General features: G+C 43.5%; 1 protein-coding gene and 2 long non-coding RNA genes across 3 annotated transcripts; 2 read left to right on the forward strand and 1 right to left on the reverse strand.

Moving 5' to 3' along the window:
- The first annotated feature begins 61,442 nt into the window (after positions 1-61,442).
- atp1a3a (ATPase Na+/K+ transporting subunit alpha 3a) lies at positions 61,443-118,712 on the forward strand. Its single transcript, XM_068333878.1, has 23 exons — positions 61,443-61,793; positions 95,054-95,167; positions 95,664-95,723; positions 101,525-101,728; positions 104,068-104,181; positions 104,370-104,504; positions 105,095-105,212; positions 105,556-105,644; positions 105,754-105,933; positions 107,508-107,706; positions 107,850-108,094; positions 108,227-108,419; positions 108,541-108,716; positions 112,118-112,254; positions 112,390-112,540; positions 112,644-112,812; positions 113,096-113,250; positions 113,535-113,658; positions 114,634-114,779; positions 115,013-115,143; positions 116,082-116,183; positions 117,015-117,106; positions 117,359-118,712. The coding sequence occupies exons 1-23, from the start codon at positions 61,788-61,790 to the stop codon at positions 117,385-117,387; spliced, it is 3,069 nt and encodes a 1,022-aa protein (XP_068189979.1). The 5' UTR covers positions 61,443-61,787; the 3' UTR covers positions 117,388-118,712.
- On the forward strand, positions 90,214-91,873 carry LOC137607853 (uncharacterized). The gene is made up of 3 exons (XR_011038049.1): positions 90,214-90,601; positions 91,240-91,391; positions 91,741-91,873. It is a non-coding gene; the product is annotated as an uncharacterized lncRNA (long non-coding RNA).
- On the reverse strand, positions 91,940-93,559 carry LOC137607852 (uncharacterized). Its single transcript, XR_011038048.1, has 3 exons — positions 93,264-93,559; positions 92,582-92,687; positions 91,940-92,062 (listed from the first exon to the last, which is right to left on the reverse strand). It is a non-coding gene; the product is annotated as an uncharacterized lncRNA (long non-coding RNA).
- Positions 118,713-142,855: the final 24,143 nt, after the last annotated feature.

Raw genomic sequence — 142,855 nt, forward strand, 5'->3', positions numbered from 1 at the left:
ATGGGGCACTGCTGACCTCAACTCGGGACATTGTGACTCGGTGGGGAAAATACTTCGAAGACCTCCTCAATCCCGCAGACACACCTTCCCATGAGGAAGCAGAGTCTGGGTTCTCTGAGGTGGGCTGTCCTATCTCTGGGGTTGAGGTCACCGAGGTAGTTAAAAAGCTCCTCGGTGGCAGGGCCCCGGGGGTGGATGAGATCCGCCCGGAGTTCCTAAAGGCTCTGGATGTTGTGGGGCTGTCCTGGTTGACACGCCTCTGCAACATCGCGTGGACATCGGGGACAGTGCCTCTGGATTGGCAGACTGGGGTGGTGGTCCCCCTTTTTAAGAAGGGGGACCGGAGGATCACACTCCTCAGCCTCCCTGACAAGGTCTATTCAGGGGTTCTTGAGAGGAGGGTCCATTGGGAAGTCGAATCTTGGATTCAGGAGGAGCAGTGTGGTTTTTGTCCTGGCCGTGGAACAGTGGACCAGCTCTACACCCTCCGCAGGGTCCTTGAGGGAGCATGGGAGTTCGCCCAACCAGTCTACATGTGTTTTGTGGACTTGGAGAAGGCGTTCGACCGTGTTCCTCGGGGGGTTCTGTGGGGGGTGCTTCGGGAGTATGGGGTACCGAACCCCTTGATAAGGGCTGTTCGGTCCCTGTACGACCAATGTCAGTGTTTGGTCCGCATTGCCGGCAGTAAGTCAGATTCGTTTCCAGTGAGGGTTGGACTCCGCCAAGGCTGCCCTTTGTCAACAATTCTGTTCATAACTTTTATGGACAGAATTTCTAGGTGCAGCCAAGGCATTGAGGGTGTCCGGTTTGGTGGCCTCAGTATTGCATCTCTGCTTTTTGCAGATGATGTGGTGCTGTTGGCTTCATCAAGCCGTGATCTCCAACTCTCACTGGAGCGGTTCGCAGCCGAGTGTGAAGCGGATGGGATGAGAATCAGCACCTCCAAATCTGAGACCATGGTCCTCAGTCGGAAAAGGGTGGAGTGCCCTCTACCGGTTGGGGATGAGATCCTGCCCCAAGTGGAGGAGTTCAAGTATCTCGGGGTCTCGTTCACGAGTGAGGGTACAATGGAACAGGAGATCGACAGGCGGATCGGTGCAGCGTCTGCAGTGATGCGGACTCTGTATCGGTCCGTCGTGGTGAAGAAGGAGCTGAGCCGAAAGGCAAAGCTCTCGATTTTCCGGTTGATCTACGTTCCTGCCCTCACCAATGGTCACGAGCTGTGGGTCGTGACCAAAAGAATGAGATCACGGATACAAGCGGCCGAAATGAGTTTCCTTCGTAGGGTGTCCGGGCTCTCCCTTAGAGATAGGGTGAGAAGTTCGGTCATCCGGGAGGGCCTCAGAGTCGAGCCGCTGCTCCTCCGCATCGAGAGGAGCCAGATGAGGTGGCTCGGGCATCTGGTTAGGATGCCTCCTGGACGCCTCCCTGGTGAGGTGTTCCGGGCACGTCCTACCGGGAGGAGGCCCCGGGGACGACCCAGGACACACTGGAGAGACTATGTCTCCCGGCTGGCCTGGGAACGCCTTGGGATTCTCCCGGAGGAGCTGGACGAAGTGGCTAGGGACAGGGAAGTCTGGGCTTCCCTGCTTAAGCTGCTGCCCCTGCGACCCGACCCTGGATAAGCGGAAGAGAATGGATGGATGGATGGATAAATGATTACACACATACAACACACATGCACACACACACACACACACGCACACACACACACATACATTCACACATGCACACACACACACACACACACACACACACACACACACACACACACACACATACATAATAGTTTGGTCAGAGAACAACAGAGGCCGGTTAGCAGTGTTGCAGGGCTCTGGCTAGGCTCCACCTTTTCTCTCACTCAGAGGAGCAGATGCTAGTCCTGATGCTGTCCTGATGTATGGTACAGCTGCCCTCTCGCAGCTGTGCCATGCAGGACAGTGAAATGTGCTTGAGTCACACTTTGTCCAACCTCGCACTGACTATTAAAAAATTATTTGACATTATTTCCAAAAACTATTATAGTTATTTGTTGAAAACGTTTATGTTTTTTTTTTTAAATGCTTGGGCCTGAAAACAGGTTTTGGTCTCTGATTTCATTGTATACGTAGTTCAGTACTGCATAATAACTGGAAAAAATAAAGTGGACCACTTCATGGATTTCGCCCATTACGTGTACTTTTTGGAAGGTAACCCCCGTAATGAATGTACTGTATTAAAAATAAATAATAATAAAATGAATAATAACTAAAATAAAAATATTAATAGAAGTGTCTTATAATTCCAATAGACATGGTCAATATTATCATTTGTTTCTACAGTATATGATAAGATTTGAGTCTGTGATTTTTCCTCTAGCACCAGAATAAGCTGATATTTTTGTGGTATTTTCTGCACTATAAGTGCACTGGATTATAAGGCGCACCTTTAATAAATTGTTTATTTTATTATTATCATATATAAGGCGCACCGGATTATAAGGCGCATATAATAAAAAAATTAAAATAGATTTAAAAACTAGTGGCTGTAGTTGCACTATCCATCCACTAGATAGAGCATTCATTTTTTATTTTTTTATAAGCACACGGTAGTTTTTCTATACAATGTGAGAAATGCTCAGTGCAGCTTACCTTGAAACTTACCCCAGTTTTTCTATATCCCTGGAGATAAACCCATCAGAATCATCAAGGAGGAGTTCCACAGGATTGCAGGTGAATAATGTAGAAATCTGATAAATTAATTTCAAATGATATTCTGTTAATAACATTGTGCTACAACCTCAGAATTGGATTATTAACTTTAATGTCTTTTAGGATTTCCCAATGTAATTGGCTGCACAGATGGTACCCACATTCCCATTTAGGTACATGTAGACTGAACATTGTTTCAACATGTTAAAGACTGCATCATAGACACACGAACATCTGTCCAGATCAAGTGATGCTGCAGACTACATTTCTGATGTGGGGGCCTGGGTCTGTTCCTCACTCTTGGATATATGTTCTTACCTGAGCAGCAGACTGTAATGTGGTCAGTAATCTATAGATTTGCACAATAATTTGCTTGTCTTCATTGTGCAATCCACTCTAATGCATACACAATACATTACAGGATAAAGCCTACGACACCTCAGGATGATTCCTGCTATCCAGGACGGCAGAGCATAGACAGACACCATCTGTCAGAATCATTTCAGAGTCACCATCACCACCATCACAGCGGGCAATAATAACATACAATACGCATTTCCTGTGGTAATCTTTATTTCTGACAAATACAAAGTTAGTTTTTGTATTGTTACAATACTTAACATTCTAATAGTTAACATGATTCACCTGTGACCATTACCCACCTCTAACATTTGCTCCGGTATTTCTATGTCCAGATCTGTCCTCCTAATCTAGAGGTTCTGGTAAAGCATTTCTATTTTCAATATTTCTTTAGAAAGTGAATTCTATAAACCTCTTTAGCAGATAGATGGGAATACAGTGCATGAGGAGGACAATAAAACATAGTTACATAGGAATTCCACAGAATGAACCGCTGGTGGTCACTGAGCGTCTATTTCACTGCGATAGTCTGTGCAGTTGGGACCCTTCTGCTACTGTCCATCTGTGCTCTGTTAAAAAGGGATGAGAATTTGTTAATACTTCAGTAGTGGATAAATGTCACACTCTGTATTCCACCAGAATGTGAAGCAATGGGAAGAGAACAATCAGTAACATAAAATATAATCCCACCTTCGTTTTCTTCAATTTCTTGTTAACTTCTTTCTTTTTTTAAATCAATATTAACTCCTGTGTGTATCATGTGACTAAAACAGACAGAAAATAAAACCTGGAATACCTTAAAGCGGTTATAAGCAGTACAATGTCACAGCCACTGATGTAAGAACTAAAGCAGTTTTGGCTATTACTGTATCAAACGAGCTACAGGTCGGCTCTTGATTTCAGTTTTTATATAATATAGGTGTATGCAATGGTGTGGGTATCATTCTCAACTGTTTTTGTAACGTGCATATGCCGATTTACTGTTTTATCTACATAACAATAAAACGTTTTAATGTATATTATTATTTAACAGAACCTGACATAGATGAGAGCGCATTTATGTGCGTGAAAACAGTGTTATGTTGGTGATGAAACAGTCAAACGTCCAATTAATATTTACTGTACAATATCAAACATAATGATGATGAGGACGACCCCTAACGAGATGATGCAGAGGTCTGACCTGTGTGAATGATGTTTTTATTTTCATTCTCAGCTGCTGACGTGCCCTTCTCCCCCCCACTGGATCTCACCTAAATAAACTAAATTAATAAACTATTCTTGAATCCATTTACCTACGTATTTTTACCATGAGTGCAACAGACTTAGAACTTACGCATCGACTTGAGCAGCAACTGATTCCCACGGCATCTCGCTCTTCTTTGCAGCTGCAATGCTGTTCTGTTTCTTCTGGAAATTTCCTCAAAGTCTTTATATTCATAAATTAAAATCTGTACTCTGACTTCCGTCGTCATGGTGAATCGATGAATCGGGGCTCTATTGATGGCTTTTTTTCAAGTTGTTGTGTCTGTTAAACTGCGGGTTAACTTACTCTGGGTTAGAAAAACTAACCCTGAACCGCGTTTGTGGAACCAAAATCCCTGGTTTTTCCAAGTTCAGGGTAAAGCAACCCAGAACCGCAGGTTTACCTCAGGGTATGTTAACCCCGCCTTTGTGAAATAGGCTCTGTGAGTACCTTTAATCAGCTGTGAATGGCTACTATTACTGTATGTCAATGAGGCCATATTGAGCCTCATCAAGGAAACCTGATCACTTGATCACTTTGCCATCTTAGAAAGACGTCAACACGCATATTAAAAAACCTGACATTTAAAACTGGTTAAATTCATTACGAGTGAACCACTCAGTTCAAACAGGGCGGATTATTTCCTGATCTGAAGTTCGAAGCAGATATTTAAGCTCCAATGTTCATCTTCTTTTATTATTTAAATATTGTTTTAATCGATCGGTAGTCCAGTAGGAGGTGAGGTGAAGCTGTTTGCTGCTGCACTGTGTGTCCTGAACAATTTTCTAACCAGTTTTTAATGTGTGGCTGCTAATTTACTGGCAAATGTGATGCTGTTTTACTCATAGAACTGACTTCAACGTCGGTGTCTCACCGCCGTGAATCTCACAGCACGTCACTGCCAGATGGAATACACAAGCCTGAATGCGCTCGCCCGAGTAACGTGTTGTTTCAGGTATTAACTACATTTGCAAATCAATTGCAGCACACCTTTGTCTAGCAGTGACTGCTCTTGAAATTTCAGAAAAGGCTGGAAGTTCAGCTTTGAGGGTCTTTCATTCGCCTTTATGCCAGTTTCTCTGTGTGTTTCCGCAAACTAATGGAATGGACCATCACTAGATTCCAGATTACAGCACAATGGCATTTTTAAGACCAATTACAGTATTTTCCGTACTATAAGGTGCACTGGACTATAAGGCGCACCCTCAATAATTTGTTTGTTTTATAATTTATTTCATACATAAGGCGCACCAGATTATAAGGCGCACACGATAAAAAATAAATAAAATTTATTTGATAAACTGCAGCGGCTGTAGTTGCGCAATCGGTCCACTAGATAGAGCCGCGCTGCTCAGGCAGTAATGATTGCATTCATGACTTCTTGCCTACCTTTGAATGGCCCCTATTGTTATGTCAATAAGCCATTCTGAGACTCATCAAGGAAACCTGATCACTTGATCACTTTGCCATCTTAGAAAGAAGTCAACACGCATATTAAAAAACCTGACATTAAGAACTGGTTAAATTCATTACTAGTGTAGTCAGTGCTAACAGAGCGGATTATTTCCTGATCTGAAGTTCAAAGCAGATATTTAAGCTCCGATGTTAGTCTTCGTTTATTAATTAAATATTGTTTCGATGGATCGGTAGTCCAGTCGGAGGTGAGGTGCAGCTATTTGCTGCTGTGTGTCCTAAACAATTTTTAACTAGTTTTTAATGTCAGGCTGCTAATTTACTGGCAAATATGACACCGTTTTACTCCTAGAACTGACTTAAACGTCGGTGTCTCACCGCCGTGAATCTTACAGCACGTCGCTGCAGACAGAATACACAAGCCTGAATGCGCCCCTCTGCCGCCCGCCCAGAGATATCAACTACATTTGTAAATCAATGCAACACACCCGTTGGCACCTTTGTTTAGCAGTGACTCTGCTCTTGGAATTTCAGAAAAGGCTGGAAGTTCAGTTTTGAGGGTCTTTCATTCACCTTTATGCCAGTTTCTCCGTATGTTTCCACAGACTAATAGAATGGACCGTCACTAGATTCCGGCACAATGGCATTTTTAAGACCAATTAAGTTGAAAGTGGGTCATTTCCGATGCCAAATAGTTAGGAAATACTGAGATCAGTCAGTCAAACTTTATTAATAGAACTGTTGAAAGTTCCTTATGTTTTGCTGCGTAATCACCAGTGCTCCTACAGTCTGCTCTACCGTCTGAGAGCAGCTCAGTCAGAGCTGGGACTTCGGTGACGCCCCTTGACTACCGTTGTTAGGGGGCGTAGGCCCAAGTGCTTTGTGAGGGAGCTCCTCTGGTGGTGGAGTGCAGAATGACCGGCGGCCAGACTGTCGCCTTTTTTTCAGCGATCATGTTTTTAACCAATATTAATATGAATATTAATCCATACATAAGACGCACCGGATTATAAGGCACACTACGGGTTTAGGAGAAAATTTTAGGCTTTTAAGTGCGCCTTATAGTGCGGAAAATACGGTAAGTTTAAAGTGGGTTATTTCCGGCGCCACAGTGGTTGGGAAATACTAAGATCAGTCAGTGAGTCAAACTTTATTAATAGAGTTGTTGAAAATTCCCTATGTTTTGCTAGGTTATCGTAGCCAGGCACCTCCGCAGGCTGCTCTGCCGTCAGACAGCAGGTCAGTGAGAGCCTGGACTTCAGTGCGCCCCTTGACTACTGTTGTTAGGGGGCGTAATACGGCCAGAATACCTTGTGAGGTTGCCCCCTGGTGGCGTAGTGCGGCATGACTGCTGGCCAGACTGCCGGCTTTTTTTCAGCAATCTTTGCTGTTAACCAATACTAATATTAATATTAATCAATTTATGAGGCGCATCGGATTATAAAGCACACGACGGGATTATGAGAAAATTATAGCCTTTTAGGTGCGCCTTATAGTGTAGAAAATATGTATATAAAAAGTCTGGGATGTATTGACATTTATTGACATTTGAAATTTAAACTTATATGATGAATGGTAACAATTGTGCTGATCATCACGTGCAATCAGCATGTAGAAAAAAAAGAGTACAAGTCAGCTATTGAAAGTTCAACCACCAGTGCATTATGCTAGTACCTGAAAAATGGATTGAGAGATTCAGTGACTAAAAAAGGTCGAATAAGTTCTTTTTTTTTCCACACCACTTAATTTTTTTTTCAGTCTTGTAGTTTTACTGAAGTGACATCACCTTGGCCTCAATAGGTGTATAATACATATGCATTTCTTAAGTCTGCTAACATATAGTGTCCTCACCCTTTAACATTGAATCTGTCAGGGTATAACCTGTCATGTTCCCAATGTCTGCTGGGACAGAATTTAGCTCACAGAACCGCAACTATAAAATTATAATTCTTCCTACATACTGTAAATGTAGTGGTGGCAGTGGTTAAGGCACCGTCCCCTTTACAAGTTGCTCATTAAGAGCACTGCCTGCTTGTCACGGGTTCATGAATGCAGTGGGGAAAAATTGATGGCATAGCCGCAAAAGATCCGTTTAATGTTCTTTTGTTTTCACCAAAAACAACCAGTGAAAAAATATTTACAGTGAAGATAAAAAACTCCCAAAAACCAAAAACCTAGCGCAACAAAAATAAATATATACAGAGAAACTTAACTTGCTCAATGCCAATAACTCCAGGTCTACTCATATCCAACTCCAAGTCTCACTCACCCCATAAAGCAGAAATGCTTCCCTTATATATCCACATGCCCCTCCCCTGGCAGACCAACAACAATTAAATGGGGTTGTTTTTACAATATCTGGTATAATATACCAGAAACAGACAAAATTACTACTACCCTGCTTTATAAATAAAACAGAACAGAATAAAACATGAAATGCCCATCATATGGCTGGTTAAAATAGGAAACAATCCAGTAATACACAAAATGGTTCAGTCCAGGTACTTGGCTGGCTTAACAGCACGCCACAATGCGCTATTTAAACCACACCAAGGTAGTGCCTCGGTTTGGCCCCTGAACCAGAGGCGGACCAATGAAGCATCATCAGGTGAGCGTCTCTCGCACAGTTTTGTGTGGATGTACGGAAAACGCATAGGGGCCGAGTGTGCACCCTCGAACGCTGACACTTGGCCGGATTCAGTGTCAGGCCCGCCTGCTGGATCTGGCTCAGGACTTGTTCCAGGTGCTGCAAGTGCTCCTCCCAGGTGGCCCTGAAGATGACCACATCATCCAGGTAGGCCGCACTGCAGTCTTCAAACCCCTGCAGGACATGGTCCATCAGCCTCTGGAAGGTGGCAGGAGCTCCATAGAGACCAAAGGGCATCACGGTGAACTGGAAGAGCCAGCAAGTGCCTGGAACGCAGTCTATGGATGGCTGGACTCTTCCAGGGGCACCTGCCAGTAGCCCTTGCAGAGGTCGAGGGTGGTGATGAATCGAGCTTGGTCAATCTTCTCCAGAAGATCATCGATCCGGGGCATCGGATAAGCATCGAACTCTGACATGGCATTAAGCTTCCGGAAGTCAATGCAGATGCGGAGCGAGCCATCCTTCTTCACCACGATGACCACAGGACTGCACCACTCAGACTGAGATGGCTCGATGACCCCCAGGCGTTACATCTCCTCCACTTCATACAGGAGCTTCTCCACCAGATGGTGGGGCACTGTGTAGGACTGCTGGCGGACTGGCCCCCTCTCCTTCAGGCGTACGATGTGCTCAACCAGGGCTGTCTTCCCTGGGTTGGCAGTGAACAGCTTGAAGACTTGCTGGAACACCTTGCTGAGTTGGCTGGTCTGGACAGCAGACAGGTGGTCGAGAGCTGGTTCGGCAGGCTGGTTGAAGCTGGCCAGGGACGATTCCTCCTCCTCACTGTCCACCTCCATCACCAGCAGGTACACCATAGGAATACATGTGGACTGGTTGGGCAATCTCCAATGAACCCTCAAGCACTCGATGGAGAGTGTAGGGCTGGTCCAGCATTTCGCGGCCGGGACGAAAACCACATTGTTCCTCCTGAATCCGTGGTTCGACTATAGGTCTAATCTTCCTCTCCAGTACCCTGGAATAGACTTTCCCTGGGAGGCTGAGGAGTGTGATCCGCCTATAGTTGGAACACACCTTCCGGTCTCCTTTTTTGAAAAGACGGACCACCACCCCAGTCTGCCAGAGGTACTGTCCCCGACTCCCATGCTCTGTTACAGAGATGTGTCAACCATGACGGTCCATGCACATCCAGAGACTTGAGGTACTCAGGGTGAATCATCCACCCCCGGTGCTTTGCCACCGAGGAGTTTGGCAACTACCTCAGTGACTTAAGCTTGGGTGATGGACGACTCCACCTCTGAGACTTCAGCACTGCTTCCTCTGTGTAAGACATGGTAGTGTGTCAAGGGGAGGGGGAGTAGGACATAGATGCAGGACACTGGTAGAGGAGCTTTCATCCATGATTAATCAACACCAGGTAAATAATCAAGAAACACAGGTGTAGCGACTTCCAAACCAATAAGTCGCTGAGAGGCTGACGACGGGGCCCTCCTTTGTCAGACGCGCTTCCAGGCAAATATCACCACGATACATAAAAATACGTTTAATCCTTTATTAACAAAAAAAAAAAAATCAACTCATAAAAAACTGTTCACAAACTCATATAAGCGACTCACAAAGACGTATCAATAAAAACGTTGCGTGATGTGTTGCGTTTTGCGTGTTTGCGGCGGTCAACAAAAAATACGGCAACCCCGCTCACCCTCTCTCTCTCTCCTCCACACAGGTGAGAAGATACCCTATTTAACCTATATTGACGTTCACGCCCACATCCACTTATTCCTTCAATGAGATCACAAAAAACAACAACATCACAAATAACAACAAATACAATATTCAAACCATCATCATATCATCTCATAATACAAAATACCTGTACATTCATTCATGGCTCCTACACTCCAGCCCCTAATTATTAGGATAACACATAATAATTACCCACACTCATATTATAGGAGGCATGAAACAGTTAAAAGCTTAATATCATTTAAGTCCATAACACATATCTTGTCTTCTGTCTTCTTTCTTCCTGTGTCAGAAGTAAAGGCAACAACCAGTCTGTCAAAAGAAGTTTTTAGCCATCAGTCTTTAGCAAGTCAGTCAAAATCAAAGTCAAACTGGGAGTCAAAGCATTCCAGTATTCAGCAGCTGCTCCTCATCCAGCTTCAGCCTCCTGTAGTAGACAGATCTTAGTTATTGGACGATCCAGACAACTGCTCTTTGTTTTAATCCGCACCTGACGCACAAATCCTCGTTTGTCTGGAAAGGTTTGAAGGACCTTTCCCATGACCCAGGAATTTCGAGGAGCCGTATTGTCCATAATGAGCACTATATCTCCAGGGACAATATTGCGCTTCACTCTGGTCCATCTCTGACGCTCCTGTAGTTGTGGTAAGTATTCTCTAACCCACCTTTTCCAGAATAAATCTGACATGTATTGCACCTGCTTCCATCGCCTGCGAGCATACACATCCGCCTCCTGGCAGTCTCCAGGTGGTAATGATGGTAAGGTTTTTAACAGCAACAGGTGATTGGGTGTCAATGCTTCCAGGTCGTTTGGATCTGTAGATGCTTTGGTAATCGGCCGGCTGTTGATTATGGATTCCACCTCACAAAGAACTGTGTGAAGTCCCTCTTCATCCAGATTTTGCACATTCAAAGTAGAATTCAGGACTTTCCTTACCGAACGGATTAGCCGCTCCCAAGATCCTCCGTGATGCGAACCAGCAGGGGGGTTAAAGGTCCATTTAATTCCTTTCTGGAGAAGTGCATTATTGATCTGAGACTGGTTCCACTGTTCAATAGCTGTTCTCAACTCACGCTCCGCTCCAATGAAATTTGTCCCATTGTCTGAGCGCAGTTCCTGAACTTGACCTCGTCTTGCTATAAAGCGTCTGAGTGCATTTATGAAGGAGTCTGTGTCCAGTGAAGTTGCCACTTCAATGTGAATTGCACGTATAAGCCAGACAGGTAAAGATAACACCATATCTCTTCACAACACTCCTTCTGCTCTTCACCTCAAACGGTCCAAAATAGTCCACTCCAACATGAGTAAATGGTGGCTCATCTGGAGTTACTCTTTCAACAGGTAGATCTGCCATCTGCTGGAACAACGGCTGAGCGTTCAGTCTACGACAGATGACACACTTGGATAAAACGCTCCTTATAGCTGTACCAGCCCCAGTAATCCAGTACTTCTCCCGCAGTTTGGCTAGCATGTGGTTACGGCCGCCATGTCCCACCTCTTGGTGAATATGCCTCAGAAGCATGTCTGAGATATTGAAGTCTTTAGCCAGTATTAGGGGATGTTTAGCCTCCGTGGGCATAGATGATCTGCTCAACCGACCGCCAACTCTCAGAACACCATCTTCAACACGTGGGCAAAGTTTATAAATGTGGCTATGTCCTTAACACTTTCGCCATTTTGCAGCCTGGAGAATTCTTCTGGAAACTTCTTCCTCTGGCAGAACCTGATGATCTCCAGTTCAGCCTTCTCCAGTTCCTCCACTGACAGACAACTTGGAACTATCTTCCTCTTGAAAGCATCCATATCTTCCTCTAAAGAACATCTTTGTTGTATCACATCCAAATTAGACTGTGAAAGTTCGGTGTTCAACTGTTTCCTCTTCTTGTAACAAGCCAAGAGCCAGTCCTTGAATCTCAACATCCAAGCCACGGATCTTTTCAGACCAGTCCAAGATGAAAAGTAAGTGATCATGCGAGTCACAGCATCACTCTCTTCTCTGGCCTGTACAGCATTCACAACAGCAGCTTTCTTGATCTCAGTGTCATCTGGTGGAAGCTGATGAACGTCCTCAGGATTAACAGGCCATATACACTCAGGTTGACAGAGAAAAGGCGGACCCAAAACCCATGTTAGATTCTTGAGGAATGCATCCACTTTCAAACCTCTAGAGGCTACATCGGCTGGGTTGCTTGCAGTGTCAACATACCTCCATTGAGAAGACCGTGAGACCTTGAGAATTTCTGAAACTCGGTTGGCAACAAAGACTTTGAACCTGGAAGTCTCATTCTTGATGTATTTTAGCACGGATGCACTGTCTGTCCAAAATACAGAATTGTGAAGTTCCATTTGCAACTCTCTCCTCCACAAGACATCAATGCGGCTTGCCATGGTGGCAGCAATGAGTTCCATACGAGGGATGGTAACCGACTTAAGTGGAGCTACCCTAGCCTTTCCCATGACAAAAGCACTGTGCACTTGTGAGCGTGTGCTATGCAACAGCAAGTAAGTCACTACTCCGTAGCCATCTTCACTTGCGTCACAGAAATGGTGCAGCTGTGCTGTAGTTGTTTCTCCAAAGTCTGGTGGTTTCAGGCATCTCATGATGTTAAAATTCTCTAGACGGCACAGTTCTTGCAGCCAAGTCATCCATCCATGAGCAACTGATTCAGGTATGATGTCATCCCAGCCAAGTGATTTCCTGCACAGGTCCCTTAAAATTTTCTTGGCAAGCAACACAACAGGTCTCAGGATTCCAAGAGGATCGAAGATGGAGCTGACAGTTGAAAGAATTCCTCTCCTGGTGAGTGGTCTGTCCTTAATGATGATCTTGAACTTAAAACTGTCAGACTGGATGCACCATTCCACACCAAGCACTCTCTCCAACGGTAGCTGAGCCTGATCCAGGTCTAATCCTTTCGTGTCCTTAGCTCTGTGACTTTCAGGTATTACAGTCATAACCTCACGTCTGTTGCTTATCCATTTCCTAAGCTGGAAACCACCCTTCGCACAGATGGAGACAAGGTCATGATAGAGAGATACAGCTTTGTCTTCTGAAGGCACAGACACCAGACAATCATCGACATAGAAGCAATGTAGGACCTTATCAATCACCTCTTGGCTGAACTGTTCTTTATTATCTTCTGCACATTTCCTGAGAGCAAAGTTGGCGCAGCTGGGAGATGAAGTCGCGCCAAAGAGATGCACCAACATCCTGAAATCACTGAGTTCTTGATTTAAATCTCCATCAGGCCACCAGAGAAACCTCAAGAAATCGGCATCTTCAGCTGGCACCCGTACTTGGTGAAACATGGATTCAACATCTGCCATGATTACCACTGGTTCCTTTCTGAATCTGGTCACCACCCCAATCAATGAACTCGTCAGATCTGGACCTTGTAGGAGCTGAGCATTAAGAGATGTTCCTTGGAAACTCGCTCCACAGTCAAAGACAACTCTTATCTTCTTCTTTGTTGGGTGGTAAACGCCATGGTGGGGGATATACCAGACCTTGCCATTGCAGCATTCCAACTCCTCTTCAGGCACCTTTTCTGCATAACCTTTGGCAACCAGATCATTCATAAAGGCTGTGTAGTCTGAATAGAACGATGAGTCCTTCAAAAGCCTTTTCTTCAGGTACTTGGCACGTTGCTCCACAATTATTCTGTTATTTGGCATGTTGAGTTCCTCATTCCTTAACGGTAAGCCAATCTGGTAATGGCCATTCACTTGCTTTGCTGAGTTTGTAACCAAGTCCATAAACCTTTGATCCTCTCTTGACATTCCAGGTTGCTCATCCATACTGCATTCAGGGAAATCCATCTTGAACTGTTGTTGCCAAAGTTCATCCAAATTCACAACTGACACTCTGTTCACTGACAACTCTGGCTGCTCGCAATCCATTGCTTCCTCACTATCTACCTTCAGAGGTCCATTCACAGTCCATCCCAGCATCGTCCTGATAGCATAGGGTCCTCCATTTACACTGTGAATGATTTGCAATGGTTCCAAGGCCTTAGGAACATTTGTTCCAATCAACAGTTCAATCTCTGCATCTATTTCAGGCAAACAAACTTGTTTTAAATGAGGCCATCCCTGAAGATCCCTCGGTCTTGGAATGTTCCCACTGTGGACAGGCATACGCTCCTGTGTGAAAGTCTTGGGCAGTTCACAGAAATTATCATACTTTAAGCCAGAAACTTCCAATCCCGACACGATATGGCTGCTCACCACCTTTTCTTGGCCCATCGTCCGCAAAAGAATACGTGTCTTCTTTCCTCTGAGGCCAAGCTTGTGCATCAGCGCCTCTGTGCAGAATACTGCTGTACTTCCTTGATCTAAAAAGGCATATGTGGTAACAGTTTTGCTGCCCTTTTTTGACTTAATTTGTACAGGAACTATAGGAAGTTTACAATCATGACCACCAGCCCCAGTTAGACCACTTGACACTAGGGTGCGGTCCACTGTTATCTCTGATTTCTCCTTTTCTTGTTCAGAGTCCTTTGCTTTTTCCTTTGGAGGGATATGAAGAATAGTTGGATGTAGGAGACCACACTTTGCACAAGAAATACGTTTTCTGCAATCTTTGCTGACGTGTCCTGTACACAGACAGCCAAAGCAGACACCTTTTTCTCGTAAGAAGCCTATCTTCTCTTTGTGGGTTCTTCTCTCCAACTGAGGACACAAATCCAATGTGTGTCCGCCTTCACAACAAAGACACATACTCCTTGCAGCTTGAAGCTGTTCCTTCTCTTTGGTTCTGGATTGAGTTTTGATTCCTACTGGAGCTACAGTGGTGGCAAAGCTTGTTCCTTTCATCCCAGTGCGTGGCTGTTGCTTGAGTTTGTTCACACTTTTATTTAATGTTGCTGAGGGAACATCCTGGATATTTCCAAACACTGGGTCAGTTAAGATTTTTACTTGTCTCTCAATAAAATTGGTGATGTCACTAAATGTAGGTCTCTGATTGCGCCTCTCTTGCAACTCACAGGCTACAGTTCTCCACTTGTCTCTGAATTTGTAAGGTAACTTCTTTATAATGGCGAGCATGTTGGCAGGTAGATCTAGCTCATTCAAGTATTCCACCCCTTCCATGGCATTCGAGCAACTTCTGAGGAAAAGACTGTAGTCTTGGAGAGCCTTTACGTCCTCTGTTTTGATGGAAGGCCAAGACAGAGCCCTTTCCATATATGCAGAAGCTACTTTCTGCTCATTTCCAAAATGCTCCCTTAGTAGAGCTTTAGCCTTAAAGTAGCCTCTTTCTGGGTTCAAGTGCTGGCAGCTTGTAACTAGTTGCTTAGGATGTCCTCTAGTTGTACTGCTCCAAGAAATAGAGTCTGTCGCTGTAGTTTTCAGTGTTTCTTTCCACACCATTCTCAAAAGCTTTAAAAAATGCATGATATTTCAATCGATCACCATCAAAAATTGGGATCTCTCTCTTTGGTAACGATGAGAGGCATTGCTGCTGTATCAGAAGGGTAGTTATTTCATTTTGCTTTCTCATAATTCCCAGCATATTGTTTTGATCCTCATTTTGTGATCTAAATCCAGCATTCCATACATCTCCATTTTGAGTTTGGGTGTTTTCATTAGCACTGTAATTCACTGAATATTGTTTTGGTTGGTTAAGTGACACAGGCTCAGAATAGATGAAGTGGGGTGCAGTTTTCTCCTTAGGCTTTGCTCCTTGGTCCACATAATCATGTTTAATTTCCTTTTGGTTCAGTGACATTTGTGGAATAAAAGAGTTTGCATTAGCATTGAGAGCCTTTTGGTTTGATTTTCCCTTTTCCAGGTAAGAGTTCATTCCATCAGAATGCTTCGATAAGGAACTCTTTCCACTTCGAATGCTCTGAGATCGTAAAACGTTTAACTTAGCCATGTGCGCTGCAATATCTTCATCCAATTTAAGCTGCTCTTTCTTTCTCCTCAGACGTTCCTCTTGTTCTTCCAGCTCCTGTTTGTTCTTAAGAAGTTTCTGTCTTGCCATTAAAGCTGCCAAGTCAGCCTCAGCCTTAAGACGTGTAGAAGAAGCAGAAGAAACAGTTGACTTTCTTCTAGTAGAGGAGTTTTTGCTTCCCACATTTGATATACTGTCACTTGGTTGTACGTTGTCTTGAATGTCCTCTGTCATGAATATGGACACAGCCTGAGTTGGTGTTAGATGTTCATCCTCTGTTGGATAAGGAAACACTCCTTCTCTAATTACAGCAGGATCCGAATGTCCAAAGTTGATATTTTGTTGTGGTTCTTCAGATTCACTTAGCCACTTTTTAACCTCTTCTTCAAATGTGTTACTGTATTCCATGATGCTGGCAAACCATTCGTTTTGTTTGCTTTGTTCATCCTCAGGCAGCAGAGGAATCAACACATTATGTGATGTGATAGCATTTTCACAAAGTTGAATTAAATTCTCAAGTTGAGGTTGAACATGTGAAACATTTTCCCTGCTTTTCATAAGTGCTTTCATTTCAGGTATGAGCCCTTTTATTTTATTCACGGTGATTTTGCGTTCATGCTGAAGTTTTTCAATTTTATTTGCCCAGGCTTTGGCTGTGAGTTTAGTTTCTCTTTTGCCACACTCCATTTCAACACCAGCATTCGTTTTACTCATTTTCATAAGTTTCACTTTGACCTTTTTTTTTCAGTTTGTACCTTTTCGATTTTTATTTTATTTTATTCAATATATTTTTTGCGCATTTAAACCACATTCACAGACGAAAAAAGGGGTTCATGCAGTAATCATCATCCCACACAGCAGCAGCGCAGCAGCAACGTCAGAGCGACAGAACGGAGGTTCATGCATTCATTGCATGGAGATAAGTTTGGCATCAGAATGAACAACGACAATAACACTGATGTGATGAAACATCAAGTCACCAACACGCCATCGTTCCCAATGAACAAACGGCAGTCAATATGGAAGCCGCATTCCTTCCATCAATATTCAGCCTCATGCGTGCATCTACAGGTGTGGCTCACCTGGCTGTAGTTCACTTTGCCAGCGGCTCCAAATCTGTTCAACAACCAGCTCCTACCTCCGTAGTTTATCTCCGAAGATGGGGTTTTTTTTTTATTTGATCCACTTCTTCCTTTTTCCCTCTTGATCATTTGATCCGTTGCGCTGTCAGATGATGTTTCCTTTCAATGCTTGCCTTTTTTTGTTGACAAAAATGTAGCGACTTCCAAACCAATAAGTCGCTGAGAGGCTGACGACGGGGCCCTCCTTTGTCAGACGCGCTTCCAGGCAAAAATCACCACGATACATAAAAATACGTTTAATCCTTTATTAACAAAAAAATAATAATCAACTCATAAAAAACTGTTCACAAACTCATATAAGCGACTCACAAAGACGTATCAATAAAAACGTTGCGTGATGTGTTGCGTTTTGCGTGTTTGCGGCGGTCAACAAAAAATACGGCAACCCCGCTCACCCTCTCTCTCTCTCCTCCACACAGGTGAGAAGATACCCTATTTAACCTATATTGACGTTCACGCCCACATCCACTTATTCCTTCAATGAGATCACAAAAAACAACAACATCACAAATAACAACAAATACAATATTCAAACCATCATCATATCATCTCATAATACAAAATACCTGTACATTCATTCATGGCTCCTACAACAGTACACTCAAAATGTCCAACAAACCAAATAGTCTATAAGGACAGGCTTGGGTTCCGACTCAGGAACAGGCTCAGGAAAAAACTCAGGAGCAGACGTGGAAGCTGGCACTGGAACAGGCTCTGGGACTGGCGCTGGAAGGTGTTTGGGGACAGGCAAAAAAACTGGAATACCTGTGTAGGCCAACAACCATTTCATGATGCTATCCCCCACCACCTTCTCTCGGCGGCCAGTTCCTGATCCCAGAGCTTGCTGCTTGCCATGGCAACAAAACCGTGGAGAAAGCTGTGGTCCACTGGGTCCAGCGAAGGCCGCATCCTTCTGTCACGGGGAGCAGGGGTCAGACCCAGATGCAGAACACTGGTAGAGGAGCTGTCATCCAAGATTTAATCAACACCAGGCAAATATTCAAGAAACACAGGAAACTCAAAATGTCCAACAAACCAAATAGTCTATAGGCAAACGGGCAGAGTCAGGAGTCAGGCAAGGTACATGACGTAGGCAGAACTCCAAGACGATCCAGCCAAGAAAAAAGACAGAATCCGTCTTAAAAAGCCTCATGTTAATCACTGATCAAGTCTAGGTGTTGAGATCAGCACCAAGTGTGGAGATGAGCAACAGGTGTGGAGCCAAGGCTCCACCCACAAGTTCCGCCTCTCCTCCTGCCACACCCCAGCATTGCAGAGCAGGAAGACTGAACTGTAGTGGGATTGAGGCGATCCTTGACGCATTACTTCCAATGCCGACAATAACCTCATTCGAAGTCAGCAGCTTTCCGTCTCTGGTGCACTGTTTACACATTCCCCTCCTGAGGCGCTGAATGGTTTGCCAGGATTTCTTCTAGGCTGACCGATAGTCTTCCTCCATGGCCTCCCAGAACTCGTCCCAGACCCGACTAGCTGGCCTGTCAGCTGCCTCCGAAGTCCTGCAATTCCACAAGATTTGACAGAGTCCTTCTTAAGCTTGACGACATCCCTAACTTCCGGTGTCCACCACCGGGTTCGGGGGTTACCGCCACGGCATGCACCAGAGACCTTGCGACCACAGCTCCGAGCAGCCGCTTCAACAATGGAGGTGGAGAACATGGTTCATGCCTACTCGATGTCCCCAGCCTCCTGCTGGATCTGGGAGAAGCTCTCCTATAGGTGGGAGTTGAAGACCTCACTAACAGAGGGTTCTGCCACACGTTCCCAACAGACTCTCAAAACACGTTTGGGCCTGGCGAGACTGTCTGGCCCCCTGTTCTGCCAGCAGATCCAGCTCACCACCAGGTGGTGATCGATTGACAGCTCTGCCCCTCTCTTCACCCGAGTGTCCAACACACGCAGTCGGAGGTGAGATGATACGACAACAAAGCTCATAATTGCTTGTCGGTACACATATATGTGCATATATATGAGTTCATTCAGATTAGACGGGAATTGAAAGTTGCGCTGGCCGCGCTAATTGTGCTAGCTGTGCTAGTGAGGCTGGTCATGTTAGCCACGCTAATCGAGCTAGCTGCACTAGTGAGGCTGGTCGTGTTAGCCATGCTAGGGGATCTGGTCTTGTGAATCGCTCCAGCCATGCCGGCTGCTAATTGAACTGTTGATAATGGCAATGTGAATACTGTAGTTATTATAATTAATCCAAACAAGTGTTTTCCTGTTTGGGTTTGTTCAGCCTTATTATGTGTAATATTATGTATGCATGGCCTGTCTGCAGGGCAGGTTTTTCTGGTAGGGGGTGAAATCAGGACTGGGTTCAGGACTGGAGAAGGGCCTGTTGTTCTGCTGAAGAAGGACGCATCCGTTGGATGGAGGCAATTCTGGAGAGCGTGGTGAACTACAAAACTGAGTCGTTCACAAAATTATGTTCTGTAATGCTACAAGTTACTGATTAAATGCCAGAAATCAACTGTTCCCTGTGTGGTGCCTGCTTTTGACCGGAGTTACCACTGTGGATAAGGTTTTTCCAACACACAAACAGTCCCCCCGATTATATCTCCAATAGATTGTGATTACACGAAGGACTCATCCATTAAAATAATGAAAACAAAACATATTGAGAAAGTTAGACATGCTTCTCTCTGCAAAGACAGTGAAGGAAAGAAGACGCAACATCACCTATCAGCATATCTAGGACATTAATTCGACTTGAGCATTATCAATTTAACGTAATGAGTCGTATGATGTGATCGATATTGAACAGACAGCGCTGTTGTGCGGTACAGTATGTAACCTCCAACAAGCCGCAAAAAGAAATGATAGTTAATAGCACTACTTGTTGAGAACACGTTACCTAAACACACTGAATAAAAGTCTCCAGGAGCGGAAACACTGCTTTGTCATTGGAGCTCCAGCTGATTGTATTCATAAGGGATGTACAGCGAGGTTCTCTCACCTCCCTTCCCTGAAAGAGTCCAGAGACGTTCTTCACCATCAAGCACTGAACGGGGATTACTGTATTTAGAAGCGATCGTCGATATGTGAGCTGCATTTGGGAGCAGATTTAACGAGTTTGTCTATGCACCAAAGTATAATACAGCAATATAGTAATAGAAGTTAATCTTAAAGCACCAAATATGGTACAACAGAGTAGTCACGTGGTGCGTCATTCTCTCCAGGTTGCGCAGCATGGAAAATAAATAATCATCAATCTCTATGCATTTGTAGACTAATCAATTTGATAGTAAGTTAATATAGTTAGAAAAGACAAAGCTTGTGTTGCCTTCATATAAAGCTTATAATTTTTTGTGGCTCCCGACAGGTTTGATTTGTTTATTTTGGTTCAATTTGGCACTTTGAACGTTTAAGGTTGCCGACCTCTGAGCTAAACCATGGAAATTTAGTTTATGTAGCAAACTTGTTTCAACATTTTAATAGTGACATATAAGAGAGTTAGCATAACGGATTTATTGTATGGCTACCAGCACAGCTAGCCGTGCCATTACCCAATCCATGGTGAGGCTCAGCCGGCTGCTGTCGCAAAACAGGTCTCTTCTCAGTATTTCAGCAGTAAATGGGAAAATTCAGCGACTTTGAGTGAAAAAATCTAAAATTGGTGACGTTAAATGGAAAACAACTTTCTAATATACATCACTGGATAAATATAACGATTTGTTTCTTCCACTTTCCATTTTTTTTCTTTCATGTTGGCAGGTGAGGTCGTGCCTCACTTGCCTCCCCTGACCACTTTACACATTGTATATGCATGTGTGTGATTAACTAACCGTGTGCTAGAGTGAGCTTCTAATTTCCCTTCGGGGATTATTAAAGTATATCAAATCTTCTTTTCCTTCTGGCTTTTCCCTTCAGGGGTTGCCACAGCAAATCAGTTGCTTCAATCTAACCCTGTCTTCTGCATTCCCTTCTCTCACACCAACTACTTTTATATATTTCACTACATCCATAAACCTCCTCTTTGGACTTCCTCTAGGCCTCTTGCCTGGCAATTCAAAACTCAGCATCCTTCTACCAATATATTTACTATCTCTCCATGTCCAAACAATCTGAGTCTGGTCTCTCTGACTTTATCTCCAAAACCTGTAACATGTGCTGTCCCTCTCATGTACTCAAATCTCCACCTCTCTAGCTTCTTCTCCACCTGTTTCCTGCTCTCACTACAGATCACAACATCATCTGCCAACATCATAGTCCATGGAGATTCCTGTCTAACGTTGTCTGTCAGCCTGTCCAGCACCATAGCGAACAAGAAGGGCGTCAAAGTTGATCCCTGATGCAGTCCCACCTCCACCTTGAACTCTGTCACACCTACAGCACACCTCACCACTGTCTTACAGTCCTCATACATGTCCTGCACTGCTCTAACATACTTCTCTGTCACTCCAGACTTCCTCATACAATACCACAGTTCCTCTCTGGGTACCCTGTCATAACCTTTCTCCAGATCTACAAAAACACAATGCAGCTCCCTCTGGCCTTCTCTGTGCTTCTCTATCAACATCCTCAAAGCAAATGCTGCATCCGTAGTACTTTTCTTTGGCAAGAAACCATACAGCTGCTCACAAATGCTCTTTCCCATTACTTCATTGTGTGGCTCATCAGCTTTATTCCTCTGTAGTTGCCACAACTCTGCACATCTCCCTTGTTATTAAAAATGGGCACCAGCACACTTCTCCTTCATTCCTAAGGGATCTTCTCACTATCTAAGATCCTGTTGATCAACCCAGTCAAAAACTCTACTGCCACCTCTCCTAGACACATCCATACCTCTACAGGTTATCATCAGGACCGACTACCTTTCCACTCTTCATCCTCTTTGCTACTTCTTGGTCCACAACAGCCACCTCTTCTAGTCTTTGTTCTCTCTCATTTTCCTCATTCATCAACTTTTCAAAGAACTCTTTCCATCTTCCCATCACACTACTGGCACCTATCAATACACTTCCATCCCTATCCTTAATCACCCTAACCAGCTGCACGTCCTTCCCATCTCTGTATCTCTGTCTTGCCAACCTGTATAGATCAGTCTCTCCCTGCTTACTGTCCAACCTAGCATACAAATCAATCATAAGTCCCTTGTTTGGCCTTTGCTACCTCTACCTTCACCTTACACTGCATCTCCCTGTACTCTCCTCAGTCCTCTCAGTGCCCCACTTCTTCTTAGCTAACTCCTGTACCTTCTCTCTCCACCACCAGGTCTCCTCATCTACTTTCCTTCCAGATGACACACCAAGTCCTCTCTTACCTGTGTAACCCTTTTACCATCGGCTCGTAAAATATTAAACCCTTTATTTAACTATAAATAAAGACTTAAATCGATTCAAACTTAAATTAATTCTTATATGGCGAAAGAGCCATCTCTGTGTAAATTAACTGTCTAGGATAAATTTTGATTCTCACTTTCTAAAATAAATACCTAGAGGCTAACGGGAATACGTCTGGAGTTTAACCCTTAATAATATAAACTACACAAAAACACCATAAACAGGAAGCAAACACACACACAAAGACTTGATATTTGTTTCGAAAACATATTAACAATATTTACTTACCAACACCAACCCTATAATGTGAAAAATAAAGAAAATAGAATATAAATACAAACACAAACACCCGGGGTTTTATATTAGTCTTAGATCAGGGAGACAGGTTATTACACCTGTCTCCCTGATCACATTAGCTGTAGTTGTCCAGTCATCTGGGAGCCCCTCCTGACTACCCAAAACCTGTCTTAACTCCGTCCTAAAAGTCATGCAACAGTCTTCCTTTTTCAGCTTCCACCATTTCGTCCTGTGCTCTGCCTTTGTCCTCTTCATCTTCCTCACCACCAGAGTCATCCTACACACCACCATCTGTAATGGGAATTTCACCGGTGTGGATTTGAAGAGAATAGAGAGGCCTGTTCTCAGGCAACTCTGCTCAGTTAAGTTGTTTTGGTACATTCCCATGTGCAAAGTCACCTGATAAAGATTTTTCCCTGCACTGCCTTTGCCGGTGCAGCGAGATCCTCCCCACGCTGCCTGAGAAACCCCGTCTTTCTCAGACAGTGTGGTGCGTTGTTTATTCCAGGCATATAAAAGTAGAGGGTTTCCGGCGCCATGTTAGAGTCAGCTGTGGGTTGCGTATGAACGCCCAGCACGGTTGATGCTACTCTACCTGGATCGTTGGGCTCTGCGATTCGTGTGTCAAGGTAAGAGACAGCACATTTGGAATGCTTTAGCTCAACCAAAGAATTTGTGGGTACTGTCCTATGCTCTGTGGAGAATGAAACTCCAGCGGTTCTTTGTGGAGGATGTAGCTACCAGTTTATTCTAGCATCATAGTTGTCATTACTATGCTCTGTGGGGAATGAGACTACAGGCTTACTCCAGCGGTTCTTTGTGGAGGATGTAGCTACCAGTTTATTCTAGCATCATAGTTGTCTATAATTTACTATTTGCTGTTCATTATCTGCTGTTTGCTGCTCATTATTTGTTTTTTGTTTGCTCTATGCTCTGCGGGAAATAAATCATTCATTTATTATGGCATCACAGCAGTTTTCTGTCTGATTTATTGTGTGAGTTTTTCTGTGTACCTACCTCCGGCGGACCTGCAAAATTTTTCACAAAACACCATCCTATGCTGTTTGGCTACACTGTCGCCTACCACTACTTTACAGTCACTGATCTCCTTCAGATTACATTGTCTACACAAGATGTAGTCTACATGTGTTCCCACCTCTAGCCGTTTACATCCTTTTTGCAAAGTTAACTACCATCTGTCCTTCTGCAGTCCTCTCCTGGACACCAAACGTGCCCATGACCTCATCACCTGTTTCCTGCACACCAACATGTCCATTGAAGTCTGCACCAATGACAAATCTCTCACTTGTAGGTATGCTCTGCATCACTTCATCAGTCCAACCAGAATTTCTCCTTCTCCTCCAGCTCACATCCTACCTGTGGAGCATACCCACTAACAATATTGAACATTACACCTTCGATTTCTAGCTTCAGACTTATCACTCTATCTGACACTGTTTTTTACCTCCAGGACATTCCTAACAAACTCATCCTTCAAGATAGCTCCTACTCCATTTCTCTTCCTATCTACAGTATACAAAAAAAAAAAGTTTAAAAAAAAAGAATCCTCGGCTGTATTTCCAGCATGATGTTTGTGTTTTTTAACCCTTCGATGCACAAGTTGCAAATACATCCATTCTTCCACAAGGGAGGTCAAACATGACCCCAGAGATTGCTTTTCTTCAACAGCTTCCAAATGAAAAGTTGTAATACATTCATATTCCAGCAATTCATATTAAAACCTGTTTGTGACATTGTAATTTTTTTTTCATTAACTGTAAGAATTTCCAGTTTTTGTGTACACACCCATGTTCACAAATAAACAGATCTCCTTTTACTGTGTGCATCTGTCACAAACCACTTGCTTCTGACTGTAACCTTTGCACACAGGGGTACTGCATTTGACACAGCAATCAGCGGTTTTGCAGTCTTTCTTGGACACAGTCCGCACCTCTTCCTCTTCATCGTCCTCCATCGGTGATGCCAGTGTAAACTTCAGGGTGCTGAGCCCTGAAAACTGTATAGGCATTCAGTGTGGCTACGTCAGTCACGTTATACCAGGGCACCATGGGCCATCTCTGTGTCTGGCATTTGCAGGTGTAGTTGCCAAACCGTCTGGTCCATTATATCCACTCCTCCTTTTGTCTGATTGTAGAAGAGGATCGCTTCTCGTTTTTTCTTTGGGTTGTTTTCATTCACCATCCTGCTGTGGTGCATTGTGCTAAACAGCTAAACATCTTTTCCCCTCTTTCTTACATAGCTGATGATGGTCATCTTGCCATTGAACCCAAATTCGGTGCTGTGGGGCTCTCTGGACATGGAAGCCTTCATGACTGGAGGAATGTCTGGCTTGTTCTGTGGCAAAGCTCCCACAATAGTCAGACCCTCTTCCAAGAGATGTTCTGCAAGAGTAGAACTTTATTGATCCCTTAAGGAGGTTCCGTCAGGGAAATTAACTTCTCTGCCACACTGCACACAGCACATTCAGTACACAAAAAGACATAAAAAGCACACACAGAAAGTAGCACCAGCACATAGAAAGTAGTACCAACACGAAATGGAAAGAGTAATAAATAACCCACCAAGAATATACAAATAGAAAGGCTTACATAGGCATAGGAATAAAAAGGCATAAATAAACAGGCCTAGATAGGCATGGATAAAGTGAAGTGTCTATAGTGTTTGCATTGTTCTCGGTGTATTATGCGTGACATCCCTCAGCTCTCGTGTGGACTCTTCTTCTTCATCTCCCCCAGAGAGAAGTTGAGCAGTTTAATGGCTCGGGGGATGAAGGAATTCTTCAGTCTGTTGGACCTACATGTTGGGATCAGGCTTCTCAGGCTTCTCTGGTTGTTTGCTACATTGTACATAGGGTGGCTGACATTGTCCATGTGTCAAACAGTTTGTCCAAAGTTCTCCTGTCTGCCACCGTTGCCAGAGGGTCCAGCTTCATCCCGACTACTGAGCTGGCCCGCTTCATCAGCTTCTCCAGCCTTAGTCACACTCCCTCCCCAGTACACCACAGCGTACGATAGGACACTGGCAACGGGTAAGAAGCACACTGGTAAAGAAGTTGTCAGTGTTGATGTTGCGACCTGTGTGTCTGAATCCACTACACAACTGACGGACAGTGTTTTCCCCAAGATTCTTCTGAACATTTTCCCCTGGTTGTCTCCCTAGGTACATAATCCCATCAATTGCATATGGGGTACTTTTTATTTGCATTTTTTAATTTTATACGCTGTTATAATCCCCGAAGGGAAATTAAGAATGTTAGTCAATCACACTCATGCATATTAATGTGTACAGGCCCCTGTATAATACACACAACCACACACAAAGGGCTCTTTAAGCATTCAATGGGAGGAAAAGTGGTGGGCAGCTGGTTCTTGGTGCGCCCAAAATGTGCATCACTTGCATCACAAACCCAGAAGATCTTAATGCCGTACTTGGCAGGCTTGCTTGGCATGTACTGCAGAAGCTGGGTCTTACCTTTGAAAGGCACAAGTTGGTAATCCACTGTCACACAATCACTGGCGATGAATTTGTTCCTGCAGTTGACCAGGAACAGGTCACAATTGTGGCGAAAAGCTGACAGGCGATCTGTTTGCAGTCCGTCGTCCCTAGTCCTCTTATCATCAATCATAAGTTTTCTAGTTTTCGAATTGACATAGTAAGAGTCCAGTAAGAGCCCTTGTAGCTCCTTCGGTTCAGTATAATATCTACTTCCTCTTCAGATGACTCAATCAGGGGACTCATGTGTGTCTGACTGCCCTTGTTCAATGGTGGGACAATAGGCTGGGTCTTCCATATCTAAGATGTCAGAATCTGAGTCAGTGGCTGCGACTAGCTCTTCATCCCATCTGTCCTGAATCACTTAAAATAAAGACACCCATTTTGTCACGAAGGTAGGAGTTTGGACCCAAATGCAGAACACCGAAGACACCACTTTTGTCAATAACTTTAATTAAAAAAAACTTTAACAACACCAGCAAGATGCAAAACAAGACTCGGGCAGAGCAAGGCAGAAAAACAGAACAGACTTACAGGAACCAATCTTCAGAAAAACAAACCAGCAACTAGCTCTCATACCACCTGGCTTAAAAAGCCTCATCATGATAACACCAACGATGTTCAGGTGTGAAACTCAGTCACTGGTGTGTGGAATGAGTATCAGGTGTGGAGCCGTGGCTCCACCCACAAGCCTGGCCCATCTACCTGCCACACACCAGCACTGCCACGCCGAACCGTGACATATTTAAACAAGTAAAGTGATCACACGTTAGAATATCTCACTAAAAAATTAAGTTCATAAATAGAGCAATGACTTATGTTGTTGCTCTGTAGCAGTGGGGAGCTTGCTGACACCAGGTGTGTTGATTGGAAAGTTGCAGCAGAAATGGATAATTGACAACAGTTGTATAAGTGGGACAGTAAAAGTGCCTAAAAGTTAAAGGTTCATACAAAAATTCGCTGAGCCGACGTCTTGAAGACCAGACATCGCCCAGCCATCGGTGGTTCGATTCTTGTTCCCGCCAAGACATCCTCCAGAGTGGGAGCCGAAGGTGGGAGGTATCAACTCACCTCCCAGCCACTGCCGAGTCACTGGGGCAGCAGCTTCAACAGGAAGCCCCAGATTTTCCTTCCCCCGTCCACATCCACCAGCTCTCAATGGGGGATCCCAAGGCATTCTCAGGCAAGTGTTGAGATTTAATCCCTCCACCTTGTCCTGGGTCTGCCCCGAGGCCTCCTCTCAGCTGGACGTGCCAAGAACACCTCCCTAGGGAGATGTTCGAACATGGTATTAGTTATGAACAATCCATGACTAGCATAGAAGTCCAACAACAAAGTACCGCTCGGTTTTAGATCAGGGAGGCCATTCCTCCCAATCACCCCCCCCCCAGGTGTCTCCATCATTGTCGAAGTGTCATTGAAGTCCCCAAAGAGTCCCCCACAGGGATCCTGTTAGAATAATGTATATAAATTATCACATATTTACTCTTTTTATATTCCTTTATTCTTTGTAGCATGGCCATGTTAATGTTTATATCTGTATAAAGTGTATTGCTATGTTTTAAGTTCTTTTACAGGCAGACGAAGTCAGCAGGGGGACCACCAGAGTGTTGGTGGGAGCCATTTGAGCAGGATGCGACCTCTGAATGACATACACTGGTTGTTATCTTTAAAGGAGAGGATGCCCTAAAAAAGAATTGGAATGACTGTGTCACTTTTTTATTGCATCATGCCAGATGTTTTTTTACTGTTGTCTTTCTGCCCCCCATCCCCTTAGAAAAATAAATGTAAACAGGGACTGTCCTAAATAAAAAGAGGGTTCGGCAGAGAAATGTTGAGAGCGGATATACGTTTGTATCGAGCACACCTCTGTCCATTCTCCTCGCGAGTAAAAAATATAAACTGTTGTCTTCTCCTTTTTGTCTGTGTTTTAAATGTTTTAGGTTGCATGAACCTGACATTATTTTGGTCCTTTGAGCCGGATGCCAATATACCTAAGGATTCCAGCGGGTGACGAGGACACCGGAAAGACTGTGGCCACGGCAGGTTAGCCTAGGAGCAGCCTAACAGATCCTTTCCAGGACCGGCCTCCTATTCACCAGCTGGGATCCACGGGTTGACGGCATTTCGAGAGAGGAAAGACAACAGTGGTGAGTTGAAGTTTGTTTAAAAAAGAAATGAATGACTGAGGGTCATTGCGCGAAGTAAAAGGAAAGAAAAACCCTGAAAATACTAGTCACTAGCAGGTAATGAGGGACGGCGGAGTCCGACAAATTCCGTGTAAATTGATGGACGGCGGAGTCCGACAAATTCCGTGTGAATTGGGCCATGAAAAAGAGAGTATGGCGGAGTCCTGCAAAATAGATGCTTAAATTCCGTAAAACAAACGTTTATGAGAGAGTATGGCGGAGTCCTGCAAAATGGATGCTTAAATTCCGTAAAACAAACGTTTATGAGAGAGTGAGAGTGTGAATGGAAATAAAATACCACTAGGGATTTTTATTTCATACCAAAACAGTAGGATTGTAAGCAGCAGACTGGTGTGGATGCAAAGGCAAGAATTCTCCACTCGAAAGAGTTGAAGTGAGAATTACCACAACAGAAAATTGATTTGCTGCCCTACTGACAGAAAACGAGTTTTTAGAACACCCTAGGTGTTGACAGACTGGACTAAATTTTTAAAAATGGGGAAAGGAATAAGTAAAATAAAACCCAAAGATACACTGCAGTGTTAAGATTGGAAACTTATTGAAAAACAGGATCCTAAAAGAAGTTTAAAATAAAAGACAGATGATAATAGAGGATAGTATAAATTGGAGGTCAATTAAACACATAAAAATAGCAGCGCTTCATGCAATAATAATAATAATAATAACAATAACAATAATAATAATAATAAAGGGTAGGTACAACATAATGGGGAAAAAATAAAAATAGATAAAAGAAATAACAAAAGAAAAGTATGAACACAAAGTAAGAAAAGGAAAGAATTAGCACATACTGTATATCCCATTGAAATAAAATGGGCATATGAATGTATACATTATATAAGTAATTGATATAAACTTTGTGGTGAGTCTTTCAGTTTCTGGTATATATTATCTGTATACTATAGGGGAGAGCTGCTCAGTATGAAAGTGTCATGCCAGCCACCTGGCTGAAATAAGGTCACCCAAGTTAGTGTGTGTTTGATAAGATCCAACCATATACGTATGGGATGAACAGTGTGAGTGTGCATTGTGTGATTGATCGGCCATTGAAAGTATAAGTATTAAATTTATATTACCCATTGAGTCAATTCAAATTATGGGGTAAATATGAGGATATAAATTTTTTAGTTTGGCACCGTATCATAAAAAGGGGTTTACTTTAATGGGAATATTGAACGGGAATTCTTTAGAAAGTTTAAGCACGTTGATAAGAGAAAGTAAAGATAAGTGAAAGAAAAGAAACAGGAAGTCAGCAGGAGCCTTTAATCAGAAAGGAGAAGAAATATTCTATCAGGGTGGTTTTAGGGGCAGCTTTGGAGGCAGGAGACATGGAGGAGGAGATGGAAGAGGTGGAGCTATATAGAACATGTCAGGATGTTAATGTTGTGGGAAGGAAGGACATATACAGTAGCCAGAGATTGTCCTGATAAGGAAAGAGTAGATTAAGATTGACTAAGAGAATGTGATTCGTTGACAGAAAATAAATAAATAAATAAATAAACAGAGAAAGACTTTAGAGTGGAATGTGAGACAAAAGAAGTTCTTAATTTTAAACTTACAAGATTTGTTCTTAATGGATGGAGTAAAACCAGAAACATTGCTAATGGAAAATGGAAAACCTGTGACTTTCTTCTGTGACACTGGTGCGTAAAGAATGATACGTAAGGAGTCTATTCCAGGCTCCAGACAGAGTAACCACAGTGTGATAGTGAGATCTGCTAATGACAAAATGTCCACAGCACCACAATCAGAACCTGTTTGGTTGAGAGATCCCCAAGGACAGTCCTGTCAGATGTCCATATTAATGTTTTCTGATTGTCCTGTAAACCTGCTACGCCATGATGGTCTGCTATTGCTAGGATTAGCATTAATGCTAAGTTTTGAGGGAAACATTGTACTCAAGAGAAAAGCAGAGCTGCAAAAAGAAGACATTTCTGTTCTCCAGGGAACAGGTGAACTGTTTTATTATTACTCCCTTGATGTTCCAAATAAAACACCTCATGAGAACCACAGCTCTGATGACAGAGGGAGAAAAGATGGTATCTAAATTACAGGACAAATGTCAGAGGAGGATCTGCACATCACATTCTGATACAAAGTCACACCAGGCCCTGATGAATATTATGAAAATAGTTTAACTAAAGTCACACCAGCAAAAGTCACAGTAACTTATGTCTATTCAGATGGAGAGACTAATGCAGCAGCAGTTAAATTGTTATCACCAGAGACCGTAAGACTTCTCAAAATGTGGACGGTACCCTTTATTGCTTTGTATAAAAGATTACTTTTACAGAAAAATGGAGAGATTTGAGTAAAATGGTGGTAAAAGGTGAAAATGCAGTTGATTGGGAACACATCTCTAATACTATGGCTATAAGTGCTGCCACTGGACTGACCAGAAAAGCATTGTTCTGGACAATCCAAGTGCAAAAAGGTGTTTACATGCATGCTGAAAATCTCCTCACTAGGCAGTGACTGTTTGTGCTTACAGAAGAAGAAGAACTGTTAAAAGATGTACCAGAGAAATTATGGTCGAGAGGTTCCACTGATGTTGGATTATTAAAAGGAACCCTACCTGTAAAAATTAGACCTAAAACTGAACATAGACCTTGTGTGCGACAATATCCATTGAAACAAGATGCATATGACGGTATAAAACCAGTAATTGCTGACTTAATAGGTGTAATAATAAAATGTAATGATTCACCATGTAATACTCCAATATTTCCAGTTAAAAAAAACAAAAACAAAAAAAACCAAGCACCATCTGTAAGATGGCGCATGGTTTAAGATTTAAGGCTGTCTTTCAGAGAGCCCCATGCGTCCCAGACCCTTACACCTTGCTAAATTCACTCAGACCAGATGCTAGAGTTTTCACTGTTGTAGACATCAGTAATGCATTTTTCTCTATACCTGTTGATAAGAACAGTCAGTTTTGGTTTGCATTTACCTTTGGTGGCCAGAGATATAGCCGATTACCCCAAGGGTATTGTGAGAGTCCAACTATTTACTCTCAGGCAATGAATGCCAGCATGGCAAAATTCCAACCTCCAAAAAATAGCCAAATTTTGATTTATGTGGATGATGTTTTGCTAACATCACCTGAAATTGAAACATGTAAAAGTGATACAGTGGCCTTATTAAAGCATTTGGCTGAGGAGGGACATAAAGTGAGTAAAAATAAATTACAGATGTGTAAACAACAGGTGAAATACTTGGGACATAATCTGAGTGCAGGAGGAAGACCAATACTATAGAAGACAGGAAAACTGCAATTCTTCAATCGCCTAAACCACAAACTAAAAAGCAGATGATGTAATTTTTAGACTTGATAAATTATTGCAGAAATTGGATGCCAAACTATGTGGAAATAACCTCAATTTTGATTAAAATGATGTATGACGAAGACCTTAAAATTACCTCACCTGTAAAATGGATAGCAGAGGCTGAAGATGCCTTTTGTGAAATAAAGCAAACTCGTATCTAGCACTGCATTAGCCTTGCCAAATTATAGTAAACCTTTTATTCAGTTGGTAGATTGTAAAGGTCATTTTATGACCTCAGTTTTGGTACAACAATGTGGAGATAAAATGAAGCCAATAGCATATTTTTCATTTAAATTGGAAAGTGTGACATGTGCATTGCCACACTGTGTTAAAGTAGTCATTGTAGTATCCATGGCTGTGGAAACAAGCACTACTTAAGTCTTGTTTCATCATTTGATTTTGAGAGTACCACATGCTGTCTCTGCTCTGTTCCTGCAGACTAATATGACGTTTTTATCACCTGAAAGACATCTGTCTAGCATGACAACATTGTTATCTCAACCTCATCTGACTATAGAGGGGTGCACTACGTAAATCCAGCTACATTGTCACCAATTCCTGAAGATGGGACTAAGCATGATTGTCAGGATGTAGTAGAAAAGACAGCTAAAACCAGAAGTGATTTAAAAGATCAACCACTCGAAATAGGAGAAGTGCTATTTGTAGATGGTTCCTCTAAGAAAAATGATTTAGGAAAAAAACAAACAGGATATGCAGTAGTAACACAAAAAACCGTATAAAAGGCTAAATGTTTACCGTCCAATTATTCAGCTCAAGCAGCTGAATTAGTAGCATTAACCGAAGCATGTAACGTAATGAAAGATAAAGACGTGACAATTTATACAGAGAGTCAGTACGCATTTGCTACAGTTCACACTTTTGCTCGATATTGGAAAAACTGAGGCATGATAACATCTACAGGTAAACCAGTGATTTTTATCTAATCTTTTAAAAGCAGTACAATTGCCAAAAAACCTTAGCCATTTGTAAGTGTGCAGCACACACCTCAGGGACAGACAGTGTATCTTGAGGTAATGCGTTTGCAGATAAAACAGCTAAAGCAGCCGCAACAGGACATATAAATGTGTTAACTATAGAAGAAAAATCAACTTTATATGATACAATACTAAAAGAATTGCAACAACAAAGTCCTGAATCTGAACAAAAAATTTGGAAAAAGAATGGAGCAATTTTGTAAAAAGACATCTATGTATGACCCAGCAATAGACCTATCCTACCCAAAAACCTATACAAATAGGCGGCTATTTTGAGCCATGGTGTTACACATGTGGTATCTGTGCGAGGCGTCGAAGACTCACACATTTCATTGCAAGAAAACAAGTGTGCAAAAAGAAATGTTGCACCGACAACTTACTTTCCATGGATAATATCCTGGGTGTATAACAATTCAAATTACTCTCACAGTGCCTATTCCTATAACAATAATATTCCTACAACAGCATTGAAAGGATTCTGGAGCAGCACAGAAATTTTGGGTAAACATTGGACAGGCTATTGGTGGTACTTAGCGGGACACACTGATTTGATTGGAGTGCTTTTATTACAATCCAGGATGGGCATTACTGGCCGCCTGGTCATAGTGAAGAAGCCACATTCTTTAAAGATAGGGTAACCCTCAGCCATCTAGGCGAAAAACTTAGATTGACCTTTTCTCTTCCCGATGGTAAAATACGGCCCCCAAATGCTACATTATTTAACACAACCTGTTGGGGGTTACTGCTGTGGGCCTGGTCCCAGGGATCAGACCCTTATTTCCCTGTTGTTGTGTGTGTAAACAGTACCATGAAATCAACGGAACAACCTAGAATGAATAACTATACACAACAAGCTGGCGTAAGAGCTGTCAGTATGTCTTTCGAGGATGTCGATGGTTGGTTCCAGGGGAAAACCGGTGTTAGTGGAATAAATAACAATTGGCTGCTTATGGTAGAACAGGCTGCCAAAGTGACAAATGTAGCCGCAAGAGGACACAAGCCAGTGTCTTATTGTGCCGGTCCCAAGCCCGGATAAATACAGAGGGCTGCGTCAGGAAGGGCATCCGGCGTAAAACTTTTGCCAAATCAAAGATGCGAATCAAACCTATGACTTCCATACCGGATCGGTCGAGGCCCGGGTTAACAACGACCGCCATCGGCGCTGTTGACCTACAGGGCGCCGGTGGAAATTGGAATACTGTTGGTCGAAGAAGGAGAGGAGGAAAGTGCGTTCGCACGAAGAAAGAGAAGAGGAACACCAAGAGGATAGGACTGAGAGTAGGGACGTTGAATGTTGGAACTATGACAGGAAAAGGTAGAGAGTTGGTTGACATGATGCAGAGGAGGAAGGTAGACATACTGTGTGTCCAGGAGACCAGGTGGAAAGGTAGCAAGGCTAGAAGTTTAGGAGCAGGGTTCAAGTTGTTCTATCATGGTGTAGATGGGAAGAGAAATGGAGTAGGAGTTATCTTGAAGGAGGAGTTTGTTAGGAATGTCCTGGAGGTAAAAGGAGTGTCAGATAGAGTGATCAGTCTGAAGCTAGAAATAGAAGGTGTGATGTTCAATGTTGTTAGCGGGTATGCTCCACAGGTAGGATGTGAGCTGGAGGAGAACGAGAAATTCTGGTCGGACTTTGATGAAGTGATGCAGAGCATGCCTAGAAGTGAGAGAGTTGTCATTGGAGCAGACTTCAATGGACATGTTGGTGCAGGAAACAGAGGTGATGAGGAGGTGATGGGCAGGTTTGGTATCCAGGAGAGGAACGCAGAAGGACAGATGGTAGTTGACTTTGCAAAAAGGATGGAAATGGCTGTAGTCAATACTTTCTTCCAGAAGAGGCAGGAACATAGAGTGACCTATAAGAGTGGCGGTAGGAGCACACAGGTAGACTACATCTTGTGTAGACGGTGTAACCTGAAAGAGATCAGTGACTGCAAAGTAGTGGTAGGTGAGAGTGTAGCCAAACAGCATAGGATGGTGGTGTGTAGGATGACTCTGGTGGTGAGGAAGATGAAGAGGGCAAAGGCAGAGCAGAAGACAAAATGGTGGAAGCTGAAAAAGGAAGAGTGTTGCATGACTTTTAGGAAGGAGTTAAGACAGGCTCTGGGTGGTCAGGAGGTGCTTCCAGATGACTGGACAACTACAGCTAATGTGATCAGGGAGACAGGTAGGAGAGTACTTGGTGTGTCATCTGGAAGGAAAGTAGATTGGTGGTGGAATGAGGAGGTAGAGGAGTGTATACAGAGAAAGAGGTTAGCCAAGAGGAAGTGGGACACTGAGAGGACTGAGGAGAGTAGACAGGAGTACAGGGAGATGCAGCGTAAGGTGAAGGTAGAGGTAGCAAAGGCCAAACAAGAAGCTTATGATGACTTGTATGCTAGGTTGGACAGTAAGGAGGGAGAGACTGATCTATACCGGTTGGCAAGACAGAGAGACAGAGATGGGAAGGACGTGCAGCAGGTTAGGGTGATTAAGGATAGGGATGGAAGTCTATTGACAGGTGCCAGTAGTGTGATGGGAAGATGGAAAGAGTACTTTGAAGAGTTGATGAACGTGGAAAATGAGAGGGAACAAAGACTAGAACAGGGGACTGTTGTGGACCAGGATGTAGCAAAGATTAGTCAGGATGAAGTGAGGAGGGCATTGAAGAGGATGAAGAGTGGAAAGGCAGTCGGTCCTGATGATATACCTGTAGAGGTATGGAAGTGTCTAGGAGAGGTGGCGGTAGAGTTTCTGACTGGGTTGTTCAACAGGATCTTAGATAGTGAGAAGATGCCTGAGGAATGGAGGAGAAGTGTGCTGGTGCCCATTTTTAAGAACAAGGGAGATGTGCAGAGTTGTGGCAACTACAGAGGAATAAAGCTGATGAGCCATACAATGAAGTTATGGGAGAGAGTAGTGGAAGCTAGACTAAGGGCAGAAGTGAACATTTGTGAGCAGCAGTATGGTTTCATGCCAAAAAAGAGTACTACAGATGCAGTCTTTGCTTTGAGGATGTTGATAGAGAAGTACAGAGAAGGCCAGAGGGAGCTGCATTGTGTTTTTGTAGATCTGGAGAAAGCTTATGACAGGGTGCCCAGAGAGGAACTGTGGTATTGTATGAGGGAGTCTGGAGTGGCAGAGAAGTATGTTAGAACGGTGCAGGACATGTATGAGGACTGTAAGACAGTGGTGAGGTGTGCTGTAGGTGTGACAGAGGAGTTCAAGGTGGAGGTGGGACTGCATCAGGGATCAGCTCTGAGCCCTTTCTTGTTTGCCATGGTGATGGACAGGCTGACAGACGAGGTTAGACAGGAATCTCCATGGACTATGATGTTTGCAGATGACATTGTGATCTGTAGTGAGAGCAGGGAACAGGTGGAGGAGAAGCTAGAGAGGTGGAGGTTTGTCCTGGTAAGGAGAGGAATGAAGGTTAGCCGCAGTAAGACAGAGTACATGTGTGTGAATGAGAGGGAGCCAAGTGGAATAGTGAGGTTAGAGGGAGAAGAGATCAAGAAGGTGGAGGATTTTAAGTACTTAGGCTCAACAGTCCAGAGCAATGGAGAGTGTGGAAAGGAGGTGAAGAAGCGTGTCCAGGCAGGATGGAACGGGTGGAGGAAAGTGTCAGGTGTGATGTGTGATAGAAGAGTTTCAGCTAAAATGAAGGGAAAGGTGTACAAAACTGTGGTGAGACCAGCGATGTTGTTTGGTCTAGAGACAGTGTCACTGAAGAAAAGACAGGAGACAGAGCTAGAGGTAGCAGAGATGAAGATGCTGAGGTTCTCTCTGGGAGTGACCAGGAAGGATAGGATCAGGAATGAGTACATCAGAGGGACAGCACATGTTAGAGGTCTTGGAGATAAAGTCAGAGAGGCCAGACTGAGATGGTTTGGACATGTCCAGAGGAGAGATAGTGAATATATTGGTAGAAGGATGCTGAGTTTTGAACTGCCAGGCAGGAGGCCTAGAGGAAGACCAAAGAGGAGGTTTATGGATGTAATGAGGGAAGACATGAAGGTAGTTGGTGTGAGAGAAGAGGATTCAAAGGACAGGGCTAGATGGAGGAAATTGATTCGCTGTGGCGACCCCTGAAGGGAAAAGCCGAAAGGAAAAGAAGAAAGAAGGCTGCCAAAGTGACGAATAGTGATTGTGTTGTATGCAATGGGGCCTAGACCTATTTTACAAGTAGTTCCTGCAGTTATTCCAGAACAATGTGTATTGGAGGTCATGACTAGTACTAATCCTAATGCAAATTGTAACAAGTGGGATTATGTCTTCCCAGTCACCACTACTGATAAGGAAAAACCATTATTCTCTAAAAAGGTTGCACACGGTAATTTTACTTGTATCAATGTAACTGGACTTGGAAAACGATTAGGAAATCGCTCTGAAATTTCATGTAAAAAAGTCATTACAGTACCTGGAATTTTCAGACCAGTAGCTAGGGCTGACATTTGGTGGTGGTGTGGAGACGACAGACTTTTTGACAGACTGCCACACAATTATACAGGAGCCTGTGCTCTTGTTACATTGTTGATACCGGTTTCAATTTATCAAATGTCTGCTAATAGAGTTGCTGCGTTAGCTGATAGAGGGGATTTCCCAGTAATACGTAAACAAAAACGTTCACTACATAATAATGATCCCACTTATATTGATGCCATTGGTGTGCCACGTGGGGTTCCCGACGAATACAAATTAGCCGATCAGGTAGCAGGAGGATTTGAGTCCTTGTTTTGTTGGTGGTGTACGATTGACAAGAACGAAGACAGGATCAACTACATCCACTATAATTTTCAAAAACTGGGGAACTGAACACAGAGTGGGTTTGAGGCTGTTTACAATCAGCTATCAGCAACCCCCCCTAATGACATTTCAGAATAGAATAGCCGTGGACATGGCGGAGAAGGGAGGGGTTTGCTCTGTTTGGGGAGGGGTGTTGCACTTTCATCCCCAAGAACACAGCTGCTGACGGAAGCCTCACCAAAGCTATAGAGAGACTTAGGACTCTCAATATCAAAATGAAGGAACACTCTGGTGTCGACACGTCCATGTGGGATTCATGGATGAAAAACTCCCTCTTTGAGGAAGAAACTCCGGGCAGGACCCAGACTCTTTTTTGGGTGGCCATCGGCCTTGACTGGTTGGGTGGAAAAGAAATAAAAGGAAGATAAGTACAGGGCAATAGAAAGAGAGACAGAGAGAGAATGGCAGATAAGCTAGACAGAGTCAGTGTCTTTATGGTTATAGTTAGACAATTTGATGCTGGCACTGAATTGGGGACAAGAAAGTCCGACTGCGTTCACCGACTCCTGGGTTGTTGCCTTCAATACATGTTCTCCATCATGTAGATGGTAAATTCAAGGTGCAATTACAGCTTCATGGATGACTGTATGGTGGCAGCAGAAGAAAGGCAGCAGGACCCAGCCAATGGATAGATTAGGGGTGGTACTGGTGGGCTTGGAGGAGCAGGTTAACAGCAGATGGTCCACAGCGGATGAGCTGATGACGGGTGGAACAGTATGGTGGACACGGAGGAAGAAAGGCGGCAGGACCCTTGTCGATGGTTAGGTGAGGGGTGATACTGGTGGGATGGGTAGAGCAGGTCCACAGAAGATGGGCGGATGAGGGGTGAACCTGAGAAAACCTGTAAGGACATAGAGCAGAGAGTCCAGGGAAGAAGTTGAGTGTGATTGGAATGTGATTGTAGACTTGGAGAGTGAGGTTGGAGGGGAGGAGGAGTAACAGAGATGGTCAGAGAAGGAAGAGGAGAGAGGAGCTTAGTGAGCCTGGATGTTGACTCTCTAGCAGTGTAGGTCTATAAAAAAACAAAACAAAAAAACGTAGCAGCCTAAGTTGCCATCCATCCATCCATCTTCCACCGCTTATCCGGAATCGGGTCGCGGGGGCAGCAGCTTCAACAGGGAGCCCCAAACTTCCCTTTCCCCAGCCACAACCACCAGCTCTGACTGGGGGATCCCAAGGCGTTCCCAGGCCAGTGTTGAGATATAATCCCTCCACCTGGGCCTGGGTCTGCCCCGAGGTCTCCTTCCAGCTGGACGTGCCAGAAACATCTCCCTAGGGAGGCGTCCCGGAGGCATCCGCACCAGATGCCCAAACCACCTCAACTGACTCCTTTCCACGTGAAGGAGCAGCGGCTCTACTTTGAGCCCCTCGCGAACAGTAGTGTTTCTCACCTTATCTCTAAGAGAGACACCAGCTATCCGCCTGAGAAAGCCCATTTCAGCCGCTTGTATCCGCGATCTCATTCTTTCGGTCATGACCCATCGCTCATTACCATAGGTGAGGGTAGGAACGAAGATTGAACGGTAGATGGAGAGCTTTGCCTCTCGGCTTAGCTCCCTCTTTGTGACAACAGTGCGGTAAAGCGACTGCTGCCCCAATTCTCCGTCCAATCTCACGCTCCATTGTTCCCTCACTCGTGAACAGGACCCCAAGATACTTAAACTCCTTCACTTGTGGAAGGACCTCATTCCCCACTTGGAGAAGGCATTCCACCAGTTTCCTGCTGAGGACCATGGCCTCAGATTTGGAGGTGCTAATCCTCATCCCCACCGCTTCAAACTTGGCTGCAAACCGGACCAGTGAGCGCTGCAGGTCACAGGCTGATGACGCAAACAGGACCACATCATCTGCAAAAAGCAGTGATGCAATCCTCAGGCCACCAAACTGTAAAGCCTCCTCACCACGCCTCGATATCCTGTCCATGAAAATCACAAACAGAATTGGTGATAAAGCGCAGCCCTGGCGAAGGCCAACAGCTACTCGGAACAAGTTCGACTTAGTGCCGAGAACCCGAACCTAGCTCTCACTTTGGGCATACAGGGATTGGATGGCCCTGAGGAGAGGCCCCCTCACCCCATACTCCCCGCAGTACTTCCCACAGTATATCCCTGGGGACACGATCATATGCCTTCTCCAAGTCTACAAAACACATGTAGACTGGATGGGCATACTCCCAAGCCCCCTCTAGGATCCCTGTGAGAGTAAAAAGCTGGTCCGTTGTTCCACGACCAGGACGGAACCAACATTGTTCCTCCTCAATCTGAGGCTCGACAATCGGCCGGACCCTCCTTTCCAGGCATCTTGGAGTAAACTTTCCCAGGGAGGCTGAGGAGTGTGTGATGCCCCTGTAATTGGCACACACCCTCTGGTCCCCCTTTTTAAAAAGAGGAACCACCATCCCACTCTGCTACTTTTTCGGCACTGTCCCAGACTTCCACACAATGTTAAAAAGGCGTGTCATCCACGAAAGCCCCTCAACAACCAGAGCCTTCAGCATTTCCGGGCGAATCTCATCAACACCCGGGGCTTTGCCACCGTGCAGTTGTTTAACTACCTCGGTGACTTCGCCCCGAGAGATTGACTCTGATCCCCCATCATCCTCCAGCTCTGCCTCTGCAACAGAGGACGGGTCAGTTGGGGTAGTTGGATTCAGGAGTTCCTCAAAGTGTTCCTTCCACCGACCGACAACCTCCTCAGTCGAGGTCAACAGTGTCCCATCTTTGCTGTATACAGCTTGGATGGTTCCCCGTTTCCCCCTCCTGAGGTGTCGGACAGTCCTCCAGAACAACTTTGGTGCCATCCGATAGTCCTTCTCCATGGCCTCTCCGAACTCCTCCCACACCCTCTGTTTTGCCTCCATCACAGCCGAGGCTGCAGTCCTTTTGGCCCGTCGGTACCCTGCAACTGCTTCAGGAGTCCCCAGGGACAACATGCCCCTGAAGGCCTCCTTCTTCAGTCGGACGGCTTCCCTGACCACCGGGGTCCACCACGGTGTTCGAGGGTTACCGCCCCTTGAAGCACCCAAGACCTTGAGACCACAGCTCTCAGCTGCAGCTTCAGCAATGGAAGTTTTGAACATCGAAAATTCAGGTTCAATGCCCCCAGCCTCCACAGGGATGCACGAGAAGCTTCTTCGAAGGTGTGAATTGAAGGCCTCACGGACAGAGTCCTCCTCCAGATGTTCCCAGTTCACCCGCACTACTCGTTTGGGCTTACTAGGTCTATCCAAAGGTTTCTTCCGCCAACAGACCCAACTCACCACCAGGTGGTGATCAGTTGACACCTCTGCCCCTCTCTTCACCCGAGTGTCCAAAACACACGGTTGAAGATCAGATGATACGATCACAAGATCAATCATTGACCTCCGACCCAGGGTGCTCTGGTACCAGGTACACTTATGAGCATCCTTGTGTTCGAACATGGTGTTAGTGATGAACAATCCATGACTAACACAGAAGTCCAACAACATAACACCGCTCGGGTTCAGATCAGGGAGGCCATTCCTCCCAATCACGTCCCTCCAAGTGTCTCCATCATTGCCGACGTGTGCGTTGAAGTCTCCCAGGAGAACAATGGAGTCCCCTGCAGGGATCCCGTCAAGGACCCCATTTAGGGGCCCCAAGAAGGCCGAATACTCTGAACTGATATTTGGTGCATATGCATAAACAACAGTCAGAGTTCCCCCCCCCCCCCCCCCACAGCCTTAAGGCGTAGGGAAGCGACCCTCTCATCCACCGGGGTAAACTCCAACACAGCGGCGCTCAGCCGGGGGCTTGTGAGTATCCCCACACCCGCCCTGTGCCTCACGCCTGACGCAACTCCTGAGTAAAACAAGGTCCAACCCCTATCCAGGAGTTTGGATCCAGAACCGAGGCTATGCGTGGAGGTAAGCCACCCATATGGCAGCGCACCCGACCCCATCGGTCTGCCCTGCGGGTGGTGGGTCCACAGGGGTGGGAAGAATCCACGTTGCCTTTTCGGGCTGAGCCCAGACGGGCTGAGCCCAGACGCTCGCTGGCGGGCCCTCCGTCCAGGCCTGGCTCCAGACGTGGGCTCCGGGCTTCCTCCGGACAGGGTCACATTTTTCTCTTTTCCGTTTTTCATGGGATCTTCTGAACCATTCTTTGTCTGGCCCTTCAACCTGAGACCTGTTTGCCTTGGGTGACCCTACCAGGAGTACAAAACTCCCGACAACATAGCTCCCAGGATCCTTAGGGCACACAAACCTCTCCACCACGATAAGGTGATGGTTCCTTGGAGAGGCCTAAGTTGCCTTAATTGTAAAAAAAATTTTTTAAAGAAATGTTTTAAGTCTAGTCTTGAATAATGAGAGGGTGTTTGCCTCCCAAACTGAGGGAGGTGGTGGTTCCACAATGGAGTGGCTTGATAGCCAAAGGCTCTAGTCCCCGTCCTACTTTTGTGTATTCTAGGAACCACCAGTAGACCAGTATGTTGAGGGCGTAATGCTCTACAGTAGATGGATTATATGGAACTAAAAGTTCCTTCAGATAGGTCGGTGCCTGGCCATGAAGGGCTTTGTAAGTGAGGAGGAGTATTTTAAAATTTATCCTAGCTTTTACAGGAAGCCAGTGCAGAGAAGCTAACACAGAAGAAATATGGTCCTGGGTACTGGTCCTGGTCAGAACACGGGCAAGCAGCCTTCTGGATTAGTTGAAGTGTCTTCAGTGACTTTTTGGGGTCAGCCTGAAAAAAGTGGGTTACAGTACTCTAGACTGGAAGTAATGAAAGCATGAATTAATTTCTCATCATCATTCAACAGAAAGCCCCTGAAAAAAGTGAGTTACATTAATCTAGTCTGGAAGTGATGAAAGCATGGATGTCACAGTTGGGCGTGGCTTGTTCCTGTTGCTGCACCCCAGTCCGAGTCTGCTCCTTTTGCTGCATGCCAGTCCGAGTCTGCTCCTATTGCTGCACCCTAGTCCGAGTCCGCTCCTGTTCCTGCACCCCGGCTTGAGTCTGGTCCTGATCCTGCACCCCAGCCCCAGTCTGATCCTGATCCTGCACCCAAGCACCAGTCTGGTCCTGATCTTGCACCCCAGACCCAGTCTGATCCTGCACCTGTTCCTGACCCTCCCTGGGACCGTTTATGGGACGTCGGAGGCTGTCCCATGAAAAGGGGGGGCTACTATCACGGTTGGGCGTGGCAGTGCTGGTGTGTGGCAGGGAGAGGCCAAGCTTGTGGGTGGAGCCATGGCTCCACTCCTGTTGGTCTTCTCCACACCTGAGACTCATCCACACACCCGTTCTGATCGTCACACCTGAACTTGTTTTGGGCTAATGACCATAAGGCTTTTTAAGCCTGGCTAGATGAGAGCTCGGTGCTGGTTCCTGAGAGAGGGAGAGCGAGCAAGTTTGGTTCCTGTAAGTCTGTTCTGTTTTTCTGCCTTGGTCTGACTGAGTCTTTGTTGCATCTTGCCCGTGTAGTTTGTTTTTTTATTAAAGCTATGGACAAAATGGAGTCTGCGGTGTTCCGCATTTGGGTCCAAACCCCTACCTTCATGCCAATGGATTAATCTTTCCTCATCATTCTGTTTTAATATGCCCGATTCCTAGCAATGTTTCGGAGATGGAAAAAGGCCGTTCTAGAAACCTGTTTTATCTGTGTGTTAAATGACAGATCCTTGTCAAAGATGACACCTAGGTTCCTCGCAGTGGTTTTGGCCTCAAAAGTGATGCCATCCAAGGCTACTATGTCACTGGGCACTACATCCCTAACGTTTTTTGAGCCGAGCACAATGACCTCAGTTTTACCAGAATTTAGACGCAAAAAGTTATTGGTCATCCAATCTTTAATCTCTTTGGTACACATCTGTAATTTTCACAATTGATTGACTTCATTTAATCAATTTAATCAAGAGTTTAATCAAGAGATACAATTGCATATCATCGGCATAACAAAAAAGGAAAAGAAAATGTAAAAAAAAGGTTAAAAAAAAGTAAAACGTAAAGGAAGTCAAGGCGCAACCAGGTGCGGAAGGTCTGGAATGGGATGAGAACCATCACAGGACACGAGAAAGGGCGCAGCACTGTGGAGGGGAATATTGAATGAATGAGCGAATGAACTAAACAGTTTTTTTCAATCGTTTCAGCTCTCCCACAACTCCCGGCTCCTCGTCCCAGGCCTCTCCCGGCCCTGCGGACCACTCCACTGATGCTCCCTCCTCCTGTACGTCTTCTCCATCCACCCCTGCCACTCCTCTCGAGCCCACTCCAAGAGCTGCGAAACTCAACGGCCCCACCTCAACCACTGCACTTCCAACCTCACCACGACTTCCTGCTCCCACCATGACTGAGACCGTCATCACTGCAGACCTGTTGACGACAACGCTGCGGAGGCCCCGTCCCTATAAGGCGGCTGGACCGGATAAGATCTCCCCAAGACTCCTCCGAGCCTGTGCTTCAGAACTAGGGGACCCCCTGCAGCGATTGTTCAACCTCAGTCTGCGGCTGGAGAGGGTCCTGTCACTGTGGAAGACCTCCTGCATCATCCCTGTTAAGGAGCAGTTTATTGTTGGCACACCAGGCGGCCAGGTGTTGTACCTCCTCCCTGTAGGCTGTCTCATCGTTGTTACTGATGAGGCCAATAACCGTTGTGTCGTCCGCAAATTTGATAATGGAGTTGGATCCATGTACAGGTCTGCAGTCATGGGTGAAGAGGGAGTAGAGGAATGGGCTCAGCACACAGCCCTGTGGCACACCTGTGTTGAGTGTGATGGTGGTTGAGCAGTTGTGACCAGAAAGTCCATTATCCAGTAACAAAGGGGGGTGTTGACGCCCAGATCACCAAGTTTAATGATTAACTTGGAGGGGATGACAGTGTTAAATGCGGAACTAAAGTCAATAAACAGCATCCTTGCGTATGTGTTGCTATTGTCCAGATGTGTGAGCACAGAGTGCAGCACAGTGGAGACTGCATCCTCTGTAAATCTATTGCTGTGGTAGGAAAACTGATACGGATCCAGTGTGGGTGGGAGGCAGCTCTTCAGATGTTCCAGGACCAGTCGCTCGAAACACTTCATGATGATGTGCCACAGGACGATTGTCATTCAGGCACGCTGGGCTGGAGTGTTTTGGCACTGTAAAAATGGAGGTGGATTTGAAGCATGCTGGTACAGCTGATTGGGCAAGGGACAGGTTGAAATGTCCGTAAAAACCCCTGTGAGCTTGTCCGCACATGCTCTGAGCACACGCCCTGGGATGCCATCTGGGCCAGCAGCCTTCTGTGCGTTGATATGGCTCAGTGCAGCATGTCCGTCTGTGGAGGTGAGAGAGCAAGGCTGGTTGTCTGCAGGGGGTCTAGTCGTGGTCAGGGTTTCCCTGTTGTCTCTGTTGAAATGAGTGTAAAAGTGATTCAGCTCATTTAGGAAAGACATCTGTGGTTGCTGGGGTGGAGTTGCTGGGTTTGTAGTCAGTTATGGCCTGGATGCCTTTGCCACATGCGTCTGGGGTCTGAGTTGGAGAAGTATTCCTCCACCCTCAGCTTTTAGCAGTGCTTGGCCTTGATGATGCCCCTCCTCAGATTTGCCCTGGATGTGCTGTAGGCTTGTGCGTCTCCAGATTTGAGCTTTAAGCAGGAGCCGCACCTCCTTGTTCATCCATGGCTTCTGATAAGGGTACGTGGTGATCTGTTTCCATGTTGTCACACTGTCGATGGTTGTGTTGATATGGTCCAGCACAGAGGAGGTGCAAGTGTCAATATTTGTATGAGAATCACAGGTAGCCAGAGAAGCAAACATACTCCAGTCTGTGTGTTGGAACTTGTCCTGAAGTACAGTCTGTCCCTGCTGGCCACACCTTGATGTTTTTCACTGTTAGCTTCACACGTTGGATGAGTGTGGAGTATTTGGGGATGAGGAACAAAGAAAGATGGTCTGATTGTCCCAAGTGGGGGAAGGAGGTTGCGGTGTAGGCTCCTGCAATGTTGATGTAAACATGGTCTAAAATTTTGTTTCCTCTTGTGTTGCAGGAAACATGCTGGTGGAATTTAGGGAGCACTGTCTTTAAGTTTGAGTGATTAAAATCACCTGCAACAATAAATGCAGCCTCCAGCTGAGCAGACTGTTGTTTGCTGATGGCTGTGTACAGTTCCTTCATAGCAACTGTAACATCGGCATCTGCAGGGATGTAGGCTAGATGGTGCTGGATTCCTGGCGGGCACCCCCCTCTCCACAGCCAATGATCATCGAGGGCAGTGAGGTGGAGGTGGTAGGTAACTATAAGTACCTGGGACTGCAGCTAGACAGCAGACTGGACTGGTCACTCAATTTGGACTGTGTGTACAAGAAGGGGCAGAGCAGAATGTACTTCCTGAGGAGGCTGGCCTCCTTCAACATCTGTTCTAAGCTCCGTCTCATGTTCTATCAGTCCATAGTCTCCAGTGTGCTGTCATACGCCATCGTGTGTTGGGGTGGCAGGGCCAGGAAAAGAGATATGGACCGTCTTAACAGACTCATCCGAAGAACAGGCTCAGTGGTCGGGCTGAGCCTGGACTCTGTGGAGACACTTCTGCAGAGCAGGACCATGTCTAAAGTCAGGGCTATCATAAATAACACCAGCCATCCCCTGCACACCACCTTCTCCCAGCAGAGAAGCACCTTCAGCGGCAGACTGCTGTCGCACAGCACCTCCACAGAGACGCTGAGGTCCTCCTTCATGCCCCGTGCCATCAGAGGGTACAATGACTCTCTCGGGAGGACCGGGGGGGAGGTGTCAATTTTGTGATATTAGATAGATATTAGATGTTGTGATATTAGATAGTGCGCCTTACATTGTAAGAAGGGTGTACCTTACCCACCGTGTGGGTCTCCTGCTAATTTTCACTTGAGCTTTTTAGTTTTATTTTATTTATTTTATACTGTTTATATTTTAGTTATAATTTAGTATATGTCCTGTTAATGCTACATGTGTCTGTTAGTGTAGTCTATGTATTGTGGTATGTCCTTTGGTGTCAGTGTTTCTTCTTTTTATCCAGTATTTATTCATTATGTAATGCCTGAGCAGTGGAAATGTGCCATTTCCTCAGGGATTAATAAAGGATATATCTATCTATTTACCTGTCTATCTAACATGGATTGTTTCCTTAACAAATTACCTAGAGGAAGCATTCATTCATTCATTTTCCAACCCGCTTAATCCGCTAACGCAGGTCGCGGGGTAGCCAGTGCCTATCCTGGCAGTCTCAGGGCGCGAGGCGGGGGACACTCCGCGGAGCCACATAGAAACAAACAACCAACCATTCACACACACACACACACACTCCTATGGTCAATTTGGGACCGGCCAATCAACCTGAAGCGCATGCTTTTGGAGGTGGGAGGAAGCCGGAGAAAACCCACGCAGACACGGGGAGAGCATGCAAACTCCGCACAGAGCGGGACTCGAACCCGGGTCCGCCGTGTTGTGAGGCAGCAGCGCTAACCACTGCGCCACCGTGCCGCCTAGAGGAAGCATGTATATGATAAACAATATTGGACCAAGAACTGAGCCTTGAAGAACTCCATAGCTAACTGTAGTGGACTGGGAGGAGTCGTTATCAACGTTAAAAAAACTGGGAACGGTCACTTAAATAGGACTTAAACCACATCAATGTTGATCCCTTAATGCCAATTGTTTTGTCCAGTTATGATATAAGAATATTGTGTCCAATTGTGTCAAAAGCCGCACTAAGGTTCAAGAGAACCAAGATAGAAGTGGTTAGAAGGTCGTTACTAACCTTGACAAGTGTCATTTCCGTACTATAATGTTCCCTAAAATCTGACAGGAAATTCCCAAATAATTGGATCTAAGGAAATCACATAACTGATTAGCGACTATTTTCTCCAAAATCTTACATAAGAATGTGAGATTTGATATGGGTCGATAATTATTTAGAACAGCAGGTAAGGTTTTTTGAGAAGTGGCTTGATTACAGCTACTTTGAAGGACCATGGTACGTGTCCAGTTGATAATGACAGGTTAATTATATCAAGGAAGTGGTTGCTAAGTAAAGATAAGGCGTTTTTGATGAGTTTTGTTGGAATTGGCCAACAGATAGAATGATGGTTAGCTGAGGAGACTATTTTAATCAGCTGACTCATCTGTATTTGAGAAAAGACATCCATAGAACCAAAAGGGTCAGGAGTCAGATGTATGTTTTCCGGATCTAAGGGATCTAAAGAAGGACTAGATTTGGTGGAGGACAGAATGCCATTAATTTTGTGTCTGATGAGCAGGATCTTATTGAAGAAATTCATAAAATCATTGCCGTGCAAACTTGATGGAATACTTGGCTCATATGCACTATGGTTCTTTGTCAGTGTGGATATAGTACCAAACAGGAATCTGTGATTGTCTTTATTGTCCTTGATTAGTGATGAATAATAGGCTGCTCTAGCGGAACTAACTACTTTCTTGTATTTATGTAAACTATCTTGCCACGCAGAGCGGTGTTGTCCTAGTTTAGTAGAATGCCATTTCTTCTCAAGTTTTCAGGAATGCTGCTTTAATTGGTGGGTATGAAAATTAAACCAGGGAACTTGCATCCCCTGTTTTATAGTCTTATTTTTTAGTGGAGCAATTAAATCTAACGTTTTTCGCAGAGTCTGTAGTAATGTCAACAAACTCATCAATTTGAGATGGACTAACATTAACTGAGTTTAGAAAATGACCCGCTGTGTAGTTCAGATGTGGGATTAAATTAAGCATACTTGGGATTTCTTCCCTGAATTTAGAAATAGCATGGTCTGATAAATTTCTAGTATAAAACTTTTTTGCAGGAAGAGAATTACACAATAGGGGAATGTCAAAAGTTATCAGGCAGTGGTCAGAAAGGATAAGATTTTGTGGAAAGACCAGTAACTCTTCAATTTCAATCCAATAAATCAGGGCTAAATCCAGAATATGCTTAAACTTGTGAGTAGATTCCTGTACACACTGACTAAAGCCTAGGGAGTCTACGAACAACAAGAATGTTCTACTGAGACTACCATTTCTGCCATCCACGTGAATATTGAAATCACCAACAATAATAACCTTATCAGTTTTAAGAATTAAACTAGTTAAGAAGTTTGCAAATTCAAATAGAAAGTCACTGTATGGACCCGAAAGACAATAAATTATGAAAAATAATAGAGGGTGAAGTAGTTTCTGGATTGGGTTTCATAGGCTCAGACTAAGAATAGAATGAATTAAAGATCATTTTTGGTTTAGGGTTCAATTGTAGTGAAGGATTAAAAATAGATGCAACTCCTCCACCTCTGCCTGAGACTCGAGGGATCTGAACATTTAGGTGACTACTCATCCTCACTTAGCCAGGCTACCATTAAACAGAATACTGTAAATCTATATGATAACCTTTTTTTCTCTCGCTTTTTTAGTTTCAGCTCCTCTTCTTCTTCTTCTTTTCCTTTCGGCTTTTCCCTTCAGGGGTCGCCACAGCGAATCAATTCCCTCCATCTAGCCTTGTCCTTTGAATCATCTTCTCTCACACCAATTACCTGTGGTGGAAAGTTTTTAATACAATAAAATAATATAGTAAAACAATATCATCTAAGTGAACCAAAGATCTGGATTGTTGTGTGTGTCATATTATTCAGCTCTTGTGAAGGTGGCCCCAGGATGTCTCGAGGTCATGAAGATGCTGCATGAAAATAATTCCTGTTAGACCATATTTAGAGATGCTTGCATGACTGTGGGTATCCTTGGAAGAAGTTAGACACTGACAGAAGCAGCTAGCCAGATCATTTCAGACACTACCTGAAATTAGAATGTATGTTTCTGCACAGGGTCATCCAGAGAATGTCTGCAGCAGATCCTCACAGGGTTCACGTGACTGATTATATTATGTCATCAAATAGTTTTGTGAAACTGTCGACTTGATATTTTTGGTAACGTCTGGAGGTCATGTCGTACCAACTGAGAGCCCGTAAAGAACTGGTTGAAAGCAGATGGGCCGTGGTTAATACCTCCCCCTAGTCACACCTTTAGGGTATAAAAAGAGATGTGATCCATTTTTTAGTTTGTACTTGAAGTTTTTTTAGTACCCAGAGTACTCTGCAACAACACACCGGAGGACTTTTTCATCGTCCCCAGAGCTCTCATCATGCTTAGATAAGTATTTGTTGAACTTGTCTGTTTGTTGAACCTGTCTGTCTGTCAATATCATCGATGATGTTATTGGACTCATGCTCAACCTATTGATGATATTATTGTACTGCTACTCAACCTATACATGATTTGAATGGACAAATAAATATCTTGTATTTTACACTGTCTCCTGTCCTTAAGAAAAACGAAACCCCACCACATACCTTCATGTCTTCCCTCATTTCATCCATAAACCTCCTATTTGGTCTTCCTCTGGGCCTCCTGCCTGGCAGTTCAAAACTCAGCATCTTTCTACCAATATATTCACTATCTCTCCTCTGGACATGTCCAAACCATCTCAGTCTGGCCTCTCTGACTTTATCTCAAAAACCTCGAACATGTGCTGTCCCTCTGATGTACTCATTCCTGATCCTATCCTTCCTGGTCACTCCCAGAGAGAACCTCAGCATCTTCATCTCTTCTACCTCCAGCTCTGTCTCCTGTCTTTTCTTCAGTGACACTGTCTCTAGACCAAACAACATCGCTGGTCTCACCACAGTTTTGTACACCTTTCCTTTCATTTTAGCTGAAACTCTTCTATCACACATCACACCTGACACTTTCCTCCACCCGAAGTTCCATCCTGCCTGTACACGCTTCTTCACCTCTTTTCCACACTCTCCATTGCTCTGGACTGTTGAGCCTAAGTACTTAAAATCCTCCACCTTCTTGATCTCTTCTCCCTGTAACCTCACTCTTCCACTTGGGTCCCTCTCATTCACACACATGTACTCTGTCTTACTGCGGCTAACCTTCATTCCTCTCCTTTCCAGGACAAACCTCCACCTCTCTAGCTTCTCCTCCACCTGTTCCCTGCTCTCACTACAGATCACAATGTCATCTGCAAACATCATAGTCCATGGAGATTCCTGTCTAACCTCTTCTGTCAGCCTGTCCATCACCATAGCGAACAAGAAGGGGCTCAGAGCTGATCCCTGATGTAGTCCCACCTCCACCTTGAACTCCTCTGTAATACCTACAGCACATCACACCACTGTCTTACAGTCCTCATACATGTCCTGCACCGCTCTAACATACTTCTCTGCCACTCCAGACTTCCTCATACAATACCACAGTTCCTCTCTGGGCACCCTGTCATAAGCTTTCTCCAGATCTACAAAAACACAATGCAGCTCCCTCTGGCCTTCTCTGTACTTTATCAACATCCTCAAAGCAAATGCTGCATCTGTAGTACTCTTTTTTGGCATGAAACCATACTGCTGCTCACAAATGTTCACTTCTGCCCTTAGTCTACCTTCCACTACTCTCTCCCATAACTTAATTGTATGGCTCATCAGCTTTATTCCTCTGTAGTTGCCACAACTCTGCACATCTCCCTTGTTCTTAAAAATGGGCACCAGCACACTTCTCCATTCCTCAGGCATCTTCTCACTATCTAAGATCCTGTTGAACAACCCAGTCAGAAACTCTACTCCCACCTCTCCTAGACACTTCCAAACCTCCACAGGGCTTACTGCCTTTCCACTGTTCATCCTCTTCAATGCCCTCCTCACTTCATCCTGACTAATCTTTGCTACATCCTGGTCCACAACAGTCACCTGTTCTAGTCTTTGTTCTCTCTCATTTTCCACGTTCATCAACTCTTCAAAGTACTCTTTCCATCTTCCCATCATACTACCGGCACCTGTCAACAGACTTCTGTCCCTATCCTTAATCACCCTAACCTCCTGCACGTCCTTCCCATCTCTATCTCTCTGTCTTGCCAACCGGTATAGATCAGTCTCTCCCTCCTTACTGTCCAACCTAGCATACAAGTCATCATAAGCTTCTTGTTTGGCCTTTGCTACCTCTACCCTCACCTTATGCTGCATCTCCCTGTACTCCTGTCTACTGTCCTCAGTCTTCTCAGTGTCCCACTTCCTCTTGGCTAACCTCTTTCTCTGTATACACTCCTGTACCTCCTCATTCCACCACCAAGTCTCCTTATCTACTTTCCTTCCAGATGACACACCAAGTACTCTCCTACCTGTCTCCCTGATCACATTAGCTGTAGTTGTCCAGTCATCTGGAAGCACCTCCTGACCACCCAGAGCCTGTCTTAACTCCTTCCTAAAAGTCATGCAACAATCTTCCTTTTTCAGCTTCCACCATTTCGTCTTCTGCTCTGCCTTTGCCCTGTTGATCTTTGTCACCACCAGAGTCATCCTACACACCACCATCCTATGCTGTTTGGCTACACTCTCTCCAGCACTACTTTGCAGTCACTGATCTCTTTCAGGTTACACCGTCTACACAAGATATAGTCTACCTGTTTGCTCCTACCGCCACTCCTGTAGGTCACTATATGTTCCTGCCTCTTCTCGAAGAGAGTATTCACTACAGCCATTTCCATCTTTTTTGCAAAGTCAACTATCATCTGTCCTTCTGCGTTCCTCTCCCGGATACCAAACCTGCCCATCACATCCTCATCGCCTCTGTTTCCTGCACCAACATGTCCATTGAAGTCTGCTCCAATGACAACTCTCTCACTTCTAGGCATGCTCTGCATCACTTCATCAAAGTCCGATCAGAATTTCTCCTTCTCCTCCAGCTCACATCCTACCTGTGGAGCATACCCGCTAACAACATTGAACATCACACCTTCTATTTCTAGCTTCAGACTCATCACTCTATCCAACACTCTTTTTACCTCCAGGACATTCCTAACAAACTCCTCCTTCAAGATAACTCCTACTCCATTTCTCTTCCCATCTATACCATGATAGAACAACTTGAACCCTGCTCCTAAACTTCTAGCCTTGCTACGTTTCCATCTGGTCTCCTGTACACACAGTATGTCGACCTTCCTCCTCTGCATCATGTCAACCAACTCTCTACCTTTTCCTGTCATAGTTCCAACATTCAACGTCCCTACACTTAGTCCTATACTCTTAGTGTTCCTCTTCTCTTTCTTCGAGCGAACGCACTTTCCTCCTCTCCTTCTTCGACCAACAGTATTCCAATTTCCACCGGCGCCCTGTAGGTCAACAGCGCCGATGGCGGTCGTTGTTAACCCGGGCCTTGACCGATCCGGTTTGGAAGTCATAGGTTTGATTCGCATCTTTGATTTGGCAAAAGTTTTACGCCGGATGCCCTTCCTGATGCAACCCTCTGTATTTATCTGGGCTTGGGACTGGCACAATAAGACACTGGCTTGTGTCCTCTTGCGGCTACATTGGCTTGGGATATCTGAATACACTTTTTTTAAAATTTTTGTAATTATTATCGTGTGGCTTACATAGAGATTTGATACTATAGTGATCCTGGCAGTTTAATAGTGTCTGGTTGATTGTGACTAATACGGTTACCCTCATAAGAAAAAAAATAAAATAAAAAGGGGGGGATGTGGTAGATACAGAGTCACACAACACAGAAATATACACCAAAATACACTATAATGCTTATACATAAACATCATATAGACACATACATACATTATTCTACACATTGCTTTTGAAACTATTAAAACTTTGCTACAGCGGGCACCGGCTTTGACTCTCCCAGACTATGAGAAACCGTTCCAGTTGTTTGTGTAATGTCGTCAGGGACATGCAGTAGGGATGTTAGGCCAGAAAACAGGTATAGGTACACATGCTCAACCAATTTCCTATTATTATGTTGCACTAACGCCGGTAGAACTAGGTTTGCCAGAATGCTATCAGCACCTGGCTGCCGCTCATTTGTTGTATGAAAAAGCATCAGCTCTTACTATGGGCTATTCGATAGCGATTTTATCACATCATAAGTTGATAAACTTAATTGAAAGAGGAAAATTTGTGTTAACCGCACAACGGTTGACTGACTATCACCGACTTCTTGGATACCCGGATGTGACATTGCATGTCTGCAGGGTGAAGAACCCAGCAGACTCCATTCCACTCCCGTTTGAGGGAGAACCACATGACTGTGTGGCTGAGGCAGAGAGATATGCTAAACTAAGGTCTGACCTGGGTTCTATCCCTTCGGAGTCAGCCGACATGACTCTGTTCGTGGACGGCTCCTGCTACAGAGATGGGGAAGCACTCAGAGCAGGTTGTGCAGTTATTGAGTTCAAACATGGCAAAACTGAGATTGTTCGAATGGAAGAGTGTGTGCAGCCGTGTTCCAGCCAGTTGGCAGAACTAAAGGCTTTGACGTCTGCATGTGAGTATGCACACGGTAAAAACGCTAACATCTACACAGATTCTTCCTATGCACATGGGGTGTGTCATTTGGTTGGTGCAGCGTGGAAGGGAAGAGGTTTCAGAAAAACTGACGGCTCTCCCATTCAGCACCGTGACCAGATCATGAAATTATTAATGGCAATGATGAAACCAAGATCCTTAGCCATAATAAAGTCTGCTGCACATCAGAAAAATGATTCATGGGTTGCCAAAGGAAATGCAGCAGCAGATGAAGCAGCCAAAAGTGCAGCTTCAGTGAACAATAAACATATAATGGTAACTCATGCTGTGGACTTTGAGGAACAAATAACTTCTAAAGATTTGATATTGTTACATGAAGAGGCTCCAGAAGCAGAATGCCATTTATGGCTTCAGAGAGGAGCTTCTAAAGATGCTAAAGGATTGTGGAGAAATCACAAGGGGCTATTTGTTGCACCTGGTGGACTCCTACCTTTACTGATCAATGAGGCTCATGGGGTAGGCCATGAGTCTAGAGGCGAAGTGATGAGAAAAATTCGAGAATGGAATTTTTGGGCTCCTAAACTACAACATGTTGATGAAGTGATTGGCCGATGTGAAACATGCTTAAAAAGTAACATTCGAAAAGGAGAAACACCTCCTGCTGGAGGAAACACCTCCAGCACCTGAAGGACCTTTTCCTCACCTGGTCATGGACTATGTTGATATGGTGAGACCAGTGCAAGGGAAGAGGTATATGTTGGTGGTGATTGATAGATTCAGCAAGTGGGTTGAAGCGACACCGTCCAAACACAAAAATGCAGAAACTGTTGCAAAGTTTCTGTGCCGTGAAATCGTTCCGAGGTTCGGGATTCCACTAAGAATAAGTTCAGACAATGGAAAGGAGTTTGTGGATAAAACCGTGAAATGCATGTTGCAGAAGTTAGGAATCAAGCAGAGATTTGGATGTGTGTACAATCCTCAGAGTCAAGGTATTGTGGAGAGAGTGAATGGGATTTTGAAAAACAAACTTTTCTAGGTGTACATAAAGGTGTTCAGACGGAAGTGGAACATCCCCCGACGGGAGGGTCCTGTCACAATCCGCTCCTTGTTTTCCCCTCATCCGCCCAGCTCTACCTGCCTTCCACTCCAAACTCATCAGTGCAACTGCCTTCACCTGTGTTTCCTCACCTGATTATCACCTGCCTGCTCAGTACATATACCCTGCCGTTCCTCTCAGTCTCTGCCAGATTGTCTTTGTGTCATGCATAGCTCTCTCGCGTTGATCTCCGGACTGCTTTCTCGGTTACGACCCTGCCTGTCTTCAACCAGTCTTCCTCGTCTCTGCCCCGGTAAACTGACCAGCCTTCTGTCCTTGACTAGTCTGCCTGCTCGTTCCTTGTCTGATACCTGTCACCTGGGATTCCTGTTCACGGAGACTGTTTTTCTGGAATATTGCTGCCATTCTGTGCGAACCTCAGAATAAACTGTTGGACTATTTCTGCTCTGGTCTCAGTCTGTGCGGTACGTGGGTCCTACCTCTGACCCGTTACAGGTCCGTATGAGGTGGTAAGAGCCACTTCCACTGCAGTGCAGGTCAAAGGATCCCCTACGTGGTGTCATTTAAAGCATTGCTTAAAAGCACCCATTGACATACTCAGTGAAAAAGATGGAGGCCAGGGGAAGGATTCCCTGGAAGGGGGGAATGCTCCTTCTTCTCCTCCTGGTTATGATGGGGATGATGATACAGCACAGTTTCCAGTTATTCAATTCCCCAAAGAGAAGTGATACCAATAATGATGTTAATAATCTACAGAGCAGAATTAGAAGGGAGATAAGGAGTGGTCCTGGACGTCACAGGCTGGATTCACACTAACAGACCTTTTCCAACTCCTACAGCTCCATTGACAGCCAAAGGTGCTGAAGGCCCACCAGGCCTGAGACAGGTGGACAGGTCCCTTCCAAGTGACTGAGCGAGCAGGAACTGCAGTCCGTTTGCTGGGAAAGGGGGACACGTGTTGCCACACTTCATCTACCAGACCAGCCAGGGCTGTCCAAGGATCTGCTCTCCCTCCAGCGGCTGGTGAAGGTGCCACTCCAGACCCTGATCTGGAAACAAAGGTTGCAGCTCTTGCAACCCCAGAGAGTTCCTCGGCTGAGGAACCAACAAAGGCAACGGCCTCAACTGAGGACATTGTGTGTTGAGTCGTTGAGGATGTCGGTTGTTTTGGTGTGAGAGGAAAAGATCCAGACAACTCATCCCAGAGGAAAAGATGAGTGAGGCGTCCCTCTACAACGCGCACAGCGGCGGTGGGAACTCCTGCCAGAACTCACCCACCGGTGTGAGGGGAAGTCTGACTACAAAGGGGGGTGGATGTATAGATTCCACTCGTCTCAATGTCAGTGAAGCATGGAGATCCTCACACCATTAGGGGTTGGGCCCTGGGGGAATGTCCTTATTGCCATGCAGCCAAGTACGGGACGAGAACACTGTGAAGGACTGATAACTTTGTGTCACCAAGAAGTTTTTCAGTGATAATTCATAAACTCACTACTACATATTGTTCAGTTTTTCAGTAATCTTTGTTTTTCAGTAATCAGAATGTCATAATTCATATTAGAAGTGTGTTTACTTGATTGATCTGTAGTTTAAAACCTTTTAAAAATCTTTTTTTAATAATGAAATAAAATGAATCATGAATTATTTTGAAATTTGGCAATGATACATCTATAGATGAAAGGGTCATGTTCAAATGTTTGGAGGCTACTAAGTTTGGATTGTCTTCTCTGCAGGCTAAGAAAGCGATCGCTCAGTGAGGGTCACAGAGGAATTTTTTCCCCAAGGGGTTTTCGCCTCCGTCTGCTGTGAAGAATAGTGAGACAGTAGTCATAGATCTGCGCCATCTTTGTTAAAAATTGGATTGTTGCATTTTATTAAAATTCAAAGTTTTGGTCCGTGGCTTAAAAGCCATGGATGGGGGGTATGTGGTGGAAAGTTTTTAATACAAGAAAATAATATAATAATATAATAAAATAATATCATTTCTTGACCCAAAAATCTAGAGTGTGTGTGTCAGATCTTTCAGCACTTGGCAGAAACAGCCCCAGGAAGTCTCGAGGTCATGAAAGATTCTGCAAGAATCTAATCTGTTTTTAGAAGTGTTTGCGTAAATGTCAGTATCTGGTAATAATTTTGTATGCACTAAATGTCCGCGTGACTGATTACGTTATGTCATCAGCCATGTGAAACTGTCGACTAGATGTCTCTGCTAACTTCTTGAGGTCATGATGTACCTACTGAAACTGGGGGAAAGATTAGTGGAGAGCAAAGGGAATGAAGTTAAACAACTGATTCGCACCTCCCATAGTTACGCCTTTAGAGTATAAAAAGAGATGTGATCCATGTTTTAGTTTGCACTTGAAGTTTTTCCTGTACCCAGAGTACTCTGCAACAACACACCGGAGGACTTTTTCATCGTCACCAGAGCTCTCATCATGCTTAGATACGTATTTGTTGAACCTGTCTGTCAATATCATCGATGATATTATTGGACTCATACTCAGCCTATTCATGATATTATTGTACTGCTACTCAACCTATACATGATTTGAATTGACAAATATCTTGTATTTTACACTGTCTCCTGTCCTTAAGAAAAACAAAACCCCCACCACATGAGTGTTTAGTGTTCTTGAAGTTTCATCTAATGAAAAATAGTAAAATGTTCTAAATATGATTGGAGTGTTTTTTTGTGTGCAAAAAATCTTCTTCTGAAGCAATTTAGTGCTTCATCTAATGTAAAATTGTAAAATGTTTGAATGTGATTAAAGTGTTTTTGCAAAAAAAAAAAAAAATCTCCTAACATAGGAGATGCCTTACCCTATATTCACGTGATTCCTTCTGCCAGATGCGCCATTATTGGTTGTCCGCCATGTTGGTTGGGCGCTTGATTGACAGGTAGTGGGTGGAGTTGGTGACACCGTGAGATTTTTTGAGGAGAGCTTATTGAAATATATAGGTGGGGAGATATATATACATGCATGCATACATACACAACACACACACACACACACACACACATACATATGAATAGTGATTAATGGGAATCACTATTCTCATGACAGTTAGATAATAGTCCATTGTGGTTGTGTTTATGAAACAACAAAACCGTGTACCAACATTTCTCTATACCTAACAATATACAACTTCACCAACGTTTTAAAAACATGTAAGAATTTTCATTCTTAAATTGGTTAAGAATAATCAAAATGAAATCAGAATGACTTGAAGGTATGTAGCATCAATGTAAGCATTTTGCAGGTTGAAATAAAGAGTACGTATAACTTTATAACTTATTTATAACTTTATTTACCTTTATTAAAGTGGATAAATAATAAAAATATTTGATATTTATCTAGATGCTGTGATGCATCCTCTTTATTAATAACCTTTATATGCAAGATTCTAGAAAATAGTTGCAGAAAGATTAAAGATTTTATAATATTATTCTTATTGTATATTGTCCTTTGTAATGTTTTCGATAATAAGGAAACAATGGGCCTCAACCTTATATTATGCATTGTATTTATTTCTAACCAAGCCTTATACCGGGCGGCACGGTGGTGCAGTGAGTAGCGCTGTTGCCGCACAACAGGGCGGGTTCGGATTCGAGTCCCGCTCTGTGCGTAGTTTGCATGTTCTCTCCATGTCTGTGTGGGCTCTCTCCAGCTTCCTCCCACCTCCAAAAACATATGCTTCAGGTTAATTGGCTGATCCCAAATTTCCCGTAGGGGTGAATGTGTGTATGTGGTTGTCCATCTTTGTGTGTGGCTCCGCGGTGCACTGGCGTCGTGCCCGGAGTGTCCCCCGCATCACGCCCTATGCCAGCTGGGACAGTCTCCAGCTCCCTGTGACCCGCTGCAGCGGACGAGGCGGTAGAAAATGAATGAATGAATGAATGAATGAAGCCTCATACCAGTAAAGTTAAGGTGTTTAACACTTGGGCGGCAGTGGCTCAGTGGTAAAGCGGGCGGTAGAGCGGGTCGTCCTATGATTTAAGATCGGCGGTTCGATTCCCGCTCACGCCCCCCCAAAAATACCTGGAGGTGAGCTGACAGTGGGAGGTGTCAGCTCATCTCCGGAGCACTGCCGAGGCACCCTTGAGCAAGGTGCCGTCCCCTTTACAAATTGCTCATTTGAGGCGCACCAAGAAGGAGCTGCCTGCCACTCTACCTCCCCTGCATGCCTACAGGCCCCTTTGTGTGTGTGTGTGATACAGGGGCCTATACTCACAAATATGTATGCATGCGTTTGTAATCAGTAGCTAGAGTGTGCTTTCTTAATTTCCCTTCAGGGATCAAACCAGTATATAAAATTAAAAAAAATAAATAAATAAAAACTTTTCCATGTCACACCTCTTCTGTATTACTTTTTGGAGCACCATGTGTGAGGGTCTCTACATTTTTTTCAAAATGTGCTAAAGAAAAATGAGAAATGACAAAGCATTGCAGAAACCAGACCACATTTCATATATACAGTATAACCTGAGGGAAATATCAATCCCATTTGGATACACCAGCTGCCTCAAAGCAGAGATAGACACACATACGAACACAGACACACAGACACAGACACGCACACACACACGCACACTCATGCACACACAGGCACACACACACACACACACACACACACACACACACACACACACACACACACACACACACACACACACACACACACACACAACAGGTGCATACACATAAATGTATTCATGCATGTGAAGCCGGGATAAGTAACACACAGACTTCAAATGCAATTTTTTGTGGGTCTTTATTGTGTTCCCCAAATCAAGATATAATATTGGAAATAATTATAAATGAAATTTAAGGTGTTGAATAAATTTGTCAATTTACCAAAAGAAAATATGTAGAAAAATACGTATGAAAATACGACAGTGGCACCTCTGGCTACAGAGAAAATAGACAACATTCATATCAATGCCCTGTATAATTACAACACAGTATTTTAGTCTGTAAACAAAACAAATCATGTCCATATTATAGTTAGCAAAAGAAATACAGAGCATGAATCCCGAACTTGTCTTCAGTCTCTTACCTAGCTTAAACACACTGAGCTCCGGTAACACACATGCTAATGTGATCCACCAGCATCAGCAATCCTAAACTTGGCATCTGTACACAAAACATGGTTCTATGACAACATCGTACAACCTTACAATAACGGATGTGTATTTTGTGCAAACTTATCGTTAAACAACCTGTTAACGTCCAGAAATCGTCTCAAGGTCGGCACCGGTAACTCAACTCTGTGAAACAAACCCGCACGATACCGTTTACTTCCGGTATTTTCCCCGAAAGCGCGCGTCTCCCAGAGACCGTCACTCTGCCCCCTGCTGTCCAAAGTTAATTCTTACTGCAGGACTACTACAACTGAGAATATATTAATTACAGTGGTTTTTATTCCCTGAGTATCTTTAAATAGTTTTACCACCTGGTTACACATGTATACAAGCTTTTTCACATTCACATGGAGGAACATTCGCATAACATACAATACATCTGTCCATGCATGCAGTGACCAACTTCATTTACACTCATACATGACCACTTAGTCATTTCCCCTTTTTGTCTTGTAACAAAAGTCTGGTCTCCTGACTGTTAGCAGTTGGATCATCCCAGTCTGGAAGAACGCTTGTTTGTGTTCATGTGGCAGCTTCACATGATTCATAACCTCCTGCTCCAATTGAAGTCTCTAAAGGCAGCAGGATAATAATTTATCTTGTGTAGCAGGTGGTGCACACAGAAATTAAACTTGTGAAGCTTAATCTTTTCTCAGACCCACTACGAATATCACATAGTTTCCATATGTATCCTGTTTTTGGTTTATGCTGCTTGTACAGCTTTCCTCTGCATAAGTCATCTGTAGTCGGGTAATAAATGCACATAAGCTTCACTTCTTGTCGTTTCTTTTGTTTGTTTTTTATTTCCCTCCTTCTTCAGCCCTGCTCTCATCTATTCTTCTCTAAAGTCTTTGTTAGATCTCAAACTGCCTCATGATTTTTGTAGTGTTGTATGCTTGTACTGCACATTTCTGACAGACACCGTCGTATAAATCCAGGTTACATCGTGCAATTATCACTTAAAGATACAGATGTTCCTATATTCAAATCATTTTTCTGTTACCAGCTGCCACAATTATTATATTTTCTCTGACTGCTATGATCTCCAAAAACCTTTTGTGATAAAAAAAAATTGTACAGATTCATATGATATATCTGTACTGTAGAGACAAAGGTAGGGTGGCAACACCTATATACATTACTTAGAGTATAACTTCCATTTATTTTCGTTACATCATTTGCTCTTCAGGTCACTGCTTCAATTTGTATATTGTTTTAAGATTATCAACAACAGTTTCCTCTAGGAACTCATTTTTTGGTACATACTGTGGGATGGAACGTAGAAATCAATATCCAGTCCGGTTTTGTTTAATATGCGGAGAGACAACTATGAAAACGTGAGTGCTCTGGCAAGCCTGGGCACCGCTGCGGAGGGAGACGGCATCCGAAGAAGGAGCCTGCTGTCCGGATCTACTTTCCACCGGCATCATTTGCGTCCGACAGAGACTAGTTGGTGAGGAATCACCACCGATTACGTATTATTTTTGCATTTTATGTAGTGAAGCTAGACTGTTGGATTTTCACAGAGGAGATGCCGCTTCAGTAAAGTCTTAGCTTTGAAAATTTCCTTCATACTTCGTCGTCTATACCAAAAGCGATATATTAAAATGTAATGTTAGCTAGTTATTTTCGTCAGGATTGTTAAAGCTATAGCTATCAAGTGAGGGAAGACATTTTTCTTTTTCTTTTTTCAAACTGCCTTCTGGTGGGTGTCTTTGCTTTAAAGTCAGACATTCTGATTGATTCGAGTTTGAGAGAAATTCAGCTTCTGAAGAGACCACTCACTGCGCCAAAATGGGGGTAAGAGCTGCGTTATATCTTTTAATTGACCTCGCTAATATACTGTAAAATATTTGTTCTGGTTAAGCTAGTCGTTCAGTTGGTATTTGTTTTCTGGCAGTCTGTAAGCTTGTCTGTGAAAGAAAAGGCCAGGAGCAACAAGAATAGTGCTGAATAAAATTGTTAAAATTATACTGTGGGATATTCCATATATGACTGATCTAAACAAGCCCCTACAGGTGATAAAACTCTTTAAATGCTGCATGAATTATCTACTATAAAGGGATTGTAGCTAATTGCTCGATGCAAGTCAATAAGTTACATAAAGTATCGGTTATGAGCATGAATGAGCACATCAAATCAGTGTGGTTCAAATTACTCTGATTGATTGATCTCATGGGGTATTTAAATGGATGTTTGTCTGTGTCGTTTTCTGTTTAATATGCGACAAATTCGTTAATCCGTCGAGTTGGACTACGACAGAACCGGAGCAGGGTGGTTCTGCGTTACTATAAATATATCCAGTATCTAAGACCTGTTCCCTTCTTAAAGCTTTCAACGCAAGAACTAATATATTACTGCTCCTGTCATCACTTTTAGAGAAAATATATGTATAAGAATAAGAATTGGGGGATTGTAACGCAAGAATAATGTAACGAGTAACAGAACAAAATGTGAGAACGGGCCCAGTATGCCGAACTCCGCCATTTCTAATAACTAGTGGGTTGATGGATTTATGACTCAGTAGCCACAGAATGACTGACAGATGTTCTGTGTCAGTTCCTCAAAACGAAATACCGTTACCCGAACACCGGGTGTTGGAGCCGCTGCAGACGGATGAGGATATATTCGCAGCTCCTCACTGAACAACTGGCCAGACTGCGTGTATTGACACGGGAATATCCAGTCAGCAAAGAAAGCGTTTTTAAATGACATAAAGAGGTGGAGAAACGGACTTGTGAAAATGTAACCTGCTGGTGAAAAAATCTACAGACTTGTCTGCAAAATATGTTGTCATCCCTTCAAATCTGACTGAAAGAACTCTTAAAAATCAAATATTCTATGCCATAAAGACAGATGCAAATTCATATTATTATTTGGAATGTAAGGAAATCAGGTCCTTAGAATGGGGGCGGGGACACCATGAAGTACAGTTTTCTCTTTTCTTTTTTTTGTACTATTTGGGCCATTTTTATTCAAACATTACATAATGCAGTGGAGTATTGTGTTACTGTCAGCAACAGTGCTGGGCTTGGTAAGGGTGTAAAGGCAGCTTAGGTTTGAGTGTGAAATTGACTCACACAAGTGCGTCAAAATGGTTTCAGTCTTGGTCTGCCTTCCTCATCTTAAACCCAGCTGCCCTGCAAAAAGTCAGTGGTCTGCCAGCTCATGGAGGACATCCTAAGTTCTAGTGAACTTAGGCTCCCTGACGCTGTCATATAAATGATTTTTACTGTAGATAACTCGCTCAATTTAGCTCCACAGCACAATGTGTTGGATGTTCTATGGACAAGATGGACAACAGTTTCTCCTCTGCTTCACATCTGGGTTTGGTAGTGTAAATGAAAGATCATTTTGACTGAGTTACATGGGGTGCACTGATGTCCACTAGATTGCTGGAGGGGAATCCATGTATGTGTCTGACTAAGGCACCAAAGAAATGAGTGGTGTGTGTGTGTGTGTGTGTGTGTGTGTGTGTGTGTGTGTGTGTGAGTGCGTGCGTGCGTGCGTGCGTGCGTGCATGTGTGTGTGTGTGAAGGGGGGGGGGGGGTGAATGGCAGTGGAGGTTGGGAGACCAGAGGGAGTTTCGGTTGACAAGGCAACTGGGGCTATTTGAGCTGTGCAATCGATTGTTAGGGACTTTTTATGCAGGAGGGAATGATCGGGATGTTGGATGAGAGGATGGAAGAGCAGAAGTGAAGGTCATCCACTCAAACCATTACAGAAATGTACTGTCTTGTTGAAAACCACCAATATCCAGTGAATATACCTGTATACAGTATGTAGAGAGATGTTTATGTGGTGAGTCACCTTGATGACAGAAATATGCAGGAATGCGGAGGTGAGGCTGCCCAAACGCAGTGATGACACTGAAGAAGTAAAAATATTGAGACTTGAAGAGGAAAATAGAAAGATGACCATTGAGATACAAAAATGAATACGTCTGTTGATATCCCACAATTCACATGGTTCAACGGCTCCTACAGGAGAACAAATCTCTTTAGAGGATGTGTACATATTTGTGGACATGATTTTGTGTGTCTGGGCTTGCGCTAGCCATTCGCCACTTCACCATAGGTGAAGTAAATTCCAGATAGGCTACAAGGTTTTTAGACTGTGTAGCCACAGTGGCGTTCTTATTTTTACGGAAAAAAGGCTAAAACTTTCAACTTTTTTCACTCGCTAGCGGTGCTCGCTATTTCCGCTAGGCTATTTCTGCTACCGAGCGGCGCTAGTGCCGCTATTTCCGCTATCGAGCGGCGCTAGTGCCGCTATTTCCTTTAGCGAGCGGCGCTAGCGAAACTAGCGCCGCCATATCGGCATGCCGATGGAATTTAGCCGAAGCATGCCAACGGAAATAGCCGAAGTGACCTGAACGCTCCCGACCATTAAATATGCATTCGGGTCATGACCTCCTCTTGTCCAATGAAGAACAAAAATATTGTTATTTTACGAATTGGTGTAAGCCAAGGCGAGGATGATCTATCAAAAGAATCAGAATCAGAAATCAGAATCAGAAAAGGTTTTATTGCCAAGTACAGTAAAAATTACTGTCGAGGAACTTGACGCGGTGTCGGTGCATTGAAAGGCGGAAGAGAATAGTAGTGAGTGAGGAATAGGAATAGGAATACAAAAACTATTTACAATTCACATTACGGTGAGTTTAGATACTGTATAAGGATGGTGATTGCAGGCGAGGAAAATAACTCCAAACAGTAAACTGTGTTTACTATTCCAGTGTTTTATAGTAGAGTTTGTGTTAAAGTCCTCATTAATAAACAAATGGTGAATGCTGAGAGGGGGTAGGAGTGGTGACAGACTGATCAGAAGGTAAATGAAAGATATTATCAATACTTGTTTGTAGTCTTAGACTTTTATTCCCTCTGACCAGCAGGAATAACCAGCAATGCATGTAAATGTGTATTCACCTCGCTTGCTATTTTACATGCCTTTTTAAATTGAAATGAAAAATCATGTTATTAAATTAAAAATAAATAAAATAAACTATGGCATACCACTGGTGTTCGTGGTGGTCAAAGTTAAAATGTGTTCTAGTCTAAGTAAAACTTACAAGTAAACATTGAGTAATATTTTGTATGACTGTATCTTCACATAGTGAATGGAAGTTTTCAATTGTTGAATCCCACATTTATACCTGCAACAAGTAGGACAGAAATAAAGATAGTTCAGCTTGAACTGCTGACTTTAGTGTATTTTTGTAGGTGAACTGAACAGAAGATATTGCCCTCAGAATGCTGGAAAATAACCTAATTTTCTAAAAAAATTAGAGGGGGTTCCTCATGTTTATTTGCTTGCATGTCTCCAGGTGGTCTTCTCCACCCTTTTTTCAGGTCTGTCTTAACCTACAAAGAGAAACAAGATACTACTTTTATTTAATTATTATCAACCAAATGCTAAGTTATTTAGAGTTGGCAACATAAAGATCACTCAAGTTACCTTAAAATGTGTTAAAAAAATACTGGATGATTTAGAAATTCTAACTTAATTTGTTTGGAGCTTGCCTTTTGCCTGTTATATACAGTAGTTGTCTGAAGTGAAGCGTAAATGTAATGCTTAATGCGACATCACACATAATGTATTAGTGAAGCAACTTTGCCAATTCCATCTTTTGTTATCCAGTGATATAGGATTTTAAAATTCTTATGCAATGAATACAATAATAATTAACTAGTTATTGTGGTACAATTTTTGCACCACACAAAATGTATGTGGAATAGAAGTACCATTGATTATTATCTCTGGATAATAATCTGTATTCAAGAGTCTCCTGTTGTTGTGCATTCAGCATCATGACATTCCTGAAAAGACGACAAATCAACTGATTCCTTTCCAGATGCCTTGTCATACAACCTTCAACTTTAATGTCTTTTCTGAGACTTAATACTGTACATGAATCCATGTTGATAAAATAGACATACAGTATAATGTCTCCTCTGATTATTTGTCCTTTTTCCTTTGGAAAGAAACAGTTCTTATTATTGACATGGTTATTGGCAGTTTTATGGTAACCTAAGTGGCTGTCATCCAATAAGAAGCTGTATTCGTGAGGTCAGAGCTAACACAAAGGCAGAAAACCATCTTCTATTAATTAATCTAGCAATCAGCAATTAGAAAGCATTTATCTATAACTTCAATTTGCAAGATTTCACTGAAATTTTTTTATGAATAATTGGCGGCCAATAGATACGACCATCACCGGTTCCGGAATGTCCAGTTACCTCATTTTCCGCACTATAAGGCGCACCTAAAAGCCCAAGATTTTCTCATAAACCCGTAGTGCGCTTTATAATCCGGTGCGTCTGATATATGGATTAATCATCATCTTCAGATTAACACCGCTGTATCCGCCGCTGCGGGTCACGGGGAGCCGGAGCCTATCTCGGCGGCATAGGGCGTGAGGCGGGGGACACTCTGGGCACGATGCCAGTGCACCGCGGAGCCACACACAAAGACATACAACCATGCACACACACACACTCATTCCTACGGGCAATTTGGAACGGCCAATCAACCTAAAGCACATGCTTTTGGAGGTGGGAGGAAGCCGGAGAACCCGGAGAGAACCCATGCAGACACGGGGAGAGCATGGGAACTCCGCACAGAGCGGGACTCGAACCCGGGTCCGCTGTGTTGTGAGGCGGCAGCGCTAACCACTGTGCCACCTTGCCGCCCTATATGTATTAATATTCATATTAATATTGGTTAAATACATGATCGCTGAAAAAAAGCCGGCAGTCTGGGCGCCAGTCATGCCGCACTCCGCCACCAGAGGAGCCCCCTCACAAGGCACTCGGGCCTATGCCCCCTAACAACGGTAGTCAAAGGGCGTCATCGAAGTCCCAGCTCTGACTGAGCTGCTCTCAGACGGTAGAACAGACTGTAGGAGCACCGGTGGTTATGTAGCAAAACATAAGGAACTTTCAACAATTCTATTAATAAAGTTTGACTGACTGACTGATCTCAGTATTTCCTAACTATTTGGCGTCGGAAATAACCCACTTTCAACTTAATTGGTCTTAAAAATGCCATTGTGCTGTCATCTGGAATCTACTGACGGTCCATTCTATTAGTCTGTGGAAACACGGAGAAACTGGCATAAAGGTGAATGAAAGACCCTCAAAGCTGAACTTCCAGCCTTTTCTGTAAATTCAAGAGCAGTACTGCTAGACAAAGGTGCCAACGGGTGTGCTGCAATTTATTTACAAATGTAGTTGATAGCTCTGGGCGGGCGGCGAAGGGGCGCATTCAGGCTTGTGTATTCTGTCTGCAGCGCACATGCTGTGAGATTCACGGCAGTGAGACACCGACGTTAAAGTCAGTTCTAGGAGTAAAACAGTGTCATATTTGCTAGTAAATTAGCAGCCTGACATTAAAAACTAGTTAAACAATTGTTTAGGTCACACAGCAGCAAACAGCTGTACCTCACCTCCGACTGGACTACCGATCGATCAAAACAATATTTAATTAATAAACGAAGACGAACGTCGTACCTTAAATATCTGCTTCGAACTTCAGATCAGGAAATAATCTGCTCTGTTCGCACTGACTGCACTCGTAATGAATTTAACCAGTTTTTAATGTCAGGTTTTTTAATATGCGGGTTGACTTCTTTCTAAGATGGCAAAGTGATCAAGTGACCAGGTTTCCTTGATGACGGTCAGAATGGCTAATTGACATAACAATAGGGGCCAGTCAAAGGTAGTCAGGAAGTCATGAATGCAATCATGACTGCCTGAGCAGTGCGGCTCCATCTAGTGGATGGATTGCGCAACTACAGCCGCTGCAATTTATCAAATAAATTTTATTTATTTTTTATTGTGTGCGCCTTATAATCCGGTGCACCTTATATATGAAATAAATTATAAAACAAAAAAAATATTGAGGGTGCACCTTATAGTCCAGTGCGCCTTATAGTACGGAAAATACTGTACTCACTTTTACTAGTCAGTCTTTTTTAATGCATGGTATGTGAAAAGGTTTCATGTAAGCAATATATTAGGCTTTAATTTGAAAATTGGGTTGCACGGTTTGACAGTGAGCCCTGCTGTTTCCTTACAGCAAGAAGGTTCTGGGTTTGATTTCTCTCTGAGTGTAGTTTTTATGTTCTCCCCATGTCTGTGTGGATTCTCTCTGGATTCTCCGGCTTTCTTTCACCTCCAGAAACATGGAGTTTAGTGAACTGGTCATGTTAAATTGTTCATTCGTGTGAATGTGACAGTGAATGTATGTTTAACTATGCGTTGCCCTGCAATGAGCTGTTGATTTGTTCAGGGTGTACCCCGCCTCTTGCCCTTAGCGAGCTGGGATAGTATTTCATACCACCACTCTGTCTTTTGTCCATGTTAGTTGTCTTCTCTCTGTCACTGTGTGTAGAATTGTAGATCCATACTATTGCAACTCACACATCTACGTTTACCAATGTCATTGATTATTTCTGCTTTTTATGGCATGGGCATTTTCATGAATGCAAGGTGAGGTCATCGGATTTTTGACATTTTCTGTTTGCAGGGTGACAGGTAGTTTTCCATGCCTCTTGCAACGCTATTATACATGACAAGTTCATCTTACAAGCCCAGAATCACAAATCACAGTTTGCCTCAATAGACTTTAGAGTCTGTGCAGCATTGAACTCTAAGTTCATTCCTGCTGCCTTTATCACTTTATCTCATGATAAAGTGTTTTACTTTATTTTGTGTTTTTTGTTGACCTTCGGGTCTGTTTCTGAGTGCTATCCCATCACTTACTCCTCAGAAGAACTGCTGGCCATCAGACAGTGCTTACCAGATCATTTTATTCTGCAGTTTGCATCAGATCCGAGCAGTTTTGCGAAGATCTTGATTGGCGGAGCTGCGGCCCTTAATGGGCTGCGGCCACACAGACGTCGGGGTAAGAGAGCTGGCGTGCTGGTGAGACTTCGCCAGCAGGGATTCAGGACCCCGCTGCTATCAATACATCTGGCTAATCCGCTCATTGCCCAATAAACTGGACGAGCTGCACCTCCTCTTCGGGAAAAATATGGACTTTTCACGTTCCGCTGCCCTGTGTTTCACTGAAACTTGGCTCAGTGAATTGATCCCCGACGGCGCTCTGCATCTGCCGGACTTCCAACTTCACAGAGCGGACCGCGTCAAGGAGCTGTCGGGGAAAACCAAGGGTGGTGGAATATGTTTCTACATCAACAAAGGTTGGTGTAAGGATGGCACAGTGCTCAACAGATTCTGTGGACCGGACATTGAGACATTCTGCATCAACTGCAAGCCCTTTTATTCTCCGCGGGAGTTCTCCTCTTTCATGTTCATCGGTGTTTACATTCCACCACAAGCTAATGTGGATGCTGCACTCCTGGCCTGTGGTGAAAACGGTAAAGAAATGGACCAACGAGGCAAAGCAGGAACTGAAGGAATGTTTTGACTGCACCAATTGGAGTGTTTTTGAAGCTGCCACGGACAACCTCGATGATCACACGGACACTGTGACAGCTTACATTACCTTCTGTGAGGACCTGAGTGTGCCAACTAAGACCTTCTGCACATATAGCAACAACAAGCCATGGTTCACAGCCAAGCTAAGACAACTGCGCTTGGCTAAGGAGTAGGCCTACAGATCTGGGAACAGAGCTCTGTACCGGCAGATTAGGAACACACTGATGAAGGAGATCAGAGCAGCTAAGAGGAGTTACTCTGACAAGCTGAAAGAAAACTTCAGCCAACCCCTCGTCGGTGTGGAGAGGTCTGCAGGACATCACCGGCTACAGACGCCCGTCCCCCCCCCGCAGAGGCCAACAAGAACCTGGCTGACGACCTCAACAGATTCTATTGTAGATTCGAAAAGGACTCCACACCCACCACCCCCATTCCACTACCTGCAGCCCAGATCACACCACCATTCGCATCTCCACTCCCCTCAACAAAGACTGTCTGCTCCCCACACCCTCAGCCCTCCCCACCCCCAATCCCCCTCAGGCCCTGATGGTGTCTCCCCCTCCTGCCTCAAGGTCTGTGCTGATCAGCTGGCTCCAGTCTTCACACAGATCTTCAACAGATCCCTCCAGCTGTGTGGGGTACCCTCCTGCTTCAAGCGCTCCACCATCATCCCAGTCCCCAAGAAACCCTCCACCACAGGACTAAATGACTTCCGGCCTGTCGCTCTGACATTCGTGGTCATGAAGTCCTTTGAACGCCTCGTGTTGAGCCACCTGAAAGACATCACAGGACCCCTGCTGGACCCCTTGCAGTTTGCCTATCGGGCAAACAGGTCAGTGGATGATGCAGTCAACATGGGACTGCATTTCATCCTGGATCATCTCGACAACCCATGGGCATACGCATGGATCCAAAAGCTCCAAAAGCTGTACTCCTCAAGAGTTAAGAGTCAGGCAGGGAAGATCATCTCAGACCCAACACACCCTGGACACCGACAATTTAAAAGTCTACCCTCTGGGAGGCGCTACAGAGCCCTCCTCTCAAAAACCACCAGACTAAAGAACAGTTTTTACCCCAAGCCATAAGACACTTAAACTGCAATTGTTAATTATTTGTCTCCAGTCCTTGCAACCTGTTTACATATGCACTCAGCACTTGTACATTGTGTGCCCCCCCCACCTACTGCGTTCTGCGTCTTGTGTTTTGTATTTAGTTATTTATAGTATTTAAAGTATTTAGCATAGTTAAATTTAATGTATGAATGTACAGTTTGAGACAACCCCCGGCCGAAAACAAATTCCTTGTCTGTTTTTCAACAAACGATGGCAAATAAAACTGATTCCGATTCTGATGTAGCAGCTCGAACATGAGTGGGAAACCTTTTTCACTGGTGGATCACACAGAGTTCTAAAATTTGACAGGTGGGCTAGCTGAGGAGCAGATGGATGGAGTGTGTATTCGTACTAACGTAAATGACGTGTAAAACCATTATATAAAAGGTTTTGGATTTTAACAGGCAGAAAAGTGTACTTACACAAGGACTATTGTGAAAACAATTTTGCGTCCGCATTTATTTCATAACAGTAAATTTACTTACGTTCAATTTCAGAGGGAACAATGCTGCTGCTCTCCCATTTTTGCCAGTGCGTCGAAGTCAAGTTTGGCGGCATAACTAAAAAACCTAACAGGTCGTACATGGCCTAAGGCCCGTAGTTTGCCCATGTCTGAGCTATAATCACAGGAGAATTTCTAAATTTTTTTTCCAAAAAACAGCCAAAATACTAAAGGACCTTTCCCGTAGTTAAATGATTTTTGTCATTGCACAGAAACTGTCAAATTGAGACCTAGAGGAGGACAGATAGAATTCAGACTGGCAGATAAACATTGTGACATGAGAAACAACGGACAGAGGCTGCCAATTTTATCAGTGCAATTTGTCCCATCATGTTATCATTGAATTCAGTTCACAATCAGTGTACCCATTTCAAGATGTTTTTATTTTTTTTTATATACTGATTATAATCCCCGCATGGGATAGTTAGTTCAAATCATGCATATGTACAGTATGTGTGTACAGGCCCTGAACACACATACACACACACATGGGGCCTGTACACATGCAGAGGAGGTATAGTGGCGGGCAGCTCCTTTGTGGTACACCCCAAATCAGCAACTTGTAAGGGTGACGGCGCCTTGCTCAAGGGCGCCTCACTCAAGGGCGCCTCACTCAAGAGCGCCTCGCTCAAGGGTGCCTTGGCAGTGCTCTGGAAGGGAGCTGAAATCTCCCACTGTCAGCTCACTTCTGGGTATTCTTTTGAGATGGAGCAGGAATCGAACCGCCGATCTTTGAAACATTGGACGACCCACTCTACCACGCGCTCTACCAATGAGCCACTGCCACCCCCAAGATAACATAAATGTCACCAATCAAGTTAGTGTTTATTAAAAAAGTTGCTCAAAAGTTAATAAAGAATGATAATTATGGCCTTATATGATGTCAGGTAACTTGCAAATCATCATGACTGGTGGCTGGTGTTGTGGTCCCTAAATCAACAAGTTTTTCTCATAAAATAAAAGGATGCTGCCTCCAGCTGACTAACTTTAAATTCTGAGAACTGAGAACCCAGTGTTCTGAGCACATTGAACAGGAGATGAGATCCATTTTGTAATGAGATCACACAGATCACAACCATCTTTTGGTTTGATATGGTGCAGATAGGAATCTTTTGAAACAAAGATGAAAATGACTGTTTCTAGTTTTCAGAATAAGTCTAGCTGCAACATTTGGAACTTCAGGAACAGTTTACAATTTAAAATAAGGCACTCCATTAAAGCAGAGTGTAAAATAGTTATGGGTCTGCATCAATCATGGAAAAAGATTTTTTTTCGCAAGAATTTTTGGGTGGGGGGCTTGTGCTACTCACAGATGGTAGTGAAGAGTGCCTTGTTATCATTATCATCCTAGACTGGGCAGTCAGCTGGACTCTTCAATGGCACAGGTTGTAGTCCATAAATGACACAGACTATACAGTAGTCCAGAGAAGAAACATTGCCTAGCAACACAGACGATAGCACCTGTGGGCATGTGTTAGCGTTTAGCTTTGAGATAATTCTGGATAACATGCCTCACCTCCTCCTTCTTTTCTGTCCCTCTATCCTGTGCTATACTGTAGTGATAGTATAGCCACAAAGTAATCCAACATCATGAGTCTTTTCTCTCAGTGTGTTCTGTACTGGTGAATCATTCCTTGAACCTATGTCTAAAAAGCACCCATGGTCATAGAACAGTAATACAGTAACTGCAAATAGCACCCATATCACAGACAGGAAATGCTTTGTCTTTGCATGACATCATCTGGAGTGCTGCCAAACAGGGGAGGATAGGAGGGCTAATACACTAATCAATGAAACGTTTGTCTCCATATTCTTTTATTTAGACGGTCAGGTAGAATTTGAAGTTGCTTGGAAACTTCATATCCGCCATCTATAAACCAAGAGATATAGATGATGTCACTCTCAACTGCCATTTTATATCGTGCTCTCAGTCACACTGCATTACAGGAAGTGACAAATATCGAGGAACAGTACAACAGTCGATATTTTGTTCTCTGACAACCATCCATGCTTCCACTCTTCAAATATTTTACAGGATTAAAACAGTAATTTCTCCTACTGGTGTATTATTCCATTTTATCTACAGTTGCACTGTGGATACGTGTGCTTTGTTAAAACATAGACTTATCATTGGGCAATCTGCATCATAAATGTGCTCAGACTATCTCCTCTTAATTAAAGTTTGGTACAGATGAGTACATCTGAGTAGAAGAGAGTAGAGAGACAGATGGGCAACCCAGAGGGGGGGAGAATGTAAACAAAGTGGGAGGGTGAGGGGAGGGACAGATGATGGAGAACACCACTGTGTGTGTGTGTGTGCGTGTGTGTGTGTGTGTGTGTGTGTGTGTGTGTGTGTGTGTGTGTGTGTATGTGAGATGTGAGTTAACTCTGTCAGTCAGTATTTTCTAGGTCAGTCAGTCCACTGATCTGTGTGCTAATCCATTTTTTCATGTGTGTAGTTGCAATGATCCATTTTGGCACTGCCATAGCGTCTGTGTTCCCCCAGTGGCAGCAAACACTGTTGGGATCTTCTATTCAAAATTTTTTTGCAAAAACTCTCCAGGGACCCAATTTAATTTTGAATTGGTGCCTAACCACAATATATTTTTTCCACAATTACAACTAAAGCAGTCTCAACGCACTATGTGTACAATTCAGATTAACTTTGAGGCTCTCAGATTTTAGATAATTTATTCTGTGTCTTTGTGACTTATGCTATTAATTTGTTATCTTCTTCTAAACATCCACAGTTCACCCCCACTCATCCACTCCAGGGCATGGCTAAGATAAGTCTATCGTCATCTCTAATGGCTAAACAACTGATATTATCACCGCCCGTCCACTGTAAAATTAAGCAGATACTATTCTGCATGTTTAAGTTGATATCAGGTTTATTATCTATTAACGTTCAGACTAATATTGTCAAAATGTTCCTGTTTGATGTGTGATGTTTGACATTTGATTCTAGCAGATTAGGAACTGATGTGGTCAGGCTTTCTTAGGCTATTGGTGCCCTGGACAGCTGGATTGGGAATAGGAGCTAATAAAGCAGACGGCAGACTTGTACACAATCTGTTCCATAGTGCAGTGCTGAACATCTGGATGCTGCTAAAAACTCCTCAGGTTTCACAGTCTAAAACTAAACAGAAGACAGGCTTTATACGTATTTAAGAAAAGGCGATGATATATGCAAGAAAATAGTTTCTTTGTTAATTACATTCAATGACACTGAGGATATGTAAGTGTACTGCATATTTTATGTCATGATTTATGGATTTCTTTGCCTAGTTAAGAGACATAAACACCCCTCCAGAAATATTGGAAACATTCGTCTTCTATTTTGGTTTAGTCATGTCCTTCAAACTAAGAAAAATTGTTCAGGGAATATATTTCCATTTTTATAAATTCAATGTATTAATTTCACCCCTATTTCTTTCAAATATGCATGCATAAATATTACATGTGCCACACATAGAATTTGGAACCAACGAAATTGTCATTTTCACAACTCCAAGTGAGCTACATGTGTAGGAAACTACTGACAAAGCTATCAAAATCAACATTATTAATATTATTAGAAAATTGCTTGGGAAACCAGGTGTACTTGTAAACTTAAAACAGCATGAGTAGGCCTTCATGAACCCAGTAGCACCACAATTAGTCTCATCATAATAATCCTAATGATGATCATGTGTTATACTCCCTGTATATACTCAGATGGCCCACCCACCTAATGTGCCTGTTTTTGTGGTAGGAGCAGGGGGCTAGACGCAGCTCTAACTATATTGAACCATATTTGTGCATTATACAGATGGCTATTGATCATTAATTCGTTAAAAAATCAATTAGTATGCGTTATTGTCTTATCATAATAGGAGTTTTTCCATTTTCAACTTGTACCATGATAATACCAGAGGATGGCAGTAATTCACCTTGAGTACAAGCTGCTCACAAGTTTTAACAAAAGATCGGCACACAGTGACCATGAGACAAACAGAAGTATATTAGCTTAAAATGTTTCGTATGGAACTTTAAATATATGAACGAAAGTAATCTACAGCACCAACCTTGCCTCTTAATGGGAGTATTCCATAACTCTGCACAATCACAGAAGAAGAAGTTTCATCCACAGTTCAACAGTCATTGTTAGCAGTATGCGTTGTCGTGTGGACGCTGTAACCGAAACTTTATCCATCCCTGCGGCGAAAACCGCTTTGACGTTAGTGTGTGTGATCCGTGTCTACGTGTACACACAGAATGGACGGAGTTCAAACCGGCTATTTTCTGACGTATAACAGCTCCGCGTCGAAGATGCGTTGATAAACTTGCTTGACAGTTGGATATTTTTTGTCTGTTTCTTTCTTTATAAGTCATAAAGTTTATATATTTATTTATTCTTAAATTCATTCATTCATTCACGTTCCTCGGCAAAGACGCTGACGCCAGTTTAGGGTCAGACCGGGATTCGCTGCCTGCTGGTGGGAGACCTCTGTGATGGGTGTGCTTGGTTTATAATACCAATACATTTGTTTTCATATATTTGGTACGAAGTCTGATATTATTGTTTTGTCGTGGAATTTCCATGGGTTCCCACTAGTCAAGTTAGAATTAACTGCCTCCACAAAACCTTCCAAATGTTACAGCCTTGGTTGAGGTTCGCAAACCATTCTCTTGAACCTTGAAGTTGTTATAATATTCATAACACTTAAGAAGAAATTATGAAAAATACTAAATATTCCAATGAATATTACATTGCAAAATTACAATGACATAAAGCATGAAGTGAATAAAGATGAATGAGAGTCTGGATTAAAAAATAAGTGTGAGAAAGAGAGAGTGATGGAAATGGATTATTTTTGTTCAGTAGGTTAATCTGGCAATGTAGTAAACAGCAGTAATCTGATGGCCTGCTGGACGCAGCTGCCCAGGGAACTCTGTACCACCTGGCAGATGGCAACATACACACTTACAGACATGTATACACATACAACAGTCATCAGATTACCATGTACACAAAGAAAAACACAACTCAGGAAAGACGCCCATTCTTGTTGTCAGGCATAAAGAAAATGTGCTCATCTAAAATGTAAAGTGTCACAGATTTAAGAGCGGAAATGCAAGGGGAATCATTCATTTTCTGTAGGACTTAAAGCAACATAAAATGTTGGGAACTATGACAGGAAAAGGTTGTTCTATCATGGTGTGGATAGGAAAAGAAATGGAGTAGGAGTTATCTTGAAGGAGGAGTTTGTTAGGAATGTCCTGGAGGTAAAAGGAGTGTCAGATAGAGTGATCAGTCTGAAGCTAGAAATAGAAGGCATGGTGTTCAATGTTTTAGTGGGTGTGCTCCACAGATAGGATGTGAGCTGGAGGAGAAGGAGAAATTCTGGTTGGACTTTAGTGAATTGATGCAGAGCATACCTAGAAGTGAGAGAGTTGTCATTGGTGCAGACTTCAATGGGCATGTTAGTACAGGAAAAAGAGGTGATGAGGATGTGATGGGCAGGTTTGGTATCCAGGAGAGGAATGCAGAAGGACAGATGGTAGTTGACTTTGCAAAAAGGATGGAAATGGCATTAGTGAATACTTTCTTCCAGAAGAGGCAGAAACATAGGGTGACCTATAAGAGTGGAGGTAGGAGCACACAGGTAGAGTACATCTTGTGTAGACGGTGTAACCTGAAAGAGATCAGTGACTGCAAAGTAGTGGTAGGTGAGAGTGTAGCCAAACAGCATAGGATGGTGGTATGTAGTATGTTGAGGAAGATGAAGAGGGCAAAGTCAGAGCACAGGACGAAATGGTGGAAGCTAAAAAAGGAAGAGTGTTACATGACTTTTAGAAAGGAGTAAAGACAGGCTCTGGATGGTCAGGAGGTGCTTCCAGATGACTGGACAAGTACAGCTAATGTGATCAGGGAGACAGGTAGGAGAGTACTCGGTGTGTCATCTGAAAGGAAAGTAGACTTGGTGGTGGAATGAGGAGGTACATGAGTTTATACAGAGAAAGAGGTTAGCTAAGAAGTGGGGCACTGAGATGACTGAGGAGAGTAGACAGGAGTACAGGGAGATGCAGCCTAAGGTGAAAGTAGGGGTGGCAAAGGCCAAACAAGGGGCTTATGATGACTTGTATGTTAAGTTAGACAGTAAGGAGGGAGAGACTGATTTATACAGGTTGGCAAGACAGAGAAACAGAGATGGGAAGGACGTGCAGCAATTTAGGGTGATTAAGGATAGGGATGGAAGTCTATTGACAGGTGCCAGTAGTGTGACGGGAAGATGGGAAGAGTACTTTGAATAGTTGATGAACGTGGAAAATGAGAGAGAACAAAGACTAGAAGAGGTGGCTGTTGTGGACCAGGAAGTAGCAAAGATTAGTCAGGATGAAATGAGGAGGGCATTGAAGAGGATGAAGAGTGGAAAGGCAGTCAGTTCTGATGATATACCTGTGGAGGTATGGAAGTGTCTAGGAGAGGTGGTAGTAGAGTTTCTGACTGGGTTGTTCAACAGGATCTTACATAGTGAGAAGATGCCTGAGGAATGGAGGAGATGTGTGCTGGTGCCCATTTTTAAGAACACGGGAGATGTGCAGAGTTGTGACAACTACAGAGGAATAAAGCTGATGAGCCATACAATGAAGTTATGGGAAAGAGTAGTTGAAGCTAGACTAAGGGCTCATCTGTGAGCAGCAGTATGGTTTCATGCCAAAAAAGAGTACTACAGATGCAGTACAGTCAACCGTGGGTTTTCGAACATAATCCGTTCCAGAAGGCTGTTCGAAAAGCGAGTTGTTCGAGATCCGAAACTATTTTTCCCATTATAATTAATGTAAATAATTTCAATCCGTTCCAAGTCTAAAAAACAACTTTTTCTAAGTTTTTTTTAACTATTTTACACCATAAACTGCACTGTTTGCCATAAATAAAAAGGGGTAGAAATAGACACTGTGTTTTATTTTAATAAAAGATATCCTATCGAACTTTAAACACGAATGCGCTATGGAGGAAGCATCCTGGGCATTCCAGTTCGCTCAGCTCCCGAGTGAGTCGCATTCAGGTACACTTGGCTTCTTTCGGTTTGGTCGAGAGCCGAATTTTGGTCGAGTTCAGAGACGTAAAATTCTTGGATTTTCTGGTCGAACACCGATTTGGTCAAGAACAGAAGCGTTCGAAAGCCGAGGTTTGACTGTATTTGCTTTGAGGATGTTAATAGAGAAGTACAGACAAGGCCAGAGGGAGCTGCATTGTGTTTTTGTACAAAGCTTATGACATGGTGCCCAGAGAGCAACTGTGGTATTGTATGAGGAAGTCTGGAGTGGCAGAGAAGTATGTTAGAGCGGTGCAGGACATGCATGAGGGCAGTAAGACAGTGGTGAGGTGTGCTGTAGGTGTGACAGAGGAGCTCAAGGTGGAGGCGGGACTGCATCTGAGCCCCTTCTTGTTCGCTATGGTGATGGACAGGCTGACAGAAGAGGTTAGACAGGAATCTCCATGGACTAGGATGTTTGCAGATGACATAGTGATCTGCAGTGAGAGCAGGGAACAGGTGGAGGAGAAACTAGGGAGGTGGAGGTTTGTCCTGGGAAGGAGAGGAATGAAGGTTAGCCGCAGTAAGACAGAATACATGTGTGTGAATGAGAGGGACCCAAGTGGAAGAGTGAGGTTACAGGGAGAAGAGATCAAGAAGGTGGAGGATTTTAAGTACTTAGGGTCAACAGTCCAGAGCAATGGAGAGTGTGGAAAAGAGGTGAAGAAGCGTGTACAGGCAGGATGGAACGGGTGGAGAAAAGTGTCAGGTGTGATGTGTGATAGAAGAGTTTCAGCTAAAATGAAAGGAAAGGTGTACAAAACTGTGGTGAGACCAGCGATATTGTTTGGTCTAGAGACAGTGTCACTGAGATGGTTTGGTCATGTCCAGGGGAGAGATAGTGAATATACTGGTAGAAGGATGCTGAGTTTTGAACTGCCGTTGTCGCTTATGCTTGTTCTGGAGGATCCTGTCGGGTTTCTCTGGCTGTTAAAGCGCTTTGAAATGTCTGCTGATACGATTAAGCGCTATATAAATAAAGGTTGATTGATTATGCCTTTAATCATCTTAGTCCAGCATTCTGAAAGAGAGAGCCAAGCTCTTGTCACAGGTTTGGAAGGCGTTTAAACATTCTAAAGAAGTCAACTCAATTTCAATTCAACTTTCCACCAGAGGAGGGAGAGCCTAAACGTTTCAACCCTACAAATGTGGTAGAGCTATCTCATCTTCGTCCGCATTATCTGGAGTTGGGTCGCAGGGGTAGCAGCTTTAATGGGGAACCTCAAACTTCCCTTTCCTCGGCCACATCAACTAGCTCTGACTGGGGGATCCTAGGGCGTTCCTAAGCCAGTGTTAAGATATAATCCCTCCACATGGTCCTGGGTCTGCCCTGAGGTCTCTTCCCAGCTGGACGTGCCAGGACCACCTCCCTAGTGAGACGACCTGGTGGCATCTGCGCCAGCTGCCCAAACCACCTCAGCTGACTCCTTTCTACGTAAAGGAGCTGCATAGAGCGTATGTGGTAGAGCTATACAAACCAAAAATATCATGGTTACCTGCGCGGTGAACGGTTGTGTCAACAGAACAGCAAAAAGACGCTACTTTCAAATAGATTCACTAAATTCACTCAGTCCAATAGTAACAAATGGCGGTTAGCTCAATAACATAATATGGACAATCCCATTGACGGGCTAGCGCGTTAGCATTTGTAGCACGATACCTTTCCAGAAGGTATTCTAAAGCACAACAGGTCCTTTTCTTCACATCTTTTTGCTGTTCTGTTGACACAACCGTTCACCACGCAGGTAACCATGATACTTTTGGTGTTAATCGCCTCCAGAATTGTACTGTTTCTTATGGCTGCCAAGCTATGTTTTTGCCCCAGTGATGTATGACACCCACGTGACCACTGAATGCGGAAGCTGCTGCGGTGCAGATTTTAAGCTTTTTTAACCAAACAGATGATGCTACACACATAAAATTGATTTTTTTCTTCAATTTTTCATAACGATGAATAACATATACAGTATGTCACTTAAAATTAACTTTATTGTCCCTTTAAATATGCACTCGGGTCATGACCTCCTTTCGTCCAACGAAAAAATAAGGAATTGGTGTATGACAAGGCGAGGATGATCGATTGAAAGAAAATTAGAATAGAGTGTTTTATGGTAGATTTTGTGTTAAAATTTTAATTGAACAACAAATGGTGACTGCTGAGATGGGGTAAGAGTGGTGACAGACCGATCAGAAGGTAAATGAAAGATATCATCAATACTTTTAATTTGTGCTATGTCTCATATCTCACTAAGAATCCAAATTATTGAAATCACAGTGTCTAAGTCAAAATGTCTTCTAGTCCAAGTAGAACTTACAAGTAAACATTGAGTAATATTTTGTATGACTGTATCTTCACATAGTGAATGCAAGTTTTCAATTGTTGAATCTCACATTTATACCTGCATAAAGTAGGATAGAAATAAAGATAGTTAAGCTTGAACTGTTGAATTTAGTGTATTTGTGTAGGTAAACTGAACAGAAGATTTTGCCTTTAGAATGCAGCAGAATGCAGGAAAACAACCCCATTTTCTAAAAAATTTCCCAGGGGATGCCCCCCGGACCCTCCCTGTGGGGTATTGGCATGGCGTGCTCCGCCGCTGTCCTGGACACAGAATGTGGCTTTTTGTGACTTACCGTATTTGCAGCACTATAAAGCGCACCTAAAAGCCTAAAATTTTCTCATAAACCCGTAGTGCGCCTTATAATCCAGTGCATCTTATATATGGATTAATATTCATATTAATATTGGTTAAAAACATTATCTCTGAAAAAAAGCCGGCAGTCTGGTCACCAGTCATGCCACACTCCGCCACCAGAGGAGCACCCTCACAAGGCACTAGGGCCTACGCCCCCTAACAATGGTAGTCAAGGGGCATCACCGAAGTCCCGGCTCTGACTGAGCTGCTCTCAGACGGTGGAGCAGACTGTAGGAGCACCGGTGATTATGTAGCAAAACATAAGGAACTTTCAACAATTCCTTTAATAAAGTTTGACTGACTGACTGATCTCAGTATTTCCTTACTATTTGGCGTCGGAACTAACCCACTTTCAACTTAATTGGTCTTAAAAATGCCATTGTGTTGTCATCTGGAATCTAGTGACGGTCCATTCTATTAGTCTGTGGAAACACACGGAGAAACTGGCATAAAGGTGAATGAAAGACCCTCAAAGCTGAACTTCCAGCCTTTTCTGAAATTTCAAGAGCAGTCACTGCTAGACAAAGGTGCCAACGGGTGTGCTGCAATTTATTTACAAATGTAGTTGATAGCTCTGGGCGGGCGGCGAAGGGGCGCATTCAGGCTTGTGTATTCTGTCTGCAGCGACGTGCTGTGAGATTCACGGCGGTGAGACACCGACGTTAAAGTCAGTTCTAGGAGTAAAACAGTGTGATATTTGCCAGTAAATTAGCAGGTGTCACGGGGTGCGAACAGGACCCAAGTGCAGCACAAAGAGGCAAGACAGGAGTTAAGTTCAACAGTGTTTATTTTCAGGCCGGGCGGAGTGGGAGTCGAACCTGGGTCTCCCAGGCGGCAGGCAAGCAGGTAACTAATAGGCCAGCGGAGCACGCTGGAGACACGATGGATCACTCCAGAGAAAGGGAGCAGGTAGGAGACGAGGTCAAGGGACGCAAGGCTAGTCAGTTTACCGGGGCTGGAACAGGAGGCAGAGTCGTTGGACAGGCGAGGGTCAGGTTTACCGGCACAGAGATACAAGGCAGAATCCGTGGACGAAGGGCGGGTAGGTTGGCTGGGAGGCAGACGACAGGTAGAGTCCAGGGACGAAACGGGTCATGATCGGGCAGGCAATCCGGAGTAGCACGCTGGAGAGTAAGACATCGGTCGATTACAATCTGGCAGAGACTGAGTGTGAGACGTGGGTTTAAATACCGGACTGATTGCTGATGGGCTGTAGGTGTGGGTGATCAGTGGGAGGTGTGGTCAGGCTGGGAGGTGGGATAGTGGAAAGTGTGGAGCAGACTGCAGGAATGGAGTGATCATGACAGGACTCCCCCCTCAAGGGACGGCCCTTGACGTCCCAAAAACCGACCCAGGGCGGGAGGTGGGGGAAAACAGGAAGGCGGGCTAGAATTCCTGGGACCCCGAGGACTCCATGCCCCCGGGGTCAAGTGCCTCCCTCATGGATGCAGGCCTGTCCCCCTTGGACTTCTCTTGACGAGGCCACGCATGGGTCCGAGGTGCTGGTTGCTCCGGGTGTTGGTGGTGGAAATCGCGCACCATCAGGGGGTCCACAATGTGGCGACCCGGGACCCAAGACCTCACTTCTGGACCGTACCCCTCCTAGTCCATGAGGTACTGCAGTCCGCGACCCCGGTGGCGGGAACGAATGATGCGACGGACCGCGTAGACTGGTCCTCCTTCCACTTGGATGGCAGGAGGTGGAGGGGGATGAGCTGGGGACAGAGGGCTCTCATGCACAGGTTTGAGTTTCGATACATGGAAAGTGGGGTGAACCTGCATAGTGCAAGGCAGCAGTAATTTTACTGCTGTCGGGCTGATTACCTTAGAGACCGGAAATGGGCCCACAAACCTGGGGGCCAGCTTCTTGGACTCTATGCGCAGGGGAAGGTCTCGGGTGGAGAGCCACACCTTCTGGCCCACCTGATATTTGGGTGCAGGAGTCCGGTGGCGGTTAGCAGCGGTGGCATAGCGCTCCCCGGTGCGGAGTAGGGTGTCGCGGGCCCTGGACCACACCTGACGGCAGCGGGGGACGTGAGCAGAGGCAGAGGGGCAGGAGACCTCGGCGTCCAGGGCAGGAAACAGAGGCGGTTGGTAACCATAAACACAGTGAAATGGTGAGAGACCGGTGGCGGAGCTGGTCAGCGAATTGTGGGCATACTCAACCCACACCAAATGGGAAGCCCAAGAGGCGGGCTCCCGAGAGACCATGCAGCGCAGAGCGACCTCCAGGTCCTGGTTCGTTCGTTCCGTCAGACCGTTGGTTTGTGGGTGAAAACCCAAGGACAGGCTCGCGGTGGCACCAATTGAGCGACAGAACTCCCTCCAGAATGCAGAGGCAAACTGGGGACCACGGTCCGACACCACATCCAGGGGCAGTCCATGAATCCGAAAGATGTGCTGCGTTATTAGTTGAGCGGTCTGCTTGGCAGAGGGAAGCTTCGGCAAAGGAACAAAATGAGACATTTTGCTGAACCTGTCTACAATGGTGCAGATGACAGTGTTACCTTTGGAGGCTGGCAGGCCGGTGACAAAATCAAGTGAGATGTGAGACCAGGGGCACTGAGGTACGGGCAGAGGCTGCAGGAGACCAGCAGGAGCCTGGTGGGACGCCTTGTGTCGGTTGCAGACCTGGCAGGCCTTAACAAAGTCCCTAACGTCCTTCTCCAGAGACGGCCACCAGAAACGCTGGTGAAGAAGGTCCCGGGTTCTGAGAGCCCCTGGATGGCACGCCAGTTTGGATGAATGACCCCACTCCAAAACCTCAGTGCGGAGGTCAGCTGGGACAAACAGGCGGTTATCGGGACAGGCACTGGGTCCCGGTTGGCCCTCAGTGGCGGCCCGGACTCTTTCCTCAATGCCCCAGGTGAGGGTGGCAACCACGCAGGGAGAAGGAAGAATGGTCCCTGGTTCCGCTGTGGCCTCCTCACCTTTCTGGAACTGCCGGGACAGGGCATCAGGTTTGACATTTCTAGAACCGGTGCGATAAGAAAGGGAAAAGTTAAAACGGGTAAAGAACAAGGCCCACCGGGCCTGGCGAGAGTTCAGGCGTTTTGCTGTGCTGATGTATTCCAGGTTCTTGTGGTCGGTCCAAACCAGGAACGGCTGTTTGGCCCCCTCCAGCCAGTGCCGCCACTCCTCCAACGCCAGCTTAACAGCTAACAGTTCGCGATTACCAATGTCATAGTTTTGCTCGGCAGGGGAGAGGCGGCGGGAGAAGTAGGCGCAGGGGTGGAGCTTCTGGTCGGAGATTGCCCTCTGGGAGTGGACGGCCCCAAACCCCGACATCCGAGGCGTCCACCTCCACGACGAACTGCCGGTCTGGGTCCGGCATCCGAAGAATGGGGGCTGTGGTGAACCGTTTCTTGAGGATGCGGAAGGGCGGCGACTGCCTCGGGTGTCCAGGAGAAGGAGACCTTTGAACTGGTGAGCGCAGTGAGGGGGGCCGCCACCGAACTGTAGTTGCGGATGAATCGCCGGTAAAAGTTGGCAAACCCCAGGAATCGTTGCAACTGCTTTCGGGAGTCTGGCGTGGGCCACTCGGTGACGGCAGAGACCTTGGACGAGTCCATCTGGATCCTCCCTGGGGAGATGCTGTAACCTAGGAAGGAGATCGATGAAACATGAAACTCACATTTCTCAGCCTTTGCAAACAGGGAGTTCTCCAGGAGTCTCTTAAGGACTGCCTTGACATGCTGAACATGCTCCTGGGTAGACTGGGAAAAAATCAAAATGTCGTCAAGGTAGACAAAAACAAATCTGTTACGCATGTCCCAGAGTACATCGTTTACCAGCGTCTGGAATACAGCGTTCGTGAGCCCAAAAGGCATCACCAAATACTCATAATGTCCCACAGGAGTATTGAAGGCCGTTTTCCATTCGTCCCCCTCACGAATGCGGAATAGATGGTAGGCGTTGCGGAGGTCTAGTTTGGTGAATACCCGGGCCCCTTGCAGGAGTTCGAATGCAGAGGTCATTAGGGGCAATGGGTACCGGTTCTTTACTGTGATGTCGTTCAGACCCCGGTAATCAATGCAGGGGCGCAGGGACTTGTCCTTCTTCCCCACGAAGAAGAACCCAGCCCCGGCCGGGGAGGAGGAAGGGCGGATGATCCCGGCGGCTAACGAGGCGTTGATGTACTCCTCCATGGCCTGTCGCTCTGGCTGAGAGAGGGAGTACACCCTTCCTTTGGGAGGGGAGGTGCCTGGGAGCAGGTCGATGGCACAGTCGTACAGCCGGTGAGGAGGCAAGGACAACGCCTTGGCCTTGCTGAAGACCTGCCGGAAGTCGTGATATTCCGGGGGAACGCCGGTCAGGTCAGGAGGGTCGGTGGCGGGTGATGGAGACAACTGGGGCGCCGCCGCTTGACGAAGGCAGGTGAGGTGACAGGAAACCCCCCACTCCAGGATGGTTCCAGCCTCCCAATCAACGTGGGGGTTGTGACGCCGGAGCCACAGGAAGCCCAGGACGAGAGGCAGACCAGGATGATCCAGGATGTGGAACTGAATGAGTTCATGGTGGTTACCTGAAAGTAACATGGGAACTGGGGAGGTATGGTGTCTGATGGTGCCCAGTTTGTGTCCATCCAAGGCTCGAGTAGGAACTGGCTGAGGTAGAGGGACCCGTTTAAGCTTCAGTTGCCGAGCCAACTCTTCGCTGATAATGCAGGCCTGGGCACCGGAGTCTATCAGGGCAACTAAGGAGTGGGATCCCTCAGGCAGGAGAAGACAGACCTGGAGCAGCGGTTTCTGGTCGGGGGGAGACTGCATCTTGGTCGAGCTCACCAGTATCTCCCCGATTACAGGTGAGCTCGGCCTTTTGCTGAACATGTGGCTACCATGTGGCCTCCCTCCCCACAATACAGACATAGCCTGGAGCGAAGACGACGTTGGCGTTCCTCTGGGGCGAGGGAGGTGTGACCCAACTCCATTGGCTCCGACTCCTCCGACGGCCGACCTGTCAAGGGAGGTGAGCTGGGAGAGTTCCGGCCAAATGAAGCTGATGACTGATGTCGGACGGCCTCCTGGCGCCTCTCCAGCCTCCGGACCTGGATGCGATGATCAATTCAGGTCGCCAGCTCAATGACCCCATCCAGTGAAGTAGGGACCTCGTGAGAAACCAGTTCATCCTTGATGTAACCCGCCAGACCGTGAAGAAAAGTGGCAACCAGGGCCGTAGAGTTCCAGCCGCTTTGACTGGCCTTGGTGCCAAAATCTATGGAGTAATCTGCCACTGTCTGGTTCCCTTGGTGCATGCCCAGTAGTCCCCGATCCGTCTCTGACCTGGAAGACCCCAAGCCAAAAACCTTGCGCAACTCCTCCGAAAAGAGCTGGAAGGAGGCACAGGCGGGAGACTGCCTCTCCCACTCAGCAGTGCCCCACAGTCGCGCCCGCCCCGTCAGGTGGTTGATGGTGAAAGCCACCTTGGCTTGTTCAGAAGCAAAGGTGCGGGGCTGAATGGAGAACAGCAGGGAACAGTTTGTCAAAAAAGGACCACAGGTCTCAGGATCTCCTCCATACCGTTCTGGTGTTCCCATCTGGGGTTCAGGAGCACATGTGTCGGCGTTGGAAGGGCGGACCAAAGAGGAGAAGGGACTGGGAACGTTCTGTGCCGCCGTGCCCTCCGGTGGTGGTGGTGACCAGGTGCCGACCCATATGACATCCAGACGGGCCAAGATGTTTGCAAAGGCAGCGTCGAGCTTGCTCTCCAGGGTGGAGAAACGGACCTCATGCTCTCGGAGGACGTCAGTGACTGCAGTGTGGCCGGACACCTCTGGGGAAAGGGAGCTCACACTGCCTGTGCGACTCGTGGAAGTGGGATTGTGTGCTGGGTCCATTACTGGCCAGATTGTACTGTCACGGGGTGCAAACAGGACCCAAGTGCAGCACAAAGAGGCAAGACAGGAGTTAAGTTCAACAGTGTTTATTTTCAGGCCAGGCGGAGTGGGAGTCGAACCTGGGTCTCCCAGGCGGCAGGCAGGCAGGTAACCAATAGGCCAGCGGAGCACGCTGGAGACACGATGGATCACTCCAGAGAAAGGGAGCAGGCAGGAGACGAGGTCAAGGGACGGAAGGCTAGTCAGTTTACCGGGGCTGGAACAGGAGGCAGAGTCGTTGGACAGGCGAGGGTCAGGTTTACCGGCACAGAGAGACAAGGCAGAATCCGTGGACGAAGGGCGGGTAGGTTGGCTGGGAGGCAGACGAGAGGCAGAGTCCAGGGACGAAACGGGTCGTGATCGGGCAGGCAATCCGGAGTAGCACGCTGGAGAGTAAGACATCGGTCGATTACAATCTGGCAGAGACTGAGTGTGAGACGTGGGTTTAAATACCGGACTGATTGCTGATGGGCTGTAGGTGTGGGTGATCAGTGGGAGGTGTGGTCAGGCTGGGAGGTGGGATAGTGGAAAGTGTGGAGCAGACTGCAGGAATGGAGTGATCATGACAGCAGCCTGACATTAAAAAGTAGTTAAAACTTGTTTAGGACACATAGCAGCAAATAGCTGCACCTCACCTCCGACTGGACTACCAATCTATCGAAACAATATTTAATTAATAAACAAAGACAAACGTCGGAGCTTAAATATCTGCTTCGAACTTCAGATCAGGAAATTATCCGCTCTGTTCGCACTGACTGCACTCGTAATGAATTTAACCAGTTTTTAATGTCAGGTTTTTTAATATGCGTGTTGACTTCTTTCTAAGATGACAAAGTGATCAAGTGATCAGGTTTCCTTGATGAGGGTCAGAATGGCTTATTGACATAACAATAGGGGCCATTCAAAGGTAGTCAGGAAGTCATGAATGCAATCATTACTGCCTGAGCAGCGCGGCTCTATCTAGTGGACGGATTGCGCAACTACAGCCGCTGCAGTTTATCAAATAAATTGTATTTATTTTTTATTGTGTGCGCCTTATAATCCGGTGCGCCTTACATATGAAATAACTATAAAACAAAAAAATTATTGAGGGTGCGCCTTATAGTCCAGTGCGCCTTCTAGTGCGGAAAATACTGTACTCAATTCTTTTACACTGAGCCACAGTGGCTTAGTCATACTACTTCCTAGTGCAATCCCAGTCACCTCATGATACTGAGACCCTGAATGAGCTCCATAATGAGAACCATCTTTATGGTATATCCTCTGCTTGGAACGTGCTCCCCGTTAGGACTAGGCAGGTTTACCTTCCAAAATCTGATCAAACAATACATGATAAGGCTTAAATAGAGATTGCAAACACCTTTTTACACATCTTCTGACATAGTGTATTTAATCAACTGAAACACGAGGGTCGTGGTAAGAACCTAGTCAAGTATTTGCAATCTTTCATGTTGTCATTTTCAGCAAGTTGTAAAATGTATATTGATTTAATGAAAAGTTGCCCTTTGGGACCATAAAATCAACACCTCTCATCTCACGCCTTTTGATAAAACTAGTGGATGACACTCAAAAGTATGACAGGAAAGAAGGCAGATGCAGAATCGAAAGTTTGTTTTTAATTCAAAGCAGTTAAGAGTGCCAGGAAATCAGTCCAAACAGGCAAACAAATCTGATGAGCAGGCAACAGGCTGAGTCCAGGGATCAGGCAGAATCAGTACAAGGTATTAAGGCAGGACATAGGAAAGCTGGAAAGTAGGATGAATGCTAACAATCCAGGAAGGAACTCAGGGCTAAGCAGAGAATATGTAGAATGGAGATTGATCAGAAGATGGAGACTCAGGTGAAGAGGATGAGCTACAGATGTTTCATAATGCCTGAATTGATGATTCTTAATTTAACCATGTCTTACCTACGATTTGAATTTTTTTATTATTTCCCACAGAATGTTATTTTTAGCTGGTTGAAGTCTTAGGACAGATCATTATAGCATCAGCTTTCCAGATTTCCTTAAATCAACAAGCAGATTTGTCTGTAGAGGAAACATCATGTAAACATATATTCATAAATAGACACCCACAAACATGTGTCACGTACTATAATGTAGGACCCAACTGGTATATCTGTGAATATCCCATGATGCATCATGCAGTTACCAGAAATTTTTTTCTTAATATCTACCTAAATCTTAATTTTCCAATTAGTTCAATCTCTCGACTGCTTTTGTTTTTATTCATTGTTTCAGACACAGTAGCAGTTCTTTTTAAATAGCAGAGTTGTAAAATCCAGTATAAGTGGTGCTCTTGCACCAATCTGTTGCTCCAATAATTGTTAGATCTCATCAAGAAGTGTTGTCACCCTTCTCTCATCAGGGGATTACATCCAAGTTTGGATCGCAATCTAGATATTTTGACTGGTTCTTAAAATGATAGGAAAATGGAGGTTTGCAGCTTAGTATTTTATTTGTGTCATTGTGTTTTTAATAAGTGTACTAAGTGAAAATAGTTACTCTGAATACAAGTAGAATGGCAAAGACATTGCCTGGGCTTGCGCTAGCCATTTGCCACTTCGCCATGGGCGAAGTAAATTCCAGATTGGCTACAAGGTTTTTAGACTGTGTAGCCACAGTGGCGTTGTTATTTTTACAGAAAAAAGGCTAAAACTTAATTTTTTTTCGCTCGATAGCGCCGCTCGCTAACGTCGCTCGATAGCGCCGCTCACATCGCTCGCTAACATCGCTCGCTTACGCCGCTCGCTAACGCCGTTCGCTAACGCCGCTCGCTAACGCCGCTCGCTAACACAGCTCGCTAACACCGCCATTTCCGCTAGCGCCGCTATTTCCGCCGGTGCGCTATTTCCGCATGCCGACGGAATTTAGCCGAAGCATGCCGACCGAAGTAGCCGAAGTGACCCGAACGCTTCCGATCATTGAATATGCACTCGTCATGACCTCCTCTCGTCCAATTAAAAACAAAAATATTTTTTACAAGCTAAACCCGCGAATTGGTGTACTACAAGGCAAGGACGATTGATTGAAAGAAAATGAGAATAGAGTGTTTTATAGTAGATTTTGCGTTAAAATTCTAATTGAACAACAAATGGTGAATGCTGAGAGGGGGTAGGACAAACCGATCAGAAGGTAAATGTATTATATTATCAATACTTTTTTGTAGTCTTAGACTAGTCTTAGACTAGTCTTAGACTAGTCTTAGACTAGACTTAGACTTAGTGATGCATGTAAATGTGTATTCACCTCGCTTGCTATTTAATATGCCTTTTTAAATTGAAATGAAAAATCATATTATTGAATTTACATAAAAAACAACAACTATGGAATACCAATGCTGTTGTCTAAGTCAAAGTTAAAATGTCTTGTAGTCCAAGTAAAACTTACAAGTAAACATTGAGTAATATTTTGTATGACTGTATCTTCACATAGTGAATGCAAGTTTTCAATTGTTGAATCTCACATTTATACCTGCATAAAGTAGGATAGAAATAAAGATAGTTAAAGGTCCCATATTATGTATTTTTAACTTAATGTCATTCAGCTGCCAGATGTCCAACTAGACTGTATTCCAAATATTTTGACCTAAAGTGATCTGTGGTCCTAAATATCAGGTTTTCAAAATCGCTCATCTGAGCTACTCACAAAACGCTTCGTTTCAGGCCTCCGGCTGCAGTATGTTAATGAGCTCCGCTGGTCAACGCCTCCTTCACCTGGGCCACGCCCCTCTGAAGGAGAGTGTTAGGCTAACGGGACACTGACCAGCATTACGTTTGTTATCATTATGGCGTTTGGAGGACCCATCGTGTCGCTGTACATTTATGACCCTGAGTCGGACCCAGAAGCTCCTAAAGAAACACCGACTGTGCTGCTGCAGCAGGACGTTTCTGAATGGTTAGTACGTGTGAACGGTACTTAGTTGGTTCTGCGTTGTGTTTTGTTGTGTAACCTACGTCATCACAGGACGTTAGCATCGTCTGGTAGCTACTTTTGTTTCTACTCCCGCCTCTCATCGCACAGTAATAATGTCATATGTCTTATTATGTATTTTCTATATTTACAGATGTGTTTACTGTTAAAATGTTGCTGTATTTCTATAAGTGACAGTTAAGTCTGATGGTGGTTCTGATAGTTATTACCATGTGGCTAATGCTAGCTTCTGCTCACGGCTAAGTTACTTTATTTTTCTATCACATTGATTTAACCCGTTACTAAACTGCTAAATATTTGAGGCAGTCTTCTGTGACAAGACACACGGAGCTAACACCTGCTACCATCACACCAGGTTAATGGTGAAATGATGTAGCCATATTGCAGTGATGCCTTTATATACTCTTATTTTGAGGTGTCTTCACCTGTTGTACAGGTGTCCCTGTGGACACTGAATGTATGCCAACAGAAGCAGAAAACAACTGCTGTTTGGAGATACAAGTAGCAAGCTCACAGCTAGACCCCAAAGTTATGTCTCTACGGTATTCGGCTACTTTTACAACTGTAAATTCAAATGACCTTTACCATGTTTTTCACTGTAGGTTAGGAGCCATCTGCAGGAGGTTGATGAAGTTCCGTGCGTGACTCAACATCCTGGGTTCCAGCCTGTGTGCCTAAACGTGTACACCCTACAAATGGCCGGTCACGTACTGAGGGCCGAGTATGGCCCTTCACGTCTGAGACCAATACATCGGTAAGTCGTTCTTTGAAAAATGTTGGAATAAAAACTAGTTATGTCTTATTTTGCTTCATTAGGCATTCCTTCATTAATGCAGTAACATGACATATACAGTATAGGTACAACAAAGTCTAATATATTGTATTTGCGATACCTTGATTTTTATCTTATTAATAGACATGTGGAACATTTTTCGGTATTCACAATCCATTTATGTTGACATATACAAGCATTTATTTACATAAAACAATACATCCAATAATAATGAGAACACAGGGCTATCCTATCAGGAAATCAACAACAGTTGTAATACTCGGGATTGAAAATATTGTGAAATAAATAGTTTTGTGTCCTTTTTCTGTAGATGGTGCAGACATCTGGCCTATCGCACCTTTGTTGGCTGGTGCTGGGGCTACTTAGGACGCAGAATCCAGGCTGTCATCCCAGCATGTGGGGTCCTTCACATACGCCCGGAGTTTCCTGAAGACAAAGGCCATTACGCTGGATTTAGACCGAGTCTTGGCTGAACCTGGTCATGTAGCTGGCAATGACCTCCTCCTTGTCAGGACGCTCATACTGGGCAGACAGATTCTCGGGGAGAGGAATGGACAACATCTCATTTGTGTATGGCATGGGGTCCACCAAGACTTTGTCACATATGAGATCCAACATGTCAGCTACAAAACCTGTTCAATAAAACACAAAGATAGATCTTTACTGTTATTGATATTGTTTGTTTCATTTCTTTGTTTAGAAAAATTGTGTTCAAAATACATCCTGGTACTTGCTACTAATTTATTTATTTGTATAGTTACTTTTCACTGTGTTTTGGTGCGAACAATTACCAACAGAATTTCAAAACATGTTTGTTTGAAATATTAAAATATTGCAACACTAACAGAAAGTTGGCTCTTTCTTGTGAGGTTTGACTCATTGTCGCAAAAGTGGATCTTGTAGAGGGGTACACCAAACGTAACAAAATAAGGAGCCAAAACAATATATGACATACATGAATTGGTCTCAAAATTTTTTATACTAAAGTCTTCACATACTGTCTTGCTGGAATATTCTAATACACAACACTTATTTTTTACTGAACTAGTATCAACACATGTGCATTCACTAACACCTATAGTCAACTATATTTAGAAAATTAATGTAACCAATTTTATTAAAACATTGTATGGAATATGACTTGTACATACCTTTACTTCAATAGTGGGAATGAAGAGTCCTGCAGGACAGCTGTGTACCAACAGTATGAGTGTCCACTGGGTCAGTTTGGCCCCCCACGTCCCTTGAAGCTGTAGGCTGAATGGATGCACAAGGAAGAGGGACACTAATTTCAGGACACCAATGTTCTGATTTTGGATAAGAAGGACAGACCTGTGTGCGTTGTCGCTATGACGACCAACAAACAATCGACTCTAACACGTGCGCGCGCACTCACAATACGAAACAAAGCACAACTCCCTACGTAGCCTAGTATAAGTTGACTTTATTTATGCTGACAGATAATAGAAAAGAAAATATGAGACCAACTTACGTACGTTTTAGTTTTATACTGTAGCTCCAGCACGCACACACGTGTGGGAGTAAACGCACACACACACAGCACGCAAACGCGAAACAAAGGAGGCCTCCCTACATAGCCTAGCATAGCATGACTTCATTCATGCTAACCGACAAAAAGAAAAAAGATAAAATGTGAGCCCAACTCATGTGCGTTGTACCTACAGTAGATACTGTAGGTTTAGCACACACACCTTGGAGCGCACACACGCAAACACGAAACAAAGCAGTACCACCTAATTAGCCAAATAGCACTCGATCACTCATGCTAACAGACAACTGCAAAAAAGATAAATATGGTGAGACTTACAGTACCTGTAACCGGGGTGCAGGTCCTTGGTCCCGTATGGTTGGGAGTGATCCTTGAATGACGATCAGTCTCAGGCAAAGCCCCGTCTGGACTGACCCTCATTGCTAAAACAGGCTGGAGTGAAGTGGTTCCACACACAAACAAACGTGCAGGTGATGTAGCTGCACAGAGCCATTAAAAATGAAATGCAGGTCTCTTCTGTTCCTCATTGGATGGGATGAAAAATAAACACTGGTGTTGATTTGTACAATCAACAACTGAGCAACTACCTTGTCTCCTTGTCACAGACGCCATTTCAACAGACTGCTACCTCTCGTCCGACACGAAGAACTCTGTTTTGGGGATGGCCACGCCCTTGAGCGTGTCAACCAGTCCATTTCGTCCATGCCCCTGAGCATGTCCACCAATCCATATCGTCCAATACTCTGTCCAATAGCAGAAGGCAAAGTCTGACGTCAAGGATGCCTATTCTAGCAATCGAGTCTTTCAGAGCCATGACTTCCTAAAAGTCCAAATATCTATTGATGCAGGAAGTGTTTGTTTACCAGATTCTAGGAGTTGGTCGGGTTAGGGAGGACCACTATGTATATGTAGAGACCTGAAAAAGTGTGATTTTCATAATAGGGCCCCTTTAAGCTTGAACTGTTGACTTTAGTGTATTTGTGTAGGTAAACTGAACAGAAGATTTTGTCCTCAGAATGCACCAGAATGCAGGAAAACAACCCAATTTTCTAAAAAAAATTCCCGGGGGGCCCCCCGGACCCTCCCTGTGGGGGGATATCCCCCCACACACCCCTATGACGAGTGTGGTTTTCCACCCCCCAACAATTAAAAACTTGTATTCACGATGTGAAGATACAGTCATACAAATATATTACTCAATGTTTACTTGTAAGTTTTACTTGGACTACAAGACATTTTAACTTTGACTTAGACACTTTGATTTTAATAAATTTGATTCCTGGTATTACTCAATGTTTACTTGTAAGTTTTACTTGCTATTACAGCATGCCGCTGTCATGGACACAGAATGTGGCTTTTTGCGGCTTACTCAATTCTTTTACACTGAGCCACAGTGGGTAAGTCATACAACCTCCTAGTGCAAGCCCAGTTTGCCTTATCCCTAAGGTGTGTGTGTGCCGCAAGGCAGAAGCAAGGCCAGGACCCCTGATACAGAGTACAAGAGCGAACAGTTTATCAAGCAGAAAGTATCAACATAAATCACTTTCAAAGGAGATGCTTGAAAAAACAAGTAGCAACGGAAAATGACTATCTAAATAAGGCTAACTTAATGAAGTAACAACAAAAATTCACCTTAATCAAGGAGAAACTCGTAAAGACCAAAAGCAAGAGAATCGCTGGAAACAAAAAACTTGCAGCGGGAAATACGTGGCAGGAGATGAGGTCAATAACGTGGCGAGACACAGAGTGCATGACATAGAAAATCTTCCAGTGCTGAACAACAGGGGAAAGGTGGCTAAATAGGCCCCAGGTCAGCCTGATAAATCTCAGGTGTGGAGACCAGACTCTGCCCACAAACCCAGACCCACCTCCTTCCACGCTCTAGCACTACAGAGGAGGAGAGCAGAACAGAGAAACATGACCAGAGCAACAAACACAACCATGACAAAGGCAGTTGTTGTGTGTCATAAAGGGTCTTATCTTGAGTTGTGTGTTGTAAATGGTATTTTATATTGCAAAGAGGACAGGATGAGACTTTAAGCTGTTAAAAAAATAAATTATATGATGTAAGTAACATGAACATACTCAGTCATCTCACCTTTGTGTGTTGCAGTATGGACGGTCGGACAGTTATCGCGTGGCCACCACACAGGACAAGGATGATAAAGACTCACCCAAGAAAAAGGGAGGCAAAGATCTGGATGACCTCAAGAAAGAAGTTCCCATAGTAAGCACACAGCTTCCACATTCCTAAGACCTTATTCCACATAAATTAAACATTAGTGGTATCATTTCATCCACTTGGATACCAGATTGGTGGCACTCAAGCACTTGAGCATTTCGTTAAGCATAACTTGTCAGCTATAACAAAAGAGATTACGTATCCTGGACTCACTCAAACCTTCGAATAGCTGCAATTCAACTGTAATCTAATCAACCTGTTTGAAAAGGAGATCATAGATGATAAGTGGTATTGCATAGCAGTTCTATTGTAGGGCTATAGTGTGGATATAAGCAACATGTAATAAAACAACAGGGATCAGATGAGATTAGGTTGATCTCCAAAATATTTTTTATATTTGTAAAAAAAGACTAACATTAACATTTATACAGTATTGATTCAAAATAATTTGTATTTTTAGAGCCATTAGTTTAAGACCCATTATTTTAATTTATCTTCAACACAGGTTTTATTATTGATTTTCTTTTTTAATCTTCTGTAGACGGAACACAAAATGTCTGTTGAGGAGGTTTGCCGGAAATACACCACCGATATTGTCCAGGTAAGTTGCTCACTAATCATTAGCCTCATTAAATGAGGCTTTTCCACCATCACTTGCTTGGCATGTTGTAAGGCGCACTGGATTATAAAGCCTATCTGATTATCAGGCGCACCTTTAATGAATGGCTTATTTTAAAACTGTTTTCACCAAAATAGGAAGATACTGCATTGTAAGTTGCATAGAATAAAAACTACTGTAGTGGCTGTGGTTGTATTATGGATCCACTAGATCAGGGGTCGGCAACCTGTGGCTCCGGAGCCACATGCGGCTCTTACGTGCCTTGCAGCTCCCTGGAGATTAATCATAAAATAAAAACATAATGCTTAAAAGAAAGAAATAGATAAATATTCTACTCATAGCTAAAAAAATTTAAAAAACAAAAGTTATTGTTGTGAATTTCCTACGTGTTTTTACAACATCGACGTTATCGTGATGTTTAAAAATTTAGTCAGGCACCTTTTAGGACAGCTCAGATACGCTGTGGGGTCCTATGCGATTGCAGCCCTGGCTTTAGAAAGAAGCGGTAGTTGGTTGGCAGCACAGTGGGTGGGTAATGAGGGCTGTGACATGAGTCCTGACCAATCGGGTGAGACTCCCTGCATCCCTGACCACCTGAGGACAGGTCTACTCCTTGCCGTCAGCCGCAGCCTGCGGGCTGCTCCAAGTTGTGAGAGAGAGAACCATGAGGGTTCCACATTGTCTTTAATAAAGGACAGCAATGCTGCGGCCATTCAGTGGTGAGTGGGGAAGGTCCACTGCTTGTCGGTTCACATATATGTGCATATATGTGAGTTCATACAGTTTAGACGGAAATTGAAAGTCATGCTAGCCGCGCTAATCGTGCTACCTGCGCTAATCGTGCTGGCTGCGCTAGTGAGGCTCGTCGTGTTAGCCACTAGCTGAAGGGCTTTGAACCAGAATTTTTTGCCAATCGGTTCGTTCTGAACAGAAACGGAATTATAAAGTTTCCGGTTTTGCGTTCCGCCCATGAACTGACGTTCCTGAACCGGTTAGAACAAAAAATAAAGTTCCTGAACCGGTTAATAACGTTCCTTGTAAATATAAATATGTAGGTGCCGTATTTTGCACACCGTAAGATGCACTTAAAAGCCGTAAGATTTCTCAAAAATCAACGTTGCAGCTTTTAACATTAAGCATCTTACGTTTACACTGAGTTCCAAAATCTGTAAAAATGTTATTGTGTGACTTTAGTTAGCGCTCCGCCAGATCGACCATTTACCACTGACATAGGACGTAATATGCCACTACGTACGCCGGCAGTGATGGGCCAATTAGACAACATGACGCGAGGCTACGTCCGGCACACCTCCGGTAGGTACCGGTATCAGTATATGCCGGTACTGTACCACAGGTATGCTGCATAACCACATTTTTTTGGCTAAAGACCCCCGACAATGGCGTCAGCAAAGAGACATGCTTATGACGCAACATGTAAAGTCCAGGCTATCAGTTCTGGTCGTTCCGGTTCACGTAAAGAGACCGGGTGGCTTTTTTCACGCTTCGCCATCTCTCTTGATCTGTGACTCCATGCACGCCCATACCACCGCTTCGGTAAAAAACCACGTCAAGCGGCTGAATTCGAAGCTTGCCATCATCCTGGGAGGATTAACGAAAGAACTCCAACCGACATTGGTTTAAACAGAGCCTTTAAAGTTAAGCTGCGTGCGTCGTGTAGTGATGGATGAGACGGTGAACACACGTTTACCAGGACTGGAGGCAGTGCTGAGCGAGTTACACCGCGAGTTACACCCCCACAATATGTGCTTGGATTGTGGATCCTGGACTAACGTATCTGCTTCGACTTTTGTCCGATGTTTTACAAAAGCTGGCATCATTACCTGGGCTTGCACTAAGAGGTAGTGTGACTAAGCCACTGTGGCTCAGTGTAAAAGAATTGAGTAAGCCACAAAAAGCCACATTCTGTGTCTAAGCCAGCGGCTTGCTATAATAGCAAGTAAAACTTACAAGTAAATATTGACTAATACCAAGAATCAAATTTATTAAAATCAAAGTGTCTAAGTCAAAGTTAAAATGTACAAGTAAAACTTACAAGTAAACATTGAGTAATATTTTGTATGACTGTATCTTCACATAGTGAACGCAAGTTTTCAATTGTTGGGGGGTGGAAAACCACACTTGTCATAGGAGGGTGGGGGGGGATATCCCCCCGCATGGGGGGTCGGGCCCCCCCAGGAAATTTTTTAGAAAATGGGTTTGTTTTCCTGCATTCTGGTGTATTCTGAGGGCAAACTCTTCTGTTCAGTTTACCTACAAAAATACACTAAAGTCAACAGTTCAAGCTTAACTATCTGTATTTCTATTCTACTTTATGCAGGTATAAATGTGAGATTCAACAATTGAAAACTTGCATTCACTATGTGAAGATACAGTCATATAAAATATTACTCAATGTTTACTTGTAAGCTTTACTTGGACTAGAATACATTTTAACTTTGACTTAGACAACACCATTGGTATGCCATAGTTGTTGTTTTTTTAAAATTCAATAATATGATTTTTCATTTCAATTTAAAAAGGCATATAAAATAGCAAGTGAGGTGAATATACATTTACATGCATCGTTGGTTATTCCTGCTGGTCATAGAGATCAAAAGTCTAAGACTACAAAAAAGTATTGATAATATCTTTCATTTACCTTCTGATCGGTCTGTCACCACTCCTACCCCCTCTCAACATTCACCATTTGTTGTTCAATTAGAATTTTAACGCAAAATCTGCTATAAAACACTCTATTCTCATTTTCTTTCAATCGATCGTCCTCGCCTTGTTGTACACCAATTCGTGGGTTTAGCTTATAAAAAAAGAATCTTTTTGTTTTTCATTGGACAAGAGGAGGTCATGACCCGAGTGCATATTTAATGATCGGGAGCGTTCGGGTCACTTCGGCTATTTCCATCTGCTATTTCCGTCGGCATGCTTTGGCTAAATTCCGTCGGCATGCGGAAATAGTGGCGCCGGCGGAAATAGTGGCGCTACCGGAAATAGCGGCACTAGTGAAAATAGCGGCGCTAGCGAGCGAAAAAGTATTACGTTTTAGCCTTTTTTCCGTAAAAATAAGAATGCCGCTGTGGCTACAGTCTAAAAACCTTGTAGCCAATCTGGAATTTACTTCGCTCATGGCGAAGTGGCAAATGGCTAGCGCAAGCCAAGATTATCGGACAGCCACCCGGAAACCAGACGATGAGCGATAGTGAAATTGCTGAGCTATTCAACGCAGACCGAAGATAATGACTGAAGGATTTAGCACAGATTTATCAAAAAATAAAGAAATAAAAACAAATTAAAAAAATAATGTCGGTGTATTTTTTAAAAATTTAAATACGTAGTACAACACAGTTAAACCACAGTCACCTTTTTGCTTCCGTTAGCAAGCATGTACCAAACAATAAGGTGCGCCGTGTGTAAAAGTTCAGAAATAAACTCCGTAATTTAGACAGTGCCTCTTTATACAATGCGCCGAATGGTGCACAAAATACGTTAACTTAAGGACTTTTAAATTGGCAATTAAAGCAATTAGTTTATACACTAAGACTATAATTATAGATATATCCCTACCCTACAGTAAACAGTACCACAGCACTACACCTCTGCTTTTTGATAGTTATATCACTATAGTTAAGGCTTATGCGCCCTACTTAGACACTACATGAAATAAGACAAGAATAACTTCCACCATGTCATTTATTGCTGAACAACAGATCTTCATCATGCTTCTCCGATAGCTCAATGTTGCTACATAACGCTGGCAGTACGGGGACACACTGCACTGAGTTAATGTCTAAATCATACATTTTTAAGATTGAAATACTGCAGTTTTTACCTGTTATGATTAAATTTTGACTGGGAGACTGCCCTTTTCGTAACTGTTACTGATAGCCGCTACTTCTCTCCGCTCTCATCTCGCGTCATGTGAATGAAAGGAAGTGAAACATGAGATCAAATATTTTTTTCGGTTTTCGGTTTCATTTCGTTCCTGCCAACATACCAAAAGTTTCCAGTTTTCTTTCTAGGAACCGGTTCAAAGCACTGGCTAGCTGCACTAGTGAGGCTGGTCGTGTTAGCTACGCTAAATGTGCTAACCACGCTGGTCGTGTTAGCCACACTAGGTGTGCTGGTCACGTCATCGCCCCAGCCATGCCAGCTGCTAATTGCACTGTTAATAATTGCAATGTGAATACTGTAGTTATCTTAATCCAAACAAGTCTGTTCCTGTTTCGGTTTGTTCAACCTTATTATGTGTAATATTATGTATGTATGGCCTAGCATACATACATAATGTCTGCAGGGCAGGTTTTTCTGGTAGAGGGTGAAATCAGGACCCGGTTCAAGACTGGAGAAGCTCCTGACTGGAGAAGCTCCTGTATCTCTGTTGAGGCAGGATGCATTCATTGGATGGAGGCAATTCTAGAGAGCACGGTGAACTACAAAACCGAGTCGTTCACGGAATAATGTTCTGTAATGCTACAAGTTACTGATTAAATGCCAGAAATCAACTGTTCCCTGTGTGGGGCCTGCTCTCTGACCGGGGTTACCGCTGTGGATAAGGTGGTTCCAACGCACACGGTCCCCCCAATTATATCTCCAACAGATGGTGATTACACAAAGGAGCAGAAACACTGTTTTGTCATTGGAGCTCATGCTGACTGTATTCATCAGGGATGTACAGCGAGGCTCTCTCACCTCCCCTCCCTGAATGAGTCCAGAGACGTTCGTCACCATCACACACTGAACGGGGATTACTGTATTTAGGAGCGATCATCGATACATGAGCTTCATTTGGGAGCAGATATAACGAGTTCATCAATGCAGCAAAACATAATACAGCAATATAGAAAGGGAAGGTCAACTTAAAGCACTAAATATGGTACAACAGAGTATCACGTGATGTGTCATTCTCTCCAGGATGCGCTCCATGGAAAATAAATAATCATGAATCTCATTATGCATTCGTAGACTAGTTAATCAATTTGATAGTAGGCTAATACAGTTGATATAGACACTTACAGCTTGTGTTGCCTTCATATAAGGCTTACAATTTTTTTGCGGCTCCCAACAGGTTTGACTTTAGTTTTTTTGGTCCAATCTGGCTCTTTGAACGTTTAAGGTTGCCGACCCCTGCACTAGATTGAGCTGCGCTAAAGGGATTGCATTCATAACTCTGCACCCTTTTCTCAAATTTCAAGACCCAAGTCACTGTTAGCCAAAGGTGTCTGGAATGCTACAATTGATTCGTAAATGTGGTTGACAGCTGGAACAGCAGGTGTGTGTTTGGAGGGGGGGCTTAGACTTGTGTATTCTGTCTGGGCTGCTGACCAGATAGGCAACAGCGTGGGGGTTGAGTTTACAGCTGAGAACTCATCTGAGAATTCATCTTCAATTAATGGGCTACTTCAAAACGTTTTTCATATATAAGGCACACTGGATTATAAGGCTCACTGTCGGTTTTTAAGAAAATTAAAGGCTTTTGGGTGCACCTTAGAGTGCGCAAAATACTGTACTGGTATTAACACAAAGAGCAGCCTAGTAAAATGTAAGAGTGTTATAGTTACGTTTTGAAGGATGCAAAGTATAATTTGAGAATTATTTTTGACAAAAATTAAAAAAAAAATCTTAATGTTGCACACCCTTACAGGTTGGGTATTTTCCATCATCGAAAAATGCCATGTTTTTTCTTCATTATTTCCTCATTGCCTCTGCTCATACATTGCCCTGCTATCAAGTTTCAATATTTTCTTCTGCATTCCCTCTTCATCTTTCAGGGTTTGACCAATGCCAAGGCAGCAGAGTACCTGGCCAGAGATGGGCTCAATGCCCTGACCCCACCCCCTACCACTCCAGAGTGGGTTAAGTTCTGTCGCCAACTGTTTGGTGGCTTCTCTATCCTGCTTTGGATTGGTGCTATCCTCTGTTTTCTGGCCTACGCTATCCAGGCTGCCACTGAGGACGAGCCAGCTGGGGATAATGTAAGTGCAGAATTGTTGTAATGAATGATGATAAGGATGAAGGTGATCCGCAGCTGTCATATCCACTATTATAGCATGTCCACCTCATCCATCATCAGAAATTGTCTGATGTGTCCTTCATGCCAAAAAAATTAAACAACTTAGCAGAGAGATGAGGTTGAGAGATGAGAGGTGAGGTTGATTGATGATTGATACTAGCTGCTACAATTTCATACATTTCGTTGCTATGTTTCACACTATCCATTACGGGAGTAGTGTGTGAGGTGCACACACTAAGATGCAATGTTTTTTTTTTTTAACAATAAAGGCTCCAGAACCACATTGTTCTGAGTCTGTATCAACTTAATGGAAGCGTAGCACTGATTTTAGCAGACACTGGCAACAGGACAAAAAAACAACCGAACAATGATAGGTGATTAGCAGCAGTTCCACCTTTACCAAAGATCCATCCTCCTCTTGAAATGAAATTGTCAAAACAAGCCATGATCCCGATGAAAGTCAACACAACACAAGAAAGTGATAATGAAGTGTACAAAAGTGTCAGAGATGTGGCACTGCTGGCACAGGAGTAACTGGCAGAGATCACAGAAGATCACACATTACAAATTGAATTAAAATCTAAGTCTGGACCGGTTTTGGATATACCGTAGCTGTGACAAAGTATTCAGTAGTTTCATGTGGCAGCATTATAGTTCTGTACCATTAATGACATCGATTAGTGGTGTGAGCGGAACCTATGGAGATATAATCAGAACTGGGTGTCTGCCTCCTATTCATTCCTACCAAACTAGTCTGTGTGCATCATGCGAGTCTCAGGTTTCCCTCTGACAGTGAGTCACATTTCCCAACCTATTATTCAGTAAACACTTATTATGCATTTCATGTGTGTTGTGACTGAGTGTGTTTGCTGTCAGAGAGATCTACAGTGTACATTTTTAAATAAATTTTAGATAGAAGTGTTTTGAAATGTTATGTGCTCTGATTTTCCTGAATGAAAAAAAAGATGAGAATTTCTGCTTTGGTGTTGACTATCTGTCCAAATTGTGCCAACTGATCCAACTTTAGTGTGGTAGACCATCCTGTTAAAATCCATAGAAGACCCAACACAATATGACAAAATAAAATCCTCAACTTCAGGAGAACACTCGTTGTGAATGATCCACAACACATCGGCATGGGTTATGTGAACCGTATGGGAAGATTATTTTCAAGGGGTCCTATTATAAAAATCAAACTTTTTCAGGTCTGTACTTATACATAGTGATCCTCCCTAACCTGATAAACTCTTGGAATCTGGTAAACAAACACTTCCTGCACAAAAAGATATTTGGAGTTTTAGGAATCCATGGGCCGGATCGAATCAAAACAATCGGATTTGCTAGAATGGCCATTTGTGATGTAAATTACGTCACAAATGGTGCTCTGTGATTGGACAGAGTGATAAACAATATTGATTGGCTGACATGCCCAAAGGCTTGGCAATCCCCGAGGGGGGAGTTCGTTCAGGCTTCGGTAGCATTGTGCGGTAAACAAGCTGTTAACATTTGGTTAACTAGTTCGGTCCACTTCAGTAATGCGTGTGTGTGGTTCATGATCAGGCTACATAGCGGTGTGTGTTATTGACCTGGCTTAGAGCTACACACTGAAAGTTCCTCCGAAGCTGTGAATTCAGCTAACATTTGGCTAACTAGTTAGCGCTGCTTCAGTCAGGTGTGTATGTGTGTGTGTGTGTGTGTGTGTGTGTGTGTCCGCTCGAGGCTATCTCCAGCATCACAGCGAACACACAACCAGTTGCACATTAATTACTAATTCATAACAACTGTCTGTTTTTTGGTGAATGTAAGCAGCTTTAGCTCTCCTAAGTGATCAGAGAGCTGCGCGTATCCACACACACACACACACACAAGAGAAAAACTTGGTCTTTACCACGTAAAATCCCGTGTTTCATGAGTTTGGTTACCTTAGCTCCCTTGCTATCAAGGATCTGTTATTGTCCATTACAATTTTCGGAAAAAGCAGCTTTAGCAATCACAACACATCACCACCCAATTAAAAAATAAATAAATGAAAGTCTAAAAGAGACTTTGTGTTATTTATAAATTTGAAACTTTAGAGAGGTATCAACTTCCTGACATAGAATCTGTACCTCTCACACTCTTCACAAATGTAGTTTGATGTCAGAATGTCGTTTTGATCCGTTTTCAAGTTATTCTCTGTTTCTCTGTCTCCCCAGCAGACTATTTTCCCTTGTGTTACATTTTTAGATAAAGGTGAAGTCAGACAAATCAATTTTGAATTAATATGAAAGTTTTCACTGTATTTCTTCCCTCTTATTGTAGTTGTATCTGGGTATCGTGCTGTCAGCAGTTGTCATCATCACCGGCTGCTTCTCCTACTTCCAGGAAGCTAAGAGTTCCAAGATCATGGAGTCCTTTAAGAACATGGTTCCTCAGGTAGTCAACAGTCAGTAGTTCAACTGGGCACTGTGATAGGATTTTTAAAGAGAAAATGAACTTAAATTCCTGTGTCACAATGAGTGCTTGCTTTAGTAATACAGGATTTTATGTGGGGTTTTTTTTCCAATTTTACTCTTTTTTTCCTTGTTGTCTCCATATCTCTCTTTCTCTCTCTCCGTTCCCAGCAAGCCCTGGTGATCCGTGAAGGAGAGAAGATGCAGATCAATGCTGAGCAGGTGGTGGCTGGAGACTTGGTGGAGGTGAAAGGAGGTGACAGGATCCCTGCTGACCTGCGCATCATCTCATCTCACGGCTGCAAGGTCAGCCACAAACACAGATGTCCTCAGTCGTTACACAAACTAGTAGTTGTTGGAGTGACATTTTGTTCTAATGTCTCACCTTACAGATCACTTCCTTAAAGTGTTCACTTACAAAAATATCATGCTAGAAACTAGTGAAGTTGTTTGTAATAGTAGATAATATGTCTTTGATTGATAAAGACAGCACAGGGACTTCCCAATTAGATAATAAGGTATCATCTAACACTCATGAGACAAACTCTTGACAAACCTGACTGCTTTTGGATCACAAATTTTCCAAAGTGGTGCAGATGCAGGCTACAGACAAGTAAATATTTTATTTATGTTCCTAAATTCACACAGATTTCAAGTGTTTTTACAGTCCAACATGTCACATGCTTCCATTTTCAAAATTTAATATAGAGTTAAAGATGCAAACGAAATGGTTTCAAAACTTTATTCAAAGACGTTCACATCAAGGACACACAGTCTGTCATGCAGTAATGGGGCTTTTTTTCCTCATGAAGCCCTCAAACAGGCTCACTTCCTCCTCCTATTCTCTGTGGCTCTCATTCACCGACACTTAAATGGTTTGCATTTGCTTTATTCAGGTGGACAACTCATCGCTCACTGGGGAGTCAGAGCCCCAGACCAGGTCCCCAGATTGCACCCATGACAACCCCCTGGAGACCCGTAACATTGCCTTCTTTTCCACCAACTGTGTTGAGGGTGAGATCGTCACTACTGTCCAAAAGCAAATGTCACGTCTCACACACAAGTGATGTCAGTGACATCACGGGTCCCCAGGGGATCCAATTGAAATGAGATGCCATTTAACTTATGTGCTCCATTCGAGTTCCGTTAAACATGTTCATATAAGGTCATGAATCACACACTGTATGTCTCAAGAAGTTATGAGATGTACAGTGTGAATGGCGCCCCCATGTGGACATATTTTTACATTACATCAAGCCTTTCCGTGTCATTTGTTCTAGCAGTCTTTCATTATCCTAAAACCAAGAAAGAAATGTAGAAATTTAAAGCGCCTGATGCCTCTGCTCTCCTTCCACAGGAACAGCACGTGGCATTGTCGTGTGTACCGGTGATCGTACAGTGATGGGCCGCATCGCTACTCTCACCTCTGGCCTGGAAACTGGCAAGGTAACATTGTTTATGTTATTTAACTTGAAAATTGTATTTTCAGAATAAACATGTAAATTAATGTGAAATCAGTCAGTCACCCAATCAGTTCAATCTTCTTTTTCTTCAGACACCCATTGCTAAAGAGATTGAGCACTTCATCCACATCATCACAGGCGTGGCAGTCTTCCTTGGTGTGACCTTCTTCATCCTGTCACTCATCTTGGGTTACAGCTGGTTGGAGGCCGTCATCTTCCTCATTGGTATCATTGTTGCCAATGTACCCGAGGGACTACTGGCCACAGTCACCGTGAGTCAAACTGGAGTGTGCGTGTGTGTGTGTGTGTGTGTGTGTGTGTGCGTGTGTGTGTGCGTGCGTGCGTGTGTGTTATTAGTTGAGTGAACTATACTTTTCTGTGTGTACATGTGTGCTTTTAACAAGATGTCTTATGTTATAGATGTATTATTACAAACCGCTTCAAAGTGGATATGTATTGGGATTGTCAGTGTTCGTGTGTTCGTCCGTTCGTTCATTCATTTGTCCACCAAATATCTTTGCAACCATTGCAGATAGAAAGACGAAACAAAAAGAACAATTTGGGCGGCAAAGGGGATGAAAGTGAGATGATGACCTTGACCTTGAGAAAAGTAGGTCACGGTCAAATTTCAACTTTTGTACACTCAGGAACCGGATAAGATAGAAAGACGAGGGAGAAGGCCAGTGTTAGACCCTAGATCAAAGATAATGCTTTGATCTATGCACTACCTTTGATCTATGGTCTTACTCACACTGACCTTCTCCATATGCACTAGTCTATGCACTAATCTGACCTACCCTGAAAGTAGGTCAGGATAAGTCGCGGGATGTTGCAGTCTCTGAATGCCTTGTTAAACTTGAATCTGACTTCAGTTGGGCTTTACGTACAAATAATAAACAGGAAACACCACTACAAGTCACACAACGCAGCAACAAATTTCAAATCCAATTAACAAAACAGAAAACACAGTGGTTGTCATGTCTTCTATTTTTTGTGGTGCCTCAAGCACTTTAATTTCACATGTCTGATTGTGTATACAGTGTTTTGGCTGATGACGTCTTGTTGTGTGTGCTGGTTGATTTTGTTCCTGCTTTCTATATCTGTGTGTGTTGTCCTGTTACTGTATGTCTGTGTGAATCTTTGTATTTCTGCACATTAACATTGTCTCTGTGTGGTGAAGTTGGGGTGTTGGCTCTGTTTGTCTCTTTCCATCTCTCTCCCTTCTCCCAATGCAGCCCCATATGTGATTATGTGTCTCTTTGTCTCCTCCATCCTCTATGTGTGTCTCTTTCTCTCTTCCAGGCCAGTCACAGTCCTGTCTGCTGACAACGACTAGCTAAATGTAATGACATTAGGCTAATAACTATATTAGGCCTCCTTTGCTTGCTAGAACTGTTTGGCCCATGGGTCTGCCCGTACTATGGCATGATAGCACAATGTACCGATCAGCATCATTGCTTAGCTTGCCCATGCATTATATTCTCTCTGCATCGCTATTTGGCACCATCCTTTCTGACTGTAGTGCATTTTGTTATAGAGGGAAATGCTGTCACCTGAGCTAACAAGATGAACATCTCTGGGTTGTTTTAAGTACAGCACTGATGTGTCTGCTCATTGGCAAGTTAATGTAGTGCCTGGAGATGTTCATCTGCGCCTTGAGCTTGAGAAATAGATACCAATTGCTCTTTGTGTCTTTCCCTTCTCTCATTTTGTCCAATTCTGTTGTCATCCTCTCTTCTCTCTCTCTCTCTCTCTCTCTCTCTCTCTCTCTCTCTCTCTCTCTCTCTCTCTCTCTCTGTCAATCCTCTCTTTTCTTTGCTTTTGTCTGCCTCTTATCCACCTTCAGGTGTGTCTGACACTGACTGCTAAACGAATGGCTCGTAAAAACTGCCTTGTAAAGAACCTGGAGGCGGTGGAAACACTGGGTTCGACTTCCACAATATGCTCCGACAAGACCGGCACCCTCACCCAGAACCGGATGACTGTGGCCCACATGTGGTTCGACAACCAGATCCATGAAGCTGACACCACCGAGGACCAGTCTGGTGAGATTTTTCCCTCAATTCTGGTCTGCATGAAAACTTTTTTCTTTAGTTTCTCTATGGCAGCATTTGGATGAAGAGCTGCTTCTGTGTGCGTATAAAGACATGAAAATGATCAGCCACAATGTTTTCCAATCATTCTCTAGGCTCCTCCTTTGACAAAAGCTCCACAACATGGGTGTCTTTGGCACGCATCGCTGCTCTCTGCAACCGTGCTGTGTTCAAGGCTGGCCAGGAATCTTTGCCAATCCTGAAGCGTGAGGTTGCCGGCGACGCCTCTGAGTCAGCTCTCCTGAAGTGCATTGAGCTGTCCTGTGGCTCTGTCAAAGCCATGAGGGACAAGAACAAGAAGGTGGCTGAGATACCTTTCAACTCCACTAACAAATACCAGGTTTGTCCACTTTGTTTGATCATAATTCAAGTAACTAGTACTGGATTTAATTTATGAGGAAATGTAGTAGACTAAGATAATACATATTATATTAATGGTTCTAATTGTGTCATGACCGTTTGTTCCCATTAGCTCTCAATTCATGAGAGTGAAGAAGAAAGTGACAACCACTACTTGTTGGTGATGAAGGGAGCACCAGAGAGGATCCTGGACCGCTGTTCCACCATCATGTTGCAGGGCAAGGAGCAACCCATGGATGACGAGATGAAAGATGCTTTCCAGAATGCTTATCTGGAACTGGGAGGTCTGGGAGAGAGAGTACTGGGTAAAGAGCTGAAAAGTAGTCATTTAAAAACGATTTGGAAATATATCTTCTAAGTTTGGTATATTCTGTTTGTGTAATAAGTACACTTCATTTAATTTTTTCATCCCTTTTGTTCCTTCAGGGTTCTGCCATTTGTTCCTGCCAGAAGATAAGTATCCCAAAGGTTTTGCGTTTGACACAGATGACGTCAACTTCCAGACAGATAACCTCTGCTTCGTGGGTCTGATGTCCATGATTGATCCGCCCCGTGCTGCTGTACCTGATGCTGTGGGCAAATGCCGCTCTGCTGGCATCAAGGTGAGTAACTTGTCAAACTGGCATTTTTTTTTTTTCCATGATGGCGGTGCACAGGGTTGCAGTGGCTTCTGGAGCTCCAGCTGTAATGCCCATTTTTAGTGCTTTAAGAAACAATCTGAACAGCAGCTTGGCAACAAATGTGAAGTACATCCCAGCCGAACTGTACTTCATCAGAAACAACCAAACGGCATCAATTCCACCAATGGTGAAAGCCACTCTCGGCAGATTGGGGATACTCAGAATGCAGGAGGAGCGACGCGCGGGGGGGGGCGAGGATGGACCAGCAAGAGGAAGCGATGTGCCCGGAGGTAGAAAAGAGGAAAGAGGGCTGGCTGGCTAACCCTGCTAAAATCCAGTAGACCACCAATCCCCTCACTCTTTCTGGCCAATGTCCGTTCTTTGGACAATAAAGTTGACATGCTTCGCCTCCGGCTGGGGGTCTGGGAGGAGATGAGGAGCTGCTGTGTGGTCGGCCTGACGGAGACCTGGCTAAACAACAACATGCCGGACTCTGCTTTCCAGATCGGTGGATTACAGCTGTTCCGAGCGGACCGGGACCATCGATCCAGGAAAACATGTGGGGGAGGACTGTGTGTATACGTGAATATAGGTTGGTGCACAAATAGTGAATTGGTCAAGAGCTACTGCTCCAAGGCGATAGAACACGTGACTGTTAAATGCCGGCCGCATTATCTGCCTCGTGAGTTCACGGTGGTGTTCATCACCATTGTTTACATCCCGCCGGGTGCTAATGCTAATGCTAACGGAAACGAAGCATTACGTGAGCTGCACGACACCAACAGCTCACTGCAGATCAGGCACCCAGAAGCGTTTTACATGGTAGCAGGGGACTTTAACCACGTAAAACTAATGGACACACTGCCCAGTTTTTACCAGCACGTTACCGTACCCACACGTGAGGACAACACACTGGACTGTGTGTACACTAACCTACAAGGCGCATACAGGGCCCTCCCCCGACCACACCTCGGCCTATCAGACCACATCTCCGTCCTGTGGAATCCCTCAAACCCACGAGGAAAACTGTCACTGTGTGGCCCCAGGACGCAGCCCCGGTGCTCCAGGACTGCTTCCAACACATACTGGCAGATGTTCAGGGAGGCAGCCACACAGGGGGGAGAGGTGAACCTGGAGGAATACACTTCTGTCCTCGGGTTTATGTCCAAGTGTGCGGACGATGTGACCAATGTGATGAGATCACTGTCTACCCGAACCAGAAGCCCTGGCTGAATGCAGAGGTGAAAGCTCTGCTGAAAGCCAGGGATGCTGCGTTCAGGGCGGGGGAGGCAGGGGCACTAAGGGCAGTGAGGAGGGCTCTGGATAAGAGAATAAAGGAGGCCAAATCCACTTGTGCTCAAAAGATCCAGGGTCACCTGACCTCAGGGGACCCACAGAGCATGTGGAAGGGCATCAAGTGCATCACTAACTTTAACACCTGGAATGCACAGGGCCCGACAGACCCCTCCCTAGCAGATGCCCTCAATAAGTTTTATGCCCGCTTTGAGGACCCCAACACCCCCCCCAGCACCAAACTAACACCCCCCCCGGATGACACACCCCTCAGTGTGGCCACAGAGGATGTAAGGAGGACCCTGCAAAAGATCAACCCCTCGCAAGGCTTCGGGCCCCGAAGGCGTCCCAGGGAGAAGGACTGTTCCCACCAGCTAGCAGAGGTGTTGACAGACATCTTTAAGACCTCACTGCAGCTAGCAACAATCCCCACCTGCCTGAAGTCCACCACCATCGTCCTGGTCCCCAAAGGCCACTCGGTGAAGGAGCTGAATGACTATCGGCAGGTGGCCCTCACCCCGATAGTCATGAAGTGCTTTCAGAAGCTGGTCATGGCACACATCAAGGACTCCATAGACATTATGGTGGACCCCCACCAATATGCCTACAGGAGGAACCGCTCCACCAATGACGCCATGTCCTCTGTGGTCCACACTTCCCTCACCCATCTGGAGAGCAGGGACTCTTACATCTGCCTGCTCTTCCTGGATTTCATCTCCACATTCAACACCATCATCCCCCAGACCCTGGTGCAGAAACTGTCAGAGCTGGGACTGTCTGCAACCACAGGGAACTGGGTCCTGGACTTCCTGGCAGACAGATCACAGACTGTCAGGATTAACAACACAGTCTCCTCCCCCATCACCCTCAGCACCGGCTCCCCACAGTGCTGCGTGCTCAGCCCCCTCCTGTTCACCCTACTGACGTATGACTGCTCAGCGAAACACCCGAGCTGTCATATAGTAAAGTTTTGCAGACGACACAGTAGTGGTGGGACGCATCCAGAACGACGATGAGTCCAAATACAGGGAGGAGGTGAAGCACCTGGTGCACTGGTGCAGACACAACAACCTCTGCATCAACGTGGGGAAGACTAAGGAGATGGTGGTGGACTTCAGGAGGAAAAGACACTCCCCTCCCCCCCTGCACATCGGAGGAGCAGCTGTGGAAGTGGTCCCCAGCTACAGGTACTTGAGGGTTCAACTCACTGAGGACCTCATCTCATCTTACCTGCTCAGGAAGGCCCATCAGCAGCTCTACTTCCTCAGGAAGCTGAGGCGTGCTGGACTGGGGAGCGCCGTCCTGAAGGCCTTCTACAGGGGAGCAGTGGAAAACAATCCTCACCACCAGCATCACGGTGTGGCACGGCAGCTGCTCTGCAGCAGACAGGAAACCTCTGCAGGGGGTGGTGAAGTCCGCACAGAGGACTGTAGTGGGTGGCCTACCTACCACCACAGAAATCTACACAAGTAGGTGTAGAAGGAGGGCCACCCACATCATGACAGACCCCACCCACCCAGCACACAGTCTATTCCAAGCCCTCCCCTCAGGCAGGAGACTACAGAGCATCCAGAGCAGGACCACCAGGCTGAGAAACAGCTTCTTTCCAGAGGCTGTTAGACAGCTGAACTCCTGTGGTGCTCTGTAGTCACCCTCACGACGCCCCGTGTGTCACCACAGACACACGGGAATTTGCTGAAATATGGTGCTTCATTAGGTGCAATAGATGGAGCACCTACACACTTAAGCTGCTGCATTGTAAATAAAGTTTTGCTGTTCAGACACTTACACTTTATATATCTAGCATTCTTAACTTTTCTCTGTTCTCTTTCTTATTTATCTTAAATTTTAACCCTTTTTTTCCTCCTTGTTTTTCTTAACTTATCTTATTTATCAACCGGGCTTACTGGGACCCTCAGAGACGTATTTCGTACTGTCATATGTGAAAACGTGTGTCAGCATGACAAATAAAGACTCTGATTCTGATTCTCTGATATAGAGGACCAACCTAAACATGAAAGCTGTGGGTGATGATGAAATGTGTTTTATAGAGATTTCTTCTTCATTGTCCTACTCCTCCTATATTTCAGGTTATTATGGTGACTGGTGATCACCCAATCACAGCCAAGGCCATTGCTAAGGGTGTGGGCATCATCTCCGAGGGTAACGAGACAGTGGAAGACATTGCTGCACGCCTTAATATACCTGTCAGCCAAGTTAATCCCAGGTAAAGCAAAATATAAAAAATATAAATAGGTCTATTGCTGCAAGAGCATTTTCCATACAGTAGATTTTTAAGCGTCTTTATTTTTTAATGTGGTAAAGGTCTAGAAGAATAATTTGTTTTCTCTGGGTTGTGTAGGGATGCCAAGGCCTGCGTAATCCATGGCACAGACTTGAAAGACCTCACTCAGGACCAGATGGATGACATTTTGAGGAACCACACAGAGATTGTCTTTGCCAGAACCTCTCCACAGCAGAAACTCATCATCGTAGAAGGCTGCCAGCGACAGGTACATTCACCGTAGATACACACCCTGTAGACGTTGTTTGTATGCAGCTAAATGTAAATAGAGACCTGCAGAACCTAAAATGTTCATCAACCTTTTCTGTTAGGGGGCCATTGTAGCTGTGACAGGTGATGGCGTTAACGACTCTCCTGCCCTGAAAAAAGCTGACATTGGTGTTGCCATGGGAATCTCTGGCTCAGATGTGTCCAAACAAGCTGCTGACATGATTCTGCTGGATGACAACTTCGCCTCCATTGTCACTGGAGTAGAGGAAGGTCAGGCATTAACAAAAGAGATGGTGTGAAGAGAGAAAAGTTCTCTAAAGAGGGAGTGATTGAAAGAATGGAGTCTTGACGAAGGGAGGATACAAAGACAATTATTTAATCCAAAATTTTAATGAGCATCTTTGCAATAGAAGAATAAAAATACTACTGTGTAATTTATTTTCTGAAGGTATCTGAAGGTATTTTTTGTCGGTTTTACTTTACCACCACTCTTATTTGACTCTGACAGTATCTGCAGCGTTTATTGATTCATACATTGTCTCTTATCTCACAGGCCGTCTGATCTTTGACAACCTGAAAAAGTCCATTGCATACACTCTGACCAGCAACATCCCAGAGATCACCCCCTTCCTGTTCTTTATTTTGGTCAACATCCCACTGCCTCTGGGCACCATCACCATCCTCTGCATCGACCTGGGAACTGACATGGTAGGAGATACAAATATATTAGCAAGTGCAGCTCCAATGTGTTTATGGCCTATAAGGCAGTAGAACGGGACAATGCGAGTACAGTGACTTAGAATACACAACAACAGTGGCATTGTGGGTCCAGTCAACATGCATGGAGCACGTTACTGCATTAAGCAGTTTGAAAGAAAAAGATAAAAGAAATTAACCGTCATTATTTACTTTCCTGTACACAAAGCAAGCTGTAGATACACAAAACTCACCAGTATAGCTATAATACCTGCCTGTCTGTCTTGTTCTCTCAGGTTCCAGCCATCTCTCTTGCATATGAAGCAGCAGAGAGTGACATCATGAAGCGTCAGCCCAGGAACCCACTGAGGGACAAACTTGTGAATGAGAGACTCATCAGCATTGCCTATGGACAGATTGGTATGTGCCACGTTATCACTACTTCTTCATGAAGTGTGTTTTTTTGCCTTAACTGTGACTACAGTACTTCCTCACTTATTCACACTTCAAGATGTGCAGCTTCACTACATAACAGATTTTTAGTAGATGGTCACGTGATGCCGTGCGTGCATGCTCTTGGCTGACAGCATCCGTGTGTACGCTGCTTTCCAAGACTCACGGTTCCTCCTGCATCTTTTCTTTAATACAAAAGTGTTTTAAACAGTCTGTGATAACTCATGTTGTTCTGATGTGTTTGTGTTGCCCTGAGTTGGCCTACGTGTGTGTGTTATGCATGTGTTCGCGAGACTGAGAATGGGGCGTGAGAATGCAAGCTGGAGGTCTTTGTCAGTTCTTGTTTGTTCCTTAAGGCTGGATGCCAAATAAAGACCATTCAAGGAATATCGTGTGCATCATCCTTGCCCACCATAGGAAACACTGGGGTGTTACAAGTCTATAAGAGTGTGGGCAAAGGTAGTGCAGATATAATGTGGTTTAATATCAGTATGGGGAGGGTTCATAAGCGTTTAAATTACCTTAAATAAAAAAATAAATATTTGATTGCTATATCACGGAATTTTGTTTTTCGCTGGTGGTCCTGGAACGCATTAACCGCAAGTAATGAGGGATTACTGTATGCTCTTTCGTTTTGTCACAGCTAACCTGCCTGCATGTTGATTATAAGATTCCACTGCAGTCCACAGTGGACTATATAGACGGTGTGGGGACACATATATTATGTTTTTTTCATTTTAATGCAATTCAGATCCTTTTTGTAGGATCGTTTCAATCCTGTGAGGGTCACTTGGTCAAAAATTGCTGCTTGATTTGCCTTTCTTCAGCCTTCTAGTGTGTCTGCAGTGAATCATCGAATCACACAATTCAGTGACAATTCTGGAAGTATAGAAGTTTACTTTGCCAGATAATTCTGATCAGTGACTGACTCTGTGTCTGCAGGTATGATCCAAGCTCTCGGCGGGTTCTTCGCCTATTTCGTCATAATGGCTGAAAATGGTTTTCTGCCTTCTTTGCTCGTCGGGATCCGGCTCAACTGGGACGATCGCTCCAACAACGATCTGGAGGACAGCTATGGGCAGCAATGGGTAGGAGTCAGCTGACACAGTTCCTCTGTTCTCTTTCTTCACTTTTGAATCTATGTTTGAGCAACCTCATTTCTCTCCTGAGAGTTTGCTAGGTCATAAAAAAAGCTCTAAAAATATTTTATTCACACACACTGAATAGGAATGGTGTGTCAATGATTTAAACCACTGATTTAAATTAAAATAAAGTGTAAAGCTTTACAGTCTGTCTCTGATTCTCCCCGGTTCCGTTCCAGACCTATGAGCAGCGTAAGATTGTGGAGTTCACTTGCCACACAGCCTTCTTCGTCAGTATCGTGGTGGTACAGTGGGCAGACGTTATCATCTGCAAGACCAGACGTAACTCCGTGTTCCAGCAAGGAATGAAGTATGATCAATAGTTACACAAAATGTCTTTATGTGAATAATGCTGAACATAATAAACAGGAGGACTCCTGAGACTTTGAATGGTAGGATAATGTAATATTTGGGATAACAAACGCCAGCTCACTTTTTTCTATAGCACATAAAACAGTCCAGCAGCAGGTGTATCTTCTACATGTTCAGGTGGTAGCATTGTTTGAGCAATGACTGCATTGAAAATGAGTGCATTGCATTGTAAAATAATGCAGTCAACGAATATGTGGTGAAAATTGACTACAAAAGTGCATACGTATTATATCTCTGTAGAGTTTTGATGTCTGCTCCATTACATTTCAGAGGGACATGAAAATCTTATAAAGTAAGAACTATCTGATAAAGTGCAACCAGGTCTCACTCACAGAGTTTTGTCTCATAGTGATATCGGTACAATGAGCACATTTAAATATATTGTTGCAGTTCTATTAAAGTTTCTCATGTAGGAGTTAAAGGATAGATAGGGATAGAACAGGATAGATAGGATCAGGAATGAGTACATCAGAGGGACAGCACATGTTAGAGGTTTTGGAGATAAAGTCAGAGAGGCCAGACTGAGATGGTTTGGACATGTCCAGAGGAGAGATAGTTAATATATTGGTAGAAGGATGCTGAGTTTTGAACTGCCAGGCAGGAGACCTAGAAGAAGTGTGAGACAGAAAGTAGTAGGAGGACATGAAGATAGTTTTTGTGACTGAAGAGGATGCAGAAGACAGGGTTAGATTGAGGCAACTGATTTGCTGTGGCGAGCCCGGAAGGGAAAAGCTGAAAGGAAAAGAAGAAGAAGATGTAGGAGTTAAAGGTTTTACGTCTTATTGTCACATGAACAACAGTTTCACTGGCTGAGGAATAATTTGTATTAGATTATTTCTCTTCTTATGGAGAAAATATGCATTTATTTTCTGGCAGGAATAAGATTTTGATCTTTGGCCTGTTTGAGGAAACAGCTCTGGCTGCCTTCCTGTCCTACTGCCCAGGGATGGACGTGGCACTACGGATGTACCCACTCAAGTAAGGAGCACACCGTCAGACTGTTTTGTCATGGAGATTAATGTCATCTCATTTTTTAACCGTGAATCAGAATAGTTAAAGTGGTCCTATTATGAATAACACATTTTTTCAGGTCTCTACATAAACATAGTGATCCTCCCTAACCCAACAAAATCCTAGAATAACAAGCTTCCTGCATCAGTAGATATTTGGAATCCTTTGGAGTTCATGGCTGGACAGAATCAAAATGATCGAATTCATAAAGTGCGTGATGTATGACGTCACAAGCAAGGTGTAATTGACCTGACTGACATTTGATTGTCCACCTGGATATGGGCGTGGTCATCCCCGAGGTGGAGTTTGTTGAGACTACGGTAGCAGTGTGTGGAAATGATCTGACTCAGGGCTACACACTGAAAGTTCCTCATAAACTGTTGAAGGCATGCACGTTCACATAGCGTATGCAAACAAAATGCAGGTGTACACGAGGGGGGGGGGGTGTTGATAGAGGGAGCTAAGAGACACACCCATTAACGAGCGTTTCGGGGCGGAAGTGCTTTTATCAATATTCAATCAAATATATTGAGGACCACGGATCACTTAGGGGCAAGTCACTTCAAATACAGTGTAGATGGACATCTGGCACCTGAATGACATGAATTTTAAAAAAAGCATAATATGGGACCTTTAAATTCCACTGCCCCCCCCCCCCAAGTGTGTTTGTGTGGACAGATATCAGCTCTGATGTATTAACAAGCCCACAGCAGCAGAGATCCACTCCTTCATAGAACACTAATGAAGAACCACGTTCATCGCCAATCTCCCTGCACTGGTCTCTCCCTCCTGTCTCAGGCCCAGTTGGTGGTTCTGTGCATTCCCGTACAGCTTCCTGATCTTTGTATATGATGAGATCCGAAAACTCGTCCTTCGCCGAAACCCTGGAGGTGAGATAGCACACACACACACTCCCACAAAACACAAACACACACACACACACACACACACACACACACACACACACACACACACACACACACACACACAAACAAACGTCAGATTACAGGTTAATCATTATTATTTTTATTACTTTGGTGTATTTGTAGACCAGGTGACATGCCTTTTCGCAGGATGACATCATCCCAGACTTCTAATGTCAGTGACTAAACTTCACTCTTCTCTCTGCTTTCTTCACACAGGCTGGGTCGAGAAAGAGACTTACTATTAACTTATCACAGCATTATGTCACACCCCGTGCTTCCGTCCTTCTGTTTCCCTCTCCTCCTTCCTTCTTCTCTTCATCCATCCTTCCTCTCCTGTCAACATACTCAACCTGTACAAAAAAACTGTGTTTACTTCTGCTCTCCATCCCCCCATCATTGCCCCTAAAAAAAGAAACACAAAAAAATCAAAAACCGCGACATCAAGAAGACCAACAACAGTGGAGGAGATGATCGGGGGGATTAGGTTAGTAAATCTTCCATGTCCCCTCTGCCTCTCTGTCCCCCTTTTTTCTACCCAAAGTCCCCAGCACTAGTCTGCCAGTAACACTGTTGTGCGATGTTATTAATGCACTGTTAGTTGCGGCCACTCTTCATATGTGTGCTTAAACTCACAACTGTGTTGATGTGAATAAAGGATCCAGAGAAGAGACCCTGACTGGTCCGCTTTAGTCACGTCTGCCACGCAGAACACGGCAGCTCCATAAAGACTCCTGACCAGCCATCTGAATACGCCACCCAGATCCAGCTACTTGATCACTGCCATTTCCTCTTATTCACCCACTGCCACTCGACTTCCTACCCTGTTTTCCCTCTTTCTATTTCCTCACTGTCAATCTTCATCTGTTCCTACTTCTCTCTCCTCCTCTGTCCCTAAAACACCAGTCTCACCATAGAACTAACTCACTTCCTCCACATGATTGATAAAAAAGTTTTCCTCCCCTGTCTCCCTTCGTCCCCCCTCCTCGCCCACGTGTCACTTTTGGCCTGTGTCGTTGTTTTCTAATGGATGACCGGGTGTTTTGTTTTTTTAATGTTCATAAAAGTTCTAGTTTTCTTTTATTATGTTTGGATTGGGTCTGAGTGCTGCTTGTTTTCATTCAGACATGACAAAGCACACTATCTCTCCCTTTTTTCCCCACTCATGTCCCACCTCCCGGCCTCCCCCCTCCTCAACCGGTTTGTCGATTGTCCCTATTTGTCTATTTGTGAACAACGTGAAGAACCCCTCTGTCCTCGTAAACTTTCACCACCTACCCTGTCTTATTCTCCCCCACCCACCCTAAAAACTCTCCCTTCAAACTCACCCCTGTTAAGAAATACGATCTTTCTGTGTCCTTGGAAAAAGAGATTTCTCTCGAATTTCATGATTTAACTCAAAGGAAAAACTGTATGGAATAAGGAATTGTACCTTAACTTGCAAAACAGCAGCAAAAAAAAAAGGGAAGTGAAATAAACCGAGAAGGATCTCTCTTTTTTCAGCTTGGTCTCCATTTTGTTTTTGTGTGCAGTTTTTGTCAGAAAATGGAAATAAATGCTGTGACCAACTTTATTCATGGGAGTGTGTGTGTGAGTCATCTGTTTATTTGTTTAAGGGTGTCGTCATGTCAGACAGAATATTAACTGGAACCAAATAAACCTACAATGTTAAGGTAGTAGACATCATCTGGGAGAATCTTTGTGGCTTCAGTTTCAAAACCTTCTTATATTAATTTCAGATTCTTACAGACATTACCTGTGCACTTAATAAAATAGTCTCATCCCTTAATCCATTAGTAATTCTGTTAAAGCAGATGGAATCTTCCCAAATGTAAATTATTAAATTATTTATCTTATATTACTTACAGTATTTTATATTTATTATATAATTTGATATATATTACTATATTAAATTATAGCACTGTATATCTTTACATTTTGAGTTTGCACTTAGAGATTTTGTCCACACGATGGCAGCAGAAGACAATTATTAAAATAATATTTTTCAGGCGCTATTTAAGGTTCCAGCATAACAGTTGTTTTTCTTCACATCCAACAGATCCAGATGGATGAAACTTGATAATTCATGGAAGGAACAATATTCTGTCTTTTTAGCTGCTAAATGTTCCACAGTGATCAGCAGCTGGCTGCTAACTTTTCTGAATCTATTTAATACTTCCTCTCCGAAAACTACGGACTGCTGGCTGAGAGGCAAGAGCAGAATGGAAGCCTACAGCATCAGAACAAATGAACAGGCTAGTACTGTATTTGGATTAGAGATCCACAGAGGCAACCTCGTTTATCGAAAAGTTAAGACATCATACAGCTGAGCTGATGTAGATTGATTGTTGATGCATCTGTTTTCATCACCTTCAGCATTATGGTTCTGTTCTGTTCATCAACTGCAGCTATCCATGTGACACTCATTTAAAATTCAAGCAAGACGTCATTACAATGAATATCTGGGTGGATTGGAACAGTTTACAGGTCTGACTAAACAGCTCTCCTGGTCAGGTTTGCATTTTAATTTAGAAAGTTCCTGTAATTAAATTGACCAATTAGTCCATCAGTTTGTCATCAATTGTTAAGTAATTTAGTGAGCAGAACATCTTGATTTTAATTTTTACAAATATGTGTTTAAATATATGAAACAAGCAGCCCAATGAAAGATCTACAAATAAAAACCAACCAAAGTGGAAGTCTGCAGACATCCGCAGAAGACATTCTGACACTCGCAGCAGTGTTGTTTCCACAGTCAGAAATAAAACACAGAGCACTGTGTTTTCCCACCTGCAGCTTCTTCAGGTGCGGATAAAGATCACCATAACGTAACACACCACACTGTCTAATGTATATTGTTCATGCCACTCCTGCCTACATTAGTGTCCCCTTGGGCCATCCCACTAAAACAGTGTGGACACATCCCTGGAAGACAGGTGTCCATCGGACCCCAGAAAAGAACTCAATGAGACGGATCTGGACAGCTCAGGACAATGCAGAGATAAAGTTGATAGTTTATTTATTTGTACATATAAACATAGCTACATATGAAGTATAGCAGCAGATGCGTGTCTGCAGGGAAAATATCTAATAAATAATAATCTCAAATTAATAAACTACAGTCTTGTGTAACACTGTGCACTGACATTGGGTGGGTTCTTTATGCTGGGGGAGTGTTGCATTGCCACTGTGTCTTTGTGGAACCTCTGGGATGATAAAAACTCAACAGTGAGCACGAAGGCCCAATTGTGACCCACACAGGTTTGGTTGTCAATTAGCCTGAGCAGAAATACCTGAAATAATGAACCTGCAGCCTTTATAGTTGTATTATTATTACGTATGACCAGGTTTCATCACGTTCATCCTCTACTGTATGCACTCAACAGTTAACACCGTGAAAAACGTCACACCATGTGTGACACTTAAACCAAACACACACATAAAAAAGTCCTATATCTATATTACAGTTACAGTAAAAAGACCATTGTTATAAAAGCAGAAACAGAACCCATAGTACGATAAACTGAATTATAGGCATACATACATTACCTCCTCCTTGTATGCACTAATAATATATTTTTACAATCTACATTATATTATGAAGACATTTAAATTTAGAATCTTCTCTGTTGGTTCATGGCATTTTGCTCAGATGCTTATTTTTTATCAAAATTTTTTTTAACACAAATAGAAGTGAAGTTAGAGTTGCTCATAAAGACGTTGATGATCCAGGATTTCTTTTCACATTTTTAAAAATCATTGTAACTCATTTTCAGGTTGTGATCTATGTTAACTACAGTAAAAGTTTGGTAATCTTGGAAATTGGTGTTGGACAGGATCTGAATGCCACTGATGTGTGAGCTGATGTGCCTGATTCCATATAAAACACCAGACAGCGTCTTTTGCCCTATGGCTGTGGAACCTCGTAATGAAACTACTTTCCTTTTGCCTCTGCATGAAATCTAAGTAATGTCCTACAGACCCAGTAGGACCGACAGCCTCAGTGTGTCACTCGCCAGTACGCAATTCATATGTACAGACACACAAACAGGGCTGGAGCTCACGAACCAATGTGTGAGAGGCACAGCTCTTCTTAAATCATAATGATGCTCATGCACACACCTCCCTCTGTACCCGTACAACAACCACGCTAAAACACCTTTTCTGTGACACACAAACATACCCTCTCTCAATCTTCTACCCACTTACACTTTCAGCCCCCTTCCTGCACTACCTTCCTTCCAAATCACACGCACGCACGCGCGTGCACACACTCACACACACACACACACACACACACACTCAGCCTCCTTCGTCATTACACCAGAACGCTAAAACCCCTTTTTGCACACAAACATCTCCTGCCTTCCCTAAAACCCTTTTTGTTTCCTCTGACTTTGACACAAACACCGAAGTACGAAGTGCACACACACACACACACACACACACACACACACACACACACACACACACACACACACACACACACACACACACAGAACACACTCTTACACACATACACCTCCCAGTAATCTGGCTGGCCCGTGGCCTCCTCTCTCTCGCTCCACTGTTCTGTGTGATAGAATATCGATCGGTTCTCCTCGGCTCGGCATGAGGGAGGGGGGCTGTAGGACTAAAAGAAGATTGTGTGTGCAAGTGTGTGTGTGGGGGGGGGGGGGTGGGGGGGGCAGTGGTCAGACATGCTCCAAGGTTGTTACCACAGCAACAGCGTGATGGGTCAAGAGGGTTGCCATGGTGCCTAGGTCATAGGGTCATGGGGAGGGTCCTGAAAGGCTCCTCTGTGTGTGTGTGTGTGTGTGTGTGTGTGTGTGTGTGTGTGTGTGTGTGTGTGTGTGTGTGTGTGTGTGTGTGTGCGTGTGTGTGTGTGCGTGTGTGTGCGCGCGTGCGTGCGCGTGTGAGACAGAAACAAGCAGGAGGATGGAGAAGGAGGTGCTGTCCACTCCAGCTATATTGGTTGTGTAAATAATAAATGGTGTGTTATGTAGTTGCTGTCTGTTTCTCTCTCACTCCTAAATGTTGTAATAATAATAATAATAATAATAATAATAATAATAATAATAATAATAATAAGAAGAAGAAGAAGAAGAAGAAGAAGAAGAAGAAGAAGAAGAAGAAGAAGAAGAAGAAGAAGAAGAAGATTTTTTTTGATTTTTGCAAAAACACTTTAATCTCATTCAAACATTTTGCAGTTTTACATTAGATGAAAGCATTTAAGTGCCTCAAAACATCTTTTCCAAACAAACTTCAATCACATTTAACATGTAGAACATTTAGAACATTTAGAACATTTTACAAATTTTCATCAGATGAAATTTCAAAAATATGAAACACTCAAAAACATTAAGAAGAAGAAGAAGAAGAAGAAGAAGAAGAAGAAGAATGCTCCGCAGTGCACTGGCGTCGCGCCCGGAGTTTGACCCGCCTCACGCCCTATGACAGCTAGGATAGGCTCCAGCTCCCTGTGACCCGCTCAAGAGGATGGAACAGATGGAAAACAAATGAATGAATAATAATAATATTAAACAGTATCAACAATAAAAATGATTATAATAATAAAAATAATAGCATGTAAACCTATATACAGTAACACCAACTCTAGGATACTCATCTGATGAGTTCATGTCTTCTGTGGTCTAATTTAATGTTTCACAAATTCAAAATTTATTTAAAAAATACTAAAGCTGATGTAAACAATTTTTACAAATATAAAACATACCTTTGTTACACTTTACTTTTAAATGTTGATCCTTTCATCATTCTTCACCTCACACTCAGGTTTTCATTGAATTCATCTCATTTTAAATAATGAATTTCGCTGTATAAAATGCATTTATAAACATTTCAAACATCTTGAAATGAATTCAAATAAAATACCTTTTTTTTCCTCCTCACTGGAATGTAGAATTTTTCCTTAAGCGTTTTATCAATTTTATTTTGCTTAATGCAGTTTTCGCAATGTAATTTTTATGAGTGATTTATTTAAATTAATTTAATTAATTTAACATGTGAAGCACAATAATACACAAACACACACACACACACACACACACACACACACACAAACAAGCATAATTATTTTATATAAATGAAAAGAAGCAAAGCTGCAATAATTACTCTAAATAAACTAAAATGTGCTTCCAGCCTCTTAGAGGTTCTTGTATGACTGTTAAAGTGAGATCTGTTGGTGCACACTGAAGATACCCATTCCCACCCACAAACTGTGATGAGAATTAATAATCAGCTGCTTAATAATAAAAGTACAATGAATGGCACTCTGGATTACTTTGAAAAATTGCCCGTAATACAGCAACCAAATATTTTATTCCTGATATTTTGTTCAGTAGTAGCTCAGTTGATTTAAATACTGCACATATTAAAAAAGAAGTTGGTCATCTGTAGCCACAAAAAAACTCAAGAATTATGAACTGAAGTGAATCATCGGACTGACTTAGTTTTTTTCAGTCGCTAGCAAGCACTTACCCATACTTCAATACTTTTTCTAAACTCTTAATACAGACTCACACCTACAAAGCACAAATTGACTAAATGATTAATTTTTTTCTCAAAAACACATTTTGTTAAATAAGTACTAACTCTTCATTTCAAAATAGAATACATATTTCTCTGCACACACTAACTTTACCAAAACACTGGATATTCGACTCAAAATGAAATTATTATGTCAAAGAATAATACTTGTCTTCACTTCATAAGGTACGTGCAGTCAAAGTACACCAGGTTTCAAAATATTGGGTATTGTTGACATTATAAAAATTGCATACACTTTTATGTTTCAGTTTTTTGCATGCAAAATGTACACAAAATTTCTTGGTTGGGAACTGTGTGTCCACATGTAAGGTTCACATTCAAAAGCATTCCAGCAAAGAGCAAATCATTTTTTTTCCTTTACAGTTTATTACAGGAGGTACAGTAAAAATAGTGTTTACAGTACGATAGAAAAGAAAAAGCTTACAGTGAACAAAATATCCATGAAACACACAAGAGCATTCTGAACAAAAAGAAAAAAAAACAGCAAAAAGCCTAGAAAAAAAAGGGGGCAGGGGGGCTTACGTTAAAAAACACAAAATTGCTGTCTCTAATATTTTACGATCTCTGATATCATCCAAGACGATGCACCTGGGATAGAACCTCTTGGTATGCCGGATCCACCCTTGGTAATGATCAGCTGTGTGTCAATGGGGCGGCAGTGACTCAGTGGTAGATTGGTGGTTCGATTCCCACTCCCACCCAAAAATACCCGGAGTGTGAGCTGACAGTGGGAGGTGTCAGCTCACCTCCGGAGCACTGCCGAGGCGCCTTTGAGCAAGGTGCCGTCCCCCTTACAAGTTGCTCATTTGGGCGCACCATAAATGAGCTGTCCACCACTCTACCCCCCCCCCCCCTCTGAATGCGTAAAGGCCCCCTGAGTGTGTGTTCAGGGCCTGTGCACACTAATATATGCACGTTTGAATTACTAACACTAGAGTGGACCACTCATTTCCCTTTGGGGATTGAGTAAATAAAATTTAAAAAAAAATAAAAATAAATATATATATATATGTGTGTGTGTGTGTGTGTGTGTGTGTGTGTGTGTGTGTGTGTGTGTGTTTTTATCAGCTTTGATATATTATTTAAAACTGATATCATTGCAGAAGCAGAGGTTTTTATACTGTATCTAAGGTTTGGAAAATTGTTTTCGCTATTGTGGGATGTTGTGTGTTAACGTTCATAAATAATAAAAAAACAATCCATAATTTTGTTGGGAGGTATAGCTTGTCTGTTAAGAAAATGAAAGCATTGTGGTAATATGTTCACTGACTGCATATTGTGTGAAAGCAACATGAAATGTGTGAATGGTATGGCCACAAAAGACCGATGCTGTGCTAATTGTGTTTCGAGTTTTGAAAATGTGACTGCTGTTTGGACAAACGCTTGTAAGTGACTGAAAAAAACTGTAAAGGAAAGCACAGATCTCAAAGAAAAAAAGACTGACATTGGTGGAAAATAATTTGGAAAAAAAAATCAAACATATATTTTGACTGCGATCCATTACGAGCTCCTTCATGTGCCACGGAGCAGAGGAGCAACAGCAATAACACATCTAAAGCCCCCAGCTTTCATTGCAGAGCAATCCTCCCGCTCTTGTTTACAGTCACTTTGATTTTAATTAAAGCGTCTGGGTGATATCTAACACTGGCACTTCTTTCTCTGCTGAAGGAAGGATCTGTATCCTCTTCTTCCTGAGTAGAACCACCAGAAGGGCAAAACCTAAAAGAGACACACAGTGAAGAACGGAGTGGCTGCATCGCTTCAGTTTAAGAATCCATGAACGTGTAAAAGCTGTGGGACACATTTAACAGGAAACAGTTTCACCTTATTCATGTAGTTAAACTTATTAAGGAGATGGTTTTATTTGTTTGAATTTAAAGAGAGGTTTAGTGTAGTCAACCTCTTACTTATGTGGCACAAAATAGATAAATCTCCAATACTTTAAAATCTCTCATTTTATTAACTCCTAACTTTGAATAATTCCTGTATCATAGTGTGGAGGGGATGATACTATTTCATCCTCTCTGTTATGCATTTGACACTTTTTCCAGAAATTTTCAGTTTTGCAAAATGTAACAAAGGATGCTTCAGTGTTTAGAGAAGTGAGTAACGTTTCCAGCCTGCTTTCCAGAATATAAACTCACATTCAGCTTGACTTATCTGGTCAAAAGCACCTTCGTGCCATGATTTCCTTTTTTAGATTTTAAGCCAGTGGACCAAATAGGATCTTAAAGTCACAAGGCGTCCGTGCAAAGCCAATCTCTCAGCACTGCAGACCCCCAGCCCCTTCGCTTCCAATATCTTGCATTACTACTGCAGGGTTATCGACAGTCTCTGTGCAGCCTGGACAACATCTGTGTGACTGATTTCAGACACATTTCAGAGCTACTGTTCATGTTTGCTGTGTGGACTGCAGAAAACTGCTTAAAGTAAATCCATTTGTACACAACATAAAACAAAAACTCACCAAATATTGTTAGCCATATAAATCCAAATTCTTGGATGACAAAATACCAGCTCTGTATGACTTCCAGGTAAATAAAGGTCCTGTAACATAAGAAGAAAACCTTTGTTCACATGGATTATTTAAAGGCAGAATATTATTTAAAGCAATTTGTCTAAGATTCCATGATAAAAACAGACCGATAACGACATCTGTGTGTTTCCATTATTACAAAAAATAGGAGGTTATAAGTAGTTATTTATGATGGATGTAGGGCACGATAAATCTGTGACTGTTTATGACTCAAAGAAAACACTATGGTTTTGAATAGGTTTATAAAACAGAGAATACAACAAACAGTAGATGTACTTACTGATCGATCAGCCAATGTATCTATCGACTATCATAAATTTACCATCTTTTGAGCAATGTATTTAAAATAATTGCTGTTTTTGTAAATGCAACATATTTTTAATGACTAATATTGATATCTTTATATTGGGCATCTTCAATGATCAGTCTATTCATTAAATTGAGCAAATTCATTTTAAAACTGAGATGAGGATTGTAAATGAACACTAAGTGATCCACTCACGTGGACAGAGACACCACGAGGATTAACACGAAGCAGAACCTCAGGATTCGGTTGAACTTCTCGTCTTCCATGGTCACGACGCTGCAGTTCGCCATTCTGACCACAAGGCGTCGCTGACAGCCGTCCAGAGGTGATTCTCCCGTGGAGGAGCTGCGCGAAGATAACCCGCAGAACGCAAATCAAATCAAACTCTTTGTTGTCATCACAAATTTCTACACCACGCAGTTTGGTTTCCCAGCAGCAGAGATAATTAAAAATATTGCGATCGTCTGTGGCGGTAAATTAAACGTTACACTCGTCCATTGTACTGAACTGGGCGTCAGTACTCGGTTTTACCGCAGGATCTCTTGTGTTTCAATCATATGATGTGCACAACAAACAAAATCTACATTAATATTATTCCCTTTTAATAGACTGTTTTATGTGACGCACACTTTACATAAGGGCCGGGTCTCCGAGTTGCTCCGGGGCCCGCAGGACTGTCCCCCTGATATTCCGTCCTGATGCCCTACCTGGGATTAGAAAACTGGAAAACCTCTGGAGCGACTTTCTCCTGTTCCTCCACCTGCTTCTGATCGTCTGGACTATAATCCATTGATATTAACTGTTTATTGTCGATTTCCTGAAAGGACGACATGCTGTCAGGTTTGGTTTCATTATTCATTTCCTTATTGAAGTTACGATAGTGACGCAAATCTGCCCGTGAGAAGGAGGAGGAGAAGGTCGATAAATCCTCTGTGGTGACAAGAACACTGGTTAATCTGGTCATCCACGAATTTATGAGATTAGATATATTTTTGAATAAAGCCTGTTAAAATACAAAACACCAAAACAAAATCCACACGTCTCACACTGTAAAATCATTCATTCTTTCATTTTCTGGCGATCGTCTCGTCTCCAGTTGCTTTTCCGCCTTGCAGGTCACGGGTCAGCAGGAGCCTCTGACAGCTGGCTATGGGCGAGAGGCGGGGTACACCCCGAATGAGACGCCAGCTCATGGCAGAGCTGCTTCAGATACAGAATGTCGGGCTGCTCACACCGACCTGAACGCTTCATCAACAGAACCTTCATTAAAGCTTGTGCTCTAGTTTATTAAGGATGGATGTTTACTCTAAACATAAAACTAATTACTTCTGACGACGCTCACAGGACGTTTTGTGTTCACCCACAGCTTTTTGTGTTGGGAGATGCCTCCAAATGTTGTCAACAGATTTTGAGGACATTTTGTGTCAGGGAGGACTTGGCATCATAATAACAGTTTGGGACAGACCACCACTGACTCACATTATGAGTAACGTTTCTTTATATGAGTCATAATCACACATTAGTGCCACAAGCCTTTACTAGCTGCCCTGGAAACATCGCTTTCAGTGAAGATGCTTACAGTGCAGTTAAATAAAGGCTATAATGAGGTCAGAGATGTTCAAATGCTACTATAACCGTAACTACGGAAACCATAGTATATTTTGTGATTTGGCCGTTTTGAGAACTCAGCTTGGCGGCAGAAGATGTGCTGATAAAAACAGTTTTCTTACATTTCTTCACTCCTTATACGATATTTTTTGTCGTCTGTCTTTTTTATGACCTTAGTATAACTTTTATTGGACGGGAGAAAAATCACACTCTCCCAGATGCTGGAGCACTGTGAGCTGAGCCTCATCACCTGCTGCTGTCCGCACACGCACAAACACACACCCCTTCTCATTGCAGTCTAAACTCAGTTGTCATGGAAACAGCTAGGATGCCGAGTGCTGGAGAGGTAATGGGTATGTGAGAGTGAGAGGGTATAGAAAAATCTTCTGAAGGACACGTAGATTAAAAGTGAGTGTGTTTTATTGACACTGCCTCTGAATGCCTACCTGCCCTCACACACACACACACACACACACACACACACACACACACACACACACACACACACACACACACACACACACACACACACACACACACACACACACACACACACTCTCTCTCTCTGTTTCTCTCTCGCTCTCTTCTTCTTCTTCTTCTTCTTCTTCTACTATATGCTGTGTCCAACCAGTGTCCCTTCTGTCCCCTTCGGGAGACAGTCTTTTCATGCTTTTAGTGAGTGTACGAGATTTGCAGTGCTCTTCACTCTTTTAACGAATGGTTTTAATCTCTTCTTCTTCTTCTTTTTCTGTCCTGTACTTTGAATATGAATGGAGCATAATCAACATGGAGACAAGAGCCTCTGCTTTCAGTTTGATAAAAGTTTGTTTTCTTCATTCAGGAATGTTTTTGATGTGAATTCCTTTTTGTGTGAATCTCTTTTGGATTTTATGTCAACGTGATTTTCTTGTAATTTGGCTTTTATGAATAAATGTTTTTTTGTTTTTTTAAAAATCTACTACTATTCTCCATCTTCCTCCTTTCTCCTGTCTTCTCTCCTTTTCTCACAGTTCCTGAGAGAAAATCTATTCTGACCATCGGAGACACCCCAAGAGCGACACCCCAAGAGCGACACCCCAAGAGCGACACCCCCAGAGCGACAACCCCAGAAAGACACCGCCGGTGCTCCCTAAAGGCCTGCTGCGTTCATGGCCCTGTTTCTTTACAGGAGCGGCCCCTCGCTTGTCTTTCTTCCTGCCTCTAAAAGCCAGATGGGCTGGAGCTCCTCTGTATAGTCGGGGCCCCCACACGTGCCGAGGACACGGGGCCTCACAGCGTTTAATTCATAAGCTGCAGACGCCCCCTTCTTTTAACCTTCCGTGACCAACACCATCATCCACCTCCCTCCTTCCCTGCTTACTCCCTCTCTGCCTTTTCTCCTCCTGCCACCCCCCCATTCTACTCCACTCTATCCTCTTGTCTTTCATTACACTCCTTTCTTCCTTTCTGTCGCATCCTGCCCAATTTGCTCCAATATACTTGGAGCAAATTGGGATTTTCACTTTTGTCACATTTCATCTTGTTTTTTTATTTTTACTGGATCAGTTTTCTACCTTGTTGTCTCCAACAGGCTTTATGCTCTAATGTTATCTACGGAAATGTATATTAACATTGACTACTAAACTTTTTCTACCAGTCTTGTGAATTTTAATGCATAAACTAAAATACTGTAATGCAGTTTAATTTATTTCTTTATTTTATTTTACATACTGTAATAATCCCAACACCACCGCACCCTACACACCACACCATACACTTCTCCACTTCTGTGGTGTGTTTCATGCTGTTACCTGTATGCTGATGTCAGTGATGCTCAATGCTCTGAAAGTTACTGTGAATATTGCTACTGTGTGCTGACTACAAACAAATCACCTTGAACCATGTTCTTTGTTTTCAATCCTACTAAATTACTTGCAATAGCTCTTATTGGACACCAATAATTCAAACAGGAATTTCCACACCAAAAGTACAGTTTGTGTACTTCAGGTAGGCATCAAATAAAAACAGGATGAATGAAAACACATTTACCAAAGAATGTAATAATAAAATATATGAAAGACACTGAAAGGAAAGAAACCTCTTAATAAATAGTTCGTTTGCTTTACTAGTTGTACATAACCTAATGAGCAACACACGCACAGGCAAACACACACACACACACACACACACACACACACACACACACACACACACACACACACACACACACACACACACACACACAACGCACACACACACACAGTCGGTCCGGCGACCACTCGCCTGGCCTAAAAAGGAAATACTGTCCTTCACTGCGCTCCAATGACGTCACCTCCTTCGTTACAGATAGAGAACATATCCAGTTCAGCTAGTCTAATTTAACTAGTTCTAGTGTAGTTTAAGCAGTTCTAATCTAGTTTAACTAGTTCTAGTCAAGTTCAACTTAAAGATATGAACTATAATTCATTATTTTACCCACGTTATCATAGGTTCGCATGAGAGTAGCACCAAAAACAATTCGTCTTTACCTTTACCTGTTATAATATTATCAGGAAAAAACAAACAAACAAAAAAATACATAAACAATGCATGAATGTTAACATACCAGACCTGCTCATCTGGAATCCGCGTAACGAATGACAAGCGGAACGACACAAGTTTCTCTTCTCTTTATTGGACCGGAGCCCTGCCACGCTCACCTGAACACTGGTACGTATTTTTACATGTCGTACTCAACCGAACAAGTGCACCTCATCTACATCTAACCACTTCCGGGCACAACAGGAAGTCCCAAAACAAGAGCGTCACAGAATCGTACTTAACATTCATTCATTCATTCATCTTCTGCCGCTTCATCCGCCGCAGCGGGTCAGGGGGAGCTGGAGCCTAACTCAGCTGGCATAGGGCGTGAGGCGAGGGACACTCTGGGCACGACGCCAGTGCACCGCGGTCGTATTTAACCACAAATAATAAATAAAGCAAAATCCAAACACACTAGGTAGGTAGGTAGATTATGTATTGTTGATTGTTGTCTTGTGATGACTGTGAACCCCTCTATGTCCTTAATGTTGGCTGGGATAAATTGCAACTCCTGGTGACCCTGCAGCAATAAGTGGTTGCAGACAGTAGATGGATGGATGGTGACAAGGTACAGAACAAATGGATGGTAGTATTTCCTCCCTGGATATTAGAAAACAAGGGATGTGATTAACTACCAGGAAAAATCATGGCACAAGCAAAATCTGACATTTCTTTAGAGCACTGGAACTTGGATTTCTACACTGTCCGTACAGATTACAAGTGTTCTCAAATGAAGAAACTAGTTGTGTTTCCAGATCAGCATGGTGGAGAAAGGCAGGATTCCATGGTGGCTGACCTTCTGCCTGAAGGCTGGTTTGACCTCCTCTCCTCACAAAGTCACTGAGGCCAGCAGAAAGATGCTTCAACTTGTTCCTCAAACTGACCAAAGTCAGAGACTTAAATGGCTGTAAGAGAATTTAATCATCAGTTAAATGATAACATGCTGGAGACACAATCCACATCACCCTCTGGACTGAGTTCTGTTCTGTTCAGTCGTGTTCAGAACCATTTTTATAAGCCCTGAGCAAAGACAATGAGGATATTGTAAAGGTGGCTCTGCGTCAGTTTATCTCTTATCTGAATAACCCCCCCGCCCCCCCTTCAAGTTCAAGGCCGGCATTAGACTCTCCCCTGACGCCTTTTGTCCAGACCAGGTCTGCAGGAGTCTGTAGTTTACCGCCGCTTCAATCTAATTGTTATTGAATCTGTTCAGTACTTATTCGGGATTATTCGGGATAACGTGCAAATAATGAGGTTGGCGGTCTTGCGGCGGCGTTGGGGGGTCGAGAGAAGATCGATGAACACATCGAGTTAATTATGAGAAATCAATTAAAAGGAGGGAGAGAGCAACACCCCGTCGATCGACCGACCGGCCGACAGGAGGGACGAGGCAGGGGCGCAGCGCGTCCTCCCTCCGTCTTAAAACACGACTTCTGCGTTTTCTTTCTCTATCGCTTCACAAAACACCCGCACGTGTGCACACTTAACAGTAATTGACATCAGACAAAGCCCCCCCCCCCACCTTCTTTCTCCCTCCTCAGTGTTCTGGGGCTCACACTGCGCACGTCTCTCCGTGACATATGTTTGCTTTTCTTCCGAAAACTGCGACTGCAGGTTAATAAATGGAAATCATATGACACACACACACACACACACACACACACACACACACACACACACACACACACACACACACACACACACACACACACACACACACACACACACACACACACACACACACACACACACACACACACACACACACACACACACACACAGGTTAATGGGATGTCACCCTGATCTTGACTCGGACGGTAAACACACACTCGGTCCAAAATCTGAAAATCTCGTGTGGAGACAGACACGCACACGAACCATTGATCCCTAATTCTCAATCAATAAAATTGCGCCTACAAATTATGCCTACATTTGAAGACATGTACTCATTTAGTCGGTATCCAGCGTTGCCATTTCTAAACGATGTAATTTTCTATTTATTTATTGGTGCTTAAATTTTAATATTCATCTCAAAGCATTAACTCCGTCATTAATGTGACCTGGAATCAGGTAATGAATATTAAAACGTGCTGCGGGGATTCTTTACTGTTTTATGTTTGATAACAAGTGAATTAATGCAAATCAGAAGCTGATACTTGAGCGCACACTTGGAGCAAATTGCGTTGTTAAATATTTGGACAGATTAAACTTTCATCCCGTCTTTGTTGCTCTTAAAGGATTTTTTTTCCGCAAAATCATTTTTTGGATAGTTTTCTAAAATACATATATTATCGTATTAATTTTGATTTTCGCTCTAAAAATGTATGCGTGGCTGATTTTGTCAAATTCAAACCAAACTCATTGAGGGTTACGATGATTTAGGCCAATTTAAATATTCTGTTTTATATGCAAATAAACCGAAGTCACAAAACGTGAATTTTATTTTATCGTCTGTTACGATAATTGTTACCTAATAATAGTCGGACGTCTCGTATTTATGTTTAGCCTTAAAAAAAAAAAAATCGATGTATGCATCAAATGCAAATTACCTGTTGCCAAGACGCTGGAAGAACAGAAAGCGTTTACTCATTTATCACTAAAAATATTACAAATTCGAGGAATAGAACGCTTCATTAAAAGAACAAAATACATTATTAACGGAATTACGTTTTTGAATAAGTTATTCAAATATGCGGTTGCGTAAAACGGGACAAGGAATGTGTAGGCCTTAAAACTCCAGCCATGTAGAGATAGTTAAACATTTATGTAGTTATGATAGATTTTTTTTTTGGATGAATGACAATTTAAATTTATTAATTTAAATAATATTCACTGGATTTCATCGCGGATTTTAATATTCTTTTAATTTCCGAAGACCAAAGCTGAATTCGGAAATTCGTTGTGTATAAAATTCGCTAGCCCGTTCAGATGTTCATTTATCATTTGATCGATTTTCCATCTGAAACCTAACGGTTCCTCTCTCATTTGAATTGATGAATAATAAGCGGGTCGTCATACCTTGAGGCCATGAACCTCAGAAATACTTAAAAGAGCTCTTCAAAAGTCTTGACCCAAAAAACAAAAAAATCATCTTCATTTTAATGCAAGTAAATCGCAAAATTAATGTTTGATATACGACGTGGGCTTTATTTTATTATTATTTTTAGAGGAAACAGCTTAAAGGAATCATGTATGAGTCGTTGCGTGTTTTCTACCACATTTGGGACATAAGCAGAAAAATAATGCTTATATACATTTTGTCCAGTAAACTGATTAGAAAACCTCGTCATGGAACCTGATTTGATTATTTTGGTGATGGTGGCTGGTTGGTTTTATTACAGACTCTATTGCCTTTTTCATCAATTTGTGGGGATCCTCTGTCACTGGGGGCCCTTGAGTCAGACCCCACCATCCCGACCTTTGGGTCAAAGGTCAGCTGGCCATTCAGCCATTACTGCAACTCATCAGCACCCAGCAAGCAGCAGGCGAGCCAGACACCATTTTATTGTTTGTAACTTGCCCATGGGCCCAATAGGAGCAGTGGGATTAGTTTTTATTCCGTATTAATTACACTGTATCCCTCCGCCAGATGGTGTGGTTGCTAGGTGACCCATAAGGTGATTTTTGAGAGAGCATGAATAACCTATTTGAATTAGCTGTTATACCTTTGCAGGTAAACCTGATAAACTGATCATTTCTCTTAGATGCACAGGCCTAGATGATAAGACTAAACTATTTAATCTTTTCCTGCGTTATCTAAAAACACACAAAGTGTAAAAGGTTGTGTTCAGGTTAGGTTTATTAAAGACAATGACAGATATCACGCAGCTAAACTAGGCTTAGCGGAGGGTTAGTCACACCTTGCAAATATGGCCTCATTCATCACAACCTTGCAATCATTTAACAAATCTTATTCAGCATTTATTTACTATGATTCATGTCACAAATTAAATTTACAGTCTTGCAGAAACACTCTGTTAGCTAATGGTAGCTCCTTTGTCTTTGTTATATTGGGACTTTTTGTAAAAGAAGGACAGTTCACCAATACCCATAATTATTATACACAATACGCAGACGCTGACTAACAGAACTGTTCCAGCATTTCCATCATTAAACTTTATTTCTTAATTATTGGTTGATCTGATTGGTTGATTTTTCTTTTCTTTTTTTAGATCTATTGTATGTGTATGTCCTCCTTAGTTAATACATTTCACTTCTTACACTAAATTAAATGTAGTCAGTAAATAAAAAAGATCTTTCACAACCATATTGACATTTTTGAAAGAGATTTGTGTGGCCGTCAAAGTGCTGCGACAGCAAACTTGTGTAGGCTAAGCTCAAATTGTGGTCTGTTAAATAATATTTCCACCATCGCTCCGTGGAAAATAAGTATCAGGACTGTCCAGTGACTGATAAGGAAGAAAAGCCCCTCACTTATATCCCTGTGCTTACCCCCCGCGGTTCACTGTCATCTCCGTGTGGCTCAGTAGTCTAAAATGAATTAATTTCAAATTAACTGATAATATCAATGAGTACATTTTTACTTTCAAGGCAACATTTTACAGTGCAATCAGGAGTAGAGGAAACAACCTCAATGAAATACAACATTTTTTTCCCCTTCTTTTTCCGAAATATAGTTTCCAGCTAACATGGAACTAAGTAAACATAGTCATAATTCTAATTGCATATTGACTCTCATCACTGAATGTATTGATGTGTGTGTAAACCTCACAACAGTCAGCGTTTGACTGGTGTTCAATAAATAGTGGAAATGAAGCTTGGGAGGTCAGGGAAACAGTAACTCCTCTGGATTGATTTCCAATAATCTGGTTATTGCGTGTCTCATCCGCAGGAGGAAGGCCATGGGGAATTGTCAGCCCTTGTCTCCCTGGTTGTTGCCCTGGTGACTAGTGTGTACATAATGACAGTTAATGAGATATTAACCCCAAATAAGGAAGAAGACAGGAAGGGATGAGTGTTCACAGGAAAGACTAAAGGTGTAGGATTTACCAATGGATGACCCGGCCTGATCGATCGTGTTCTCTTAGTCAGCGCTGGCAACAAGCAGAAAGACATGGGGTCCAGAGAGACCAGACAGGTATGTCACACACACACACACACACACACACACACAAACACACACACACACACACACACACACACACACACACACACACACACACACACACACACACACACACACACACACACACACACACACACACACACACACACACACACAAACAAATTGATGGTTGGACAACCGGCTCATCGTCCAGCTGGTTAGGAAGCAAGCAAGCAATTGTGCCCCCCAGGTCAAAGGTCAGTTTCATCCCAGACGCCTGACCTTATCCACAAGAAGGTGACCTCTATGTGCCGGGAGCATGTGTGTGTCTGTGAGGGTGTTGAGGACGGAAACATTTGGCTGACAGAATCTAGAAAGTCAAATGTAGTTTCTATGGAATACAAAAAATGGCTTTGTGAGTGTTTGAAGAGCAGTTAGGGTTAGGTTTAGGGTTAAGTTTAGGATTAGGTTAGGTTAGGTTAGGGTTAGAGTTAGGATTAGGGATAGGTCTAGGGTTAGGATTAGGTTTAGGCCCAAGGTTCGGTTAAAGGTAAATTTAGAGTCAGAGTTAAATTAGAGTTTGGGTTAGAGTTATGGTTAGGATAGGGTTATTATTAGGGTTACGGTTAGAGATAGAATTATTGTTAGAGTTTAGGTTAGAGTTAAGGATAGGGTTAGGGGTTAGGGATAGGGTTAGGGGTAAGGGTAGGGGTTAGGATTAGGATTAGTTAGTGAGTTAGTCAGTCAGTCAGTCAGTCAGTCAGTCAGTCAGTCAGTCAGTCAGTCAGTCAGTAAGTCAGTCAGTTAGTTAGTTATTTAGCGGAGCGTGGAAGGCTGGAGGAATTTAACATCTGGTGAATTTATATTATTCTTAGGTGAACAATTACCAATAATTGCTATTAACTAACTAAGTTCCTTCTACCACGGTACACTGGCATCGTGCCCGGAGTACCCCCCGCCTCACGCCCTGAGACTGCCAGGATAGGCACCGGCTCCCTCGCGACCTGCGTTAGCGGATTAAGCGGGTTAGAAGATGAATGAATGAGTTCCTTCTAAAGGTCTGATTCCTATCTGTGGTGGGGACACCTCAGGTGATTACTTTAATGTTTCTAAGTTGTTCTATTTGTGAATTTGTATGTCATTTGTTTATTTATTGCAAACCAGGTTGTATAATCAGGAGCTACAGAAAACATAAGTCAATTTAAAGTGGATCAAATGAGAAACGAATAACACTGAGAATCACAACAAAAGAAAGTGAGGAGCATAGTCAGAACAGAGCAACGACTGGTGGATGGATGCTGGTACTCGTCCTCTTCTTCCTCTGTATGAGTCTCTCACTTCATCCTTCTCTTTTAATAGCTCTCTCCCCTTTTTGCTCTGTTACTCATCTGCTTGTGCTTTTTTGTCAAATTATCACCTGACCTTGACTTCTGACCCCTGTGTCAGACATACACACACACACACACACACACACACACACACACACACACACACACACACACACACACACACACACACACACACACACACACACACACACACACACACACACACACACACACACACACACACACACACATACACGGTAGCAACGTAAAGGATAAAGAAATAAATTCTAAGAGTTAATTAAATAATTTATTTAGTTAGCAGGTTAGCGCAGGTTAACCCAGTGGGTTTATAGAATTTGTTTCATCTCCCACTCAGAGCTCTGTGATGGGCTGCAGAGAACGACAGTGAAAACAGAATAAATATCTGCTTGTTTTTAATGTTGGGAATTAATAAAAATTGATTTAGATTTCATTTATTATCTCTACTATTCTTATGTTTTTGGGCCAAAAAGCACAAACAGAGAGAATGAAAGTTTAAAGTGAATTCAAATGTATGACATCATAAAATATGGAAGGAATACATATATTTTATATTTTTCATGGAGTTTTCTTTTGTCCTATTTTACCCTCCTTAGTTTATTTAAAGTCTGCTGTTTGTGGGTTAGTATTCACTGAAGAACAGCTGCACTAATTGTTCTCATTTATGCTCTTTTTATTGTCTGCTATTTTATTTCATTATTCAAATTTTGAGTGTAAATTTTTATTATTATTATAATATTCCATTCATGTGATTTTGTCTGTGTCGTGTTTCTTGTGCTTTGGCGTAATGCATCGAGTCAAAAGCCTTTCTGTGTGCTCCTCTTTTCCTTTGAATGAAACGCTCACATCCACACAGTCACCAGGAATCTCTAAGAAACTGTAGGGAATTAGGGTCAAGGTTTTTATTCATGCTAACTGTTTCCTCTCCCTGCTTTTGTGTACGCAGCAAATTAAACCCAATCAAAGGATGGTGCCTGCCGGTGGCCTCCTCCCCATCTCCCTCTGAGTCCTTACACACCAATCTCGTCATCCCAGAGGTTCAAAGATGAAGGTGAATGGGAGGGAGGAGGAGGAGGAGATGGGGATGCAAGATGAAAGTGGGATGGAAACACGCCTGGCCGAGCAGTCGGATTTTCATCTCTCCCAGTCGGTCCTCCTCTCCTCCAGCCAAAAACATTCCTCTCCTTCTTCCAGTACACCCGTTAATCCCTCACTACTCCACTGCATATGTTTCCTAATCCGGAGTTTGTGGGAGGCCCAGGACCCCCCAACCCACCTGCTACTCCTTTTACTTGGTTGCCGTAATGCCATAGCCTGCCTCCATTCTTTCCCTCTGCAGTTCTTATCGGAAAACAACAACACTAACCTGCCTACTCCCACCCGACATTTCTTTTCTTCCCATTCTCTGATTTCTGGAGTCATTTATCTCATTTTTTATTCTGTTTTATATTTTATATTCACTAATACTGTGCTTATGTGGTGGGCTTCAACATGACAAAATGGATTCATTTGGGCTCCTTATTTTACTTATGCTAACTAGATTGAAATGTACGACTTATCAAACTGGTTATCAAACTGGTGTGTCCTCTGCTTTTCTACTTCCTCCGGTGCTCATTCATTCCTTTCCTCCAACTAGCTGTCTTATTTTCTCTCAGGTGATTTCATTCTCTCTTCTCTCCCTGAGCAACTCTTGTAACACACACACACACACACACACACACACACACACACACACACACACACACACACACACACACACACACACACACACACACACACACACACACACACACACACACACACACATAGATACACAGAGAGAGAGTGAGAGAGACAGACAGGCTTTTTGTCCTGCTTCCTCGCTTGCTTTACCCAATTACTGAGTCGTATTCCTGTAGCCTTTTGTTGAGTCCTCTATGGGCACATGCCAAGTCAAGTTATTTCAGAGCGCTTTCAATGGAATTAACCCCCAAAATAATCTCCTTTTGGTCCCGCTCAAAAATGTAGAAATGGATTGAGAAAAGAGGAGAAAATTTTCAATGAACTAGCACCCTTGACACGGACTAAGCCTGTAGCTCCACACCAGAGAAACACGAGAATATCAAAAGATCACGCAGCCTATATTTACTTATAGAAGAACCACGGAAGAGTCGGAATATGAATTGTGGATACAAGCAGCGATGTAGTGCAACTTAAAGCCACCTTAGCTCAGCTTAGCCATCTATTTACGAGAATAAAAACTTTTCACCTTTTCAAGCTAACAGATGTGTCCATTATACTGTGCATGTAGTTGTGGTGTGTTTAATGCTTAGAGGTAAATTTAAAACATTTCTTTCAGTTCAAAGCTTTAAATTAAATTAAAGTTTGAAATGCAGCAATCAAAACCTTTATATATTGAGACAAATGCTTATAAACCTAACTCACTCCTTCCTGTTGCAGGAAACTGACTTTGTCCTGATGTTTAAGACAGGTGATCTGGGAGGCATTCATAGATCCAGTCTCATACCTCCTGCACACATCAGAACCATCTAATAGCCTTTAGTCCTGTTCAAATTTTTAGTTCAAACCTAACTGATCACTTCCGTACTTACTGAATGAGTTCACCAATACAGATAGCCAATGAGAGACACATCCAGGAGCATCCATTAGCTTCCAGGCTACTGTTTACAGATATTAAACGACAGACCATCTGGATCACATCTTCCCGACCAGCCACACTGATGTTTTCTCCCTATGAAGTAGGTCAATCACCACGGCAACTCCATCAGTCATTCAGTTTCCATTACACACCTCCTTGTACACAGATCTTATGAAGCATGACCTTCATTGAAAAAATGTAATAAATCCTACAGGGCTTGGTAATGCACATTTTCAAATTCTGAACTTCATGTTTAAGATTAAAAAAACATACTCAGTTCAGATTCTCATAGCCTGTGTGTTACTGCAAGGTTGGCATGCCTGTGAAATCCTTTAAAATTTTAGGAAACTTTAAATATATAGGTAGGGAGGAGGTCAAGGGTCATGCAGCCATGACTACACAGTAATTACAAGATTGTGGTTGAGAAGACAGACAAACAAATATTTCCTACAGACATCAACAATTTGGTTAGTGTTTGTGGTCTCAGTGTTTTAATAATTGTTTCTTATGCTCTCATCCACACGTACTATGCAGGAGTGTGTCAGTCCAAATTTTTGTGTCTTTGAATACGTGCCAGTGTTGCCTTCAGGTATTCACGCCAGTGTCTCCATACACATGGTGTTCATCAATACATATATATAAATATCCACGTGTGTGAGTATGTGTCAGTGCCAAGTGTCATATCGATAGGTTAATAGCTGTGATGTCAGATTCAGTAACTCTCTGATTAGTTGACAGTTCACTAATCCACACACCATCCTGAGTTATTGGCCTGGTCCATTGATTTCCAGCCTGCAAGCAAAGCCAGAAGGAACTCAGGGGTCGTAAGAGAGCCTGCTGCTATTGATTGGCCCCAGATCAACCCCACCACCACCTCCCCATAACACACACACACACACACAGACACACACAGACACACACAGACACACACAGACACAGACACACACAGACACACACACACGCGCACGCACACACGCACGCACGCATGCACGCACGCAGGCGCGCGCACACACACACACACACACACACACACACACAAAACCCATCCGCAGCCCTGTGGCATGCAGACTTAAAATACTTTCAGACTTCCTGTACACGTTCTGCGTTCCACCACCCATCTCCATCCAAGGAAGCCACCGGTGGTACTTGTGTCATGTTGTGGTGTCATCACCGTCAGTCAATTTTTTTCAGAGTGAAATATTTTTATTGACAGGTTTTATGAGTTGTATGAGGTGTCTAACATCACAGCGTCTGTCCCTCTGTTGCTGCTCTGCTCCATTGTCGATACTTTAATGTGTCTATATTTCCATGTGATCATCAAACACAAAGAAAAAAACTGTTCTGCTGACTCTAAGGATGGAAACATTTGCAGTTTCTTAAAGTGTACTTAGATGATGTTTTGAGTCACAGGGGAAATAAAACATCTAGTCTCTATTAGACAGTATCACCCAAATGACCGCGCCCACATGATTGTCTAAAACAGAAAATCAGACTTTCCATGCATTTCTTTGCTAAAGATGTGCCGCAGAGCTTATTACATTGGAGTGGTTGCACGTGGGACTTATCAGAGGCGAGAGCTTCTTATCCCAATCATCAAACCCCCCCAGCCTCTTCCTGGGGTTTTACCAAGGGAGTGTTTTCTCAGTAAGGGACCACCACCGAAAGAACCCACCACCCACAAAGCAGGCTTTAAAATTCTGCCACTTAACAAGCCAGATGGCAAAAGAAGGTGAAGGCCAAGGTGGGATCACCTCTTATGACTTCTGGCAGTGGAATTTAACCTCTGTGAGGGGGAGGGAGTGGATCTTAATGTGGGAGGGGGTCTGCTCTGCGCTGCACTGCTGGATCTGCATTTGAATGAAACTTTGTTCCTTCCATCATTTGCTGAACAGATAGTTGATTGATTTACCATTGTTTTCTTTCAGCAACTGATGAATTGATTTGTTTGCAGTTTAATATCGGAATCATTTCTGGACAGTAAATCTGCCTCGCTGTGTTTGTCTTCTTTAAACGATTCTATTTTGTCTAATGCATTATTTTCTTTACTATGTTTTTGCAGATTATTGTGAGTCATCTGGTATTGAAGTGGAGTTGGAAGGTGCAATAGGTGGATTCAATCTTATAACTCTCCAGGCCGTTTAGATGGTAAATTCTCTTGATCCATAAGAACATCTAGACCTAACATGTCCTGTAACACCTCAACCCCGTCTCCACGTCTCGCTTTGGCCTCTGTGTGAGCATTGGGTTGGGGTGGGGTGGGGTGCGATTGGGGGGTTGTTAAACATTTTTCTCCCATCTTAATTGTTTTGACTTGTGCCATCGGCATCCCGATTAGGCCCCATTGATTTCCCACTGCTAAGTGCATTGATTTCTACATTTCTCATTGATCCCCGCTTCTAAATCTACCCACACACATGCTCTGTGTCTGCCGGTTTCTCTCTGCGAGCACCACGCACGTCGAGCATGAACGTGTGTGTGTGTATGCGTGTGTGTATGTGTGTGTGTGCAAGTGAGAGAGAGAGGGAGAGAGATGGAAAGTGAGTGAAAGACAGTAAATGAGTAAAAATGACAGAAAAAATAGATTTGAGTTAATAGTTACAAAAAGGATTAGAGTATGAGGGTATTTTCGCGCACGCACGTGTGTGTGTACATGTGTGTTTGTGTGTGTGTGTGTGTATGTCAGAGAGAGAGAGTGCGTGCGTGTGCACGTGTGTGTGTGTGTATACTCCATCACATAATTGACATACACTTGAGGGAGGACTTTTTAATACCAATGTTGAATTTAGTAGATTTTTTGGGTTTAACTGTTAAATATTTTAACTGAATTTTAAATTTCAAATTTTACAATAAATTTTAGATGCTGTTGTGTTAAAATGATAAATGTAATTGTAGCATCTGAAGTTCTGTGTCAATAAATATCAGAACACATGATAATTTTGGAAATACCTTTCACTTTTTATAATTGTAATATTTTTGCAGCTATGACTGTCACACACACACACACACACACACACACACACACACACACACACACACACACACACACACACAAACACACACGCACGC

This window comes from Antennarius striatus, chromosome 14 (genome assembly GCF_040054535.1).
Source record: "Antennarius striatus isolate MH-2024 chromosome 14, ASM4005453v1, whole genome shotgun sequence".
NCBI lineage: Eukaryota > Metazoa > Chordata > Actinopteri > Lophiiformes > Antennariidae > Antennarius > Antennarius striatus.

What these genes read in the sequence shown, in the direction of transcription:
- atp1a3a (XM_068333878.1), top strand. An exon ending in TCAAGAAAGAAGTTCCCATA is followed by an intron (nt 95,168 to 95,663) that starts GTAAGCACACAG and finishes AATCTTCTGTAG; the next exon opens with ACGGAACACAAAATGTCTGT. An exon ending in TGTCACTGGAGTAGAGGAAG is followed by an intron (nt 112,813 to 113,095) that starts GTCAGGCATTAA and finishes CTTATCTCACAG; the next exon opens with GCCGTCTGATCTTTGACAAC.